This window comes from Coptis chinensis, chromosome 7, assembly GCF_015680905.1.
Source record: "Coptis chinensis isolate HL-2020 chromosome 7, ASM1568090v1, whole genome shotgun sequence".
Classification (NCBI taxonomy): domain Eukaryota; kingdom Viridiplantae; phylum Streptophyta; class Magnoliopsida; order Ranunculales; family Ranunculaceae; genus Coptis; species Coptis chinensis.
Window position 1 is genome coordinate 60,119,527 of NC_141462.1, and position 131,641 is coordinate 60,251,167.

At 37.3% G+C, this 131,641-nt stretch overlaps 5 protein-coding genes, 1 long non-coding RNA gene and 1 pseudogene across 7 annotated transcripts; 2 read left to right on the forward strand and 5 right to left on the reverse strand.

The window, feature by feature from the left end:
- Window positions 1-21,799: 21,799 nt before the first annotated feature.
- LOC147488202 (DNA-directed RNA polymerase III subunit 1-like) lies at window positions 21,800-78,106 on the forward strand. The gene is given in 27 exon segments (XM_086574996.1): window positions 21,800-21,999; window positions 22,109-22,388; window positions 22,480-22,633; window positions 24,694-24,818; window positions 24,953-25,065; window positions 25,519-25,618; window positions 35,224-35,439; window positions 35,525-35,673; window positions 35,764-35,801; window positions 35,804-35,904; window positions 35,983-36,123; window positions 39,442-39,630; window positions 45,322-45,517; window positions 50,453-50,546; window positions 53,317-53,551; window positions 54,176-54,367; window positions 60,111-60,209; window positions 63,171-63,374; window positions 63,465-63,734; window positions 66,968-67,115; window positions 69,077-69,228; window positions 72,675-72,827; window positions 72,916-73,032; window positions 73,190-73,257; window positions 74,567-74,771; window positions 74,884-75,086; window positions 77,686-78,106. Coding segments are annotated over 27 exon segments (4,068 nt in total). The 5' UTR covers window positions 21,800-21,925; the 3' UTR covers window positions 77,738-78,106.
- On the reverse strand, window positions 41,264-41,815 carry LOC147488203 (uncharacterized; annotated as a pseudogene).
- Window positions 78,107-79,629: 1,523 nt separating the features above from the next.
- Window positions 79,630-82,527, forward strand: LOC147488204 (putative protein phosphatase 2C 38). 2 transcript variants are annotated; one of them, XM_086570819.1, is made up of 5 exons: window positions 79,630-80,207; window positions 80,316-80,814; window positions 81,406-81,773; window positions 81,880-82,116; window positions 82,199-82,527. In XM_086570819.1, exons 2-5 carry the CDS (start codon window positions 80,490-80,492, stop codon window positions 82,418-82,420), a joined length of 1,152 nt encoding a protein of 383 aa, XP_086426945.1. In that variant the 5' UTR covers window positions 79,630-80,207; window positions 80,316-80,489; the 3' UTR covers window positions 82,421-82,527. The 2 variants fall into 2 exon arrangements, with proteins under 2 accessions (XP_086426945.1, XP_086426944.1); XM_086570818.1 differs by having other exon boundaries at window positions 79,630-80,814.
- Window positions 82,528-82,831: 304 nt separating this feature from the next.
- LOC147488205 (uncharacterized) lies at window positions 82,832-94,652 on the reverse strand. Its single transcript, XR_015202702.1, has 3 exons — window positions 94,140-94,652; window positions 83,315-83,371; window positions 82,832-83,079 (listed from the first exon to the last, which is right to left on the reverse strand). It is a non-coding gene; the product is annotated as an uncharacterized LOC147488205 (long non-coding RNA).
- Window positions 94,653-94,948: 296 nt separating this feature from the next.
- LOC147488206 (BTB/POZ domain-containing protein) lies at window positions 94,949-99,297 on the reverse strand. Its single transcript, XM_086574592.1, has 2 exons — window positions 98,668-99,297; window positions 94,949-96,108 (listed from the first exon to the last, which is right to left on the reverse strand). Exons 1-2 carry the CDS (start codon window positions 99,220-99,222, stop codon window positions 95,149-95,151), a joined length of 1,515 nt encoding a protein of 504 aa, XP_086430718.1. The 5' UTR covers window positions 99,223-99,297; the 3' UTR covers window positions 94,949-95,148.
- A 3,995-nt stretch (window positions 99,298-103,292) lies between these two features.
- LOC147488207 (uncharacterized) lies at window positions 103,293-104,981 on the reverse strand. Its single transcript, XM_086574302.1, has 3 exons — window positions 103,920-104,981; window positions 103,596-103,772; window positions 103,293-103,544 (listed from the first exon to the last, which is right to left on the reverse strand). The coding sequence occupies exons 1-3, from the start codon at window positions 104,979-104,981 to the stop codon at window positions 103,293-103,295; spliced, it is 1,491 nt and encodes a 496-aa protein (XP_086430428.1).
- A 15,283-nt stretch (window positions 104,982-120,264) lies between these two features.
- On the reverse strand, window positions 120,265-121,001 carry LOC147488208 (uncharacterized). Its single transcript, XM_086574864.1, has 3 exons — window positions 120,775-121,001; window positions 120,605-120,687; window positions 120,265-120,516 (listed from the first exon to the last, which is right to left on the reverse strand). The coding sequence occupies exons 1-3, from the start codon at window positions 120,998-121,000 to the stop codon at window positions 120,412-120,414; spliced, it is 414 nt and encodes a 137-aa protein (XP_086430990.1). The 5' UTR covers window position 121,001; the 3' UTR covers window positions 120,265-120,411.
- Between the last annotated feature and the right edge of the window lie 10,640 nt (window positions 121,002-131,641).

Consider the following 131,641-nt stretch of genomic DNA (forward strand, 5'->3'; position numbering starts at 1 on the left):
CCATTATGTGCATAAATGTGCCACTTTAGCGAGATAAAAGAGCAAAGGTCGGTTACTAAGGAGTTCCGTGATTAAAGGCCAAGATTCAAGAAGACAAAGCCTTTCTAAAGCCCGGTCAAAAGCTGAAAAGTCGACGCGGGCAAAAACAGCACACAAGTCAGCAGAACTTCCGAAGGCCGTATCTTTGGACTCAGACCTTGGAATGGGGCCTACCTTATGTCAAAACGACCGGCTCGGAAAGAGCTGTCCAATGGTATGAGCCTTGATCCAATCAGAGGAGCAAGAGTGGATGAAAATTCTTTTGAAGCCAACTGCAGCTGAAGAGGCCTTTTTGGACTGAAAGAATTGGGTTTTGGGCCTAATTCTCTGGCCCAAAACATGGCTCCAAGCCCATGCACGATGTTTGGATCTGAACATATAAAAACCAAAGCTTAGCTCTTTGTTAATGGTAGATAGTTAATGGTAGCTAGTTAGACCTAAAACTATATCGAATTCTAGATCTAGTTTTCAGTAAATTAATTAAGTTTAGTTCCATTTTAATTCTTGTTTTAGATTAAACTCTTAGAATCATTATTCTTAATTAGTTTGATTAATAAAATCGCTAGTTTGTCAATTTCGATTCTTGTCATTTACAATTGTGTAGATCTAAATTCCCTTATTACGTAGATAGCTAGACTTAGATTAGTTAGATTATTAATTTAGTATTTGAATCATTGTTTTATTATTCATTAGATTAATAAAATAGTGTTCTCCATAATCTAGTTTTATTTCCATTAATTGTTTAATTTCAATTCGTAGATTTAATTATTTGTCATTATTAGTTTAATCCAAATTATTGCATTAGTAGTTTTGAATTGGGTTTAAACAAGCAAAGTTTCAATCTTTCTATCATGTCTTGTTTGAACTCCATTGGGAATGATAACGTGATGATTCTCGGCTAAACCTCCATTGAGGGGGTTGAGAAGCCTTGATGAAAGCTTGATTCCGATTATCGTAGAGTCGTCGTATATTTCCTTTCTACTCTAGAAACGATTAGTTCACCATGAGAATGAGTTTAATCGTTCACATACTAGTTATGAATTGGTAGAAATGTCATGGTAATTAGGGATTAGGAGTAACCATATTGTTCTACGAAGTAGTTCAATTCGGATTACGACGACTCGTCGTTAGTAGAATTAAGTCGAGTTAAGGTGGAATCAATCCCCCTCTAACTCCTTATCATAGAATCGACGTAGCATTCCCATAGTTGTCCTAATAGTCGACTAGTTGCATCTTGTGGGTAGTTACATCGTAGTCTAGTTGCCATTCGTAAATCTCTCATTAGACTTTAGAGTTAAGAGTACTTATACGTAGAGAACATAGCATGCGGAAGGACTAGGAGTGGAACGAATCACTTTACTCCACTATATCTAATAGAATTGAGAGTAGAAAACTTTGATAAAATATAGGCACGTAATAAAGTTTTAGTTTGCTTACGTTTTGAGTTCATCGTTCATTTCGTAGGTAAACTATCAATTTTATGTTTTATCACTCTTCTCTTCACATCGTGTCAAAACTTTAGCTAGGTTAGACAGGCAGTCAGTGAAATAGTCTCCATAAATAGAAAAATCATCCATGAAACGCTCTACCATGTCACTAAATATATGAAACATACACTGTTGGATATTACAAAGGCCAAAAGGCATTCGTTTATAGGCGTATGTTCCAAAAGGACATGTGAATGTAGTCTTTTCTTGGTCATCAATATCAATAATAATTTGGAAATAGCCAGAGTAGCCATCCAAAAAACAATCAAAAACATGACCAGCTAGACGTTTAAGCATCTAATCTATAAAGGGTAAAGGAAAATGATCCTTTCAAGTCATGGCATTTAAACGTCTGTAATCAATACAGATCCTCCATTTCCTAGGACCATGCGTGGCAACATATTCACTCTTGGCATTACGTACCATGGTAATCCTTGATTTCTTAGGAACTACATGAATGGGACTTACCCATTCGCTATCAGAGATTGGGTATATGATACCCAAGATCGAAAACCGTAGAAGACTTCTTCCCTGACCACCTCTTTCATGGCAGGGTTCAAGCGACGCTGAGGTTCGCGAGAAGTCTTTGCATTATCCTCTAAATGGATACGATGAGTGCATACATTAGGGTCAATTCCCTTAATGTCGGCTAGGGACTAACCAATCGCAGAACGATGTTCCCTAATCACCCTGATCAAACGTGTCTCTTCCTCCTTAAATAACAGAGAAGATATTATTACCGGATGATTACCATCCAAATCAAGTTGAATATACTTTAACTTAGGAGGAAGAGGTTTAAGCACCGGGGTGGAAGGAATATCGATAAATGCTTCTGGAAGGTCCTCATCTTAAGTAATGAATACTTGTTTAGGCAGCAGGTCTTCAAACTTTGTAGATGGAGCAATAGAAGGGTCTACGATTTGTGTAGACTCGAAGATGGTGTTGACTTCCTCTAAGTAGGTGTCATCGACAAAATCTGAACTTCCAAAAGAAAGGAATTTATGCATATGGTTTTCTGGAAACGTGTTATTAAAGTAATCTTGAGCTAAGCTCTCAATCATGCTAGCCTCCCCATCTACAGACAAATCTGGTAACTGTTTCATCATTTTAAAAACATTTACCTCAACAGAAAGATGGCCAAAAGACAAGGACATCGAACCATCGCGGCAGTTTATGAGCGCGTTGGCAGTTGCCAAGAAAGGATGCCCTAAAATGATTGGAACAGAGTCGTTAGCGACTTCTGTATCGAGGATAACAAAATCAGCAGGATAGAAGAAATCCTAGACCTTAACAAGCATGTTTTCAACCGCACCCTTAGGATACTTAATAGATCGATCCACTAATTGCAACATCATTTTAGTAGGTTGCATCTCTTGTAGACCTATTTGTTTGTATAGATAATACGGGAGTAAGTTAACACTCACCCCCAGGTCTAGTAAAGTGGTCGTCGTGTGTGAATCTCCTAAGATGCATTGTACAGTAGGACAACCAGGGTCCTTGTACTTAACGATTCCATTATGTTCTGATAAAGTTGGAAACTGTTTAGTTAGAAAGGCGTCTTTAGGAATATTAGTCTTACGCCTAGTAGTGCACAACTCTTTAAGAAACTTAGCGTGGTGAGATAATTTTTTAATTGCTTCGAGAAAGGGTAGGTTTATCGTTAGATTTATGAAAACTTCCCTAATCTCGTCAAAGTTTGTATCCCTATTTAACATAGCTAATTTCTGGGGAAACGGTGGTTTCTCTCTATATTTAGCGTATGGATCAACTGGGTGTCTAAAACTGTAGTTTTAACCAAAGCAGATGGGTATTTACAGTCAAGCTCAAAGCAGATGGGACTATTGAGAGATACAAAGCTCGGCTGGTTGCAAAAGGGTATATTATAAGAGCCCAAAACTGTAGTTTTAACCCTGTAACAGTCATACTATTAGACCAATTATGTGAGTAATAATTAAGAGTTAACACTGATCACGTGTTTTTATGCATTTCAGGCTTCAAAGTCCATTATGTGTAGAAATGTGCCACTTTAGCGAGATAAAGGAGCAAAGGTCGGTTACCAAGGAGTTCCGTGATTAAAAGCCAAGATTTAAGAAGACAAAGCCTTTCTAAAGCCCGGTCAAAAGCTGAAGTCGACGCGGGCAGAAACAGCACACAAGTCAGCAGAACTTCCGAAAGCCGTATCTTTGGACTCAGGCCTCAGAATGGGGCCTACCTTATGTCAAAACGACCGGCTCGGAAAGAGCTATCCAATGGTATGAGCCTTGATCCAATTAGAGGAGCAGAAGTGGACGAAAAGTTTGTTGAAGCCAACTGCAGCTGAAGAGGCCTTTTTGGACTGAAAGAATTGGATTTTGGGCCTGATTCTCTGGCCCAAAAATGGCTCCAAGCCCATGCACGATTTTTGGATCTGAGATATAAAAACCAAAGCTTAGCTCTTTGTTAATGGTAGATAGTTAATGGTAGCTAGTTAGACCTAAAACTATAGATAATTATAGATCTAGTTTTCATGTAATAAAATTAAGTTTAGTTTAAATTCAATTCTTCTTTTAGATTAAACTCTTAGAATCATTATTCTTCATTAGTTTGATTAATAAAATAGCTAGTTTGTCAATTTCGATTCTTGTCATTTACAATTGTGTAGATCTAAATTCCCTTATTACGTAGATAGCTAGACTTAGATTAGTTAGATTATTAATTTAGTATTTGAATCATTGTTTTATTATTCATTAGATTAATAAAATAGTGTTCTCCATAATCTAGTTTCATTTCCATTAATTGTTTAATTTCAATTCGTAGATTTAATTATTTGTCATTATTAGTTTAATCCAAATTATTGCATTAGTAGTTTTGAATTGGGTTTAAACAAGCAAAGTTTCAATCTTTCTATCATGTCTTGTTTGAACTCCATTGGGAATGATAGCGTGATGATTCTCGGCTAAACCTCCATTGAGGGGGTTGAGAAGCTTTGATGAAAGCTTGATTCCAATTATCGTAGAGTCGTCGTATATTAACTTTCCACTCTAGAAACGATTAGTTCACCATGAGAATGAGTTTAATCGTTCACATACTAGTTATGAATTGGTAGAAATGCCATTGTAATTAGGGATTAGGAGTAACCATATTGTTCTGCGAAGCAGTTCAATTCGGATTACGACGACTCGTCGTTAGTAGAATTAAGTCGAGTTAAGGTGGAATCAATCCCCCTCTAACTCCTTATCATAGAATCGACGTAGCATTCCCATAGTTGTCCTAATAGTCGACTAGTTGCATCTTGTGGGTAGTTGCATCGTAGTCTAGTTGCCATTCGTAAATCTCTCATTAGACTTTAGAGTTAAGAGTACTTATACGTAGAGAACATAGCATGCGGAAGGACTAAGAGTGGAACGAATCACTCTACTCCACTATATCTAATAGAATTGAGAGTAGAAAACTTTGATAAAATATAGGCACGTAACAAATTAGTTTTAGTTTACTTACGTTTTGAGTTTCATTGTTTATTTCGTAGGTAAACTATTTATCTTTTAACGTTTATCAATTAATATCCCTCCCAAAGCGTTAGAAGTAAATAAAGTTGGACTAGAACTCAAAATTTCTCTTTTCTCTCTATTGGAAACGAAAGTTCAACGAGATCATTTTAATTATATTAGGAACATTTGTTGTCCTTACTAGAGTAGGTTGTGGTTATGCTCGGACATCACCCTACTATAGAAAGACACATATAACATGGTAGGTATGAATTTATATACTACTGTTTTTGTAATAACAGTGGCTAATATTTGTATACCACCATAGACATTCATTTGATTTTTGGGATCTTAGTTTATACCACTATCTTACAAAAAATGTAGCATCTTGTTTGCCACATCAGGTGCGTGCTTCCCCTTTCGTGCCACACAAGTTCATGATGCTTCGTTTTTTTATTTTCTTCATTTTCATTAGTAAGATTTGGTAAGAATTTCTCGTTTCTTTTTATTTCGTATATAAACTCTATTAGTTAGAATTTTTCGTTTCTTTTCATTACGTATATAAAGTCTATTAGTTAGAATTTCTCATTTCACTTCAAAATTTATTGTGTTTAATCTATGTTTGTCTTCACAGTCCTACTCCTTTGAGGTTCTTGCCAATTAAATTTGAGAGGGTTGGATATTTGGCTATTTAGGTTCTATCTGTGTTGTTTCTTTGTAATGATTCACTGTAGTTGGTTGTTCCCTAAATATAGCTTATCTTGCTCTTAATGTGTTAGATTGTATGAATATGTGGGTTGGCTGGTGTGGTCTTGAAATGAGCTAAAACTTTAGTAGTTTTGACTTTTGATGCTTTTTCTGGATTTGGGTTTTGCATTTTAACTTTACACCCTTTTTTGGTGATGTTGTTAGTAATGTTGTTTAGCGGTTTTTATACATGTGAAAAGGTTTGTTTTACTTCTTAACTGGCTCTTTGAAATAAAGAATGGTTGTAATATACTGAAATCTTTGTCAATCTTAGAAATTAGGCATGATAAGAGATAAAGGATAATAGACGACAATAGTTTTCGAAAAGTTTAACTACCATCAAATATGTAATTAGTTGGGACAAGATGCTGTTGAAAACATCATTAGTAGTTGTTAAATCATGTTAAGTTGGACTCTTTGGCAACTTTGAAGTTTTAGTTCTTCTCGTCGCACTTCACAACATATTTCTTAAGACCAATGCATAGTCAAACTGATTTCTAGATAGGCGAACAAAAGTAAGATCAGATAGTAACTGCGAGAAGAGAGAGTGAGAAATGGAATTGCTAACTAACGTACAAGATTGGGAGGGAGAAACTAAAGGAAGGGGATCACATCTATTCTTGGAGGAGTGCTTATACATATGCTCATCACGGTTTGTTTCTTTTCCCTTACTTCTATTAAATGTTCTTTCTTTCTTTCTTTTTTTTTAGTATATGTCTTATAATGATCTTCAATATCGAAATGTTTTGTTCTGGTTATGGTTAACCTCATATGATTTCCAATTCCCAGGTTCTTCAACATAGTAGTTCAATTGTTAGGGAGGAAGACAAGGAAGATTTTAACTAATTCATGTATGTAAATCAAAAGATTTTCATGTTTCCATCTTATTGTACTTATAATTTGTATATCCAGCTAGACTTCTAGTTGCAATTTTTTCTCATCGGTACATAAGTACATTGGTCAGAGCGGGAAATTGTTGCCCATCATGCTATTGATCGTCTAATGTTCACTTGATTGGCTACAGCCATACTTTTTTTTATTTTCACCCACTCCTTCAGACTCAGGTTATATGTGATTGATCAATTTTAGTTTCGTTTCGACTAGGTGGGCACCATATATATTAGAATATGAGGGCGTGCGCCCCTTGTTTGCTCTTGGTTTGAGGGCGTTCGCCCCCTATACGTAGTTGACATAAGTAAAGTCCCACGTTTCTATAAGTGTGGATTATAAGTCAAACTCATCCATATCTAGTAGTTTTTATTCTCATGTTTTGGGTTACTTCACACCCAAGGTAGGCTAGTATAAATATGTAACTCTGGATAGAGAACAATAACTCTCTAGCCCTAATCAATCTATAACCAACTCAATCTCTATCAATTAATCAATCTCTGTTCTTCTTCTTTTTATATTCCCATCTCTCATCGTCATAACTTTCCTAGCATCACCATTAACATGGAATTTAACATAGTATCAGAGCGTCGTGGAATTTTACATGTGTAACTTGAATAGATATCCCCCAGCAGTGGCGCCATTTGATGTAAGCACTTTGAATAGTTTTATATCTATTCAAGTTACACAACCATTTATGTACCAAACTCAAGTATTCCTTACTCACGTGTCTTCGCGTGTATGGTTAGAGTAAGGGTTTTCGTTCCAACCTAAACTATTAGGATGATGTTACAACTGAAATCCTAGCACCTTAAAGAACTATGTGAGTAGGGTTTTAAACTTTTTGTTTTTTTACTTCCTATGATAACTTAACATGCAAGACAAGGTTAAAAAAAAATAAGCTTTAGTTGTTTAAACAAGAAACTAAAGAGAGCAGAAGTTAAATGATTAATCATACTCATGCAAAGTCTAGCTACATATTTTTAGAAACAGATCACTACCATCTCAAATCCATTTTGGGTTCATAGACGAACCCGAAAACGGACTTAAGATCGATCCCTAGCAAGATGTACTCATCTATGAGTCCATCTTACTAGCATAAGGAGTTGAACTGATATTTCATTTCTGAAATGTCATCTCAACTCCTGAATTCATTTATCTCCAATTGGCCAACTTTAAGAGGATGATTTCTCCAGCTAAAAAGTACAAGAGTAAGGAAAAACAAAAATAAAAAATACAACCACAAATGCCAATACTCTTCATGCATCCCAATTATTAACACAAGTGTGAATCAACGAAGTAAATCTCTTTGTTAATCAATCCGAATTATAACCCTAACCCTAAAAAAAGACAATCAGATCCACAAAATGACCAAAACACCCATCAAATAAAAAAATAAAACATCATTGGTGGAGAGTTGAGAGTGATAAGGAAGGACGAAATTGACAGTAAGTTTAGATGGGATAGTGTTTGGAGTAGGGGGCGATATTTCATGAAAGAAAGAGGTGTTTTTGGTGGATCGATATTTGGAATAATTTTCTTCCATGCCTCAATGAAAGTCAAGTCCGTTGGTGGATTCACTTCTAAATCAACCGCAAATGATCTAGTCCTTATTGTGATGGCTCTGGATACAAGGTTTCGGGTCACTTGACGCAACATTTTTTTTCTCCGAGTGAATGGGAGAAGGAATGTGGAGTAGTGAAAGGAAATGGAGTTGAGCTTCTCTCGGACATTTAGGGGTGTCAAATGGGTTGGGCCTCATTATTTTACATAGCACATAGGTGTAAAAATCCATCAAATTTCCTACAAAGACTAATATCATTTCTATTTTTCACTGTGTGTTATATGTGATCTTTGCAGGTTTCGATAAGGAGATAACATGAAGAATATCGAACCACAAACCTTAATTCTATCCCTAAATTTTTAACATATCATGGAGGACCTATTCTGGTTTGCGGGCATTGCTACCTGTATAAAACTTCTTCTTATTCTCTCATTCCGAAGTAGTGATTTCGAAGTCCATCGTCATTGGCTAGCTCTCACTTCTTTTCTTCCTCTCTCTCAATGGTACTCAGATGAAACAAGTCCAAGGACTCTCGATTACCCACCACTATTTGCTTATTTCCAACGGTTTCTCTCCATTTTCGCCTATTTTGTTGATCCCAAGATTGTAAATCTTCATCAGGGTTTGAACTACAGTGCAAACTCAGTGATTTACATTCAGAGACTTATTGTTATTGTTTCTAATTTGTGTCTTTACTACGGAGTTTATAGATTGAGTAGAAATTTTGGGGTTTGGAGAAAGAGAATGCCTTTGGTTTTGATCGTGTGCTCTCCGGCTTTGTTTATTGTAGATCACATGCATTTTCAGTATAATGGGGTTTTTCTTGGTTTTTTGTTGATATCACTTTCGTTTTTGGAGGAAGGAAGAGATTTGTCGAGGGATTTTGTTTTTGCATTGTTGTTGTGTTTGAAGCATTTGTTTGTCGTGTAAACACCAGTGTACTTTGTGTATTTGTTGAGACATTATTGTAGAGGAGGATTTTTTAGAGGTTTTGGATGATGGGAGTGGCAGTTGGGATGGTTTTCGTTCTTGCTTTTGCTCCATTTTTGTACTATGGGCAGGTATTCACACCGTCACTCTTTTGATTATCATATTTGGAAATTATTGACATGTTACTCAACACTAATGCTTTCAAGTTTGTTTATTTTTTCACAATAAGATTGAGATGTGTATCGTTGTTCGAAGATGCAATTTGGTGTGGATATTGTCAAAGATGTTTTAATGGATATTTCTGATAGCTTTATTGATCTTTACATTAGGTATATATACAAGAATACAGAAGATCTCCTAGATCCACATATCTACGAGAAGATAATACTCTTACTAATACACAAGATACTTCCTAATACTAAATATAGTAACAAATATTCGAACACCCTCCCTCAAGTTGGTGCATGTATATTGCACATGTCCAACTTGACAAGAGAGTCAAATAGAGAGAACAAAACATTTTTTTCTCTTTAGTGTCAGGCGCGGCCCACGCTCTCCGTATGCCTGGACAAGGCGCGTGGCGTGCTCATGCCTTTGGCGACTTCCAGATCGTTAGGCGCGACCCACGCTCTCCGTATGCCTGGACAAGGCGCGTGGTTTGCTCATGCCTTTGGCGACTTCCAGATCGTTAGGCGCGACCCGCGCTCTATTGTTGCCTGGACAAGGCGCGCACGCGCTCAATAGTATTTCAGCACCCCCTCAAGTTGGTGCGTGGATATCGCACATGCCCAACTTGACAAGAGAGTCAATAAACGCCTTGCTAGTGACTGCTTTAGTAAGGACATCTGCTAGTTGGTCTTCAGACTTTACAAATGGAAAAGTAATAATTCCAGCTTCAAGTTTCTCTTTGATAAAATGTCTATCAATCTCCACATGCTTCGGCCATCATCATGTTGAGCGGGATTATGAGCTATCTCTATAGCCGATTTATTGTCACAATCAGATTCATTTCCACTTTTGGTTTAACACCCAAGTCCGTCAACAAGTTTCTCAACCACAACAACTCACATACCCCATATGCCATACCTCTATATTTAGCTTCAGCACTTGATCTTGATACTACTGGCTGTTTTTTACTCCTCCAAGTCACAAGGTTTCCACCTACAAAAGTGAAGTATCCTGAGATATACCTTCTGTTGTCGGCTGAACCTGCCTAATCTGCATCAGTGTAGCCTTCTACTTTTAGGTGATCATGTTTAGAGAACAATAAGCCTTTACCCAGAGCAGATTTCAAATATCTCAATATGCGCTCTACAGCATCCGTATGAGGTTTACGTGGGTCATGCATGAATTGACTCACGACACTAACTGCATATGCAATATCTGACCTGGTATGCGATAAATAGATCAGTTTCCCTACAAGCTTCTGATATCTCCCCTTATCGGTTGGAGTTGCATTCAAACACAGAAACAGCTTGTGGTTCTGCTCAGTGGGAGTATCAACTGGCTTACATCCAAGTATTCTCGTCTCAGATAATAAATCAAGAATGTATTTCCGTTGGGATAAGAAAATACCATTCTTTGATCGGGCTACCTCAATCCCAAGGAAATATTTAAGGTCTCTGAGCTATTTCACTTCAAATTCAGAAGCCAGATACTGTTGTAAGCTAGAAATCTCCTCATGATCATCACCTGTCACCACCATATCATCAACATAGATAATCAAAGCAGTGATTTGACCTCTTCTGTGTTTTAAAAACAAAGTGTGATCCGAGTTGCTTTGTTTGTAGCCGAACTTCTTCATAGACTTGGTGAACCTGCCAAACTAAGCTCTTGGGGACTATTTTAACCTATACAATGCCTTCTTTAGTTTACAGACCATTGTTGTATCTGAGTATTCTAGTATACCTGGAGGAGGATCCATATATACTTTTTCAGTAAGATCTCCATGCAAGAAAGCATTTTTTACAAACTGAAGAAAAGGTCAATCTTTATTAGATGCTAAGGACAAAAGTACTCTCACAGTATTGAGTTTAGTAACCGGTGCAAAAGTTTCTTGATAATCTACACCATAAAATTGTGTATACTGATAAAACATAAAATTGAATAGTTTACCTACGAAATGAACGATGAAACTCAAAACGTAAGTAAACTAAAACTATCTTATGTGCCTATATTTTATCAAAGATTCTACTCTCAATCCTATGAGATATAGTGGAGTAGAGTGATTCGTTCCACTCCTAGTCCTTCCGCATGCTGTGTTCTCTACGTACAAGTACTCTTAACTCTAAAGTCTAATGAGAGATTTACGAAGTGGCAACTTGACTACGATGCAACTACCCACAAGATGCAACTAGTCGACTATTAGAACTACTATAGGAATGCTACGTTGATTCTATGATGAGGAGTTAGAGGGGGATTGATTCCACCTTAACTCGACTTAATCCTACTAACGACGAATCGTCGTAATCCGAATTGAACTGCTTCGCAGAACAATATGGTTACTCCTAATCCCTAATTACACATGGCATTTCTACCAATTCATAACTAGTATGTGAACGATTAAACCCATTCTCATGGTGAACTAATCGTTTCTAGAGTGGAAAGGAAATTACGATGACTCTACGATAATCGGAATCAAGCTTTCATCAAGGCTTCTCAACCCCCTCAATGGAGGTTTAGCCGAGAATCATCACGCTATCATTCCCAATGGAATTCAAACAAGACATGATATAAAGATTGAAACTTTGCTTGTTTAAACTCAATTCAAAACTACTAATGCAATAATTGAATTAAACTAATAATGACAATTACTTAAATCTACGAATTGAAACTAAACAATTAATGGAAATGAAACTAACTTATGGAGAACACTATTTTATTAATCTAATGAATAATAAAACAATGATTCAAATATTAAATTAATAATCTAACTAATCTAAGTCTAGCTATCTACGTAATAAGGGAATTTAGATCTACACAATTGTAAATGACAAGAATCGAAATTGACAAACTAGCTATTTTATTAATCAAACTAATGAAGAATAATGATTCTAAGAGTTTAATCTAAAACAAGAATTGAATTTAAACTAAACTTAATTTTATTACATGAAAACTAGATCTATAATTATCTATAGTTTTAGGTCTAACTAGCTACCATTAACTATCTACCATTAACAAAGAGCTAAGCTTTTGTTTTTATACTTTCAGATCCAAAAATCGTGCATGGGCTTGGAGCCATGTTTTGGGCCAGAGAATCAGGCCCAAAACCCAATTCTTTCAGTCCAAAAAGGCCTCTTCAGCTACAGTTGGCTTCAACAGACTTTTCGTCCACTTTTGCTCCTCTGATTGGATCAAGGCTTAAACCATTGGAAAGCTCTTTCTGAGCCGGTTGTTTTGACATAAGGTAGGCCCCATTCCGAGGCCTGAGTCCAAAGATACGGCCTTCGGAAGTTCTATTGACTTGTGTGTTGTTTCTGCCCGCGTCGACTTCAGCTTTTGACCGGGCTTTAGAAAGGCTTTGTCTTCTTGAATCTTGGCCTTTAATCACGGAACTCCTTAGTAACCGACCTTTGCTCCTTTATCTCGCTAAAGTGGCACATTTCTGCACATAATGGACTTTGAAGCCTCAGAATGCATAAAAACACGTAATCGGTGTTAACTCTTAATTATTACTCACATAATTGGTCTAATAGTATGACTGTTACAGGGTTAAAACTACAGTTTTGGGCTCTTATCATATACCCTTTTGCAACCAGCCGAGCTTTGTATCTCTCAATAGTCCCATCTGCTTTGAGCTTGACTGTAAATACCCATCTGCACCCCACTATCTTCTTTCCCTTGGGTAAAATTACAAGTTCCCAAGTGGCATTCTTTTTCAGTGCTGCCATAGCTTTAGTCCATCTAGAATATGCTAAAGCTTCCTGTATTTTACTAGGAATAGAGACAGATGATAACTGGAATACATAAGATGCATATGACTTGGACAACTTGTGAGTAGACACATGGTTGCTTATGGGATATTTCACTTTAGCCTTAGGATCAGGTTCATATTTAATTGGTGGTTGGCCACGGTTAGAACGAGGTGGAAGATGATATTGAGCTAGTTCAGTATTAAGACTAGGTGGATTAACATCACCAACATTATGAGTATTGGAATCAACAATAATAGAGTCATTATGAGTATTAGAATCAACAATAATAGAGTAAGGCGATACCTCTAATGAGTCTTCTGGAGAAGATTGTTCTGGAGAAGATTAGATTAGTAGATCCGTTGGAGGAGGTAATGTACTATCATGGACTTGATCATCACATCCTTTACTTGAGCACTCAGTGGAGGTTGCATCGACTTCTTCTATTGAGTTTTTATGACTAGGTGATTGTGGTCTCGATAAATCAAAGACCATTATATCATTATGATTCTGCATTTCATTTCTATTCTCCCCCTGAAGTGAAGAATCAGTGATCTCTATATAAAAATGTTCGTGTTCATGGAAAATGACATCCATTGAGACAAAAAAAAAATTTAGAAGATGGATGGTAACACTTATAACCCTTCTGAGTTGAGCTATACCCAACAAAAACACACTTCAACGCACGTGGATCAAGTTTGGTGCGTTGTTGTGTATGTAAGTGAACATACACCACACACCTAAAGATATAGGGTGCTAAATGAACAATGGGCGGAAGCGTATAGTGATCCGAAAGCACATCTAAGGGTCTTCTAAATGGGACAACACTAGAAGGTGTACGATTCATCAAGTAAATAGCAGAGGTCAAAGCTTCGCCCCATAAGTGAGATGGGACATGACCACCAATTAATAAAGACCGAGTGATCTCCAAAAGATGTCTATTTTTTCGTTCTGCTATTTAGGGGAACAAGGGCAAGATGTTTGATGTAGAATACCAACCGAATGCATAAAGCCAGTCAATTCTTTTTTGAAATACTCACCCTCATTATCAGAGCGAACAACCTTTATAGAGATTCCAAACTGTGTGAGCACCATTTGATGGAAAAGGGGGAAAACAGTACAGACATCACTTTTATGTTTCAAAAAATATACCCAGGTCATCCGAGTGCAGTCATCGACAAAACTAATAAACCATTTCATCCCGTTATATGTAGGACGTGGGGCAGGACCCCAAACATCTGAATGAACTAAAGAAAAGGGAGCATCAGCTTTATTATCACTCGAATAGAAACAGTGCGATGGCTTTTCGCCATTACACAGGTTTCACAAGCAAAATCAGAAAGACTACAACCACTAAATAAAGATGGAAATAGTCTCCTAAGATAACCAAATGAGGGATGTCCTAGTCGTCTATGCCAAAGCCAAATCTCGTTTTTATTTTTATTAACCTTATCGTCACTCATAACATGAGCTTGTACTCCTTGATTGGACCATTGAAAACCATCCTCCAGATAGTACAACCCTCCACTTTGTTTACCACTACCAATCCTCTCCTTGGTATGGATGTTCTGAAAAATACAGTGAGTAGGAAAAAATAAGGCAACACAATTATGAGATTTGGTTAACTGGCTAACAGAGAGAAGGTTACAGTTTAGTGATGGAACAAATAAAACATCATGGATAGATAAAGAAGATGACAGAGGTACAGTTCCAACACCAACAACTGAAGATGACACACCATTAGCATTAGTAATGACTGATTTGGAAAAACTAGAGAAGAAATGGTTAAATTTACAGCGATCACAAGTCATATGATCAGTAGCACCCGTGTCAATTATCCAATCATTATTTCCAATAAAAGCAATAAGAGCAGAGTTAGATATACCTGACTGGGCAACAAATCCAGCAGCAGTGACTAAGTGACTCTTCGAACTTGAACTCTCTGCCTTAGAGTTAGAAAACATTTCAGCGAAATCGTTATTGGAATGCACAACAACGAAATCATTCTTGGTAGTTAAGTCTGTCATTATGATATAGAACACAAACAATGAACTAGATCAATAGACAAGAACGATAAGTAGGGAGAGGGTAATAAATAGTATTATATGACCAGAAAAAGAAACCAAATACCAAAAAAAGGGCTCCGATTCCTATAGTATGGGGTAGTGGAAAGGAAATCGGAGTTAGCTCTGATACCATGTCAAAGATGTTTTAATAGATATTTCTGATCGATAACTTTATTGATCTTTACATTAGGTATATATACAAGAATACAGAAGATCTCCTAGATCCACATATCTAGGAGAAGATAATACTCTTACTAAATACACAAGATACTTCATAATACTAAATATAGTAACAAATATTCCAACATATATTATATTCGAAGATGCAATTTGGTTCATTTGGTCGGATGTGTGTGAAACTTAGTTATCAATTGTTATTAATTGATATACTACATCAATTGCCTACTTGCATTTGCTCAACGAAATGGGCTAAGATCAATAATTAAAGAAAAAAAAAACACAATTACCTTGAGGAGAGTCAAATAGCTGGAAATCGATTTCACATCAACACATGTTGCAGTCCCCAGTTGCTGATAGAGATATGCAAGTATAGCGGCACCCCAAGCATACTCCGTTATCTCCTTCAATACCCTAAGCAACCTTAAATAAACAATGAGAATTGCATGTCCAAACTTGGCGTAGAAGAGGGTACAACCAAAAAAATACAGAAGATATCCTTTTAATGCACATTGGATTTCTTTTATACTCGACCTCGTCCTAATAGTTTTCCTCCCCTTATTCTCGACCTTTGGTTGTTTGTATTTTTTCACCAACTGTTTCCTGATAAACTCCGACCTCACACTGATCGTAAACCTAGATTTCTCCAACTTTTCTTTCACCGCAACCAACAATATCCCAAAAACTTCATGGAGCAATTGCTCCGCCTTCGGGCGCTTCAAGGCCTCATTGATACTTCTATGAACATTTTTTCCAATGATCGGCACACCCAAAATTTGGGACACATCATCCAAGGTGATAGTCAGCCCTCCAAATGACATGTGGAAATTATTCATCTCTTGATGCCACCTCTCAACGAACGCATTGCATTCATCCATGATGTTCTATTGATTCAACTTCGTAGAGTGTTGAACACACTTCAGTTGGCCACCTCTTAAAACAGTAAAATACAAAAATTTAAATTGCGCACAAAATTAAGTAAATAAATAACTAAATAAGGTCATAATTATGAAATTATATTCTCATCTTAGACATCACAAATCACGTGCGCAAAATAGTTATACAAAAGGAACGAGTACGTTGGGCCACCACAATATTGGCCTTAGCAATACTCTAAGTCATCATTTCCTCCACTCCCTCTTCCTTTTCTTTGAGGCATTTTTTCTACCACTCCGTCAACAACAATATCACCATCTCCACCATTCACGTCTCCCCCATCATCGTCACCCTCGTCTTCTCCATCCTCATCATCGTTACCATCCTCATCTTCATATTCATCGTCACTGTTACCTCCGACTTCACCTTCATTGGCATTCTCCTCAGTCTCTTCAACATTCTTCCACTTTCATCACCTTATTAGACACATTCATTGACTGATGAGTCATTGCTATAAAAAAAAAAAAAAAAACACAATTAAACAAAATAAATAAGTATTATAATCTATAATATAGTATAAACCGACTAACTATAATGAAAATATTTCGCCTCAGATAGTACAAACAAACACAGACACATATCACATCAATTACTTAATTCGGAAATACAACATCAATGAAGAATTCAAGCATAGATTTAAATTAAAGTGAACATGCCTCTATTATAAATAAATTCAAAGCATTCATCAACTCCTAAAATGACCTTCGTTCTAAGAATTCTAACTCAAGCGAAGAGAACTATGCTATTATCCACTACACCATAACAGGCTATTTGCAACGGCAAAAAAGCGTTGAGAATAATTTTCGCAACGCTTTTTAAGCGTTGCAAATATGGCGTGGGTAAAGTGTTGAAAATTTTTGCAACGGTTAATAAGCGTTGCAAATATAAATTTCCAACGCTTTTTAAGCGTTGCAATAATGATTTGCAACACTTTTTATAACTATTTTGTACACAAATTTAAAATATTTGCAACGGTTTTTTAATTTCACAAACGCTTTTTAAGCGTTGGTAATTTATAAAAATATTACCAACGGTTCTTAACCGTTGCAAAGTTGTTAGTTAATTTAAAAAAAATTAATTTAAAAGTCGTTTGTAACGGTTATGAACCGTTGCTAATGGGTTGCTGATGAAAAAGAAATAATTTCTCATATTTTGTAGCGACCAGCTACACCTACAAAAAGATGCCCCCTCTTGCACCATATACATAAATCATAAATTCTTATTTAAGCTAAATTTATCCTGTACACAATACATTTTCATACTATTTTACAAAGAAACCATAATATATATGGGAAAAAAAACTGATAAAGTACAAAACTAATCCAACCATATACATTCACAACTTTGAGCGATTTTCTAAACCTCACAAACTTATTGTTGGACTCTCACCATAAAAAAGTTTTCATTACTATGATCCTAAATAAGAGATAACAACTTGCGTTGTTGAAAACCCTAGCCCATTTACTTCCACAAATGCTCCAAAAGAGATCCTAGCATTAAGATAAAATAGTCAACCAAGAAAAGATCATGAAGCGAACAATAAGGGTATTAAAACCAATTTAAAAGCTAAATACTAATAATCTAAGGTATAGTGGATTGAGCTTAATAGTAAAGAAGGACTAGGGATTCTCACCTCTACATCAAAACCCAAATAGAGATTCAAAACCCAAATAGATGATAGGGCTACAATATTTTGCTTCTTACCCGGTGGATACGCCAAGATTAGCGACTAAAGACTGGATTATAAAAGTTTAAAGATCAATCCAATGAGAATTACCCATAAAAACTGGCGCAATGGGAGCAAAATATAATGTTATCGTAACTTCAATAATATTTCAACAATTAAAGCAAAACTTTGTTTAATCTTATAGTATATTACCTCATATTTGTGTTTAGCTCTGTGCCTCCGGCTTGTAAATCGGTTTCCACCGCACCACAAACACATCAAACACAAACACGTAATACATTTTTTACATATTAAGGTCAACAAAATTCAACATGTCTAGGCCCATCGCTAGTAATTAGGCACTTTGAAATACACAGTGGGAAACATGGCCCTTACCATCATTTGGAGATTCCGCAAGTATTTTGCAAGGGCGATATTTCTATCTGAGAGAATAAAGAACACTAGGTAAGATTAGCTTAAAAAGACAGAAAATTCCAATAATATAGCGGGTAGTACCTGTAAGTGGCTTTTCACATGATAGATAGTTAGTCCAGGTACCCATCACCCTGAGAACGCCCTTCGGTGTTGCTCCTGAACCACAAACTAATATCAGACACAAGTACTCGTTTTCTTTTTATTTTCTAGAAGAAAAAATAAAATAAAAAAATTACAAATTGAAAAGGAAGAACTCAAAACGTTTAAATACTCAAAACAGTATAATCTCTAAACACATTGTTGTCTGGCAATCAACAACTTTTACGTATGATATTATTTTCAGATATCAAATCTAGAGGAATAAAATCCAATTTTTAACTAAAACAAAATCCAAGTTACCAATATACACGCTTTAAAACAACCTAACAGAAATAAAAACAATTCTACTTTAAGAACTTAAATTAACAAAGCTGTAAGTGACAACACACTACTGCATGATGGTTTGACTTGAGTGTTATAATGCCAAAAATATAGTACAAATTAAAATCATAATAATATAGTGAACTTATGTACATATATTAGTGTTAGGCCCAATTTGATCATTCACTAGTTCATCTATTTAAATTTGGAATATGCCAATTTAGCTTCACTAATTAACCATAATAGATTCCAAACCTATCATGTTAACTGCTTTAATTCCTCTCTTAGCTACTGACTTTTAACCACATATAGATCTCCAAAACATCAAAGTCAAATTGGTTTCAATAATGCACGTTTGGTTTGTCATTTTTATTTATAACAAAAATTACAGATCAAAGGAATGATTCATGCATCATGCTTATTTTTCTGATACATGGAATTCTTTTCATTCACTAGTACCACTAGATCTCATATCTCAATCAGAATCATTAAGATCCAAAGAAAACCCACTTAGAAAATAAAAAAGAAAAGAAATACTGAGAATAAAGCCGGAACATACATTAAAATCCCATGCAAGGCCCTTTGTCTCAATTGACTATCTTATTTGTCCCTCATAGTTCTTGACTTCTTAATTTCGATGTGGGTTATTCACTTGGAGCTTGAGTTTTCGTCTTTGTGAGAAGATAAGATGGCATCAATGGCTTCCTTAACTTGAGAAACTTTCAGCGCTTTTTCTACTTCATACCGGCGAACTCATCGATGGCCAAAACCCGCATTAAGAAAAAAAAAAAAAAACTTGTTGGACTAAGATTGATATATAACTTCAAAATGAGATTGTATGTAGCTTAATTGCATGATTTCTTACTTTTACTTGTGGCGAAGAAACTTTACATAGCTGATGGCTTTCTCTAACATGGTTACCGGATCAACTGTGCAATTACAAATAATGTCATCAATGAAAATTTGTTAATGGTATGGCTTTCCGAGCAAATTATCAAAATTTTTTGTTGTTTTCAGGTGGTTTCTTAAAAGTGGCTCAAAATTGAAAACTAACAAATAAGAAAGGGAAGCAGGTCCATGGCAACAGTGTCACCAGTGGCAGGTAGGCACCCTACACAAGGCACACCCACCCACCCAAAGAAGAACACCAAAGACACACTCCACCTAGCAGCGAATAAAGCACCACACTCACACGCCATTGCAACACAAGATCGCGCATCACCCGGTCCACTTCATTACGGTCCACACCATCGCACCACCAGTCCACCACCACACACTGCACCAACAGTCCACACACTGCAAACCACCAGTCCACCACCATACACTGCAAACCACCAGTTCACACACTACGATATCTTATGTTCACACACTACGATATTACGAGGGGCACTGCTGTAGTGCCGATCAGCCGTTTTCTATTTCGAAGCAAAGTATTTTTTTATTGACAATGGTAGAAAATGTAGCATGTCTAAATTATAGTGGCAAACGGGTGCAATAAAACTCTTAAATTTTTTGACTGATCTCCTGTCTTCATAAAAGGCGGCAACCCAGTATAGATATTCACAGTTTCACACACACCATTGAGAATTAAAATACAGCTTGGCAATAACAATAATCTCAAAAATGAAAAACTAAACAAATGGTATTTGTTCATTTGTTTTAAAACTATAATAAAAAAAAACATCTAGAAACTAGCTAGAGTGAGTTACCTGGATTGGAGAGAACCCAAAGAATGAGACCACAAACAAGAAGAACAAGTGGAATAACATGAACATCATTTTCAGCAAACTTCATACGAAGTTTTTCTTTCTTTGCAAACTCACTCTATGCAAAATATCGTAATATTACATGTTTATCGTAATATTACAAATATAATGTTTGACACCAAGTGGAGAAGCAGTGATGTAAGAAACAGTCCAGTCGTAGGAGATGAAAGGATCTTCTGCCGAACTCACTCTCCAAAACACACCAGAAATCAGCAAGGAACAAAAATTCTATCAAGTAACTTACTGTTCTATTGCGGACAAAGCCAGACCTGGTATCAAATGCCCGCGACATGTACACATGACTTCAATGAGAAGCTCGAAACAGTGAATTGCAAAACCCAAAATCAACTAATAAAAAAATAACCAAATTGAACGACCATTGTTTTCAATTTCAGAGAAATTGAGAGAGAGAACCAGTATTTAGGGATTGAAGAGCGAAAATTAGGGATTGACCATTCTTCGTCTTCTTCTTCTTCTTTCTTTGATTGAGGAGTGCGAAAATTAGGGATCTTGAGATAATGCGGTGGTGAGAGAGAGAGAGGAGAGAAAAAAAAACATTATGTTTTATATTTCGATATTTTTTGTTCGATATTTTTGGTTTCCCTCTGTTCGCGAAATTTTTAAGTTTGTAACACTTCTCCAACGCTTTTTAAGCTTTAACAATTAATTCCGGAAATTCACCCAAATAAAGTAACGCTTTACAACATTACCAACGCTTATTTAACGTTGGAAACTTACTAACGCTAAATAAGCGTTGCAAATAAAAAAAGGTGCGTGTTGCAAATATCCTATTATGGTGTAGTGATCGAAAAAAGAGAAGAACCATACTCGAGTTATATAGTTACATTTACAATTCATAATTTTATACGGTAATACAAGAAGATTCAATGAATATACAATCTACAAATTAGAAAGTTAAACCAGAATGAGTAAGAGAGATTGTTACTTGCATGTATGGCAGGGAATCGGGTCGGGTAGACCCAAATCCGACCAGATCCGATTACCGAATATATTGGGTTCGAGTGCATTTTTATATATGTTTATTTATTCTGGTCGGGTTCGGGTTCGAGTTCGGATATGTCGAGTTCAGGTTCAGATATAATTTTTGGGCTTTTTTTGAATTTTTAGTGTTATCTAATAGGGTCGGTCAGGTTCCGTCGAGTTCGGATATTAAATTTCGGTTTTAATCGGGTTCGGATATTTTGTGAAACTGTTCGGATTCGGATTCGGATATATCCATATCCAACCTGAACCCGACCCGATCCCTGCCCTACTTGCATGTCCTGGTCCTTTAAAAGTCCAAAGACAGTTTAACGCGCCCATCTCACAATATTTACCCAATTCAACCTTAAACCCTTAAAAATATTTTCCCCTAAACCCATTATTTATTTATTTATCCATTTACACAATTATTTTCCCACACCAAATAATGGCGTTGGTTGTTCAAGACAGATTGCAGTTCACAAAAGAACCTTATATCGAAGACGTTGGTCCTCGTAAAATGTAAAAAAGAATATAACTTTATAACTTTATAATTTTTGTATTGTATTGTGTGTGTGTGTGTTTTTTTTTTATTATTTAATTGTTATTGTTTTATGTATGTATTGGGCAGTAAGAGTGTGAATTTCTCAATGTTCTCTGGAGATGAAATGAGGAAAGCAGCTGAATGCCAAGTTTTTTCAAGTGCTTTATATGATGAGTTTCGAAAACCAAAAAATAACGGTTTACTTGATTCTAGAATGGGTCCTGCTAATAAGACTGGTACATGTTCAACATGCCATGGGAATTTTACATCATGTCCTGGCCACTTTGGATATTTGAGCCTTTCGCTCCCTGTATACAATGTTGGATACTTTGCTTCTATTATAAACATTTTGAAGTGCATTTGTAAGGTATGGTTTTACTGTTCTTTTTCCCCGTGTGTGTGTGTGTGTGTGTGTTTATTGATTTGATGCTTACTGTTTTTTTAATAACAACATGCAGTCTTGTGCCCGAATACTTCTTACAGAGAAGGAGCGTAGAGATTATTTGAAAAAAATGCGGAATCCAAGAATGGAGGCTTTGCAGAAGAATGGATTAGCAAAGCAAGTCTTGAAAAAGTGTAAACCGGCTTGCTCCCATTGTGGATATGTGAATGGTATGCTTTCGATATCTGTGTTGCATTTTGCTCTTATAAAGTTGCGTTGTGCGCGGTGGCTTATCATTCATTGTGTTAAAATATGTTCTGTTGTTTTTCGTAATTACTATCCTTTACTTGCTGGATCACTAAGAAAGAAATAGCAGCTTCTATTTTAGAAAAAATTACTATATGCTAGTGGCTATGCTAAGGCTGCGATTTGTTGTGCTCTTTACTTTTCACATGAGGTTTTAATACAACTTAAGAAGATGTGCTTGGTTTGTTTAATTTTTGGATTTATTGGCTTTTTGTTTTTGTGTGTGAAAGGATCTTTCCTTCTACATCTTTCTATGGTGTCTCTTCTGCAAAAAATGGAGCAAAGCCAAAAGAATTGTTAAGGAAACACTGCAATCCAGAATTTTTTGTTTATTATCTTCCTCCATCTGCCTCTCTTTCTAATGGTCGGAAACAATGAATTCAGAGATCTTTGCACACATTCATCCCCTCTCTCTGATTCCCATTTGTCTCTCCTCTCTGCCTATGCATATATTCCAAAACCCATTCTCAATATTTAAATTGGTGACACTGATTTCATGTTCATGGTGATACTATACTTCATCGACGAAATCAATTGAGTGGTTGAAGAATGAAGAAGAAGTTGATGGGGTTTCTGAGAAGGTTGTGGCAGTTAGGTTTCTGGATCAAACTGGAGTGGTTTTTGTTTGGTCGTGAAAAAAGCAAAAGTGGCGTTTCAATTATATTAATCAACAAATGAGTTTTACATCTGTTGGTCATAATTTTAAATTCCACTCCTTAGTATGCTTTGAAACCAAGCTTATTCTCTATGATATATTACATAATTTTTTGAGTGTAAATTTGTAGAGTGTTGAGTCGAAAAGAGGTAAGAAGAAGCTGCATTTAGGTGGTTCTTTAGGCAATGCCAATCAGTCTGCAGCTCTGTTGCGTTGCATTCTTCAAGCTTCTGCTAAAATCTAGAAATATAATCTTTCCAGTTGATTTCTCAAGTCACTTATGTAATTTTTTTTTGGGTTGCTCCAGGGTATTGTCTCGTTGCTGTTACTAATCAGAATTGCCTTGCCCTGAGAGAATCTGATGCTATCTCACCCTGTTGGGTCCTTTTCCGTAGCATAGCTCTAGTTTCATTGTGTTGCTCGTAGTTCTCAACACTGAATTGCTAGTCCAGTTGTCCCCTAGGCTGTATCTGTATACGAACATTGGGCATCACCTTCAGTTTCTTAAAATCGCATAACCTGCTCTCAGTATCTTCTTGCTCCCATCACTGTTAATCTTCACTTCTCCCTGTTCGGGTGGTTGCATGCACACTTTATGAGCTGCTCCTGTTGAAGATGTATGTTGCGTCCTACGCCTTCTGTGATGCTTCTTGTTTTGTGAGTGTCTTTAAGAGTGTCAATTTTGCATTGTAGATTTCATTTTTATATGTTTCTTCAGCCATATCAGTAGTTGGCCGTCATCCTTTGAACCGTTTTTTAGATCGCCTGTTGTTCCTTTTGGTCAATAGCCAATACAATGTTGCGCTAGTATAGCCTCGATGATTTTTAGTAGAATATTCTTTGATTGATTGATTCTACATCTATTGATTATGCACTCCAGTCATGGTCAGTTGGAAGCACAGTTCTCTTCCGTACCTTCTAAGTGTATTAATGTTCAAAGGATAGGTGGATTGTATTTTCTACTGTCACATGAGAACACCTTGAGTTTTGCATGATCATTATTTTACCAGCTTATCAAGTGTTACTAGGGCGCCGACACACTTTACCCTCAAGGAATTTCACTCATTATTATGTAATAAATAGTTGTGGAAATAAAAGATTACACTCAGTTTATAGGTTTGATGTCCCACCCTATATTGATGCTTTTCCAGTTTTTCTTGTCATAGCCTTGATATTTTGATGCTTAGAAAAGCAGCCTAACCAGCCTAAAAATTTGGGCTGCCATGCTCTTTTATTTGTAAAGTCACATGGGACTAAGTACTTACACTTCCCATTTAGATATAATTTTCTTTTAGTTTGTGGTTTACTAACATTGCCATTGTAATGTAGGGATGGTGAAAAAAAAAGAAAACTCTGTGTTGCGTATCATTCATTATTGGAAAGCTGCAAATACTGCCGAAGAATTTCTCGACCCTGTCAGAGTTCTTGCTCTTTTTAAAAAGATGTTGGATGAGGTAGATTCTTTGAAACCCTGGAATTAATTGTTTTTCTCAAAGGTGAAGAATAAATATGTAATACGTTGGGCAAACATTATCTTTGTTGTACAGTCTAATCTTAAATAACATTCCTTCTTTTTGTTGGGTTACAGGACTGTGAAGTGCTATATCTTTCGGATAGGCCTGCGAAACTTATCATAACAGATATTCCAGTGCCACCTATACCAATCCGTCCTTCCGTCATTATGGATGGTGGACAAAATAGGTTGTTTCAATGTTAATATCTCGTGTTATTATGTCTCCTAAATATGTTATTTGGTCAAAAAATTAGCATCTATTGATTAAAAGGAAGAAGTATACAGGATAAGGTCTATTAATAAAAAGAGAATAAACAGCAAGAAGGAAGAATATACTAAAACAATCTACATGTATCTGTATTTTTTAGTAAAAGAGAGAAGTCTTCTGGAAGATTCTCTCTCCTAGTGGCACAAAGTTTATAAAAGTGGAAGTGCCACACAAGCTCACTATAATTATTCCCAGCTAGTGAAGACCAAAGTCGCAAATGTCAAGCCATCGATCTCCGTAGTTTGTTGATTATGGAATGTAGTTCTTTCCATTTTCCAATTTTCTCCCATTCTCACTTTTTCTAAACATAGTTGTTAGCAGTATAGTTCTAAATGTATAATTCATAAAAGTTTATGTGGTTCTGTTCTTGCAGTAATGAGAATGACGTGACATCTAAATTAAGAACGATTATTCAAGCTAATGCGAGCCTTAGGAATGATTTACAGTGTACGGGTTCCACATCCAAATGTTTGGTATATCCGAGGAACTCTTTTCCTTTTCCCTTTTTTAAATGTTGATTAATTTTAGTGTTTAATATATTAATTAATTGAACGTTTATGAAATTTCTTAAAGAATGTTCAGATATTAAATTTAAAGGAAAATACATTGAACAATTAACACAAAAGTGAAATATATTTCATCTTCTTTTTAACTATGGCGGTACTTGTTTGAATTGCAAATTTGGAAACTTATCCATGGAGAAATATAAGCAGAACGGGCTGGCATGGTTAGAGTCAATGTGATATTATCTAGGATTCTACATCCTCAGTTTCAGTTCCAATTGGTTTAGTTGGTATTTTGGGATTATTTTTAGGGTTTAGTTAGTTTCGGGTTTAGAGAGTTCTAATCGAATTAGAAGTTGTGTCTAGTAGTTTACCTATTTATGGAGTTGTAGGCCTTTGTTATTTTTTTGGATTAAATTGAATATTGGGTTTTAGTTTTCTTGAGAATGTGTTGCGTTCGTTCTTTGCAACTGCAAGTGCATCAATTTGGTATCAAGAGGTAGGGTTCAAGGCTTCAACGCCATTGAAGTTCTGGTATTGAGAGAAAAAGAATTGCTTCTGCAACTCATTTCACCAATCCATCATGGTTTTAGAGTTTCAACCATTGCAACTTCCACTAGAAAATTAGAAAATTAGGAGAGAAGAAGAAAAAAGGAACTTAAGTCGCAAAAAACAAAAGAAAAAAAAATGAAAAATCAGAAAAGACAATGTCACCACTACCATCTTTTTAACCCCACAGTGAGTGATAGTTCTTTCGTTTATTTATTTATTTATTTTTCTCCCTTCTAGTCTCTGTATTCTTCACCACAGTTACTGTTCCTTTTTTTTTTTTTTTTTTTTTTTTTATTGATCAGCAAGCGAGGTTGTTTTAGAGGTCCCCTACCCCTTTTCATAAATTTGAAATAGCTTCATTACATTCTGATATAGTCTTTCCCACTAGCATCCTCAAATATAATTTTTTTCATGTCTTCTGAGAATGAGCTAGGGATGACTTCTATAAATCCTACACTAGGCACATTACTAGCTAATGCATCTGCTAGTCTATTACATTCTCTATATACATGCCTAATGTTAAAAGATTCAAAATGTGCTATCATATTACATATATCTTTCATCATATTCCTTGCTTGCCACGGATACTGATTTCTTTTTTTTACAAAAGAGACCACATTAGCCGAATCAGTCTGTGCTTCCAGTCGTGTTATGCTTCTCTGCTGTGCTAGCTCCATTCCTTGCCATATCCCCTATAGCTCAATAAGCGCAATACTGCTGTGTTGTGCTTTTCCCTTTGCTGCCACTATTACTTGCCCTTCACTTGTTCTTATCACTGCAGCCCAACCCCCTTTAGTGCCCTGTAGTGTACCATCTGAATTTAGGATGCTAATACCTGGTCCAGCCTTTTCCCACTTACAGTGAATAGTCTTGGGTACAATTGGTTCCACAAACATATTCCACATGCCCATATATCGTTCTCTTTCCTGTCCGATCTCCATCTTCTTTGTAACTGAGCTCAGTTTAGTCTTTGCATCATTGATAATCTTATTCGCCACCTGTTGAGCCAGCTTGTGTTCTTTCTCGAAAATCCTCTTATTTCGTTCCTGCCAAACTCCATAGAAAAAAGCATTCGTTACCATTTTTAGAGTGTCTTGCTTCAATCCTGTTCCTCTGCAAGTTTCTAGTATCCAGTCCAGTTCCTCTTCCCAACTGCCCAACCGTGCTCTAGTATACCCAGCTCTTCTCAACACCTCTGTTCAAGTGTATTGAGCAAAGACACATTCAAAGAAAATGTGTCTTTCGGTTTCCTCCTCATGCCAGCACATTACACACGTAGTCGAGTCCACCACTCTCTGTTTTTTCAACTTTACCAGCGTCTTTAAGCCATCTTTCAGCAGCATCCAAGTGATGAATGAGTGTCGTGGTATTTTATGTTTAAACCATACCAGATGGCTCCAAGTTACCTTGAGTTCTTTCTCCCTGATGCCATGATAAGTTTCTTTTAGTTTAAAGCTTCCATCTATAGTGACCGACCAGATGGCTTGATCTGCTCCTCCATGTATACTCACCGTGTCCTCCATTTCCTGAATGATATCGGGCATGTGCATTCTTAATGTTTGCGAAATCTGCCATTCTCCATTTGCCATCAGTTTTTCAAGCCGCGCGATTCTTGTTCGCGATTGAGTTATAAGCAAAGGCTTGTGAGTAGTATGATTTCGAAGCGCTCTTTGGATGCCATGGATCGTCCCACGATTAATGCTTTTCCCATCTCCGACTTGATATCTTGCTATATATATTCGCAGATCCTTTCTTCCCTTCATAATCGCCTCAATTTGTAAGAACAATCATTCGGAGTTTTCATTTCCCAGAAGTTCTTATTCTTGATAATGTGTTTTCTCACCCACCCAACCCATAGTGTCTCCTTGTTGCTAATAATGTTCCAGATGTGTTTCAGATTCGCAGCCTTGTTTATTGTTTCCACGTCTCTTATAGCCAGTCCTCCTTCATAAGGGTAACATAAAGACCTCCACCCAATTAGAGCATGTGATGTCATACAATCTGATCCTGTCCATAGGAAGTTTCTGAATATCCTTTGAACCTCTTCAATAATACTTTGTGGGAGCACGAATGAAGAAATCCAATATATACTCATATTGTTCAGTACAGCTTTGATGAGTTGTAGACGTCCTGCATATGATAAGCTTTTGCCTTTCCAACTTTGAATTCTTTTCTCCACCTTGTCCACCAACGGCAAACAGTTTGCATATGATAGCCTTGTAGTGATCAATGGCAGCCCCGATATTTTTGGTGTAGTTCCCTCTTGAGAATTGAATAATATCCTTGACTCTTGTACTTAACTCATCATCCATTCCAGCAAAAAATATCTGGCTTTTCTGTATATTCACTTCCAGCCTAGAACAGTTCTTGAAGCTCCTTAGGTTATCCTTGAGACTTTGTGCTGTCTTTACATCTCCATGCATGAACGCCATAAGGTCATCTGCAAATGACAAGTGAGTAATGATAGGTTCATTGCATTTATGGTGTAGTGTGTATGTACCATCCCTGACCGCGGACATCAAATCTGAAAATAACTCCATCACCGGATCGAATAGATAAGGTGAAATGGGATCACCTTGTCTAATGCCTCTCTTGCTTCTGAAATATCCATATGGCGTACCATTCACCATTATAGCAAATGTTGGTGTCCTTATGCATTCTGATATCCACCCCAGAAACCTCTCTAGCAGCCCTATTTGTCTCAGTGAGTATTCAACTGCCTCCCACCTAACTGAGTCATAGGCCTTCTTAAGATCCACCTTTGCAGCACATCTCGGTGGTTTAGTGTTTCTATGATAATTGTGTACCAGTTCATGAGACAAGAGGATGTTGTCTTGAATACTTCTTCTCGGAATGGATGCTGATTGGTTCTGAGCCACCACTTCCTTCATGAATCCTCGCATTCTCCTTGTCATGACCTTAGAAATGCATTTATACAGTACGTTACAGCAGGCTATGGGTCTGTAGTCTCCTAATGACAGTGGGGTTGGCGTCTTAGGCACCAGAGTGATGCAAGTAGCATTAACCTCTCTTAGCATTCTAGAAGATCTGAAGAAGTTTTGCACTGCCCTCACAAAATCGTTACCAGTTATTCTCCATGTCGCTTTGAAGAACAGAGATGAAAAGCCATCATTACCTGGAGCCTTGTCTACATCTACATCTGCCAAAGCTTCTATGATTTCATCTCTTGACACTTGTGCTTCAAGTCTCATCTTTGTTTCATCACTAAGAATCTGTCTCGGTCTAATGTTCTCAAACTGTGTGAAGTCCAGTTCCTCGACATTCGCTGGTGCAACTATTGTTCCTTCATAATCTCTCCAATTAGTTTCTCATTGTCATTAGTGTTTATCTCATAAATATACAACCAGTTAACACGTTTAAATCCACCAAGCCAAGTCCAGCCCAGTGATTAGTTCAGTCAGTACTTTAGCATCCCACATTCTAGAATTCCAGTATTAAATTTCAGTTATCCCATTAGTTATAATTTTAACATCCCATTAGAATTCCACGTAGGCCCAGTTTATATAATTCGTTATAAGCCCATACCAGTCCTCCAGACCAGTCCATAGATACCTAGTTCAGTCCATTAGTTTTTATTCTAAACAGCTCACCCAATCCAAACAATTCATTAAACATTCTCAGCCCGTAAATCAGATTACAATCACTAGGCTCAAGTTTTTCGGTATTATTTAGTGCAAGATCAGTCCATTCTTTTTTCCAGCCCAATTGAAAGAAAAAGTTCTTATGGCTACTACAATCATGGAACCTAACTTGTAGTTTGAAGCATTAGAGTGTGCATGATATAACGAAAAAGATATCTGGTTATGATGAGAAGTTTATTGTTTTGGATGATTTTTTTTTTTTGCTCGGTAAAGTTGAAATCTCATTAAAAGTGAAAAGAAAGTAGGCCGAGAAAGCCTACCATTACAAAGAAACAAAATAAAACGAAAAACATAGCCACAGGAGGCTAACCCGATGAAAGTAGATTGGCGATTTCTCTTGATACACGTTTTACCGAATAGCGAAATTTGTTGGTAAGTAGGAACGACTGTCATAGATAATTCACTTCCTTCAATTTCATTGCATCGTCCTCCACTGAATGAGTGTGAATTCAAGCCTAAAATTGATATTCCAGAGCTTACAAGGTATACTGGAACTCGAGGTGTGTTTTGGATGGATTGCCACAATTGAGAATGTGTTTGCATATTATATGTCGGATGATTGGGAAGTTGTTTAGGTTACTGCTAGACTTTGAGGTTTTTCTTTGATTTGGTGGACAATTTCTTTAACAACGACAACATAATTTGGGTCAAGTCATTATATGGGCACACATGAAAGAAGCTTTGGTTACTAAATTTGTGCCTATTAATTATGCTCTGCAATTGTATGAGAAGTTGCAAGATTTGAAACAGGAGTTAAAGTCTGTGCAAGAGTATATTGAGTCGTTTTACTATCTACAATCACGATGCAACCTTCCAAAGGGTGGGGAAGTCCGCATCCGACATCATTTACATGGTCTTTTAGTAGAGACATTCGCTATGATTTCGTCCATGTTCGGGATAATACATTGGGGGAAACTTATAGATCTGCATGTCGGTCTGAGAAGAAAATGAGCTATCTTTCCTCCATGCCATGTTTGAGAGGCCAGTCCCACAATTTTTAAGAAAATTATTAAACACTATACTTGTGGTCTATAGGGTCATGTTTAGGTGAACTGTCCTAAGAAGCCAGTTTTGACTATTGTTACATAGACACCTCAAGAGTAGGGCTGGTCATCGAGCTACCCGAGTCGAGTATTGGCATGCTCAAGCTCGACTCACACATTTAGCGAGCATGCTCGAGTTCGACTCGAACTTAACTTCGAGTTTAATATGGGGCTCAAGCTCGACTCGCTCAGTTGTACTAATAACTCAAGCTCGACTCGGCTCGACTCGTTTTGCACTACGAGCTCGAGTTCGAACTCGTTTGAACAAAAAAAAAACTAGCAGTCGCAGTCACCCACTGTTTACCTTGAAGTTAAGAGGTGCAATTGTGAAAACAACACAATTAGGCATGAATTTGATGTATACAGGATAATAAAACCACCACATATAAAACCTTTGATGATCTTCCTGCACACAATTTTTTAAAAAAAAACAACAATCTACAAAAGAAAAAAGCAAACCACCATATATAGTAACAAAACAAATCCTGCTTCATTAAATGAATCCATCATATGTATATAAAAAGAGAGACTACAATCTAAACGAATCAATAATCCTCTCTCCAAAATCTCAAGTACTAAATTCGTGAACGACATTACACAATAACAAAAGATAAAAAACAGATCCATAACCAAGCTAAACCCATTAGAACAAAAACACTTTTTACAACTTTTGATGGTTTTTGAGTTGAAGAAAGAGAATAAGTATGTTAGAAGAGAAGAGATGCAGCTGTTGAGTGTAGGGTTTGATTGTGCACAAGTTTAGTAGTTAGGGTGAATGGCTTATGTCTTTAAGTATGTTGGGGCGTTGGGCGAGTGGGTATGGGCCAATGGGATAGATTCATGGGCTGTGGACTTGCATATATAAATGATTTGATTGTGTATGGGCTTATAAAACGAGTAGCTCACGAGCTACTCAAGCTCGAGCTCTACTCGAGTAGCTTGCAAACTATTCGAGCTCGAACTCGAATTACTCGCCATCTAGAACGAGCTTAAAATTAAGCTCAAGCTTGACTCATACTTCTGCACGGACGAGTTTGAGTCGAGCCTTCGACGAGCTGAGCTCAAGTTACTCGCGAGCAGCTCGACTCGATGACCAGCCCTACTCAAGAGGAACCACTAGAAGACAAATATGAGGGAATTATTATTCCTGCATATAAAGGATTCCCTATGCTTATGACATGTGTCGTCTATTACGCAATGAACATGTGGTAATGCATTTCAACAAAGTGCTAAATTATATAATCCACTGGTTTCTATGACATGTCCAGCTCATGTGGTTTTGGTTAATGGTAGTAACATTTCTCTAATTTCATGTTGCATGATTGTCACACTTGGCTTGACTACAATGGTATACCATCGACCGAATAAGGTGCATTCTCTATGAGTTAGGTGAGTTTTAGGAGTTGATAGAGATTATTCGAATCGGTGTTCGTATTGGAGCTTTCAGTGATTTTGTTCTTTGACAACTCCTCACTGAAAGCTCCAATACGAACACCGATTCGAATAATCTCTATCATGTGAATAGTCTTGATTCAAGTGACTTGGTTTTGGGTACCACTTGGCAGCATAGTGTCTGAGCTGTTTGTCGTGCATGGAGCAGACTTATTGCTTGGTGGTCGACATGTCTTTACATTGGGTAGTTAGCCTCTGCATAAGATGCCATCTCATAAGATTGTGCTTGCTATGGTTGGAGCGAAACAAGAGACACTTTGAGGGAGTTGAGGCATCTTTGGAAGAGGTCATTATGGTCATTAACGACTTTCTATTTTTTTGGTCTAAGGCGCATGAGGAGACCCAAGACATTCCTTTTGAGTACTTTGTGTGTAGATGGGAGTCATTCATGTTATGATTCCGATGCTTTTCTTTCTTTGTAGTAGGTTTCGAGGTGTGGAACCTAGGGAATGATCTTTTTTGTTTTTTAAGTTTTTCTTTTTTGTTACTTGTAGTTTGAATATCTCATGCTTTTTGTAATTGTTTTTCCTTTATCAATATATATATCGTAATTCTACCGATAAAAAAAAAATAAGATTGTGCTTGCTAAGTATGAAAGAATGCTTACCTCCCCCCTCATCGTCACGCTGATTGGAGATCCATTTTTTTAACTCATTGGGGGGGGGGGGTTGATGCGATCTAGGATTTTACACCCTTAGTTTAAGTTCCAATTGGTTTTTATATGGTTACCAAAAGGTTTAGCATATGGTTATTTTAGGGTTTTCATCAATTTCGAATTTAGATACTTCTAATCGTTTTATACGTTGTGTCAATTAGTTATCCTGTATAGTTTCAATTTGTTTCTTCATGGTTAGGGCTTAGGGATTATTAGAATAAGGTTTAGTTGATATTTTGGGATTATTTAGCATAGGGTTATTCTAGGATTTTCTTTCATTTTGAATTTGAAAGCTTCTCAGTTCTAATTGAATTAGAAATTGTGTCGAGAGTTTTCCTATTTGAGTTGTAGGACTTTGGCCAAGTTAGTTTTCAGATTAAGTTGAATATTTCTTTTGCATCACAAGGAATTAGTTGGTCTTTCCACTACAAAAATTCCTATAAAAAGGATGGAAATAAGACATATATTAGAGGGGGTTAACTAGGAGTTCACATGGAACTTAGAAATCCCTTAGGCGAGGTTGGCACCCCTTAGGCCACTCACTGCTTTCCATCCCACCGCTTACACAGAAGAGCCTCCTTAGAAGGCACTAAGAAACCCTACTGCACCAACAAGTATTGATTGGAATAGAGTCCAACTGAGATGAAGTCTTGGAATCTTGAATCTTGATGCGAGCTATACTCTTAAGGTCATTGTGTTTGCACATGATTTTTCTTATTGTAAATGTACAATGCATATATTGCTCATATAGAAGCAAATGCAGGGAGATCTTTATGTGGCTATTCATATTCACTTTGTCTAATATCTAATAATGTGTTTCCAGCCCTCAAGTTGCTACTGTTGTAATCCTGTTATAATTGTTCAATTGCTAATTAGAGTGTACGTTCTAACCTCTTAAAGAACACCAGATTCTTTTCTACTCTCTTTTATTATCAATACCTTGTTCTAGGAGGATTATTTATGATTATTGAAATTATTTAGGCTTTCTTCATCTATTTATTTCTAAGTTTCATTGACACGGATGTGTGTCCGTATCCGACAAGGATACGAAGTGTTTGACACAGTGAAATATCGAAAATTGAGGTGTATGACATACAAAATGTGTTTGTTGTGTCCGACACGGACTCATGGATACACATCTGGCATGGATTTATCTAAAATATGGCGTGTCCCTGTAACATATGTCTATTTCCATTCAATTCATGCATGCTGTTGAAAATTCCCAAATTCTGTTTTTCTACCTGTCGCCCTTTTTCTTTCCCTCTGCAAATGCATTTATCCCAGTCAGACCACGTTATGTGCAATGTGGATTTTGAAAATCGTCTTGGCTTAGTTGAGGTGGTACTCTCTGTTTTAGAAGCCTCTTGGATGAAATACACCTTTTCTTGCGGGGAAGGTGGTTTGGTGATACTGTCTGTTAAAGTTCTAAGAGGACATCTCCCAAGGGGATTTAAGGATTGGGCCGCAGGATGCTACTTTCGTTGTGTGCGGATGGTCCATTGGGGTTTGGGGGCAGTGTCCCCGACCCGAATATTTTAGGAAGTTACTATTATTGTAAACTCTTATTTTTCATATATATTTTGAAGTGATACAAGGCCAAAACTAATAAGGCCGTATCCTCAGTCTCTTTCCTCTCCAAACTTCCTCTCCACTAACAACAATACAATTTTACTCTATCAATACTCATTTAAGCTACTGTTGTTTCATGTAGTCATTAACAGTTTAGTAAGTGTCATGTTGGTGATTTGTCTTATTTCCCCATCTTTTTTAGGAGCTCTGCACTCTGGTATCATATTCTTCCCCAATAGATAGTGCCTCGACTGCTAGTAGTGTAGCAGCTTATATGTGGGTATTGTTTTGCTGCTCACAGGGTGAAGTTTAAGTTCACCAGCAAAAAATAAAACAGTAAGTATTTTTTGACTGCACGACTGATTGGGCTTCCTTATTATCACGATTGCCACATATGTATCACCTCCCTGGTCTCTTCTGGGAGCACTTACCCTGGGTTATGGCCGCTTAATGTTTAAATTGAGTTCTTGCATTGGAGGATAGCTTATAGAATTTATTAACTATCTTTGGACTTTTACTCTACAATATAGGATGCATCTCAACTTGGTATTTTGATGTCTTTTACTCTTTCCACATTTTATGTGTTCTACGCAATTGTAGAATGCTTATGCTTATGTTGTTTTACATTCTGTTCAAACTCAGGCGGACTGGGAGCTGCTTCAGATTGAGGTTGCACAATATATAAATAGTGATGTACGGGGTGTGCCTGCAAGTATGCAGCCATCTAGGCCTTTGCAAGGGTTTGTTCAGCATCTCAAAGGGAAGCAGGGACGTTTTCGTGGAAATTTATCTGGCAAGCGTGTTGAATATACTGGCAGGACTGTTATCTCCCCTGATCCTAATCTCAAAATTACAGAGGTCAACAACTGTTGGGGTAGCTTCAATCATTACTAATTTCTCTTCCCTTTCAATTTATAACTTAAAACCTTTTCTGGCATGTCAGGTGGCAATCCCCATCTTAATGGCTCAGATCTTAACATATCCTGAACGAGTTTCCCATCACAATTTAGAAAAGTTGAGGCAATGTGTGCGCAATGGACCTCAAAAATATCCTGGAGCAAATTTTATCAGATATCCTGATGGTACTTTGATGTGAGTTACTATTGCCATTTCAGTTATCTTTCCTCTTATTGTCAATCTGTTTACTTTTGTAACAGTGAAATTTCTGTACTATCTTTGCAGGCATTTAAAATATTCTGCTAGGAAACGTGCTGCTGATGAATTAAATATGGTCATATTGTAGAACGCCACCTGGAAGATGGTGATATTGTTCTTTTTAATCGACAGCCAAGCTTGCATCGGATGTCGATCATGTCCCATAGAGTAATTGCATCAATTCATTGTGTCCAACTTCTTTGATGTCCATTAAGGTTACCTTATGTTTTTAGTATTTACTTGTAGGCAAGGGTAATGCCTTGGAGAACATTGAGATTCAATGAATCTGTGTGTAATCCTTACAATGCTGACTTTGATGGAGATGAGATGAACATGCATGTTCCTCAGACAGAAGAAGCTCGAACCGAGGCTCTCACACTGATGGGGGTAAGTACAGGAGACTTTTACTTGCTATGTTGTACTGTTTACTTATTAGGTTTTTCTGTTTGGCAAACTCCTTTTGCTGTATATCAAGCAAACGGAAAATATTTCAATTTAATTCGTCATAATCTAGCTAATAATGTAATATTTTTAAGAGCTTTTTATCTAGTTGACTCCTACACAATAACTTATCAAAGCAAGTTCTTTTACTTGTAGCCTAATTAGTTAAATCAAAATTACTGAAAACAATCTTGATTCAAATTGGACTAATTGAATAAGGACTTGAGAAGTTTTTATTTGTTTTATTATAGTTGCTCCTCTTGTCAATAGACTATTGGTTTGCTTTGTTGTCAATATGTAAGGACTTGTAATAGATTAGAGGTTGGTTGTTTTTGGATTAATAAAAAGTATTAAAGCAGAGGCTTATAGGGATTATTCCCCTTTCCCTAATTGTAATTTAGAGTTCTATCTATTAAATTGATGTTGGATTGTCTAATCAAAGTGTCCGGGTATTAGATCACATCAAAGTTGTATCACATCGGTTCTCTCTTGGGTTAGAAAGAAAGAAGAAGAAGAGTTTGGGTTTCTTGAATGCTTTGTCTGTCAGGCGTCAACTGGTTCGAGAAGGGTTTTGTCAGATTGTAGGGTATTGCGTCAAAACAATCTGTTTCGTAGAAGCTAGCCCAAATTTCAAGCATCTACACAAAGGTAGTAGATCAATCGGTTTGTTGTATGCCAAAAGAAACAAAATAAAATTGCGTCACTGTTCATCACCCACTACTCACCATGTTACCGTTTAACAGAAAAAATGCCTCCAAGAAACACCAAGCATAGGGTTGATTTTCGCAAACTTAGTGAACATTTTTGGAAAATTAGTGAAGGTTTGTTGAATGGGAGATATAATGTCCCAAAACTTGATTTTGATTGAAGAAATTTTGTGTTTCCTTGAGGATGGAACAAAATTAATCCCATCTACAATTCAAAACGTCCATGACGAGGTGAACTTTTCTAGTGCTGCTAAACATTGTTTGGATTGATGAGTTATTTGATTGTACTGAGGAGGACAATATTTTTGTTGATTGCAATTGTCATTTCGTTTTTTATGAGTTTCATGTGGATGATACTATGGTTTTTGGTTCAAGTTCTCCAAGTTATGATGAGTATATGGAGGAAGATAATGTTTTTTTTCTCCAAATTCTGCGCCTATTTTTGGTATGCATGTTGATGCATTTAGGTAACTAAACCCTTGATTTTAGTCCGATATTGGTCTATGTATTATTAGGGACTTTTAGAAGCCTGTTTGATTGCTTTGGTGTCGGATTACATGGAACGACGGGAATAAATAGTTGAGTGGAATGTGACTTTAAGAATTAGTGTGAGAGCAGACCTTTTATTAATTGTGCAAGTGGTCAGTTTAAAATATGCATTGGCTTATAGTTGGACATCTATAAACTTGAAACTTTTTAGACTTGGTTTGCAACCGAAGCGTTTTTAATGGTTTGTTAGTATCAAGTTCTCTCCAAGCTACTGTTCTGTTTTGGTTTGAAAATTTGGAAACCGACCCAAACGGTTCGTTCCATGAATCAAGTAGAAATTTACCGAAACCGAATCATGGACACCCCTAGAGGAGACACCTGGTGAATATGAAGGTGAAGAAATTGTTGAAAATGCAGTATTGGGTGCCTTGCCACAAGAACAGTAACCCATTTGGGATGTATATTCTTAGTGTTGCTCCACAAGGTCATAAGAAAAACTTGAATTTTTTTTGTTGCCTCAGATCAATTAGGTTGATGGTAGCAGTCAGTGTGGTCAGCACCAATTGTGGTTCATCCTGCCGTCCCCCCAATTACATAGGTATCCGATTCTGGATAGAGATGTGCTGCCTGGATGTGACTAGAAAACCAGATGCTGAAAAGAATCTCTTGGTTCGAAGTAGTATTTTTTTATGTAAATATTTTCTAGATTGCCTGCGACTTCCTATTCTTATAGTCCCAATTTAATATAGTAATGTTTTACAGTTTTGTTTAAAGAATGTACTTGCTTATATATAGGGGAGGGATAATTCCACTTCCTTAGAGTTGCTCCATTTGAAAAGCTGACATACACCATTTGAAAGTGGAGATCATCCTCTCAAACAATTGTCTCAATGGAATACGTCTAACTGTGTGAAAAGAGACAAATAGTGTAGCAAAATAGAAAAATCGTGTATCGTTTAGGTATATCCGAAAATATATGGACTACTTTTAGTATGATTAGACATAGTCGAATTAGCTGAATATTGTAAGGATATATAGAGATATGTATGGTAAGGACATTATGACACAGTAAACTACACACGTTTGTTGGCTGCACATGGAGAAGAGTTAGGAGCTGACTTTTTGTGAGGATATCCTCATGATGATGAAGATCATCTGATGCATGAGCATGGAAGTATATTTAATTAGTAGTTTAATTAAATTAGTAATAGGTTATTAGAGTCTCCTATTTGTTTTAGAACTAGGTAACTTAGTACTTTCTATTTTGGTTTCCAATTAGAATTAGGAACAAGGTTTATATTATATAAAGGCATCTAGGCTTCATTGTTAGTTGGCTATTATTGAATATTATTTCTTTCTTCATGTTGAAGGTTTAAACCCTAGTTTTAGGTGTTTGTTCTATTAATCATAATTGATGTTTATCGTCTTCCGCCAACAAGATACATCATCATCCTTGGATCAGCCCATTTGAAAATGTTTAGCCTTGTCAAAAGAATTTTGCAAAGTGAATAATCGTGAACCATTGGTTAAAATGTAAACATAAATACAACTTTGGCAAGTTAGACACGTCTAAATGGGCTAATTTTTTGTGAGGATGTTCTTCATGATGTGCGGAACATATCCGTATCCATAGAAAATCAGACCTTAGCTTATCGCTATGTGCGCCTCAAAAGTGCATGTCTTTTGAGTTGTCGCGTATCCTTCCCTATATAAGGGGCAGGATACCTAGCCTACCAAATATCCATCCCGACCCAAAAGTGGACTAATGCAAGCAATGAAGGGATCATTTTTTGTGTATATGGTCTCCCCACTGGAGATTATTCATACAAAGAATCAACTCATTTGAATATTTCCATCCTTGTAAAAAAATGTTGCAAAGATGAAACATTATACACTGTTAGCGAAATCATAAAATTTGACCACTTCTTTTGCCGCGATTAGAAATATTTGAATGAGCTGATTTTGCGCATCGGAATTTTGCTTGTAGCTATTAGGTGTGTGTGTGTGACTGTGTGCACGAGCTTTTTCAATCTGCCTACACTATTAAGTGCTTGTTATTGTTCCACAGGTGCAAAACAACCTGTGCACACCAAAAAATGGAGAAGTCCTGGTTGCTTCCACTCAAGACTTTATAACATCATCGTTTCTCATCACAAGGAAGGATACATTCTATGATCGTGCTGCCTTTTCTCTTATGTGTTCTTATATGGGGGATGCAATGGATCCTGTTGACTTACCAACGCCAGCTTTAATTAAGGTAAAATTTACAACCTTGATGATTTTGGTACTTTCTGATCTGCATAATATACATTTCTCATATTCCTACCTTGTATATTTTTCCTTCTTCATAATACGTTTCTTTTTTTATTTGGGAAAGGAAATATAGTGATACAATTAGAAATCTTATCAACACTTAGAATTGCAGCAAGAAGCTGCATGTAAGACCAAAGATGATACAGTATCATGGTCTGATTATTATTTATTTAGTATATTTTTACTGTTTAGTAATATTTGATTAGTATTTTTATTATTTAGTTGGTTATGAAAAAAGAAATCCTATGTTGAAATTTTGCCACTTAGTAAGACCAAATTTTTGCTACCGAGGTCATGAAATAAAAATCCTATGTTGGTTATGCGAATTCCCCACGTTTTCTTCCTATTCGACTCGGTAAACATATATTGCCACTTTGTTTGAGAAATTGGCCCACCATATTCCAATGGATGTCACCCACGGTATCATGATTACAACTGTAGCTGTCCACCACTGCAAGCAAGACAAAGCCACTCCTTAGCGTGTCCATCATAATAGTAAGCCTATTGCTTTGCAGCTTGCTCATGTTTATCCAATTGGTAGCACTCCACCCACTTCTTCTTGCTCAATTCCGGTTGATAGGTCCGAAAGTCGCACAAAACAAAAGAATGTGGGGAAGGCGTAGATAAACAAGGGGAGCAGCCTGCATCAAAGCCACTATCTTTGGGTGATATTAAATCATTCAAGTCTTCCACATCCATGATCTCAAGGATTGCCACAAATGCCTACGAGCTATGAGGCACGGACACCAAGGCGGTGACACGGGCATATCCTAAAAAAGTAGAACACAGACACGGCAAGGACGCAGATGTTATATTATATTTTGATTTTTTTTATATTGATGTAACATTAGATTTGAAGTCATATCATTATTTATCAAAATTTATAACCATGTGAACCTATGATGCATGGATACGGGTACGGGTACCGATACGGGGTACGATACGACTTTTCTAAAATATTAGGATACGGGTACAGCCTATGGGTACGGCTAATTATTAGGAATATTTAAAATAGAAATGTATTCTAAAAATTCTCTTAGTAGTTCTTTGAGTAAAGTAAGTTAGAAACATGTGAAAAACTATTATAACACATGTCAAAGTCAACCCAACTTGAAACCTCAAGAAACAGATTACATTTTCAATTGAGCATAACTGCATAACTATTGGGTCAGGTCTATTTCAGGGATTCCAGTTAGAATCCATTTAGAGAAGTTCACTCTCTTTTGAGAAAGAAGAGAAATTTGGAAATTTTGGTCATTCAAGTGAAAGAATTTTGCTAAATCTCCTTCGCCAACCTCTCTCTCTAAATTTATTGGGATTCTTTGTTTTTTTGGGTGAGGGACAAGTATCCTAGAAGTATCCGGTACCCGTATCGGTATCGTACCCGACCGACACGGGTGCAATGACATTTTAGGAGTATCCGTGCATCATAGACGTGAACAATAAAAAGAGTCATGAAGACATCTCACATAAGTATATAAGTCATGGTCATAACATTACAAAGGCCACAAGAGGCATAAAGAAAATAACAAAAGAACTCCAAGGACAAAAGAACGAAAGAACTCCATAAGAACAAATTATCCGTTTTCAATTATCTTCATCATCATCAACTCCAAGGACATCTTTGCAGTTCCTTCATTTGTGAGTAGCATGGTCTCCATTTCCGGTTTACCAAGTAAAAGAGTCGCAACCTCAAGTATACCAACACCCTTCAAGGTATCAAATGCATTTCCCCCACATCCGACATAGTAGACACTCCTTGAGTTCCCCTTGATAAGAAGTGAAGATTAGAATTGACATATACCAAGTCTTCACCTCTTTGTGGTGTTATCTTGTTCCTCTTCAAAGAGTTGATGGAAGATACGTACTCCAATTGCTCCCACAACATGAAGAGGAGCAAGGTTATCCAAGTAAATTCAATGCTAAACTTTGGAGTAAGGGAGTGGAAGCGCCATGATTACCCACCATAAATCTGGATCTATAAATCATCTATCATTGATGGAATCACTACTACCAAACTCTCTAGAGGCCGCGGAGAACTTGGCAAACTCTACGTTGACTTTTCTCCTCTCCAGCACACCCGGAAAGTATCTTTCGAAACATTTGTCTCTCATTTGAAATTTCCTCATTGGCTATCAACCAGTCTAACCAATTAAAAGTTTCAAAATCTTAAGTTGGTGGTACTTGAAATTGAAGAGTAAGTAGTTCAATAGGGAGCAAGGGGTTTGGTTAGAAAGGAAGAAATACATGAGGAAATTGGGGTTGCATCTGATTTTTTTGTTAAAGGTAATGCTGGACACAAAGATGAAACTGATGCCCCTAGTGTTCTTCGTTGTCGATTACCAAGGGGCTAGCTGACGACTTCGCATTACACTCAATGATCTTTGAACTCAATTATTTGCGTGTGACATATTATATAGAATAAAGGAGCCAAAATATGTGGGATTCTATTTTGACTTGTTTAGTTATGTCTTAGAATTATATCTCCTGGGATTGGTACTCTATACATACGATGTGATCTAATCGGCAGAAGCTTTGATTAAATCATCAAACACCAATTTAATAGATTGAACCCCAAATTACAATTAGGGGAAACATGAATAAATCCTAAAAGCCTCAGCTTTATCACTTTTCATTAATAGCAAATGAACCCACTTCTAATGTATTACAAGCCGTTATTATAACTTAGGGTTTGCTTGTCAACAAAGCAAAACTAAGGAACCAATAGTATAATGACATGTGTGCTTAAATTGAAAAATAAAGACTTGGGGCTTGACCTTGGACATGTCCACCAACAGGATTCCCATCATTCTCCCCGACTTTGAGAATCTCATCCTCTGATCCTCAAGATTAGAGATCAAATTATCAAAATATTCTTCACAAGAAATTCACAAACTAAATGGATGGCCCAAGACATTAGGAGAAATGCAATTATCCCCGACTTTTAAGATGACTGGGTGCCTCGATATCTTCTCTTGTAGCAACTTATTGAAGATGGACATCCAATTTAAAACCAATTGGTGATAAGTGGCTTAACATATCTTGTGTGGGGAGTTAACATCTCAACGCGCCCCTTCACGTGTAGCATTACTTGAGCCTAACACATAGACAAACATATTTGCGGACATTGAGTAAATAATAGGCCCTTTGGACCAACAACAATAGCCCGCTCTGATACCATATTGAATTTCAGTATCCAACTTAAAACAAGTTGGTGATAAGTGGAGAGGTCCCAAGACTTATATACTTTTATTCGTGGCTTATCATAACCCTTGTGGGACATAACATATCAACTGTGTTGCATGGGTATGCCTAAAAGTGTCTTGTGTCATGTCATGTTGACGCCGACGCCGACGCCGACACCAACACCGACTCTGGTATGATACAGATTCATGATTGGTGTAAGAAAAAAAGAGATTAGAAAATTTCGAGTGAAAATATGGTGAAAGAAGAAGAAATGAGGAGAAATTTATCTCTTTGAAGAAGGAACTGAGGGATTTCCTTGTAGATATGTGTTTTCCTCTCACTGGAATTGAAGAAGGAAACTTTTCTCCAGCTGATTTAGAGAAGGAGGCGGCTGATTTAGGGTTTATTTGTTAATTAAGAGGCTTACTAGTATGGGCTTAGCTAATTGGCCTATCTAAGGTTAAACTTCACTAAAGAATATGGGTCACTTCTAAAACCAACTAATTGGTTATAGGTTTATACCACTGGCAGACTCACTGGAATTACTATTATTATAAGCATGCCCATTTGCTGATTCCAAGCCCAATGTTCTTTGTAAGATAATTACTTTTCAAGATTCAATGTTTTAGAATTAAATAATTTCTTTTTAAAAAAAAATTAGAAAATTAAATTATAATATTAGTTGTGTCCCTGTGTCTGATTTTTCAGACCCCGCTGTGTCAAATCTTCGTACCCCGTGTCCAAACCCGACACTTGTACCTATACCCATGCAACATAACATATCAACAAAAAGAAAAAATAATTTCTTGGTAGGGAGACTCGAACTCCCGACCTAATTTAGGTGGAACAGAAAGAAATAGCCACTCCATCATCCCTTCTGCCTTGAGTAGCTTCAAACGACTGCCCAGACTACTTTGACTTAGATTTTGAGCTATGGCTATAACTTAGTGGAAAGCTTGTCAAATGTAGTTTCTAACGCACAATACGTTTCAAGAAATAAGAAAATGTATGGCTTTTTTCCAACAAATTCAGATTAAGATGGGAAAAAACTTCAATTACGAAAAAGAGGGCATACAAAGTGAAAGTTCCTTTGCCAAAACACCTTTTCCTTGTCACAGTCCGCTAAAGGAAGAGATCAATTTAGATGAGGAAAAAGAAAATTCTTTGCCGAAGTCCACCTTCTGCCGGTCACCGGAATTCGTTGACTGAACGTGAAACCTATGTCTAAACCCTACTAACTCTCTACCAAGTAGAAATCTAAAATTAAAATTATATTGATCATAACAAAACTTAATAATTACATGGGACCCACTCTCCTTAAATAAAGATTAAAGATGTACTAACACTCCTACATACTCTCTGTGGGATTAAAAATCCAAACTGAAGAATACTAATTCTTATATATCTCTACACAACTTTCAGAAAGTAAGTCGAGCAACCCAAATCGGCGAAGACTGAAATTAGCAAGACACAAAAGCTGCACTTGCAACATATAGCCTTGTGGAGCAACAATTAGAAAATAAGCATGCCAAACCGGATCCACATAAATTTGCGTTTCTTGTGACACAATATCTAATACTACATTTCCAACAATTTCTCACCTTCAGATTCAATTGGTAAAGTCTCCTTATTGTGTTCATCGAAAAATGGGAGGGGTCTTAAATCAATAACTTAAGTTTGATCCTCCACATGTATCAAAAATAACTTTAGCTTCATAAATGTTGTATTAAGGGCAGGTGCCAACTAGCAAAGTTGGTAAAACCTTTGGGTGATGATACCAGAGGTATGGGTTCGAACCCCGCCGGCACCAAAGAGTTACTGATCTTATTTAAAATAGGCTTGCCAACAAAAAAAGAAAAAAGTCTTTTGCAGGTGCCGACTAGCAAAGTCGGTAAAATCTTTAGGTGATGATACCAGGGGTCTGGGGCTCGAATCCCGCCAGCATCAAAGAGTTACTGATCTTATTTAAAACAGGCTTGCCAATAAAAAAAAAAATGTTGTATTAAGGGGCCAATCATTAAAACATTTCTCTTCAAGGTCTTTGATTACCCGTTGGATGCCTAAACTTATTTTCTTTAGGAGTTTGGTTCCTCCTCCCTATCTTCAAAGGTTGTGTACTTTTGGGACTTGAATTCCCCGTTTTGTTTTTTTCCTTGATTGGAGTGAAGTAGTTATTATATCTTTAATTGGTTGTTTTGAACTTCTTGGTGTGTATCTTATCCGTTAATTTTGTGGTGTCATCTTATCTCTCAGTTTACTACTCTTTTCTGCCTACTTTTTCATTATTTGCAGTTTTTCCTAAGTGTAGTCAACTTTGGCCAATCAATATTTTACGTGATACTGTTCAAGATCCTTCACTTCATTCTAGCTTCTTTTCTTCCTAGGAAGTCTGACATTCTTACATTATGGTAATGGTTTTCACTGTAATGTTTTGCTATTGGAATCACAGCCAATCGAGCTATGGACTGGGAAACAACTGTTTAGCGTCCTAGCACGTCCTCATGCTCAGATGAAGGTCTTTTTGAACCTTACTGTTTTGGAGAAAAATTACAGCAAGTCTGGAGAAACAATGTGCCCTAATGATGGTTTTGTCTATTTTTGGAATAGTGAACTTATATGTGGGCAACTTGGGAAGGCTACTGTAGGTTGGTTCTCTCTTTCTTCACTTTATTTCTTCTGCCTTTTTTTTGGTCTTATTATGATAATTTGTATATTTCTTGTGACCGTCAGTAGTGAACTTATGTGCAATATGAAACATATAGCAAGTGTTGCTTCTATCCAGAAAAGGCTATAAGGTAAATGGATATGTAGGAAGAAAAAGAATGGTCTTAAAGGCAAAGATGAAGATATGAGATTTGTTGGAGACTGGGAGATATTGGTGGACATGTAAGGTGCTCACAATTTCTCCCTAAGTAGGTTTTTATTGTATGAAAGGTAATTGAGTTTTGAGGAGTAACTGTCCGCCCTCCATCTAAGTACTTGGTCCACCCCCCATATCAATAATTGGTTATAAGAATTAACACTGGAAAATAAGAAACATTATTACACTCCTCATGTTTGGACATTGATCCAATCTGCTGTACTTAAATTTGATATCAACTTACTCCTTTTGTAAGAACTATACCTTGTAGTCAATGTTCATCAGAAAGTGAACATTTGTTTCTCTTCCTGTTTTTTTTATCCCATCTTATAATGAGTGTGTATTTACTTCAATGTGTTTTGTGCGCTCATTCTGTTTTAGACTATAAGGTATGGTAGTCTATTGTGAAATCACTGAAGTAGTACTGAACTGTAAACTAGATTCAATTTCCAGAAGATGGTTGTACTTTTAGGTTTTAAATCCAGTAGCATGGTTAACTTGCTTTGCAACAAATTCCAAGGATTGCTTGATATGGTCGAAGAATGAGGTAAAGATGCTGGTGGAAAATTCAATGACGCTACAAAGTTCTTTATATCAACTTTAAAATTGACTGCATTTGAGAGGCCAAGCCTTAAAACAACAAGATAATTTGATGAACAGGAATCCTAATTAAACTAGGAAATCCAAAAATTAAAACTGTTAGATAAAGCTTGTGTGTCCTCATATTCATCCCACTTGGCTGGGAATTTCGTCCTTGTCTTTAGAGTGTACTGAACCTAGAGGCTAAGTTAAGAGGCCTTGTTTCACACTATGAGGTACAAGGCGAGTTATTACAACTTTGAGGAGTAGAAACTAAGATTTAAATTTAGGGAAGCACGGTGATCAATTCAATGCCATCTTTTCATAGATAGGATTGTGAAAACCTAAGTTACATGGCGATTAAGCAGTGTTCTAAAAAATGCTAGGCAAGAGGTCGGTGATTGGGTGGGAAGCTGGCTTTTTAAAGGCTTTTAAAAATTTTAGACAAAGCTAGGCACTAGGCGGTTTTTTCCCCTAATATATCTTATAATATATATAGTAATACACACCTATACTACAAGAAATGAAGAAAATCATTTACCATAACTCAAAAAATAAACACAAACAAAGATATTTATTACAAAAATGTGTAATAGTTGAAAAATATTGACTTTATATAAAAACATACTCTTTCTTATAGTAGTATATAATTTACATTAGCCTTTAGTCTTTTAAACTTATTCAAATCTTAAGCCTACACGGGTCTTTAATTTTTGACATTTAATTATTAAATAAAAAAAAAAAAAAAGCTTGACTGGACCGCTTAGAGGCCGATTAGTCCGCCTAGCCCGCCTAATCGGTCCACCGATTTTTTAAATAACTTGGACTTAGGCGAGTCGGTTGGGCACCGCCTAGCGCCTAGAGACTGCCTAGACTGATTTTTAAAACATTGCGATTAACACACATATCAGTGTCCGACATGGCAAGATTTTTAGAGAAAAGACACAGGGTCACCGCTAGGAATAGATAATTAACTTATTTTAATATATTTTAAGTAGAAGTTCTTTAGAAAAGGAAAGGTGAGATGAAGAGAGAGACGGAGGGGATGGATAGCTTGGTTAGGGAAAGTGTTCAATGTTGGAACTTGGAAATAAAAAGGTATGCCTTCTTTTTAAGTTTCAACTTTCGTTTATTTTTTTAAATCAAGTGAAAATTTTATTGATAACTAGTTTTACAAATAATTAAGACAAGCGTGCAACAAACTGTGCGGCAAGTCTTTTCTGAAGGGCAAATCCCATCTTCCTAAAAACAAATTCGTTAGAACCAATTGTCATTATATTACTATCCATAACTTTCTACAATCTCTTAAGGAGCTCAACAGATTGTTGCGCAAAGAAACCGAAAGTGTCTAAACTGAACGGAATAAAACAATGCTGGCAGTGGGGGAGCCAGGAATATAAGTGAGGGTGAGCCACCCAGAAACTAAGCATAAAAAAAAAAGAAACCAAGCATAAAAAAAAATACACTAATTTTTTTTTTAACTAAAAATTCAAACCGGATCACAAAACAAGTATATTTTGAACATAAAAAAAACTCATATAAAATGATTGCAATAAATGTATTATAAAAAAATAAGAAAAGAAAAAATAATTCAATCTAAACAAGTATTTTTTCATAGTTGTCCTTGGCGGCCTTTTCTTTTTGTCATTCTTCTTTATCTTTTGGAAGCGTTGCAAGATCAACTCGGTATCAATGCTATCAAAAACTTCTTTTTCAATATATGTTATTAAACAATCATTCAACCATTCATCCGTCATCCGATTGTGCAGACGATTCTTTATGATATTCATAGCAGAAAATATCCTCTCCATAGTAGCAGTAACAACAGGTAAAATCAACGCCAACTTAATCAACAAATATACAAGTTTGTCCACAATGTCTTTCTTCACGATTTTCATGTTGAACCCGCTTTGACGTAGGTTGTTCAACACCACCATCCTCAATTTCTTGGTGACTTCGCTTTGAAGAAGATCCTACTTCAACACTAACAACATAATCTGTGTTATTAGTTGGTTGAGCGGGCAACGACTTTTTTTTTATCAAATACTTTAGCATAGCTATTTAAACAATTAAAATAAACAACCAATCAATTTAATTAAAATTGCACGAATTAAAATAAACCACCAATAATGATGTTCACAAAATAAAATAATAATCACAAACATATAAAAATCTAAATAATATGGTTTAGGAATCAGTACAAAAAAATCAAAAAGACGATAAAAATTAAATAATATAAAGATTACCTAGTTACATCCACAAAACCGGTAGGTGTAAAGATGTTTGTTTGTGTAGAAGAGTAGAAGACTTAAATTTTAGTATAGAGTAATAGAGAATGGAGAAGTAGAGTACATGAAGGTTTTTTTTTCTTTATGTTTTTTTTTTGATAAATATGAGAGGGTTTTTTTATTTGGGTTTATATATGGGTGGGTTTTCTGGTTTGAGTGATTGCTGGTTTTCTATTTTGCTTTTTTGGTACTTGTCTACAACTGTGCATCAAGTACATCATGCATGTGCGCCTTTTGTAATTTTGGTTGGTTTCCTTTAAAAAAAAAACAAGTTAACTAATAAACATAACTACGACACTTTTATTTGGTTTACTTTGAAATAAGCCAAATACTCAAAGTACATTTTTTTTTTATTAAGTTGAGGGTACGCCAGGGTGTACCCTGGGGCCCCTTGGCTCCGCCACTGAATGCTGGTTAGCTCTACAAGCTTTTTGGTGCTTCTCCATGTTTCCTGCCGCTGCTCTATTAGCTATTTTTCCCACCTCAAAGTCCCCATTCCTAAGGCCTACCAATAGAGAGACTAGTCACATGCATGCTTTCCCTCAGACCAACTGTAAATCAGGACATCCGTAGGCCAAAGTGTTGACATACCCTCTTTCGGATCAATGATAAAATTGACGGGAGCCTCTTTCACTTGTACCCCCGCTTTCCAAAATGCATCACATAAAATGTCTCTCATATGATCATGTCGGTATCTGAAACCTGTAAAATGTCTACAATGTGTTATATGGTCCCCGAAAGGATCTAGTCTACTCTTTTTGCATACAGGGCCAAAACCACAATCAGAGCACAAAGGGATCATGAGATAGTATCGGAAAATAGTGCGATACTCCACCAGTGGCATACGTTGTTCAAGTCCTTACATCGGAATAGCAAGTAAAAAATCTTTTGCATTATTCCGACTACAAGTATCCAATGACTGTTTCTGTCGAGCAGATAACTCAAACTCCCTCGTAAGACCAACAACAATCTTACCGTAAATTGAAGAACCATGCAAAGATGCCAGTCAAAAGTCTTAGCTGCCTCCTTAAAAAAGGATAGTGGATAAGTATGAATTGCAAAGACCAGTTTAGGGAGCCCAACACAAACTCGTAAGAGCGCTAGCTCATACTGTGGATCGTTCAATGGTCCATCAAATTCATAGCCGCGTGCCCCCCCACCACACACACACACACACACACACCTTTTTTTTCTTCCCATGGAAAATTCCCTAGGATTTGATTTGGATATTATTTCCGATAATGTGACAAAAACCTTTCATTTCCTATTTTTTTGGGATTTTTTATCACCAATTGTGCACATGATCTCCGTGAGGATCAATCCTACATAACAAGAAAGGCTCACTGAATGTTCAAATGCAATTGAAAATTGACATATGTTTGAGTTGGTGCAAATGCACAATTGTAATGTAGATATTTTACTTTATTTAAACTACTTAGGTTGGATCGGACCATCAAGTGACCCACCTTCTCTGTACCTCACTAAATGTTAAAATCCCAATTTACGAGACTGACATAGATAGTAGGGTTTTTCAAGGGCAAACATTGATTTTTACGTGGCAATTGGAACACAATATTTTGCTTTATCTAGATATATCTGCTATTAGATGGTGGTATGAATTTTTATTGTATATTTTGATACATTAGAATTCAATCAAGTCACTGTCTATATTGATATCAAAATGGTTGTCCAGCCCATGACTGCTTAGGAATTTTCCACTTTTTTCATCAGGTCTGACCTGGATGTTGTGCAGTATGGTAATGTGTTTTCTGTTGTGAGTTTAGAGTTGGACATCTTTGAAGGTTTTGATTTATTTTTTATTTTTTATTTTTTGTTTTTTGTTTTTTATATAGGAAATGGTAACAAGGATGGCTTATTCTCTGTTCTCCTTAGAGACTACAATGTACATGCTGCTGCTTCTTGTATGAACCGTCTTGCGAAATTGAGGTATTCTCTTTTTGGTGCTTATGCCTTGTGATTACATATCTTCTATCGGGTACATGTGGGTTGGAATCTTATTTTGTACTTCTTGACCTTTATATGCTCTTTGGTTGCATGCTAGTATGGGAATGCCCAAGTCTAAGTTCTTTTGTCAGTGGGAAAGTTGTAGCCTTTGAACTTAGCATCTTGCTAAGTGATGAATGTATTCTTTGGGGAGTAATGAAATATATCTCTAAGTGTTCATGGGAAAAAAAACAGATACAAGAACCTTGGTTCATTTGAGGGGAGTAGCGAGGTGAAAAAAAAATCAGTGGGTTATGTGGGCATAAACTATGTCTTGAGTAAGGGGAAGGGGGACTACAATGGCTGTAGACTTGTGAAGGTATAGTGAGGACAAGGACCATCTATGGCTTAGGGATATTGAAGTATGGAGAAAGCGATAATAGTAGAAACCAAAATCCCCTTGGGGTCTTTATGGCATCACATTGTGGGAAGGGAATAAGGAATTACGAAGTGGTGAGAAGATTTGGAAAATGTTTTCTTTCATTAGTGGGATGGATCATCTTATTTTGTTTTTGCATGACAGTGGGATAAGCGGAAGACTACTTACAGAATAGTTTTTGGAAATTTATGAAATTGCTTCTGATAACAATGCCAAGATAGTGGACTATGTGGTGACGGTTGAACATGCGTTGGTGACTGGTGAGGATGTGGCTTTCAAAATTTTGGCTGACTTTTTAACCGCCATTTACCAGATACTGGAGAAATCCATTGAGGAAGATGGAAGAATTTGGGAATGGGACGTAAGCAAGATATTTTCACTTAATTTTTTCTATGGGTTTCTAGCTAAGAAACAGGCTGAAGAGGATTATAGAAACATCGTCGCTAACTTTTTGCAAAGAAGGATATCTGGTTTTGGTGCTGCATTTGGAGTCATTTTTTTTTAATTTGATGTCCTTCCACCAAAAGCAGTGGGGAGGTTTCTGGCGTGAATATCTTTCAACATGCCCTTTCACCAAAAGCTAGTTGGATCCCGAAACATCTACCCAAGGCCATAGTTTGGGTGTTTCAGAATGAGCAGAATTAGAGAACTTTTGAGCTAAAAAGGCTATGGGATTGTGATGGGGGTCAAGTAAACATTTTATGACTGGGCAGGGGGTATAGAACGTCTTAGGGACTTGAGATTCCATGACTTTGTGTGCAATACTGCAATCCAGTTATTATAGTATTGGTACTAGTGTATGATATGAGTTATTATTAGTAGTGTATGGTACAAAATGTCATCATTTTCAACCACTAGACCCAAATTAGTATTAGACATAAAGGGATAGGCTAGCTGTTAGATGAGTAAGCTAGCTGTTGTTTTGCATTACAGTTGTTGTTTATCATATCCTAAAACCTTAGATGGCTTTCTAAGTCTTAGAAAGGAGAAAAAAAACTAAATAAATCTTAAAAACTCGTTTTCAGGTAATTTTTTTTAATATTTCATGTGTTTGAAGCGTAGCGCTCTATACGGAATGTATGGTATATACGATACGCTCCCTGTATCGTGCAATACATAAAACTTTCGATACACTAGTGATACTATCATATCGTATCATACGATACTCTCCCTGTATCGTGCAATACATAAAACTTTCGATACACTAGTGTGATATGTATCGATTTGCTTTCGATACGTATCGTATCGTGTATCGTACGATATTGATAACTATATTGCCTTGCACTCACATAGTTTACTTGAGATTAATGATATATAATATTTACCAATTAAACGAAAATAAAAAATTGAGCACTGTAGTTGTCATCCCTATATTTTGGGCCTTGGACTGTCGTAAAAAATCCTGCCTTGCATTTCTCTTAGATGAAGTATGCAGTATCATTTTTGCTGAATATAAACTTTGCAGCACTTCGATGAGTGACAAGTCCCAGCTTTCAAAGCTTGTTGGTGATCTTCTTATTGAAGTTAGAGTATCACAGCTAGGTTTGTCCCTTGCAGTATCTGACTCTCATAAGACTGCTGTACGCCATATTGACCAGTTTGTGTGGAATAACTTATATTCCTGATTCCCTCTGGATCCCGCATTCATAGAGCGAGCTGGACAGCTTTCCAGCCAAAGTGCAGAGCCTTTAACCGAGACAATGTGCGCCTAGTTGTGCACAATAATTTAACTGATTGGCCAAACATGAAATTTGGAATCAAAAGAAACAAAATCATTTACTGTTGTTTTGACCATTGCACACGTCTGTAATAATTTTACTGCATAGGAACCATTGTATATATCACTATAATGATTATGTGGTGATTATTCCACCTCGATTGAAGGTGTGTCCCGCCTATGTTATATTACCACAGCCTTCTCTTGAAATTCATAGAATTTTCCCTCTCTACAAGGTCGATATTATGGAGCAATTGGCGAAGTGACATGATATTAGAAATATGGATATAAAAGGTCTTGGGTTCAAACCTTTCCAGGTGCAGTTGCAGAAAAGATAGAGAACTGCCCACAGGTGTTTCTTTCCAGTGTGTTTCCGCTGAGGGGGAGTGCTGACATTATTCCTCCCCAATTCTAGGTGTCTCTCACAGTTCCACGTGTGTTCTCTTTCCGAGCCTCCTTTTGATATTCATAGAATTTTCCCTCCCTACCAGTCAAGCCTTCAGCAAATTGACAGATTAATATAGCAACGTGAAAGAAAGATATCCAAAGTCTTTTAAAGATGAAGAATGTTTTCTTCTCTTCACATGCCTATGGCCTTAGTATTTTTTTGTGTTCAGTGCCAGGTGGATTGGTAATCATGGGTTCTCGATTGGAATAGATGATGTCCAACCAGGAGAACTTCTCAATCAGCAGAAAAAAGCAAGGATAGATGAAGGTTATGAAAAATGTGATGACTTGATACGGGAACACATCAAAGGGAATATTGAACTTCCGCCAGGTTCTGATTCTGCTCTAACATTGGAAGCTGAGATTAGTAAAGTGTTAAATAACATTCGAGAAACAACTGCAAATGTAAGTGATTATTTTCTGTTGATTGTTGCATTTTTTATGTTTATATTGACCATTACGAAGTCCATGTTCAAGCATCAATTTTGTGTGTTTGTGTGTGTGACACCCTTTACTTTCGAGATAACAAAGTGTTTCATTTAAGTGTAAAATGCCCAAGAGGCGTAACCCAGTTTTTCTCATCTTGTCACCTACACGAAGAAAGACTCTTACTCCAAATAGTAACATCACTAGATTTGACTCTCTCCTTTAAATGGCGACACGGTATATCTCACATTGCATTCGGTAGCTTATTATTATGTAATCTGTTACAAACTATAGTAAACATATAAAACTATACACTCTTGGTAATTGATCCATAGAAATTCACATATTTAGAATTTTTATTCAGCTCGGGAAATTCAGTGTGATAATTGTGTACAACATAGATTTTGGCTTTTGTTTGACGTACGTAAGTTTCCTTTATGGTGAAACAGATTAGGCAATCAAGTTAATCTTTTTTGTCTTTAAGATTCTTTTCTCTAAAGATTAATTGTTGTCCTTGCTGACTTTCATTTTTGTCGGCCTTTGTTTATTTGTTCATGATTTCTCTTTTCTCTTTTCAGTTTGATTTTTGTTTTATGTTCTCAGGTTTGTATGAAAGAGCTCCATTGGAGGAATAGTCCTTTGATAATGTCACAGTGTGGATCCAAAGGTTCCCCTATTAATATTAGTCAGATGATTGCATGTGTTGGCCAACAATCAGTTGGTGGTCGGCGTGCCCCCAATGGATTTATTGATCGTAGTCTCCCACACTTTCCTAGGAAATGCAAAACACCATCTGTAAGTGCATATATCTTTATATATATTATAGCTCTACCCTCTTTAATTGAGGAAGCGTTTCTAGGGTGTCCACGTGTCATGGCTAATTAAGAAAAAGTAGGAGATAAAATAGGAAACAAATATTTATCTTTATCCTTAGATATATATTATAGTTATATCTTCACCGATCTATTTTTTCGAGCACTCGAAAAGACTCCAGTTTTTTCTAAACTCTATTATTAATTATAAAAAAATAGGATATAAATAAGGAAACAATCCCAAGAGTTTCACAGAGTCTCTAACTTTTCCTAAACACTATAGCTAATTACGAAAAAACAACCCCATCTAGAGTTTCACAGAGTTCCACCAAATACGATTTTCCTAAAACCCTTTTGATTTGATGCGCCATCCATTGTGGGATTTAGACATTTATTCATAGTTAAGGATTTCAAAAAATCACAATTCTGACCACAATAATTATGGCATATTCCAATGCCTTAGATATATATTATAGCTATACCCTCACTAATCTATTTTTTGGAGCACTCGGAGAGACTCCAGTTTTTTCTTAACTCTATTACTAATTATTAAAAAAGTATGATATAAATAAGGAAACAATCCCATTTAGAGTTTCACAGAGTCTCTAACTTTTCCTAAACACTATAGCTAAATACGAAAAAAAAATCTCATCTAGAGTTTCACAGAGTCTCCAATTTTTCCTAAACAATATAACTAATTACAAAAAAAAATATGAGACAAACAACTAAATTGCTAAAAACAATAGTTTCTACCGAAAACGATTTTCCTAAAAGCTTTTTGATTTGATGCGCCATCCACTGTGGGATTTAGACATTTATTCATAGTTAAGGATTCCAAAAATCACAATTTTGGCACAATAATTATGACATTCCAATTAAATTTATGAATTTATAATTTTTCAATACTATAATATAATTTTTCAACTCTATAATGTTATATATTCGGCGGAATAACGAGATTAAGTTAAAGTGGATATTGGACTTAAATAAATTATATACCAAACCAAAACAAATTACATGTGGAAAATTAAATTATACAAAAAATAACATCACAAAATATATAATAGAAAATGAAAAAAAAAATAACGGCAAAACAATAATGACAAATATTTTAAAATATATATAATGCTAAATGAAAATAACGTCAAAAAACAATTAATGAGGAACCGAAAACTGGATACAAATGCATCGAACTAAACCTCAAATAATATTTAACATGAAATCAGAAACTGGATGCAAATACAAGCATTAAACTAATCTTAAAAAGTAATTAATAGAAAATCGGAATATGGATACAACTATATTAAACTAACCTCAAAGAATAATTATCGGGAAATCAAAACTTGGATGCAAATACATCAAACTAACATAAAAAAAAATTATTGTTGGGAAATCAGAAATTAAATGCAAATACATTGAACTAACCTTCAAAGATTTAATTAATGGGAAATTGGAAATTAGATGCAACTCCATTGAATTAACCTCAAAGAAAAATTAATTGTAAATTGGAAACATGATGCAAATGCGTAGAACTAATCTTAAAGAATAATTAACGGGAAATCGGAAACCGGATGCAACTGCACTGAACTAATCTAAAAAAATAAGCTAGATGCAAATACATTGAATTAATCTCAAGAATAATTAACGGAAAATCGGAAACTGGATGCAAATTCATTGAACTAACCTCAAACAATAGTTAACGGGAAATTGGAAACTAGATGTAAATGCAACCTTATCAAATAATAAACGAGAAATCGGAAATTGGAAACTGGATGCAAATGCATTAAACTAATCTCACGTAATAATTAACGGGAAATCAGAAATTGGATGCAAATGCATTGAGCCCGACTCAAAAAAAAATAATTAACGAGGAAATTGGAAACTGGATGTTTGTATTGAACTAACTTCAAAAACTAAATAATGAGAATCGAAATCGGATCTGTGCATTGAACTAGCCTCAAAAAATAATTAACAAAAAATCAAAAACCGAATGCAACTGCATTGAACTAACCCTATAGAATAATTGGTGGGAAATCATAAACTAAATGCAAATGCATTGAAATAACCTCAAAGAATAGTTAACGGAAAATCAGAAATCGGATGTAATTGCAGCGAACTAACCTCAAAACATAAATAATCATAAACTAGATGCAGATATATTGAACTAACCTTAAAGAGTTATTAACGGGAAATCAAAAACTGGATGCAAATGCAATGAACTAATCTCAAAGACTAACTAACGAAACATTGAAAAATGGATGAAACTGCACTAAACTAACCTAAATGAATAATTAACGGAAAATTATAAATTTGATGTAACTGCATTGAACTAATCTCAAAAAATAATTAACAGAAAATCGGAAACTTGATGCAAAAACATTGAACTAACCTCAAATAACAATTAACATAAAAACGGAAATTGGATGCAACTGTATTGAACTAACCTCAAAGAATAATTAACTGAAAATCAGAAACTGGATGCAACTGCATTAAACTAAAATTAGATATTAACTAACGGGAAATCAGAAATTGGATGCAAATGCATTAAAATAACCTTAAAGAATAGTTAACTAGAAATTGGAAGCTGGATGTAACTTTATCACACTAACCTCAAAGTATAAATAACTAGAAATTGTAAACTATTGAACTAACCTAGAAAAATAATTAACGGGAAATCAGAAATTGGTTGCAGATGTATTGAACTAACCTCAAAGAGTAATTAATAGGAGATTGGAACCTGGATGCAAATACAATGAACTAATCTAAAAGTCTAATTAACGAAACATCGAAAACTTGATGCAGCTGTACTGAATTAACCTTAATGAATAACAAATGAGAAATCATAAAGTGGATGCAATTGCACTGAACTAACCTCAAATAATAATTAACGAGAAATCGGAAACTTGATGCAATTATTGCATTGAACTAACCTCAAAGAATAATTAATGAGAAATTGGAAACTGGATGGAACGTACTACATTGAACTAATTGTAAAGAATAATTAATGGAAAATCAGAAACTTGATGCATATGTATTGAACTAATAACCCAAAAACATGTTTGTATTACATGTTGGGGGAATGTCTCGACAAATATAGTTTTGTATTATAATTAGTGTTTATCATAATTCTTTTATTATGATTAGGAATGTCTTGCTATTCAAGTAGTTTTAATATTATTTTCGCCACATTTAGCATTCTCACAAAACTTCAATGAAACTTATATTATTAAACCTAACAACAAAAAGAAATCGATAAGTTTTATCAAGGTTTGGTGCTTCCTTTGTATAGAGAGTGGTGCAAGAAATTTGAATGAGTGATTAATATAATTTTCATATCTCATAGCTATTAACTAACTATGCATATCTCATTGCTAATATTTTTTTAGAATAATTTAAGATAAGGGCACCCGTTCGTAGGACGGGTTCGAAAGCTAGTATATATTTTTATTGCATAAAGAATTAAAGAATGCTTTATTGTCTGATTTCACTCTTTGTTAATGCGAGCAAACTCTCCCCCATGCACCAATGCTTATTTTTCTTTCGTGCTTCTTTCTAGGCTTGCCTAGGCGCCTCCAAGTCCTGTGTATAAACTAAAGAAAAAAACTTTGCAAAGGAGACAAAAATGCCATAGGTTTTTTATTCAATGTAGTCTTCATGTGGGTGTTGAGTGTCACTTCCTTTGTATTTAGACTCTTCATCTCATAATGATAGTTGTTTTGAAAATGAGGATGGTTTCCATGTGGATGCAATGAAAGGCTTTAAAAAAGAGTATCATGCTTTATTCATATTTGAGTTATTTAGCTTAAGTTGGTGAAATTCTTAAGAGTTTTTTAGCTTTTGGCTCTAACTTTTTTTTCCCCCGTTTTTGGCCCCATTTCCGTTAGTGGACTCACAGTCAGCACAAAACGTGTGAAGATCAACTCAACCTTGACCGAGTCAACTGACAGAAGTGGAGCCCAAAACGAATAAATGAAAAAGTTGGGGGTCTAACAATGAATACACCTAAATCTATACGGTTCGGGTTGGTTTTAAACAAAATTTTAACCAAACCGAACTAGTCGGTTCATAGAGATCAAAACTGAAACCGAACTGAGAAAATTCAAAAACCGGATACAACCGAACCATAAATTTCGGTTCGGATCAGTTTGCCAATCGGTTTTAAGCTTCAAATTTCTTACTGGCTTGGGGTAATGTTGGGCCACGTTACTGGCTTGTGGACTGTTAGGCCATGGTTAAGTTGATCAGGTAACCATGTTAAGGCTAATAAACCAAGCTCAAGACCAAGTAAAACGTGGTTGCCCAAGCCCAAATTGATAGAGTTTTTAACAGTATAGTGTCCTACTTGGGTAATATGTGACTAAAAACAAAAACCAAGTTACTGATAAATCTGTGTAAATAATTTAAAGTAACCCTAAATGATAAGTTGATAACCAGCTAGTACCATTATTTGGATCCAACCCACGTTGATTTTAGTGCTTCAGAAGAAGCTCTAGTGTTGTCATTGCTTTAACTTGGGGTGGCTTGAGGATGTTGGATTAAGTTCTCGTGGTAAAGGAAGTGTTAAAACTCTTTACACATACTAAATCACACTCACATTTCATACTTTCAAACCAAAATGACCCAATTAATACTACATGCATACTATTAACACCAACTTAAACTCCAATTTAGATCCAATGTATAATTAATCCCAACCCCATGAAGTAAATAATAACCCCACACTAATGAAAATTCCCTTGGTGTTCACCATGATTTTATGAGCATTTCAGCATATTAGTAATCATCGATGCAATGCAAAATCTACCTCTTCCACACTTATACAACGTCGCAACTCATTGCCAAACATGTGAACAAAATAACATTGGCTAGGATTCACCCAAACAAAGTTCTAAAGCTTTATAATGAAAGTATAACATAAGACTCGCTCCATATACGGTTCGGTAAGCGGTTAACCGAGTACTAAAACCGAGAACCAGTTTGAACCTGGCGGTTTTGAAGTTTTAAAACAGTGAACTGAACCGTGTATCAGAAACCGAAAAAACCTGCTGGTTCGGCTCGGTTTTCGGTTTCCAGTGAACACCCGTACCTAAATCAGTAGGCCAAATGCTAAATAACCCCATTCTTATTTAATCATGAATTGTGATGCTTTATGTTAGTGTTTCTCGCTATTCTTTAATTAGTTTTTTTAAACTATTTTCTCTTCATTGTATGATGGAGTCTCATGCATTGAACAATTCAAACCAATGCTCCTCAAACCTATGCTTCCAAGGTGTTATGCATTTCGAGGCGAGGCGGGGTGGGCAGTGAACGACGTCCCCAAATGCCTAGGTAGTGCCTAAACGATGCCTGGGCAGTACCTAGATGCCATGCTACAGTATTTTTCTGGGATCCTATGTTCTATAAACTCGAAATCACAGAACATTTTACAGTAAGTTCATGAAATCAATTGGACATATTAGGTATCCTGCTTTTGTTTTACTTAGTTTTGAAGTGGAATCTAGTTTTTAAGGAAAACAAATATAGGATATGATAAGGCAAGGTATGTGAGGCGGTCCCTTGAAAAGGCAAGGCTACTTGCCAAAACAAAAGCGTCTAGGCGGTGCCTAATCGCTTAGGCGTCGCCTATGACAACATGGGTATGGAAATTGTCTTAATGCATGCTACTCTATTTTATGCAATCTTAAATATCATAGATTTTGAATTATTTTCTCTTTACATATTTTCAGGCAAAAGGCTTTGTTGCTAATTCATTCTACTCTGGTTTGACGGCCACTGAGTTTTTCTTTCATACAATGGGTGGGCGTGAAGGTCTCGTTGATACCGCGGTATGAGTTGTATCTTTTCCCCTTGTCATTTTATGGTGTACCCATTTATCGTTTTCTGTTTTACACATCTTATTTCATTTCACTCACATTATTCTCTATTGCCCAACGAGGCTTTCTTTCCTATATTTCAATTTTATTGGGAAAACTTATCACAAGTATTCTCTCTGTGTACCTTTCGTTGCACTTGATTTGTTTGTCTAGTAGTACACAGGTTGAAGAGTGATCAACGTTTATTGCTAAATAAAATTATGATTTGTGTTTTGTTGAAGTAATTTATATTCCTTTTGGCTATATGTAAATCCACGGATGTACTTCTCAGTGATTTTTGACATAGCCTCTCTGACCATCTGGTCATGGAGCTATAATGCACGGATATGGATATAGGTACTGACACAACACACGGCAATGGACTACGATACGGGATTTATGAAACTATAGGATAGGGTGCAGGAATACAAGTAATATATTCTTTGAAGAAATTCTAGCATGTCAATATGATTCCAACATAAGATGGTGTTGCACTTGTTGATTACTAATTAGCTTCGCGCTCCTCTTCCTTTTTCTTCTGTTCCATCTCTGTTTGTGTGTTTCTCCTGACACAGCGACACAGGTATGGGTTACGATATGTGATTGATAAAATCTAGGATAGGGTGCGGGAATACGAAAAATATATTCTTTTAAGAAAACTAGCATTTCAATATGATTTCGAACATAAGATGGTGTTGCACTTGCTGATTGCTGATTAGCTACTTGTTCCTCTTCCTCTTTCTGTATATCTTCCGTTCCATCTCTGTTTGTGTGTTTCACCCCCCACCCCACACCCACCCATATTCTTGATGGCTATGTGAGGATTGATGGCTATGTGAGGATACATGTTTGAGCAATACCCATAGCGTATCCTGTACCTGTACCGGAATCTTTCCCAGTTGACACTGGTGCAATGGGTAAACTATAGTATCCGTGCATCATACCCATGGAGCTATAATGGCTTTAATCATGTTTGGTTGATCAAGAGATTACTTGTCTTTTATGCTGCATTCATTCGGTTGGAACTCGAGTCATTGAATATCATTAAGTTTTCTTTTTCATATTTTATAATCTTGTCAACTTTTGCTGAACAGATAGAAAATCATTGCCTTTTATTTTATTTGCAATTTGCAATAGCATCATAAATTTTGTGTTTTCCATCTGTACTCTATTTTGTACACATCACTGGTCAAGTTGGTGTTTACGGATCTTCAATTCTTCATTATTTCGGCCATGCTTTCTTTGCCTGTCCCGTTGTCTCTGTTACTCCAAGTCAACAGTAAATGGCTGATAGAGTGAGAGTTCTTCTTGCATCCCCTTCATAGTGCTATAATACTCACGAAGAGGCCGATCACCTTCTTTTGTCTTAAATATAGACTCAAGCAAATCATAAATGCGAGAAATATTGTTTTCCTGAGAGTACATCTCTTTCACTGATGACCAGATCTGTTTGGCTGTTGGTAGAAAATAAACTAGACATTAGTAAGGACTTTTGGTTCCATACTATTCCATAACCATGTTAGAACTTATTGACATATATGAGTGTCCCCGAGCTTACTCTAATATATTAATAGAATTAACTATTCACATAAGTTCAAACTTATGGAGAAATTGACAATTTAACATGGTATCGGAGCCTTTGGTTTATGAGAGGTCTTGGGTTCAACTCCTGCCAAGTGAAGATGTCCAGCCCTTCTACCTGTGTATTTCCAGTTCAACTCCTGCCAGGTGAAGATGCCTAGTCCTTCTACATGTGTCTTTCCAGCGTATCCCGCTGAGGGGGAGTATTGACATATATAAATGTTCCCGAGCCTACTCTAATATATTAATAGAATTGACCATTCACATAAGTTCGAACTTATGGAGAAATTGGCAATTTAACAGAACTATGGAGTTGGAAGCTTGCCAATCATCATATGTAGGATCACCAAAATTGGGAGGATTATCAGTAAAAAATTTGGAATTTTTCTTCGCACGGATAAAATGTGTCCAACCGCTTAACTCCACACCAAAAAATTATTACCATTCAATCGAATATTAGTATTGGGCTTACCAAGATTGTCATTCACATAATAGATGGGCAGATTTGAATCTGTTTTAGGTCCCGAATTGTCACCCGTTGCCGGTCAAATCGATTATAAACCAAAATAAATTGAGTACGGAAGATGGATGTCAAACAGACTTGAGAGCAAATTCTCAACTGATTGCACGAGTCAGTCTACTGTAATTTATCAAAACTGGCAACTCACACACAAAGGGCAGCAAACACCCACAGCAATTTCAAAGAACAATTGAAGATTATTCTCACACACCAACAGACAACATTCAAATTGGGCAGTGCATCACAACATTCAACACAACTATAACAGAAAACGAATCAGAAAAACTAAATGCACCTTCATCAACAATGATAATGGCGAGCCCGCAACTTCAGTTCAACACGAACCTTGTTTTAATCCATTTAGGATTCAACACACACACACTTCAGCAACTAGGGAAAGAACTTGTTTCCCTATACCCACCAAATCAGCACCCTTCTTTTTTGGTAAAATCAAAGAAACAAAAAAAATTAAGAAGAAGAAGAGGTGTGGAAGACAAGGATTAATACTCTTATACCAAGTCAAGAATCTAGGGTATAAATGATTGTATGGAGAGAAGAAACGGAGGTTGGTTTTAGTGTATTTTAAAAGCCAATTATCTCGACCTGGTATGCTGATGAGTGTTCTTAAGGTTTGCAAATGTTGATAAATGGGGAAAATGAAAGGGAAATTCTTCTGGTTTTGCCAACTAGGCGGGCGTATTCTTTTGAATCATAGATGTACTTGATACTTGTCTGACCTTGCTCTATTTTATTATCTTCAGTTTTTAATCATTCTCAAGTTTGTTATTTAAGTGACCATCGAATTGAAATTAACTGTATTGTGGTTACTGCAGGTGAAAACTGCTGACACTGGGTACATGTCACGTAGATTAATTAAAGCCTTGGAAGACCTATCAGTTCAATATGATTATACTGTCCGTAATGCTAGTGGTGGGGTAGTTCAATTTCTTTATGGAGATGATGGCATGGATCCAGCAAAAATGGAAGGGAAGGACGGCGTACCTTTGAATTTGGAAAGACTTTACATGAAAATCAGGGTCAGTTGTTAGCTTCCACTTTTTGTCTGATAGCTAAATCAGATCCTGGATGTTCACTGTTTTTCTTTGTTGTTGTCATCAAATTTACAGGCTACATGTCCTGCTAATGCGCATGAGAATTTGTCTCCTTCAGAAGCTTTAAAGAAAGTCTATGAGAGACTCGAAAAACCTGATATAAGTCTTGATGGGGCTAATAAATTCAAAAATTTATTGCGGGATTTTTTTGAAGGAGTAACTGATTCATTAAAGAAGACAAGGAAGTTTCTTGATCTTGATGAAAATAATGTTGAGAAGAATGATCCTAGTTTTCTTGAAAAGATTGCTGCGAATGTATCTGGTATTTCATTGAAGCAGCTAGAGGTAAATTATGTTATACTGTTGAACTGAACTCTTGGATTTAAATACCTAAACAACAATTGAAGTGTTTTTTGATGAACAACCAGCAAAGAGTTTAACCCATAATACAACCTTTCCCTGTTATTATTTATAAGTATAGAAAGGTCAAAGTGACACTTCTCTTAACTATATCTTCTCCTCCAGTTGGTACTACATAGAACAAAAGTTTAAATGCTTCAAGAATTGTAGTTTTGGGGTTTTATATCCCTTGTTAATGCAGTTGTGCAAATTATTGCATTATCGATTAGATCTAGTATCTTGTTACATATACTTTCCTAATGGTCCTGCACTGCATTCCGTAGAGCAGTATCACATCTTTTTTTTTGTTTGTCCCCTACTCCCCTTATATATATGCATCACACATGGGTGGAAGATTGTTAGGAAACCAGTCTGTTTAATGTGTTTAGGACTCATATTAGGACTTATCCTATTTCGGCTAGTAAAAGGGTAAGGAGGGTTGTTTCTATCTGTATCTTAGTATATTACCCGTGTGAAGGCAAGGATTCTAAGTGATTATTAAGCAGTCACTTTGGAAATTAGAAGATTAAGATGGTTGATCCCTGATCAAAGGATCTAGGTAGTTCAAACATTTATTGGTGTGAAAAGCCATTTCTTGCCCTCTGCAGCTGCATGTCTTGTGACAATGACAACTTCCTATCTTACCTTATTTGTTTTTGTGCCCATGCTGTAACAGCTGCACATTCTTTGCATTTGTGCACCTGTTATTGTTGTATTTTGAATAGGGTTAACGAGAATTACCCCTCTCCCCCAAAATAGAACAAAAGAAATGGTCAAATTGGGTTGACCGTGTTTCTTTTGTGTGTATTTGGGGGGGGCGGGGAGGGAGACCCTAATTTCCCATCTAGTGGGAGGAAATCCTAATTGGCTCACCTAGTCGGGGGGTAATACTCGTTAACCCTTTTAAATACTGATGGATGCAATCACTCAAAATATCAAAATATAAACCACTACATGGTATCAGAAAGGTTAGCCATCCTCGTTACCTTTTTGCAAGCAGCTCCTCTCCCTGTGTGCTGCCAATGTCGCGCCTCCTAGACACCCAAGCAAGAGCAGCCCTTGCCTGCCACTTTCGCAAATCAGTGTGCTCATAAGAGTTGCTCCACTAGCTCTTTTACCCCTGCCATATGCTTGGAGATGGTAGTTGATGATGTTTGAAAGCTTTCTAATAAGGGGGGAGTGTTGAAAGTTATTTTGGACGCTGCTTCCCCTCGGTTAATACACGATTGATTGGACACTTCACTGCTTTGGAACTATGATTATGTGGATTGGATGCAGATCAGTCATTGTTCTTGTTGATCAAGCTCTTCCTTTATTCGTTGCCCCGGTCTTGAGCTATCTCTAAATGAGAGGAATTTGTTTTTGGAGCTACTGAGGCCTATGTGCCTGGGACCTTGTTGGAGCTACATAGGTCACAAAGACTAAACCTTTGTTATCGTTTGTTGACTTTGTTGTTGCGGGTGCAATCAAGGATGTTGCTTGTGGCTGGAGCTTGGTGTTAAAATTATCCTTGTATTTGTGATTTTGCCTAAGGGGGAGATGGTATCTACGTATTTTGTTCAGTTACGCAATGTAATTTGAAACCTGAGTATGTATTTTTCGGCTTGTGGAGGAGTGTTGAGTAATATGAGAAGTAGTACGCTAAAGTATGGGTATAGTCCGATATTGAGTAGGTAGCAGTCGTAGCATGTATACTCTCCTTATATTAGGAGAGTCAGTGCAGTCCCCATTTAAAAATTGTTGGTTGAATAAAGTTTAAGCCATTTTAGAATTTAACTCTTGATAACCTTTGGCTGAGGTTACTTCTCTGGTTGTGTTCTTGTTGTTAAGGTTCACAATAGTCGATTTACTTATGTGCTACTATGATTTCAGAATTCTCCAAGGCTTGTGGTACTAAGAAGAGGTTGTTATTGCATAATCCATGTTATCATCTTAGAGGTGTAATGGTGAAGCATTTAAGGCTGTGTGTAAGCCTCAAAATATTGTTGTTTCTTGAAGCATTTAATAGAGGTTTGTTTTGGTAAAGAGAGGCTCAATTTGCTTTCATACTTATCTATGATTGTAGGGTTTGGGATTATGCATCATGGTTTCTTAGCTGGATAAGACTTGTACTTAAGTTTAAGGTGGTCAATTGGTGAGTTCCATTGTGCACTTGAGCCTAGCCACATTATAGGACCTATGGAAAATCTTTGGCGTGGGTGTTCTTCATTTGTTTGTGGTACTTGGTTGAGGATATTTGCTCCATAATTGATTTCCTTGCACTTATAATTAGTTATTTAAGCTGTTTTTGCTAGTAATCTAAAGGTTTGTATGTTTCTTGTTTTTGGTTTAGTGAAACCGGTAAGGGTCTGCCTTAACCCTAAAAGTTACTTAAAATATTTATTGAAATTCTGACGGTCTTTGACAGACATGTACATATGGGTTAGGCTACCCTGACATTTTATTTTGACTTCCACAACTTAAAGGTGACATATGTATGGGTCAGGCTATCTTGGCAACTTATTTTGACATCCACAACCTAAAAGTGGACTTGCACATTGAACTAGGGGGTGAGTTTTGGTAGAGAATGTCTCCCTACCATGGACAGCATCTCCACCAAAACTCCGCTCCATTGAGGGCCGTTAAACTACTATTGAACTTGAACCCAACTTTTGGCAAGGTTAGGCATGTTCATATGACCTGATTTCTTTTTCCTTTTTTTTTTGGTGATCTCCATGATATGGAGGACATATTCCCAGACAAACAGCTCTTGGTTCAATGTGCAGGTTGTGGATGTCAAAATAAGGTGTTAAAATAAGATGTCAAATTTGTCTGTATATATATAATTGATAAAATGGAACATGGGATAATTATAATCTTCTACAACTTCTAGAATTTTTGTATTGTTACTCTTGTTAAAGAAATCTTGAATATGGTATATATTTTTTAGTTGCCATATCTATACGTGTGTCGTCCCTTAAAGAGTTAGACTATTACAGCCAATATTTTTTCCCGTCTATTTTTGGTTATCTACTGTTAAGTTGTTTCATATTGGAAATAGTAGCACAATCCTTTGAAATCTAATGCTAAATCATTCGCAGACCCTCAGGATGCTAAATGGATCCGATTGTCCGAACTTTCAATCTACATTCTCTTGTATTATATGGGTGACAAAATGACTCTTTACTTTTACATTATAGGTTTTCTTAGATACTTGCATTGATCGTTACCATCTGAAAAGAATTGAAGCAGGAGCTCCAATTGGAGTTATTGGAGCTCAAAGCATTGGAGAACACAGGACCCGGATGACATTAAAAACTTTTCACTTTGCTGGAGTTGCTAGCATGAGTATCCTTTATGTTGGTTGGCTTTCGTTGTAACGTATGCTCATCTCTTTTTCCTTGAATGGTTTATCCTAATTGATCCTATCATCGTTTCCTTTTTCACTCAAAAATTGACTTCTGAGTTTTAATATGATTAGTTGTTTTGATATATTTTTCTTTTCTTTGCTAAAATTAACTGTATCAATAGCAAAAGGTAGAAGATTTGAAAAAAATTGAAATAACTTACAAAGTTGATAGAAGAGAACGATTGCTAAACATGCCATTTCCAATGCATCAATAACCCATAGTAAGTGAGTTACTGAATCCTTCATGTTCCACTATATGCAAGAAATATGGTTTGTATGATCATCATTCTGAATTACCCTTAGGTAAGCCTTGCGCCTGTTTGTGCATAGGAGTCGGCAACAGTTCTTGCATATGAGTCAGCACCCATATTTTCTCCAGGAACATGAGAAGTTAATGAATTCAACTTTGTTCTTAACCCTATTCCATTCAGTCTTCCAATACTCCTGGTTCTTTAGGAAACTGCTCACAGCCGCCACAGAATCTGATTTAACCCTGATTTAAGTATTTAACATCATATAATTGACCTTAAGCCATGTTTTGGCCACAAGAATAACCTTGTAGAAAGCATCTTTATACTACACAATCTCTTTGCGAACCCGATCATTATTATTATTATTATTATTATTTTAATTTGTTTTTGTTACTCAATTCAAAATATCGATTTGGATTTTGTATTTGTGTCGAGTTACGATCCAGTGCGTGTCAAGTATGTGGAACCCGGACATAGGATTAGTGCTCCAATCATTAGATATATATGTTTTTCATATTTTGTTTTGATACAAAAGTGATCAGTTATTTACTTTCCTCTATTTATGAAATATGTTTAGGGACATAGTTGCTAATTGCTGACAGTGCATATCTATGATTCCACGGACAAAATTCATTTTGAAGGGCACAAGCTTAATATATGATAAAGCTATTTTACATCTTGTGGTTGAGAAGAGAGAATATTGAAGTAATCTTTTTACAATATGCGTTTTTTTTTTTTTAAACTGTCAAATTCACTTTGTATTCATAGAAAGATAATAAATGTTACAGTGTTTAAGGGTCTAAGTAGCAAGGAGCTACTTGACCACACTCAACCTCCACAAAACCCCAATTTAGCAATTACAAAAGCTCGCTCATCTCACTAGCCCATCCCAATTCCACATGAAATCAACAAATTTTACACCCATAAACAATGGAGTAGCATGTCCCCATTCAAATAGGAGTTCCTTGATTTCCCCTACCAACTTGTGAACTCTTCTAGCATCCGTCAATTCGAATGTCTTTTGACACATTTTTTCCTACTAATTTTTCTAGTTAAGGATAATCTTTTAATTTGTTAACATATAAAGTGGAAAATCTAAGGGCTATGGTTTCCTTATTTCACTAAGAGTTACACCATTGTGTTTGGTTCATATAGCATACTGTCTTTTTGATTTTCTTTATTGAGTGAAATGATAGTGGGAAAGTGTCAAAGAAAACCTATGTGTTGATATATATAAGACGAAGCAACACTGTACTTAGTTCCAAATTTTATTCTAGTAAGTTTATTATTGCCCTAATATGAAACTCTGGAGAGAAAAGAGTATATGGTCTTAGTTGAGTTTGGCCTTCTCTCAGTCCTCTCACTCATCTTTATATATGAAGATAGTTGGGTTTGCATCCTTTAGGGGGCAATGTCTGAACTGTCCTTTAGAACTCTAACAATTATAAATTTAGAACTTGATTAACAATCCAAGTATTTAGTGTATGAATGCAAATATTTTGGTAAAGTTAGGCTTTTGTTACAAATATTCCTCCATGTTTTTTCTCTCCTGAAATGTAAATTTGATTACGTCATTAGATTGAAGATTTTTACTGTTGTGTACCTGTGACTGTTATGTTATACCATGTGATTTCTTAACTCGTTGTTAGACATCACACTTGGAGTTCCTCGCATCAAAGAAATAATAAATGGAGCTAAGAATATCAGCACACCCATTATTACCGCAGAGTTGGAGTCTAAGGAAAATGTTACTTCTGCACGAATAGTTAAAGGTCGTATTGAGAAAACCGTCCTGGGTGAGGTATGCCTATGCAGATTTTTTTATTGTTTTCTGTTTTTATATTCCCACAATCACCCCTTTTTACACGTTTTTGTTTACATGCATTTACTTGTGTTAATGTTCCATAATCTCCAGAGAATGAATTGAGTATTTTATTTTCTCAATGGATGTATGTATGCTAATTCATATGATATGCATATGGGAAAAAAAAATATGTTCATAGAAAACATGTGATAAGTAAATTGATCTTGTATGATCTCTAACATTCGCCGTAAAGTCGACCGTCTGGTTAAATGAGTTTTGAGTGCCGATGCTGAAAACAAAGCGTATGAAGCCCTTTGGTGAAGAAATCAACGGTCTGATCTACAAAAGGTATAAATCGAACCAAGTGAGTTCTGGAAGAAACCTTCCCACCAACCAAGTGGTAATCCAACATAATATGCTTCGTTAAAAGCATGAAAAGTTGGATTTGAAGCCAAGTATGGTGCCGAAATGATCATTATAGAAGGGAAACTGGTGATCTAGGAGTATGTGAGCAACCCTACTAGTCACAGGCTCAAAGCACATACATGCGCAAGAGAACGGTATTAATAAATGGTATTTTATTAATAATATTTTAATAAAAAAATATTAAAGTTGCTTGATGAGAAAGAGACTAGCAGGATAGAGGAAGCAAAAACAGTGACTTGGTCCAATTTCAATCAGTAGTATGATGACTTTGGAGGAGGATGACGATGAAGAAGGCATGATCGACTTCAAGTGCTCTGGGGAGGAGACGCGAAGTAGGTATGGTGGTCATGAAAATGAGGTAGGTGGAGGTACTAGTGCTGGACTGCTGGACAGAGAATGATTCCACCATGGTGGTGGTTCCTAGTTTTTGCATTTTATTCTGTTTCTGCTTTCAGGACTTATTTGGCTACTGTACTTTTTCTTTCTCTTCTTTCTTTCGTTTCTGCCCTTTTTCATAATATGGGGTGATTGGGTGTACTTGGGTATTTTGGTTTTGGTCCTTGAAATTTTGGTGTTGATATAATTGTTGTATGAACTCCACCTTAGTGTCACTCCAAATGAACTCCACCACGAAAAGTTGACTTACAAGATGAATTGAGAGCTGATTTTTGGTGAAAATTGTCCTCACAAAAATTCAGCTCAATCAAATATGTTTAAACTTTTTGTTAAAAGTGTTTTTGACATAAAAAATAACTGGACGGTGGGATAAAATCATAGCATTCTAAACAAATTTTCACAAGGTTAGACATCTTCAAATGAACTGATTTTTCGTGAGGATAATCTCTACTGTGAGGAGAACTTGTCCTCCAAAAACCAGCCTCTAATTCATTGTTTTTTATGGTATAGTTAATATAAGTGGAGTTCATATAATCACCCCCGTTTATGAATTTAACATGTTTTGAGTTTGGTCTAGCCTTTTGCCCCTCTTCTGGTGCTGATGGAGCTGGTAAGCTGGTTATCCAGACACCAGATGGTCCAGAACAGGAGCGTAAAATACGTTTAGCAGCAGTAAGATGATCAGTTCGTTGTGCATTCTTGATTTGAGCAACATGATGCACAACATAGCCTATGTCAGTCCGATTGAGTGTCAGGTTTTGTGAACAACAATATAAATGCCAATATTCTGAAGCAGTAGAAACAAGATTATCATCAGTAGTTGAAAGCTGCGCCTTAACACTTAATGGAGTGCTAAAGGAGTAAAGGATTTACAATCTCGCTTTTTGCTGGAACAAAGAATGTTGAAGGTGTACTTTGTCTGTTGTAATTTCCAGAAAGTTATTAAATTGGTCGAGATCCTTAATCTCAAACACTTGGATGATGTCAAAGATGGTGTGTTCCCTGTGAGTATAACGTCATCAACATAGATTGGAAATATCATAAGCTGAGACCCTTTTCTGTATACAACCTTGTTATCATCCACATTCCACACAACTCTCTCTGCACTCAGATCCGATAAGGAACTAAAGCTTAGAAACCAGTCCTGGGGAGCCTGCTTGGGGCATTCATAGCTTTATGAAGCCAATAAACTGTTGACATATATGAGTGTCTCCAAGCCTACTCTAATATATTAATATAATTGACCCTTCACATAAGTTTGAGTTTATGGAGAAATTGGCAATTTAACATGGTATCAGAGTCTCTGGTTTCTGAGAGGTCTCGGGTTCAACTCTTGCCAGTTGAAGATGTCTAGTCCTTCTACCTGTGTATTTCCAGCGTGTATCGCCGAGGGAGAGTGTGGACATATATGATTGTCTCCAAGCCTACTCTAATATATTAATATAATTGACCTTTCACATAAGTTCGAGTTTATAGAGAAATTAGCAATTTAACATAAACATCCTGAGGACACTGAGCATCAATGATGCTAGGTGGCTCGGTAATATGTATCGCTGATACATTCCCATAAAGATAGGTGTTTCACATCAAGCAGTCTTAGAATAACAACACTAAGAACTTACCAATTTTACCGCCAACCTATTTCCATCAGCTCAGGGGTTGGAGCAAATGGAGTGTAGACACTAAGAATGTGAATTGCAGATTTTGTCAGAAGTTATTGGGAAATTCATTAAGTTGTAGGAACAGGCATTTCTGGAGAATTGGCATGTTCCTTTCCAATGTGTGTCCTTGGCGCTTTCTTTTCTTTGAAAATTTTCTGTCACTCTATAGCTGTGCAGTTTAAGCGGCTATTAATCGGCGAGTAATCGCTATGTGGTACTTCACCGATCCGATTAGCAAAAGATTTATAAATTTAAGCGGGAGCAAATAATCGGGCGATTTAGACCGATTAATCAGCCGATTTCCGATAAACCGGTTTCGAAAATGTGCCGATTTAGTCCGATTAGCAGCTTTGGGCTAACTTTTTCATCATATATATCTGAAAATGTGAAGCAGCATGAGGGGTGTAAAGAGCAAATCTAAATATGACACGCAAATCTAAAGATCAGTTGTCTTGAACTCGTGGTCAGAATGTTGTGTGCACAAAACCAGATCTGAGAAAGGTTGAAGACAATGGGGATACTTTATCAGAAACAAAAGGTTTGATCCAGTGTCACTCGGGTGTATGTAAACTACATATACAAGCAACGCCCATTTGTACTTAACAAACCTTATACAAACAAAGCCCATTTGACCTATGTATGTAAGCTACATATACAAACAAAGCCCATTTGACCTTATACAAACTTTGTTTTTTTTTGGTAAAGATATATCAATATTTTGTTATTACTATTGTATTTTAGGAGTTAAATTTATATTTAGTCCTCATTTAGTTTCCGATTAATCCCCGATTAATTGCGATTACTACGATTGCTGCCTATTAACGCTTAAACTGCACAGCTCTATAGATCTTGCACCAGGTCGAAAAGTCTGATTTGTAATGCTACTGAATAATTGAAGATTGTAAATACATTTTACGTGGTTGATAGTAAGCTAGTTTGATTACCCCCTTACCTGTGCAGGTCGCCAAGAGCATAAAAATGGAATTGACATCCAGACAAGCATCAATAGTGGTCAGCCTCGATGTGGAAAGAATTCAAGCTTTACACCTAAGTATTTCTGCTGACAGTGTAAAAAGATCTATCTTGCAAAATTTAAAGAAGTTAAAGGATCAGGTCAGGGATTCCACCTATGGTGTCGAACTGCCTATATGGTGTTTAATTTATTAATTATTAAAGCCTCATTCATGTATGTACCTCGCAGCATATTCGCACGATTGATGGTAGAAAGATAAGAATTTTTCCTCCTGAAACTGATAGGAATAAGCTCCATTTTGATTTGCACTCCCTCAAAGCCATGCTTCCAAAGGTTATTGTGAATGTGAGGCACTAACTTTACTTAAATGCTCATCTTATCATTGCTTTAATTTTAAATTTCATGTTTCTAGAGAGTAGCATTTGCGCAGATTAGTTGACAAGAATCTTTAATTCATACTGCTGGAGATTCTAATCCAAGTTCTTGCTCGTTTCATATACAGGGCATATCTACGGCTGAACGGGTAGTAATTAGCGAACAAAAGAAGAAATATAAACTGCTTGTTGAAGGGTCGGTTACTACATTCTTAATGCTACCTTACTCTTAAGAACTTTATGCACTTCATGTGGTTAAAGTTATTGACTCTCTTTGGTGTTTGGTCCTCTATGACATTTCCTTGGTGACATTGTGACAATGTTTTTAGTTTATAACACAGAACAAAACACCCAAAATATTCTGATGTCTGCAGAATGTACGAGGATAAAAATTTCAAGTATAATGGGTCCATATATATCCTGTTGACTTTTAATTGGCACATTCATTTTTACCTTCAAAAAATTCCATCTCCTGACACAGCATCAGAAATATCTCCAATACCTTCCTATATTTCAATGGTCTAAATCTCGCCTCTCCCTGGTACTTTGTTATTTGGTTTATTCCATCATTTTTGCTGTATGATTCTTAGCCGGTTTGCCTCCTTTGCATTTGGGATTTATGTATGTGAGGTCTATATTTGTCTCAGATTATGGTTGTCCTTCAAGAGGCCTCACTACGAGGTGGTTCGATGAGCATTTCTGTAGTATTATACTATTATTTATTACAACTCAACATGATAGGGTTCATACTTAATCAGTAAACTATTAAAGAAGCTTAAGTTGATCTTCTGAATTGGGTATCTTACCACGTTTATCTTTTGATTAGAGATCAAACAAACTAAAACTTCTTATTATTGATTGACTGAAAGTCTGAGACATAAAGCAGAAGTATTGTGCTTAGATAGATAGAATAGTGGACTTGACTTTCTACTGATTTATCTAACCTGGTACAATTATCAGAATGGAATATATTTATACTTTTTAATACTAATTGATGAATGAGCATATATGCTGATATCAGCATGACATCTGCACTTGTTGAAAATCAGTTTTTATTTGACTTGAACAAGAAAGGATTCTATTGTTTAATTTAGATTTTAGTTGTTATTCTATTTTATTACTAGTTTCTAAGTTAGGATCATATTTAGTTAGGATTACGAATAGACTAAAAGGTTATTTGGTAGTTTACAGGAGTTTGGTGGTTTCCTGTTGGAAATTCCAAATAGAATTAGGAGTTGTTTTCCTGCATTTAAAATAGGTTGTTATTGATTATTTTATTTGAAGAATTATTTTCTTTTAGTCGAAGATCAAACCCTTGTTTTAGGTATTTACATTTTATTTATTTATTTGTGTTCTTCATTGTTTAAGCTTCCACCAACAGTATTATATCACTACTCCTATGCTAATTATGGTTTCCGGATGGATGAGTGTTTATGACACTGATATTAGTTGTAACAAAGAAAATTGTATTCGATCTGTTGTTTAAAATTTCTTTGCGCTTTCAGTAAAAACCTCCGAGCAGTCATGGGCACTCCAGGAGTTGTTGGATGTGAAACAGTGAGTAATCATATAACCGAGGTCGAGGAAACGCTTGGAATTGAAGCTGCAAGGGATCGTATTATTTATGAGATTCAGGAGACCATGAAAGGTCATGGAATGAGCATAGACATGCGACATATGATGCTTTTAGCAGATCTAATGACATATAGGGTGAGTTGTTCTGCCCATTTAATATTTTTCATTACTGATGCCTAAAACTCGAATACAGTTTAGATGCAGCCATGCAGGTGATGACATACACTTGTTTCTGTTGTTCTAACAGGGTGAGGTGCTAGGAATCACACGATTTGGCATCCAAAAGATGAAAGAAAGTGTGTTGATGCTGGCATCATTTGAGAAAACAGCAGATCATCTTTTCAATGCTTCATTTAATGGTAGGCATGATAACATTGAGGGAGTAGGTGAATGCATCATCATGGGCATACCGATGCAAATAGGAACTGGAATACTTAAAGTTAGGCAAAGGTACAAACCCAACTCTTGATATCATATACTTGGTCATTTGAATTCTTGAGTGAATTGTACTGTTTATCCAACACTTTTCTATTACACATGGCAATTAATATACATACTTGCACAACATTTCTAATATGTGCTTTTCATTTGAATTCTTGAGTGGGATTTATTGTTTCTATTACACCCTTGACTTGTACCTACTTACACAACATGCTGGAAATCATTTCCATCGCTCCATAACCTAGATTTCAAAACTTATCCCAGTACTGGGGCATACTACATGATTCCTATTCCAGTGTCACATTATTTTAAAATTTTATGGAAAATAACACTTGTTTTACTAGGGGTCTGAGTTTCTCTCTATGAAGTACCCTTGCCAACCTACCTAGCTACTTTAGCCCTCTTCACACTTCTTGCCAGGGTCACATAAAATTTGGGAAAGACTGCTTTAATTTTTTTTGTGGGTTGATTGCTTTCAAACAGATCCGAAGGGGAAGATGCTACTTTTAAAGGTTCTTATGAAAATAATTTTACCACCCGCATACTTAATAATTGTGCTTAGAAGGTTTACCAAGTAGGTCGTTCAAAGCCTCTACTTAAAGGTCATTATAGATATAGATATACACCTACCCTTTTCATACATCTGTTTGCCATAATATGATCAAAAGTGTTACTCATCACCTCCTTCACACGCTTAGCATGAGCTATCCTACACAACTCAGCTACATTAGCTTCAGTCGGTGTTGGAATCGACATAGATTCCCAATACAACACTTTGGTCTTTCCTTCAATTATTGTTTCTTTCACCATTCATGATCTCTCATATCAACATATGGTGTCGCTATATTAGATTCCCTTGGCATGACAGGAGTCAATAAAGCATGGGTTCCACCTTTAGGGTTTGTTACTTTGTGATGCAACCAAATGTTCACCACTGCTGCATAGTTGTATCAGTACTAACGATATTTCTGACATCCCATTTGATGTACAGTAAGCATCGTCAGGCAATCAGATTATTGAAATTATTACTATGAAAAGAAAAAGATTATTATATGCATAAAACAATTACTTAATGCATGGATCAATATACATTTGACATATTATTGATTCACGAAAGAAAATTATGTTATGACATAATTATTCATCTAGCACTTGATCTGGCACATTCACACACGGAAGAGAAGATGATGTAAATTATGTGGTGGACGTGTCCAAGTTCAAGACCAAGGCTTTATTTTATTTATTTTAGTTTAGTTGGTCCACATGTCATTAGAATATTGGTTTGCTTTGCTGTCAAGTAAACCCTAGGTTAAAGCTGAGGTTTGTATCATTAGAAGGTTGGTTTCGGGCATTTAGGCTTTAGTTTAGGGCTTGTAACATGTTGAGATGTTTAGTCCCACATGGTTTATGTTAAGCACTGCATGAAAGTATATAAGCCTTGGGGCCTTTCCACTTAATACTATTTGGTTTTAAGTTTGATGCTAATCTTTAATATGGTATCGGAGCAGGCTATTGTGTTTGGACCGCCTTGTTGTTTGGTCCACGTAACCCAAGTATGTTTGTCAGTGTGTTAAGCTCATGTAATGCCACACATGAGGGGGCGTGCTGAGATGTTTAGTCACACATGGTATATGTTAAGCTACGCATAAAAGTATTTAAGTCTTGGGGTCTCTCCACTAATCACAAATTGGTTTTAAGTTAGATACTCATCTTTAATATAACATTAGAAGGTTGGTTGATTTCAGATTAATGAAGCCCCGCTTTCTCTAATTGTAATTTAGGGTTCTATTTAAAAAATTGATGTTTGATTATTTAATCGAAGCTTTCGCCGATTAGATCACATCAGAAAGTGGAGTAATAGGATTTTTCTGAGGTAGCTAAAGCTTACGTTGTAAGCATGTAGCCACTTCTGAAGATATGGTAATTGAGCAGTGAATATATCTGTAAATACGTTGTAATTACTAATTAGACTATGATCATTACTGTTTAGAAATATATGTTACTCAGTTCCAGTTCTGGTTCTTGCGGAGTTGTGGGTATCCATTGGATAGTAAAGTTCCCTTCCAGGTTCTCTTTCAATTGGTTTTAAAATCAGTTCCAGAACTGTAAATTCTTTGTGTGTTCCAATTTTTGTTAAACAAGTACCAATAATTGACAGCCGACCACTGACTGAAGTTCCTTTTGGACTTCAAGTTCCCCAAAAAGTGACCCCCGCCCAAAATTGTCAGAAGCTTACGTGAAAGGTTTTCGCTTCATGTTTGCAAAGGTTTATTGAGTTAGGATGCTAAAATTGACTTTTATTTATGCATCTTGACACAGCACCAGGATGATCTGACGGAATATTAATGTTGTGCAAATTTTTAGGCTCCGTGTATTCCTGTTGACGGATTTTCCATTTATTTTGGCCTTCATTCAGTAGAGGGCTCTGTTAATCCCTGTTTAGTGGTTATCGTATTCCTTTCCTCCATACAATAAAGAACAGTAACATCTCTTTCATCTGCTGCTGCTCTTTATCTGTATATTTGTGTGTGTGCGTGGGTCTAAATGAAAATATTCGCAACGACGTTGCCAAAGCCTGTTGTAACTCTTTTTGGTTTCATCTCTGCAGAGTTCAGCACGTTCCAAATTTGACCTATGCGATGGATCCAATTTTATCTTGAAGATAAGATATGAAGCTGGCATTTTCCAACATGTTTAAGCTGATAGTGGAAGTAAGCTCGCATTTTGATTTGTTACCCCAAGCGTGAGTGTTACGTGATCCAATCTTACTTTCGCTGTTTTTGATCTTTTAAATTGTTTTAATAGCGGTCCACCAAGTCCAAATGTGGAGATTGCTTTTGTGGTCTGTCATTATTTTTGGGTATTTACATGGTCCAAGATCGGTTGATGTGCAGAGTTACTGAAAATAGTGTACATCCTCAAAAATGTTTTACAGGGTTATTGAAATTAGAGTATAAGACTAATACTGATATTTTGGAGTTTTGTAATTATATATAAAAGTAAAAAACATGAAATGGTTGTGTTCTAAATTTCTATTAGCGCAAGTTGCACAGGATACCCCGACTCCTAATCGGCTAAAGTTGATATGCATTGAAATACACACGGTCGCGTATTTTACATGAATCATGAGTGGTCAGTTTCGGTGTTGGTTTTTGGGAGTCCGCATATAATTACTGAGCATGAGGATATGTGCTCCATATATGATAGCCTTTCTGTAATGGTCATGGACTAAAGTTTACAGTTACGTGTGCTATAGTGGTTTTACTTGGAAGCACGAGCTCCTAAACACTTCTAAATGGAGAAGTAATATTGCAATAACCAGATATCAAATGTGAGTGAAAACTAATTTTGAGTTTTGTTTGGCCAGAAGTTAAAGATGCTAATTTAACTGCTGTGCTCGCTATGATCGGTCTGCAGCGCCATGTGCCAGATCAGTTGTAGCTTACATTGTACCTTCTTATTGTTTTCGTTCACCCTTTCGATCATAAAATAAAGGAGGCAGAAATGACCATACGTACATAAAAAAGTGAACAAGGTTTGGAATCTTGCATAGATTTCTTGCCTTGTTAGAGTGTTTTCCTCCTCATATTTGAGACTAGTGAATGCCCGGCCTCGGTGATTGCGGGCCATGCAACACTTAACTTGTAAGAAAAAAGATGAATGAAGGAGTGCCTATGGTTCACGGTAAAGCAGCCTCATGTGCAAACAGGAGAGCCCACCTGGTCATGGAGGGCGTTGGTGTGTAGTGTGTAGTTGTGTACCCACTACCCACATAAGATCTCGAGATCTCATGCTGTCTAGGGGGATTCTGGTTCCAACCACCCAAAAACACATACCTCCTCGGCGGTCAACTGCTGTTAACCAGAGGAACCCTTGGCAGGAGACGATGACCCTGATGGCTCCGTCCTTGTCTAGTGGCGTTTGTTAACTATTTATATGGTAAACTGGTGAAGTAGTATGCTGAAGAATCCTCAGGGGTTGCCCCTAAGTTATATTAGAAGCAGAGAACCACAACATTGTTGGTTGCGCCACATCACAAGTCTGCTCTATGTAATATAGATGATTGCAGAATTGATTCTTTGATGTGGTTATCCTTTTCATATATTATTTTTTTAATTAGTGTTTTTAGCGGCCACCCTTATCAAATTGCAAGATTTTGACAGACGGAAGAAAATGTGTCATCTACGCATACAACGGCTTGTGCTAGATGTGCAAAACACAAGCATCTTTTCGGTCTTTTGGCAATTTTCAACCGTGCAAATCATCTAGCCAATCTCTGTGGGAGCATTTTGCATGGTTCCAATTCCAATCTACTTGCTCTAATTCAACAATCAATTAAGATTACATATTCTACCTTATTTTTACACATTACTGTCCAGAGTTTTGCTTTTAATGGTCATTGTTTTGAAAAAAGTCCTTGATATCAAAAACATTCTTTCCGAATCAATATCGTGAAGGCAAAGTTGAACTAAGTGGAGCTGAGTATAGACAATGATTTTCCATACTTGCATAAATTGAAACACTAGAAACATTTTCTAATGTTGTACTGTACAGATGATCATGAGTTCATTACAATGACTGGGATTAAGGGTATAAAGAAGAATCTTTTTGGCATCTCGTTATTAAGACATAGGTTAAGCCGTCGTAAGTCATAACTTTGCATGGAAATGGAGGCAAATTTAAGCAATTACAAAAAAGACAGGAGCAAATAAGCAAGAGAGACGAGAAAAAGCAGGCTAAAAAGGTGGTGGGTTGTTGTTGTTGGCATGTTTGATTGTCAAGGTCAACAGTCAAAGCTACAGCCAATGAAATACAAAACTAATCTCCACAATAGGAAAAAAGCTAAGCTAAGTTAGGCTCGTCGAAGAGAAGGAATATTTTGCAAGATTTGGAACCTAAACTTGTTTTTCATTACATATAAGAGAACATGTATAAGAAGATCGACAACACTTATTTTTTCCTGAAAAGAGTTTTTGTATTTATTGTCAAGAGTGAATCACATTAGTGTTTTTTCTTATCCGTTACATAATATTGTGTTCTATGTCAGACTATTGTCAATGACAATTCTGAATGGGGTATTCCAGCTAATGTTCATAAGCTGTCAAGACGAAACTGCCAACCAGATTTGAGGTATATATCCCCTGGATACTCTGAACTTCCTTTAAAAACATATTGTTGTTTTGTGTTAGATTCATAAACTTCTTGTTTCAAGCCCATACACATTTTGTCTTTCTGAAGATTTGAAGAGATTGAAGGTGTTGAATTCTGCAATGGGCGTTATTTAGTTGCTTCGATAAATTTAGTGGTGGTGGGCTAGTTTTAAATTGCGTACGCACAGGTCTCGTATTATTTCATCAGGACATGGTATATAACTTCCTTGGTGGTTGGTTTGAATGAGAGATGTGAGATATTATGACATCATCTAGATTTATGAAGATTGTTTCTCCTTGTTGGAAGTCCTCTGCTGTGGCTGATGATGATCCTAATGGAAGCAACAGTGGGAGTAGTAGAGATGGTTTGTTGTGGTATAAGGATTCTGGACATCATGCTTATGGAGAATTCTCAATGGCAGTAGTTCAGGCAAATAACTTGTTGGAGGATCAGAGCCAAATTGAGTCAGGACCCTTGAGTTCACTTGATTCAGGCCCTCAAGGGACATTTGTTGGGATTTATGATGGACATGGAGGACCAGAGACTTCACGGTTTGCTAATCAGAACCTGTTTCAATATTTAAAAAGTATGTTGTTCTTCTCTTCATTCTTTATAACTCTTCAATACTTTATATGAAAAACTGTGAGTCAGATTCTAAATATACTTAATTTGTGGCTGTAAATATGTCATACGGCTATGTGTTCTGAATTCTTCTCCCCACGACCGTACCAAGATGGCTACTAGCTAGTACCAACTTTCTCCATCCTTCGTCTGAAATTTCACATTCTAGTCTAACCATTCAAGTTTCCAGAACGAAGAAGAAAACCTAGCGTATTCTTGTGAATGGACTTTATTTACTGTGATAATATTGTTACCTTGTTTAAATATAGATAAAGAGAACTTGTTGAATGATAAAGGTTAGATCATATTCTTACGTGCTTCGAGACCATTAAAAGAAGTGCTACACAAGGGTACACTTCTTCTAACAACGTATAGTTGAGGCTTACTTTCAAATAATGGGAACAATTAACAACTGTAGCTCCATTTTGTCCAGCTATGGATCAGCACTAAATCGTGTACACATTTTGCTATCAATTCTACATTCTCCATTCGCGATTTTGTTTGTGGGTAATTGACATATAGCTTTGGTTACTAACTTGCAACTTATATGGTGTAGAATTCGCATCAGAGCAGCAGGGGATGTCAACGGAGGTTATCCACAAAGCGTTCTTAGCAACAGAAGAGGAATTTCTCTCACTAGTCAAGAAGCAGTGGCTTAGTAAACCACAACTTGCATCAGTGGGATCGTGCTGTTTAGTGGGAATCATATGCAGCGGAACACTCTATATCGCCAATGCAGGGGATTCTCGGGTAGTCTTAGGGAGATTGGATAAGGCCACGAAAGAAGCCACAGATGTTCAGTTGTCTACAGAACATAATGCAAGTATGGAATCTGTGAGAGAGGAGTTGCGGTCATTGCATCCCGATGATTCACAGATTGTAGTTCTAAAACACAAAGTATGGCGAATAAAGGGTATTATACAGGTATATTTCCTTTAACATTGTAACATTTTTGCAGCTTCAAATCATATTTTAAGTACTTGATGAGACAGATTAAATCATTCGAAGTAACTTGTGATGGTTATTTCAGGTTTCAAGATCCATTGGTGATGCCTATCTGAAGAATGCAGAGTTCAACAAAGAACCTCTGTTATCGAAATTTAGACTCTCAGAGCCTTTTTGCAAACCAATCCTTAATGCTGCACCAACAGTATGGATTCAAAAACTTCACCCCCAAGACCAGTTTCTTATATTTGCCTCTGACGGTCTATGGGAGCATCTTAGCAATAAGGAGGCTGTTAACATTGTCAACGAAAATCCATCACATGTAAGCTTTCTCATCTGACTTCCGAGTTCCACGCATTCAAAGTATACATATATTGCATACTAATAATTCCATGCGTTTGAAGGGAATTGCAAGGAGACTTGTTAAAGCTGCACTTCATGAAGCAGCAAAGAAAAGGGAGATGAGATATACGGACCTGAAAAAAATTGACCGAGGGGTGCGAAGGCATTTCCATGATGATATTACAGTCATAGTTTTGTTTCTAGATTCTAATTTGGTCAGTAAGAGCTCTTCACACCCCTCGTTGTCATTAAGAGGTTGGGATGGCACCATGCAAGCGTTGTAACCCAAAAAGCTTTAGAAGTTTAGAACTACGGCTCTTAGACTCATTTTTTCTAATTGTATCAGACAAAAAAAGACAAAAAAAATTAATCTATCTTCTTTTATAGCCAATCTCCATATTTTAGACGCATCTCAGAAATTTCTGAGAGCATTCGGTGATATTAAGCTTACATATGCAGCAAGAACATGGAATTAGGAAATTAAAGTGAATCTTAACTCTCTACGCATATAGGACTCATAGATTTGTGTAGGGAACCCTGTACTGAACGAAGTGCGCGAAGGAAGTGTACTCAAAGGTACAGTACGTATTCATACTAGTATATTGCACACTGTATGAGCTCGTACCATTGCTATGTGAAGGGTGCAAGTCGCAACTACACAACATCGCCCAGGACATCCCAAATTGAAAAGGGGTCCTGACTTGTTAATAAAAAAGGGAACAACAACTCCCTGAGTCATGAGCTGATGTGTTGTTAGCTCTAGGTGTGAATCTAACACCACAGCAGTTCAAAATATTACAGACTTGCAAAAAACTATCAAAAATGTTCTTCCATTTCCAGTCATAATTTTAGTCTGCTTCTTCTTCAAAATCTCCACCAGTCCTTTAGGATCACTCTCCAAAATGATATCCTGTAGTTGTTCTCCACAGTTACATTTTATGATCTACATGTCATGCAAAGGTGTATCAGAACGAGCTCCAAAACATCATTCATCAGGAAACAAATACAAAAACAAACATGGCCCTAGAATCCTCAGGGGAGCACAGATGGTTAGAACACAAACTCTGCGAAATGAGAAACCAAAGACAGTTCGGTAGCGCCCACAATGAGAAGATATTATGGGACAAGAGTTAGAAAGCATAATGAATTTTGATGTCTCTTCTACACTGAAAAGTGACCTCAAATGTGATGAAGTCAAAATCTTGTCAGTGGCCCTTCACCACATTGTCTTTGTCCTGATTAAACCAACAAATATGTTTAGTGTGGATAATTCCATAGAAAACATGGGTGGTTAGTTAAGATCCTGAGAAAAGTTGTCCAGAACCAGAGTACAGGCCCTACGTCTCAGAGTTGGTCTTGCCATTTACTTCTGATGGAACACGTACATGACGGAGTTTGCGAAGATCTTAAAACATGAAAAGTAAAATGAGATTAGATTATGCTCTACCAAGAAGATCCCTCATCTTACAAGAACACCCGATTTTACATAAAACTCCCAAATTTTACAGCGGCCACTAAACACTAGACAATCACGTGCCCAATCAAAGAGAAACTATTGGACTTCCTTTACCAACTTATGCCCCTCTTTTTCCTTGTGTTCAATGACCCTCAAGTTTCTTTCCATCCATAATGTCAACACCATGGCGTTTAGAAGATGATCAAGAAGCCATTTAGCTTTGTAGGAGAGAGAACACAAGATGATGTTCTCCCCCAAGGTATCCCTGAAATTGTATGCAATGGTGGTGCCCAAGTAATGCTGAAGAATGAGAAGAATGTTATCCTAATGCCGAAAAAGGCCATGTAAGGCAACAAAAATGAAGACAAGAACCTTTTGGCGGCCAAGAGGTGTTGGTTTTATCCCCCGTCAAGGAAAGGATTTCATTCTGCGTGGAAATGTCAGAGCGCGACCTGCGCCCAAATTGGCCTCGACCAAGGCGCGACCCGCACCCATGCCATAGAAGACTTCCAGTACTTTCAGCGCGACCCGCGCTCGACTTGTGCTTGCCCGAGGCGCAACCCGCGCCTAAGTCTATTTTCATAAGAAAATTGGGACCGCGAGTTTGCAATAAGAGTTATAGTTTTTGGCAAAACCTAACACCTAGAAAACACACGAGAGGCAGCACAAAAGTCAGAGAAAACCCAATCTTGAAAGCTATCAAGATTGAAAGATAACTTTTACAGAGAGACAATCCTGTAAAGAGATAAGAGTGATCTAGTAAGGTGAGAGACTGAAAGGAGAGAATGTAATCTTCCTTCTCACTTTATAAAGAACTAGCTCTTGTGGAAGTAGACACCATTGACCGAACCACGATAAATCTTTGTGTTGTGGTTTGCTTTTACTGCTTTACATTATTATCTATTGTTAATAGTTTGTTTAGCAAGTTGGGCATGTTAGTATAGGTTATAGTTGATATTTAGAATTTGTCTGGAGTTGAATTGTGTTCAAATACAAGTTATCTGTGTAGTGGGAGAATCGATTGGTATTAGTATAAACCCCAACAAGTGGTATCAGAGCCTTGGTTAGATTAGCCTAGGGTGTTATCCAAATCTTAGTCGGAAAGTGTTTGACGAAATTCCTGAGAGAAGATTTGAGTTTAAATAACTTGTAGAAATGGACCATTCTGTGAACACTTACATGACGAGTCAGAATAGGAAGAACTATACCATTTGAAAAGCCAAGATGGAAGACTTGCTTTATTGCAAGGACTTGGCACAACCTATTGAAAATGGAGAAGAAAGACCGGAAATGGTCGCCACGACTGAGTGGAGCAAACTTGACAGAAAAGCAATTAGCTACATTCGACAGTGGATTGACGACAGTGTCTTTCACCATGTATCCCAAGAGATAACAGCTTTTGGCTTGTGGAAAAAACTCGAAGACCTTTATGGGAGGAAGTCGGGCGGAAACAAAGTGCTGGTCGTTAAGAAGTTTGCCGACATGAAGTACCAAGAATGTTCTTCAATGTCTGAGCATCTTAACGAATTATAGAATACCATCAATCAGATGCATTTGATGAAGATTGATTTGGGAGACGAAGTTGAGGCTTTGTTTCTATTAGGCTCTCTACCCGAAAGTTGGGAGACATTAGCAGTTTCTCTACACGTAGCAGCCAAGGATGGAATTGTTACCATGGAGATGGCTACCACGTCTTTGTTGAATGAGGAGACTAGAAGGAGTTCAAAAGGCAGCTCCTCACACTCAAAGATCCTTGTCACAGAGAAACGGGGGAGAGGTAGATACAGAAAACCATCTCGTTCTAGAGGTGATGACAGAAGTAAATCTAGGGGTGAAGCTAGAACTCTTAAGGCAGAGAGGTAATGTTACTATTGTGCCACCAAGGGCACTTCAGATATGAGTGCAGAATACTGAAGAGGGATGAGAAGAATAACTATGTACATGAAGACATGGTGCAGAGGAACGGAAACACAGGTAGAAATACTATCGCACTAGTCGACGACCTAGTGGGAATTGTGTCAGATTGTGGTGTGTACTGTCTTAGTACCTTATGTCAAGATACAGAGTGGGTGATAGGTACAGGAGCATCCTATCATCCGTCACAATCAAGACAGTGGAATTCTTCACTACCTACAGTGGTGGTGAATATGGTGAAGTGAAGATGGGTAACAGTAGTGTCTCAAAGATTATAGGCATTGGAGATGTTCATGTAGAAACCAATGTCAGCTACACCTTGGCACTTAAGGATGTAAGACATGTCCCTGACATTCGGCTAAGTCTAATTTCGGGGAAATTAGATGACGATGACTTTGTAAACTCGTTTAGTAATGGGGTATGGAAACTGAGAAGAGGTTCCATTATAGCAGCCAGAGGGAAGAAAACTTGTTCTCTTTACAAAACACATGCTAGTTTGTGTAAAGCAGAAGTGAATGCGGCAGAAGAAGAAGCTTCCTCTGAACTGTGGCGCAAGAGACTGTGCCATATGGGCATAAAAGGGGTTTGAGGTCAAAGGCAAGGAGCACCTAGTATGCAAGCTGATAAAGAGCTTGTATGGGTTGAAGCAAGTACCGAGACAGTAGTACATAAAGTTTGATTCCTTTATGGCGAAGCAAGGATACAAGAAATCTGCTTCCGATCATTGTGTGTTTGTTCAGAGATTTCCAGATGGGGATTTCATAGTGCTATTGTTGTATGTGGATGATATGTTGATAGTTGGCCCAAACATCAACAAGATATCCAAGCTGAAGAACGACTTGAGTAAGTCTTTTTAGATGAAGGATTTGGGTCAAGCAAAGTAGATACTTGGGATGCGGATCACTCGTGATAGAAAGAGTGGAAAGTTGTGGCTTTCTCAAGAAAGCTACATTAAGAAGGTGTTAAAGAGATTCAACATGGATCAAGCGAAGCCAGTCAGTTGTCCGCTTGGTGGCCAGTTCCACATGACCAAAGAGATGTGCCCAAAGGGTGATCATGAGCAGAGTTATATGGAAAAGATTACTTATGCATCCGCAGTGGGCAGTTTAATGTATGCAATGGTGTGTACAAGACCAAATATTGCTTTCGCCGTGGGCGTTGTAAGTCGTTTTTTGTCAAATCCGGAGAAAGAGCATTGGGAAGGTGTTAAGTGGATATGGAGATATCTCAAAGGCACTTCCAAATCGTGTTTGTACTTTGGTGGAAGTAAGCCCTTACTTGAAGGCTACACTGATACAGATATGGCAGGTGATGTTGACTCGATGAAGTCCACCTCCAGTTATCTGGTTACTTTTGCAGGGGGAGCAGTTTCTTGGCAATCAAAGTTGCAAAAGTGTGTTTCCATCTCCACTACAGAAGCCGAGTATATTGCATCCACTGAGTGTTGCAAAGAGTTGCTATGGATGAAGAGGTTCTTCGACGAACTAGGGCTAAAGCAGAAACAGTTTGTAGTTCTATGTGACAGTCAGAGCGCCATCCATTTGAGCAAGAATCCGAGTTTCCATTCTAGATCCAAGCACATACACGTGCGTTATCATTGGATTAGAGAAGTACTCGAAGACAAGCATTTGTGTATCAAGAAGATCCATACCGACAAGAACGGGTCAGATATGATGACCAAAGTCTTACCGAAAGATAAGTTTGATGTTTGTTGTGCTATTGCCGGAATGGCAGCACACTCCTCCTGTTGATTTGGAAATTGCATGGAGGAAGCCCCCCTCACTGTTCGGGAGGGGGAGATTGTTGGCTTTATCCCTCACATGAGGAGGAAAGGATTTCATTCTACGTGGAAATGTCAGAGCACGACCCGCGCCCATGCCGTAGAAGACTTCCAGTACTTTCAGCGCGACCACCTGCGCTCAACTTGTGCTTGCCCGAGGCGTGACCCGTGCCCAAGTCTATTTTTAGAAGAAAATTGGGACCGCGAGTTTGCAATAAGAGTTAGAGTTTTTGGCAAAACCTAACACCCATAAAACACACTAGAGGCAGCACAAAAGTCAGAGAAAACCCAATCTTGAAAGCTATCAAGATTGAGAGATAACCTTTACAGAGAGACAACCCTGTAAAGAGATAAGAGTGATCTAGTAAGGTGAGAGACTGAAAGGAGAGATTGTAATCTTCTTTCCTACTTTATAAAGAACTAGCTCTTGTAGAAGTAGGCACCATTGGCTGAACCACGGTAAATCTTTGTGTTGTGGTTTGCTTTTACTGCTTTACATTATTATTTGTTGTTAATAGTTGTTTAGCGAGTTGGGCATATTAGTATACGTTGTAGTTGATATTTAGAATTTGTCTGGAGTTGAATTGTGTTCAAATACAAGTTATCTATGTAGTGGGGGAATCGATTGGTATAGGTATAAACCCCAACAAGAGGGTCAGGCAGCAAACAAAACCCCCATAGATAAATGTTAGACACCATGGTATTGCCAAAGGGAAAAAGGCCATGCAAGGCAACAAAAAGACTTCACAGGGAAGACAAGAACCTTTGACAAAAGGAGGGGGAAGGCCAAGAGGGCCAAGTAGCAAACAAAACCCCCATAGATAAATGTTAGACACCATGGTAGTGTGGAACGTGAGAGGTCTAAATGACCATTACAATGCAAGAGAAATAAATAAATTCAGAATGGATAATAACTTGACTTTTTTGAGTTTGCTGGAGACTAAAGTGAGGGTAGTGAATTTTGATGTTATCAACAAATTGAGTTGCCTGGGATGGAGCTTTTTAAATAATTATGCCAGTGACTGCAGTGAAAGAATATGGATTAGTTGGAATCCAAGTTTTCTTCAATTAAGTTACAAAGCTAAGAGAATCAGACCAATACATCCATTGTAAGGTTCTGAACTTCCCTTTAAATATAATTTTCTTGTGCACTATTGTTTATGCTTCTAATAACAGCTTGCAAAGAAAAAAATCTATGGAGAGACGTCCTTGAAATCTATCCTTTTGGTAGTCCGAGCATAGTGGCAGGTGACTTCAACAACATTTTATTTTCTGGAGAGAGACTTGGCTCAAGTACAAAGCATCCCAGAGATATGATTGAGTTCTCAGAGTGTCTTATCCATTGTGAACTATATGATTTGCCTTACACTAGTTGCTTTTATACATGAAGCAACAACAGCTCAGGTGCTCTCAGAAAATGCTCAAAATTTGATAGACTTCTTGGAAACTGCTCTTGGTTTATTGAATTTCGAAACACATCAGTGTCTTTTGATCCGCCTTTCATCTCAGACCATTCCCCCATTGTTTTGACATGGCACAACTCAGTAAAGAATACTTTCCCTTTCATAATTAACCAAATGGTTGTCTCTATGGGGTATAATATCACAGTTTTGGGTGCTTATCACACTACCCCCAAACAACACTTTGTTTGTCCTCAAGCAAAAAAGAGACATTAAAATAGATAAGTGGCCAAAAGTGTGTAGTCCTAACTAATTCTCGTTTCGCAGAGTGCGGTATGCAACAAGGCTTTAAACCACTAGGAATTCCCTAGTGGACGAGTTATAGTCTCGTGAGAGTTTTCCAGAGAAGATACACAAACTTCATTTATACTACAACGACTTAGTAATAAAAGCTTGTTTCCTAAATTAATCTCAGATATCTATACATCTCCTTAGTGGGGAAAGAGGATTAGTTCCCTTGAAACTCAAGTTAATATACATACAATAATTAAAACATCTACTTATGAACATGCATACAGTGAACTTCACATTGAAATGTACAAGCAGTGCCGTTAATATACAGGTATGTGTCGAAATACAAATTCGCTCATAATTTTTTCACTCAAGTTTTGCTAACTCCAGTGTGCATTGGCACACTTTTCCTCACATCTCAATGACAACAAAGGAGCCGAGGTCAATCAATCACAACTACTACTTAATTAATATCACACCATCCTACTCCTAATTGAGCTAGAGGTCTTTATTAGATATTGTGGGGCTTAGGTGATGGTATAGAAAAAAATGGAAATGGATAATCAAAAAAGACAAGTATGAGAGAATAGGGTCTTCAAGATATTTACACTACAAAAATCTTTGTCTTCTTTTCCTGCTTCTACCTGAGTTTCCTACTTTGTTCTTAAGCCTTTGTTTTTTTTTTTTTTTTTTTTTTACCTAGGCTTAAGAACATGATTCTATTTTTTCCTTTCCTGAAGCAAGTAACTGACTTTTATTTGGGACAAGTCTTTTTCTTTATTTTTCTACATTTCATCCTATTTCTCATACTCCTCATTTGGGTAGGTTTAATTTATTTAGGGTTACTAGACGGGTAAGGGATTTTTGGTGAAAATGAAAGGTCCAGTGGAGTGACTAGAGGTAGAAATTTTATTAAGTATGAATTTTTGACTATGTCGATCCAAAGACGGCCTAAATTCTTGCCTAGGGTTCGAATGGTGATCAAGTAAGTAGACGCGTGATTTTCTCTACTCGGAACACTACTCCTCTGTGTCATTACTCACATATCACACATATCGAGGCTTTTTAGTTAGATTCTCACAGGATTGATAGTTTAAGTAAACAAACTGTGGGTTCCATAAACTTACTGCTATGTACAATTGATGATACTCAGTGCATGAATACTCATGAAAAAATGTTAAAACTATTGCGTACGTATTATCTTAAGTTTCTTAAAAACAAACCCTAATTTGAATGCTAATGTGAGATTTCTAGACAATTTTCATCATTGAAAAGGAAACAAGACTTTGTCACTAAGTACATTTACTAACAAGAAAGTGAAACTATATACAGCCTACAAGTTGCCTAATTTTTGCTACAGGTTTAAAGCACCCCCAAACTGAATGATGCTTAGTCCTCGAAGTATCAATAGATAAAGAAAAAATTAACTGAGAACCGTGAGCAAAATTAGGGCGGGATTGCAGGAACACAAAGTTTGGATAACCTAATATATTATACAGAAATAAACAAAGAAAAATAGTAGCACACGAAACATAACTATTTACAGTTAGATATATGTACAATGGCATGCTCAAATTTATCATCCAGCAGGATGTGTTGGTCTGGCGTCCTCTAAAATGAAATGCATTTCCTTAGCATCGCGCCAAAAGATAATAGCCTGCCAAATTTCTGTCCATTCTTTGTCTCCGGATTTTCTCAAATGTGTCATCATTTTTTCATCCTTCGGGTAACAACGAACATGCCTCAGGTACCGAGCGGGACATTTCCATTCCCTTAGCAAGCATGAACATGAACATGGGGACTACAATGTTGTTTATACTCCTAAACATCATGGGAGATTGACACTTTTCTACGGCCAATGAGGCTGCCTGCGTAGTATTCGATGCACTGGCTCAAGGTCATACATTATTTGATATCTTAGGTTGTGTTATCTCCAATCTAAAACGAGCTCGCACTCTTCAGGATCTGTATATACTTTTACCTGTAACCGCTTGCCGAATCATGAAGACACATTTCCCACGAATCTCATTTCCGTTTGGTGTAGACTCAATTCCTTACTCACGTGTTCGTGCGTTTTGCTCGAGTAGGGATTCGAACCAACCTAAACACTAGAACAACCTACAACTTGATCATGCTCTTTTAAGAAGTTAGTGAGTAAGTTTTTAAACTATGATTGAATTGATACTAACTACTTAGTTTTCTTCTAGATTTTAATTTTACTTAACGTGCAAACTAAAATAAAATGAAAACCGATTTCTAGGAAAGGTGTGGAGAGTTTAGTTCTCCTTATGTTAAGACGATCTCTATTGTTAACTCTAGATTATTGCAACTTAATCTTCCTAGAACTCAAAGACAAATCCTAACAAGATTATTTTGATCCCTAAAAATATGACTCATCTCTAATATCATATTTTTAGTATGTGGAACCCAAATAATGATTTATCTCTAAGATCATCACCTTGATTCCTAACTATACTCTACACCAACTACCATTTTGGGATAGGATGTAAGTCTAGTTGTTTTTCCAAAACAACTATCTAGAAAAACAATAAAAAAGGATTCCTCACATAAGCATCACTAACCCTCCACAAAGAGAGGGTTTTAGCTCATGATCCTTGGAATCAAAATAAAAGTTATAAGAAGATATCTAAAAGAAAGAGAGAAAGAAGAAGAGAATACAAAATGTACCAACTATTTTACCTATCAAAGAAATTTTATTCAAGAACTAGAAGGTGTAGTCCTCCATTAACAAGTTACAAGCTTTTTTTTTCTTAACACTAAAAACTAAAAACCAAAAGTAAAGACATGGAAGTAAATGAAAAGTAAAAGTCCAGGAAGTAAAAGCTAGCCAACGCCCCAAAAACAACCCCCCTTTACATAAGAGAGCCCTTTTCTCTTTTCCCATGTGAAACACTCTCATCTCATTTATTTTTCTCTTATCCACAACTAACCCCCATTTGACACCTTTCATTTTTTTAGATAATCATCACCTAAATCCAACCAACTCATTAACTTCATGCAAGGTGTCAAATTTGCACCAATTATTTGCACCTTTGTCTTGACTTGCATGATGATTCATCAAATTTTGTTGGCCCGCCTAGTGGGTCCATGTGTAGTGTGTCTAGTGGCAGTCCGGTCTTTTGACATTTTTACAACTTTCCCCCTATGCGTAGAGTTCGTCGCACTGATCATCGGGGCAGCTCACTCGTTGCATTTAGAGTCCTGGTTCAAGAGATATGAGCTTCGGAAGTTTGATGTTTCTATGCACGTAATCCCGTTTCTGACTGGATTTTATACTGTTTTAGTCTTTGGGCTTTAGTCCGGATTTTGTTGGGCTTCACGTGGGCTTAATCAAAAAGCTTCTTTATACTCCATATTTCGTGTTTAAATGCTGGCTTTATCATCATTTTTACGTTAGTTGCTCCAACCTGCAAAAGCACGAAAATGCGATTATTTTCTGATTATTAAACACATAATTAACCAAATGGCTGTCTCTATGGGGTATAATATCAGAGTTTTGGGTGCTTATTAACATGTACTACTCATTGACGTTCTGCAAGCTAGAAATGGGATTAACTTACCACCTGACGCAACAATGAGTGAGCTAATGACTCGAGGAAAGTGGAATCAGATTGTTCATGACCTTCCTCAAGGTTTTGTTAAGCAAGCTATCCTCAATACTACTGAGATACGCTAACATTGGGATCGAGATAGGGTGGTCTGGACCCCTTCACAAGATGGCAAATTCACCTCAAAGAGTTCATATCAAGCCTTATCAGTGCTGAAGCCCAAGGTTAAATGGAGGCATCTAGTTTGGGGTAAGCTAGTAATACCAAGGCATTCTTTCATTGCCTGGCAACCATTTTCTGACACAAGATAAACTAATGCAGAGAAAGATTATACAAAACTCTTCTTGTGTGTTTTGCAATAACCACCGAGAAAGCTCAAAACACTTATTCTTTGAGTGCCCTTACACTCTACAAATTTGGAAGAGCATCAAGCACCACTTGGGAATCACTTTCAATACCAATAACACAAACAAAGAATGGATGAGGATATTCAAAATGGATGGAAAGAAGAAGTGTGATTATGAAATTTACAAAGTGTATATTTGTGCTTCTATCAGTTATGTGTGGAGGGAAAGAAACATGAGAAGATTCCAGGAAAAAACTATGGAGTGGGAACATGTAAGAGACTCAATCATCTCTGATATGAGAGTTTATCTGCAAGTCACTTTGACGAGAGTCGAAGACACACCTGCATCAAGAAGCTTATTGACAAAACTAGGGATTTCCGCACAATTCAAAGAGAGAGCGACCAAGAGATGCAAATGGTTGAAACCAGATCACCAATTTGTGAAGCTCAATGTTGATGGATCTTTATCTTAGAAAAGTCTTAGTTATGGTGATGTAGCTAGAGATGAAAATGGAGAAGTTCTTTTTGCCTATACAGGTTCAAGAGGAGCGAGATCGGTTATGTACCAGGAACTAAAGGCTATTGAGCAGGGGTTACATAAGTGCAAGGATTTTCTAGTGAGAAAATTGGTGGTGGTCTCTGATTCTCTTAAGGCCATTAATGCTCTAAACAGTAAGGAAAATGCGTCATGGTATTGTCAAAACTTGGTCTTGGAGATACAAAAGTTGGCACTAGAATTTATCATAACATTTGATCATGTTTACAGGGAAACAAATCGAGCAGCAGACTACTAGCTAGTCTAACTACTGATGTAAATGAGGAATGCACTTTCATTCCACTTCTAGATTTAAAGCTATATAATATTATAGAAGAGGATAAGAGTGGCATGATATATATAAGACTTTGATTAGTTATGAATGCAGGCTAGGGTCTGTGGAACCCTCTACTTTATTCAAAAAAAAATGCCGAAAACAAAGGGATAAAAATGTGTTTTGTCCTTCACGATGGCATGCAGGTTTAAGAGTCTAATAAAGGGAAAAACAAATACAACGATCAAAACATTTAGCAGTTTTTTAAACGACAGAAGAAAGTTTTGTTAATGTTTCTACGTTACAATTGTGTCTAGGTTGCTTGCTGAAATCTGTGTCTTTAACGCAAGAAGATAATATGTTACTGTCCTAATCCAGTAATGGAAATTAAATCACAGTTGATAATACAAGTGATCACAGTATCAAAAGGGGTTTCACCTTTGAGCTCGAGCAATCCACTTTTCTAGTTCAAAGAAAAGAAGTGGCGTGCCAAACCAAGTAGAAGACTATTGATCTTATTGGGATGAGTAGCTAAACGTAAAGAATGATGATGAGATGGTAAAACAGTTTCTGTGCTTAGTAGGGGTGTTCTTTTCTTATACCGTTGACAAAGTTCATGATTTTCTGTAGGATTTTTTTTTTTGAAATATTTAGAGGGTTAAGGCAGACCCACACCGGTTACATTGAAAGACCCTAGCCCGAAGTCTCATCAACCCCGAAAGGAACCTAGCCCGAAGGCTCTCGTCAATTTTTAGTAGACCCAACTGCCTCCACCTTGTCCATGAAAATTTGCTTTCGCTCTTCGGTCCACCCATTGTAGCAGCACCTTGTCTCTAGCTCGAAGGCTCACTTGGCCCAAAAGCCCATCACATAATTACACAAGAAAGAAATTCCAACCAACACTTAGTGGGATTCGAACTTGCAACCTCTCCCGAGGAGAGGGGTACACAACCAATTTTTTGTATGATTTGATCAAGTGGCGGCATGGATTTTTGGCAACTTTTTTTTTTTTTATCAAACTATAAAGAATAGTCATGGAACTAAGTCTGGACATAGTATAGGCGCACTCACGGATTTCACGTACCACCGTTTAAGTACATGGGAGAAATCTGAGCAATTAAGATACATTGCAGCATGCTATATTGCTATGACTGTAACTCTATAAGATCCATCATCCTATGAAATGCTGCTTATTAGATGAGTCTTCACTCTTCATAAAGACTATCTAGTGTCGAGTGTCTGGAGTCTACTATATATCCCAAATGCTCCTTCCCATTTGATTGTTTTCGCAAAACTATTACAAAGCCTGACAATTCAAAACTAAAACGGTTATCCTGGAAACCCCCAAATGAAGTAAAACTGAAGAAACACTAATAAGCAGGTAAAAATTAGTATACAGTATGCACATCTTTATGCTAGGATAGAGTGAAAAATAAATGAGATAGCTTCAAGTCGCGTAGTCACAAACTGTGATCTGCAAGTTGGAATGGTCCTTCTCAGGCACATATTGTCTGATGAAAGCTCTTCTCCACCAGACCTGAAATGCTCTCTGGATATTGGGACAGTCATCTCCTTTGTTCAGAAAACGGTTGAACCAATTCAATAAGATCACTTGCTGCTGTTGCAATGGCAAAGTAAGAATTGTCTGACTCAGTCCATCCTCGAGTAGTTTCTTATCGAGAGATCTACAAGCTCTCTTCATCCATCCAAAATCTTCATAGAGAGGCTCCAACCATGTGCACAACAGAGAAAACCTTGCATCTCTACTTACCAAGATTTGTCCTCTCCCTATAGCAACACAAAGTTGTGCAGTAACCCTGCTGATTTCATACCGATACATGGTTGGCATCTTTGAATGGAGACTAGCAAGTTCCTTCTGGTCAGCCCATAACTTTACAAACTCATCCCCCAACTTCTTCTCAATCATAATATCTACAATCCACTGTAGATTGTCAGCTTCTCGACCTATCTCACTCATCAAACCTCGATCTCGCCTGCTCTCGTCTGTACTTTCTGCCTCTGATAAACATATGAGAAGTGAACTTAGACATTTGTCACAGAGCTGATATAGGATTTCACTTGAGACATCGACACTATCGATGTGATTCTTATTCTTGGTTGCATCTTCTCTAAGCAATCCAGATATAAGAGCTTTCATTTCTCGCCGAGCTTTATCATCCTTGGCTTCTAATACGCCACTTAGAAGCCGCATGAAGATGTCATCACCATTTGCAGAGGTAGACGGTTCCGCTGATACCCTCTGCAGAACTTCAACTGCTGGACCATGAAGCTGAAGCTGACCAAGAACAGATACAACTTTTTCTTCCTCATCCTCGGACCATGGAACAGCTTCCAGATAATCCAGGCATGAGATAATCCCCATATCAAATTTGATTGCTGAAAATACCTGTAAAATAAACAATAACATTACAAAGAATATTGGGAAACCAACCAAGCTTAAGTATAACCAAAAAAATCGAGTGTCTTCTTTATAGCCTTAATGCTGCTTTTGAGAAAATCTGAGGTTTAAACACTAGTATTTTGATTTCAAAAATCAACTATATTAACTTCAATCTTGTTCCTTAAAGTCCGGCCAGCTTACGAAAAATGTAGAACAGGAAAAGAACACGAACAATACCCACAATAAGATTTGCAGAAACTACAATGTTATAGTACTTTCAGTGGCCTACTAATCAATACTTGGGAGGTTGGGGTAGGGTCTTGGAATCAATTCCCACCTTCACCCTAACTATCAAAAGGAAGATAATACTTTCAGACTTTTCAGTGTAAAAAAGAAAATGAAAAGATTGCTATATTGTATCATTTAGGTAGGTCCAATTGAAGAAAGGTAGTAATGAAATAATATCTCGTCACAATAATAACTAAAATTACATATTCTATTTGGACAAACACATTTCCAAAGAAATTAGAACTCCCTGTGTCAACAACACAATCTCACACTCTGGCTAGAATACCATGACATATTCTGTGTCTTTTACTACATCTATATCAAAAGCAATTGAACAGACCTATTTTTTGGGAAAATGTCTTTTCCAGAAGACAGAGATAGCCTACCAAACAACCTAGTGTATATTGTAATTCTCCCAGACTTCAAAATGGTCCTAAACTATATTTAAGAAGTCTTGGTTTTCGTTCATATTTCCAACTAAAATATATGAAGAGTAGGGTTAGAAACCCCAAACCCCGGCAGAGGATATCTTGCCTCTTTCCCCAAATTAAAAACATCGCTCTTTCTGGCCTATCCTTTTACTAAGAACAACTAAAATAAAAAAAATTGGACTACCAGTTTCCTAAGAAATCAAACACACCCGAAGAGGATAGTAAATGGACTATGGTATTTAAGAGAGCTAGCAAGGAGGATATTCACATTCACGACGGCTAGCAAGGGGATTTGATATGGTCAAAGTGTGTGTGGACACATCACATTAAGAACAATCATTTTTGGATACTGAAAATTCCAAACGATTGTTCTTTGGTGCGGAAAATTGTTTTGAAACACAAAAAATGCTAGAATATTCACTAGACATCTGATAGTAAATGGACTTTAAGCATCCTTGTGACATGATCCAGGGCAAACCTGTATTGTTCAATCACCAAGCCAGATCCCTATTTCAGATAATTTATGAAGTGGTACAGATCTTAACAGAGGTAGAGATCAACTGCAGATAGATGATCTTAACTTGCAGACACAAATACATCAGCATCTGGTTCAGATCATGTATTTGGACTGAATCCAGTTCAAGCTCTTATACCACAAAATCAGCTTGAACTAGTATAGAAACTGTACTTGAAAAATGTAACACATGGGTACAAGGATAATTAGAATATTTCTTAAAGAGCTGTCAAATACTGAATATGAGAAACCTGCCTGGTTTTGTAGCAAGTCAGCAACTTAGTTGTGTCTATTAAGAGTTACTTCCCTTTGTTTGAAAACCTGGAGATTACTCACACATATAGAGAATGTGTAAGAGCTGCAGTATCTAAGAAAAGATACGGTGAACAATCTAGAGTTTTCTATAATCTATATAGCACTGCTAGACCGAAAACTCCAAGAGATTGTAAATGAGGATACTAATGGACCTCTGTACATTAGAGTTCAAGCAATACAGGTTGGAGTCTTCCTAACCCCCAACTAATAAGGAAAACTAAAGAAGAAAGAGATATACTTGGACCAAATGAGGTTAGCTTGATGAACATTTCAACCAGTTGACAATTAACAATGAAAAATTACCAATAACGACAAAGCATCGTATCTATTTTTCAGGATCATTTGAAGTCTTAGCAGCGATCATTTAACCTTAATAACCAGATATATAATCAAGTAAAAGAAATCGCTTAAGCGGACCATTATGCGACACTGAATACAGAAATACATATTACGAACTTCTAGCATTAGAGTGATTGTGACTCTAAACCGTTACTGGGGACGAGGGTAACATATGGAAAAAATTTGCCTCCGCCCTGAACTATGGCAAATTTTAGAGGGGGAAAGCACTCCACCACTAACAACAAAATTGGATGATTAAGATGATATATGTGCATTTTCAAGCTGTGTATTTACATCGGTATGCCATCTGTTTCGATTAACAACACCTGCATCCCTTTTCCTGCAGGTGTTGTTAATCGAAACAGAAAGCCTTTAAGTTCAACAATGTTAGTAATTTATCATTTTGAATGATTCCAAATTTCAACCACAGCAAGAGACCCGTACCGGTAGTTATTTATTTAAGTAGTGTTTAGCTATTAATAATCCTTCTTTTGTGTTTGACACTATACCTAGAAATATCAATCAGCAATAAAAGTTGTCTAGAAATCAATCAATGATAAACAAAAAAGAAGTAAACCAAAATCAATGTGGTTCCAGTTAACCTACCGAAAACTCTTAACTTAAAACACCAAGACTACAATGAACATAAACAAAGAAAATGTAGAAGAAGAAATGCACCTTAAGCAATCCCAACACCTTGCCAACATCTTCTTTAACCAATCTCTTGTTCAAATCATCAGAATAATACATCAAAACAACAGTCTCCACATAAACTTCAACCTCATCACAATCACAAATCTCAACAGAATGCATAACCCCTTCTTCTTGTTTCAACTTGTCTTTAAAAAAGCGACTCTGGTCAATCAAAACACTCCGATGTACATTCATAGACACCTTAAACCCATCTCTTGAACTAATACAAAGCTTCACATCTCTTACTCCACCGTACTCTGGGTTCTGAAATGGTGCATTGTCTAATATCTTTGATACCCTTTCTTGGGATATACGTCTTTTGTCTTCTAGTTGTTTTGACTCTCTTTGTTGTTCTTCAGACATCATTTCATAAAGAGTTGATGATGAAGTTGGTTTTATGTTGTTTTGTGTGAAACAAGGATTTTGAGGTGAAGATGATGGAGAAAGTTTTGGAGAGAATGAGAAAGATGGGTTTGAGATGAAACCTTGTTTTATCATTGCTGATACTTGTTTTGATCTCAAAATGCTCTCTGCCGCCATTAAAATCTTGCACACTTTAATTAACTGTTTTTTCTTTTTTTTTACTAAAAGAGGAAATGGAAATAAAACTATATAAACGGTTTTTTAATCATTGGGATTAACATGCGGAAATTTAATTAAAGTTTGGTAATTAATAGTTAAAGCGTTGTTGGGGGGACATAATTGGTGCTAATTTGTAATGTCATCATTACTTGGTGGGCCTCTTAGTACTTTCAAAACCAACGAATTTAGCTGGAACGACTACAACGGGAGTCCGAATTTGTTCACTAGTAATTTTTAATGACGCCACGCGTCCAGCCAACAGCTCTCATTAATTTACTTTTTTCTTTTCTTTTTAATCCAGCAAACAGCTTTTTTTTTTTGATGTAACAGTAAACTTTTTGTTAAACAAAACGAGATTTACATATACCCAAGACATCATAAAGGACTTGCATATTTACAACCATTGGCGCCTGATGCCACCATACAGACGAAAATGGCGGAAGGAAAGACAAGTCTCGGACAGGCCCAGTTGAAAAGTGTACATTTGATTGCCGTAACAATCGATAGTTCTTTACTTGAGCCGCCGCATGTGAGGCTAGCGCGTCTGCAACCCCATTTGCTTCACGATAAACCCAGCTGAAGTGCACTTCTTGGAAGTTACTCAGCATTATCTTAATCTGAGTAACAATTCTATCTAATAACCAATGACAGTTCAAGTTATCCTCCGTTAAAACCTTAAACAGCAATTGAGAATCTGTTTCTACCTCAACCTTCATATATCCAGCTGCTGTCACAATTTGAAGTCCGTATAATAGAGCAACAAATTCGCTTCATTGTTGGTTGCGAAAAAAAATTGGAATCGAAGCTCCCATTATGAAATGACTCTTTGAATCCCCGAGAATACATCCTCCCCCGATATCTGGATTCCCAATAGAAGCCCCATCGTATTGGTTTAACGGGCCTTCTTTGGGTGGGAACCATTTAATATAAACCAAAGCATTTTTCCCCCTATCGTCACGGCGGGACATGACTTCCATAACCATCGTATGTGTTTCAAGACTCGCTAATGTATCGAGATGGATGTGGACGCTTACCTTGAAACCTTGTTTCATTTCTCATGATCCAAATAATCCACAAGACCCCAACAAAGTAGCAGCACTGCACTTCACCATTTTGCATTGTCCTTATATGTTGTAATAAGCACAATAACTGCTCCTTAAAACTGCCAATATTCATATTCCTCCGATCAACAAGGCCGCTCAAATTTGTTCCACACCAAATAGCTCTAGAAAAGGAACACTCAAAGAAAACATGAGTTTGTGTTTCAGGAAAGCTCTCACACATGGTGCATTCTGGATAAACATGAAAATGATGAGATGCCAAAATATCCGCTGTTGGGACGACACCTTGCAAGCATTGCCATACGAAAAATCTTTGTTTGAATGAGACTTTCATCTTCCAAACATGTTTGTAAACATTGTTATCCGAACCAAAGTATCTCATTCTTTGTAATCAATGAATGCAACCATTATAAGCATACTTCACCGAGTATTCTCCATTGTCCTCCCATTTCCAGATCAAAGTATCCTCCTCATTTGGTGTAATAGGTATCGAAACAATTCTCTCCACATATTCTACCGGCCAAAATTCATTTAACCTATCCCAATCCGGTATTGGTATCCATGTCATTGAAGTCGAAACAAGGTGAAAAGGACAGTCTAGTGGTTTCCCAAGAAGTTGACCAAATCCTCGAATGTGGAATCCATTTTTCATCCCATGCATTAATAGAAGTACCATTCCCAAGCTTCGGACCGATCCAAAGATTGATAATTTTTCGTGTTTCACAAATCCTTTTCCACGTAACCGATGAAGTAGATTTTACTTCCGCTTCAAGAAACCGGAGTTGTGAAAGTACCTCTGTTTCATTTGATGAGCCCATAATGATGTTGGATTGAGTAGATCCCAACCTTTCTTTGCCAAAGAAAACATAATTTTTAAGCTGCGGTTCCTTTATGCCCGACCCTCCATTATTCTTTGACATGACATACATGCTAACTTCCACGGGAAATAATGAAGTTTCCTTGTTGATGGTGTATGACCCCATAAAAAAGATCTTTTGATAGTCTCCATTCGATCCAGTATCTGTGCAGGTAAAATTGTACAGGACATAGCATGAGTAGGCAACGAAGATAAAACTGAATTTACCAGAGTGAGGCGGCCTGCCTTAGATAAACAATTAGCTTTCCATCCTGCCAGTTTCCTTTGAAATCTTTCCAATAGAGGACTAAACTTCTGAACTCTACCCTTCCCTGTTAAATTTGGCACTCCCAAGTACATTGGCAGGATAGAAGTAGATGGCATCATGAAACTTCGTCTCAAAAAGTACACAAACCTTCTATGCAATTTGGGGTGATGAATAATTTGTGACTTGGTTCTGTTGATAGTCTGACCTGACACTCTACAATACTCCTTTAGCAGATTGTTCAAATGATGCTGCTCCTCAAATCCACACTTACCCAGCACTAAAAGATCATCAGCATACATTAAATGAGACACCGGTTGAAAAAATCTCCCCAATTTGCAACCATGTATAAGCCCTTCTCTGTTCAGTTTCAAGAAATTCAAAGACAGAAGCTCTGAACATAAAATAAAAAGGTAGGGCGAAAGGGGATCACCCTGTCTTAGTCCTCGAGATGGCTTAAAAAATCCATGTGCAGCACCATTTAGTAACACAGAGTAAGAAACATTCTGAACACAAAACATTATCTTGTTAATCCAGTCCACCGGAAACTCAAACTTGGTCAGCATCACTCTCAGAAACCCCCATTCAATTTTATCATAAGCCTTCTGCATATCAATCTTTAGAGCAAAATATTTAGCTTTCCTATTCCTAGGGATGTCCAAACGGGTACCCGACCCGGCCTGAACCCGATTTTTCGGGTTTTGAACGGGTATCGGGTTACCCGGGCCCGGCCCTATTCTTTGCGGGTCGGGGTCGGGTTCGGGTATTTGTTGGATACATGTGACCAAGCCCTACCCTAACCCTATATTTCGGGTACCCGTCGGGTTCGGGTTCGGGTTTCGGGTATGGTAGAACCCGAAATATATGAAATAAAAGAATATTAAATCTCTTCATCAGGAACGTTCATTTTCAGTTATTAGATCTCAAGTTCTCAAGAAAAAACCTCTTTTTCATCTAATTAATCAAAAGCCATCTTCTTTTATTGGATTTGATCCGTTTTAACTTTAACATCATTAAAGCCACCCAACAATCATCAAAGATTCAAAACACACGAGGATTGCATTTTTGAAAAGCAAAAGAAGAGAAAAGTAGACCAAGCAAAGCAAGCAATTCCAAGACAATAACTCAATAAGATTGATGTTTTTTGGGAGTTTCGACTTCTTGTGGTGGTGTGAATCGACTGTTGATTTGACAATAAGATTGATGGCTTTTGGGAGTTTCGGTTTCTTGTGGTGGTGTGAATCCGACTGTTGATTTGCTTTCGCCTTGGTGACCACATTTAGAAAGAGATATTTGAGGAGGTCCGCAAATTTTCCGAGTGAATGCAAACTTAGCAAAGACCATCAAACCCACCAATCTCTTCATCATGAACGCGTGTGATTGGGTTGTCTTGTTCTTGGGGAGTTGTTGTTGGAGGGAAGAGAGAAGAGTGGTAAAGGTGCGGTCGAAAGGTAATTTGTCTTGAAGACCAAAAAGTAAATAGTAATGAGCAAAAGATTAAAAGTTTGTTGAAGATAAATAGATAATAAATGAAAATATAGTTGTTGGGAATTATGGTCAGTTCGGGTTCGGGTTTTGGTCGGGCATTTTTACCCTATATAACCTGGGTTTTGGGTTCGGGTCGGTCCGGATATGGTTTTAGGGCTTTTTAACCCTTTTAACGGGTTTTAGGGCCAAATTATCGGGTCGGGTTCGGGTTGGTCCGGGTTTAGATAGTGTGACCAAACCCGACCCTATGTATTTCGATGTCCGGGTTGGGTTCGGGTTTTTTTGTCTGCCTCGAGGCGGGGGTTCGGTCGCGGTTTTTTTTCGGGTTTTAGGCGGGTTTCGGGCAGAATGGACATCCCTACCTATTCCCATGCCCTCTTATCTTATGATAAAATTCATTTGCAAGCAAAACATTGTCATGAATACTTCTCTTGGGTAAGAAGGCAGTCTGAAACGGACCAATAATCCTCTGCAGGATAGGTCTCAATCGATTGACAATAATCTTGGAGATAATTTTGTAAACCACATTTGTCAGACTGATTGGTCTAAAATGCTCCGGGAGTGAGGGATTCATGATTTTTGGAATTAAAGCAATGAAGGAATGATTTAGCTGCAGGGAGAAAGAGCCAGAAAGGAAAAAAGACTTTACTGTCGCACTTACTTGATCCCCCACCAAATTCCAGAAATGCTGGAAAAAAAAGGCCTGATATCCATCCGGTCCTGGAGATTTAAAGGGCTTCATATGCTTCATAGCAGTGACAATCTCATCAGTATCAACTCCTCTTAACAAGGTGAATTTTTCACCATCATCAAGATATGGGGCTTGAGCATTGAAAATCTATGACAGAAGATCAGGTGTCGAAGTAGTCATTGTCTCCTCAAAAAATTCAATGAGCCTATCACCTATCTGTCTCCTTTCAGTTAAAATTCCACCATTTCTATCTCTGATTGAGTGTATATAATTCCTTTGTCTTCGGTAGTTTACCATGTTATGATAGAACCTTGTATTCTGCTCCCCAAATTGGAACCAATCTAGACAAGCTTTCTGTCCCCAATGATTTGCTTGCTGTACCAGGATATCATTATGTTCCAGTATCAAGTCATTCTCCACCTTGAATAACTCTTCTGCATCATTGTCATTCTCTATTAAACTTTGAATCTCACTAAGCCTCTGTAAAACACATTCCAACTTATGTTCCACCTCGCCAAACACATGCTTATTCCACCATTTTAAATTTTTTTGACAGGTTTGCAGCTTCTTACATAAGACAAAAGAAGGATAACCCCTCAACTCATTTTGAAAAGCAACTCTTATCTGTTCTTGACAGCCATCATGTTGCGCCCACATTATTTCAAACCTGAAAGGCCGTCTAACCGGTACCCTGTCTTGTAACAACTTTAAAATCAGAAACTTATGATCAGAACTGGTAGCCAACTCATGATGAACTCTACAACTAGAGAATCTTGACCGCCAACCTTCATTTGCCATCATTCTATCAATTCGTTCCCATATTCGGTGCCTCCCATTCTGTCTATTAGTCCAGGTGTAAATACTACCCACAAAACCCAAATCAAACAACTCATACTCATCAATCATATCCAAGAAAATTCTAACTTTGGAATAATTAAACAGTTTTCCCCCACATTTTTCTTCTGGACATGTTATTTCATTAAAATCTCCCATGAGCAACCATGATTCATCATTTGGGGGTTTAAACATAGTAAGAACAGGCCACTGTAATCTCCTAATGCAAGACTTAGAGTTTCCATAGACACATGACAAATAGAAGCATTCATGTACTCCATTCACTTTTGCTGAGATTTTACAGTGAATGAACCAAGAGTCGGACATCATTACTTCAACACCCACACTTCTCTCCCAAAAGATCCACAAGCCACCAGACAACCCGTGGCTTGGAACTACAAAAGACTCGAAATCCCCTAATCTTTTAATTAAACTGACTCCTTTATTTACAAAACACTTAGTTTCCATAACAAATATAAATATAGGCCTGACTTCCTTGGTTTTTTGTTTCAACTCCTCCATCATCGAAGGTCGGCCACTCCCTCGACTGTTCCAAGCTAGTAAACTCATGGAAACTTTGGGGTCTGCTTACGGCCAGAACCCTTAACCGACTGATGTTTTTTCCCTTTCCCTACTGAATTCTTCTGCAGAATGTTAGGACGTACAGCAGCCACCTCACAGTCATTAGGAATAGGAGTTTTCCTTCTAGCTTTGCGATCCTCCTCAAAGAAACTTTCAACCAGTTCATTCACAATTTCCCTGTCTTGTGTCAGAGCATCTTTAGCGGGTACTCCTTGCGATATTTCTTGCCTTTTAGAAGAGTAAACCTCCTGATGAACAGCCTGATCATGTAGCTGAGCCAAATCAATGAAATGGAGCTTCTTAGGATCAGTTGATATCTGAGCAAATCCAGGCGGGCATTCAAGTTCATGTAAGGGATGAAAATTATGGAAATCCATTTGAGTTGAAAACCCCAGCTATCCAGGGTTGTGCGCTTCCACTGTTATAGGTAGGTGATCATGTGGATTTTGCCATCCAAGGGCATTGCTAGGACCATCAGCCACATTCAGTGGAGGTGACGAAATGTCAATGATCATGGATCCTTTTAAAGGTTCAGCAGTTGTGTGCATGCGCTTTGAATTAACCGAGGAGTCAGCTACATTTGTAATCATCGGAAGAAATGGTTGGTTTAGATTAGTGCTAAACAACCAGGAGAACCCAGATACAATTCGGTCTCCAAAGGGTTTTGGAACAATGCGAGTTTTGGAAGAGTAAAACTGGAACCTTTGTCCTCCTGGTGAAACTCGAACTTCATTCCTATGACTTTCTTCAGTTACATTACAAGCTGCAAAATGATGTCCGATGAAGCCACACTTAAAATAGAAAACTGGTAGATATTCAAAGACAAAAGATATCCAATCGACTCCATCAATGGAGTCCGGTATGAGAAAGCCAGGTGGCATTGGTTCATGAACATCAAGTAACACTTTAACGCGAACACAACTAGGCTGTGTTTCAGTCTTAGGATACAACTCCAGAAATTTGAGATCAGACATAGCAAAATAACCAGATTCAACCAAGTTCCCCTCAATAATCTCCTTGTCCAAATAAACCTCAGGATAGTTATGTAAATGCATCCACACATAAAACTTTGAGAAATTTAACTCCTTGGTTTCATAGAAGTCCATCCATGGTATAATTTGAAAAATGTGTTGAGCTACAATCCAAGGCTGCCCCAGCAGAAGTGCAGCCACCTGTTCCTGAGACTCCATCCTGATTTGATATATTTCACCTTTGTACAAAACCATGTCTTCAATCTTAAAAGGGGACTATGCCTTGTCAAGAGCTGATTTGATAGTGCTCATATTCAGCCTTCCATCCAGAACACGACCAAACAGAGTCATCTTATTATAACCTACATAGAGACTCTTCATTTTCTCAGAGCTGGTTATCATTGGAGGATCTGTATAAGGCATCTTCATCTTGGCAGCAAAATCCATAGTTAGAAGTTCAACAGAATTTAGGTGCTTAGAGGGAGACAGAAACTTGTTTGTGTTAGGGCTCATGTAAAGAAGGAATTGATAAAACTAGATTTGAAGAAATGTGAAGAACCATGAAGCTGCTAATAACCTTTTATACAGCCCAAATTCACCAGCATTCCCTCCACATTCAAGAAGTCTCAACGCCACCTCATTTCTTACCCATTCATACAAGTCCATCTGTTTGCAGAAAACCCCATAATCTATCCATAATCTCCTTTGTATAAAACTAATTTGCCAAATGGCTTCCTCTTTACTCAGACCATCATTACCCATTAATCTCTTAACCCACACTAAGACAGAAAAGAGTCTAGGTTAATGCACTCATCATTACATGTTAACTCTGCAAAATCCTGTTTAGACCATAGAAAGATTTGAAACCCAACTCTGCAGAAAGCACAATACCGAGGAAAAAAAATCTCCACACAAAATAGCGTGTATTATACATCAAGGATCAGCTGAGAGAAGAACAGAAGCAAGGTTTTGTCACGCCCCGAGACCCAACACACACATCCCGAGGACGTGGAATGAATCTCGAGGCCGACACCACCCCGATTCTACCAAAATTTCGGCAGAGTTTCCTTTGTTTAATCGACGTTCGTAAACCCTAAAACCTGTCATAAACCTGTCATAACCTGGAAATCCTAATCTACAACCTTCCAACAACCATATATATACAAACCAACCTTCTAAACAACATCACATCCCATCCACCAACTATGTAAGTGTAACTGCTACTTAAATACATCAAATATTACATCAAAATGAGCGGAGCTCTATATATATACAACCAAAATGGCTAAACTATCTCTATACATCCAAAAGTATGCGCTTGACTCTGTCCTCGTCAAGCATAAGAAAATCCTCCCAAATCACCATAACCGTCATCACTAGGGTTAGGGAAAACCTCATCCGCAACTGGCTCGTCTGAAATGTTAAGTAGGATGAGCAAACAACTATGCCCAGTAGAAACGCACATAACCAATACTAGACTACTTATACAAAACATTTAAAACATGCAGGTTTTTATAATAATATCCAAATATCGTGACTATACAATAAATCACTAGCTAGCATAAATCATATTGGCATGCTTCTTTAATATTCAAAATATAGTTTTCACAGTCATCATACAACTATTGTGGCTGCTGCATCCTATTAGAGAATGGTGACGACCGTAATTTTCGGCCCGATCCGCGAGCAATCTCGGTTCAAGACTTCCCGGTGTGAACCATGCATCGTTGTTTTCCCGATTTTACCCCGAGGGAGCTGAAATGCCGTTGTTGTGTTCATTACACACAAAATCCCCAAAGCTTTTAGGGCTCAGGTGGGCCTGTGACCACGACCCCCCATACGGGCCTGTCACCTAACTTACGGTGGTCAACCGTTCGACGACTGCAGACTGCTCAGGATCCTGACACACATCCAGGAGTGGACTAAACTCTCACTCCTCGCGTCTAAAACCTCATTGAGGTAGCATGTAACCCCACACAAGCTAATCACCATACAGCGTGACATGTACAAGCATGGTTATCAAGAAAAGTAGAAAAGGAATTCCCGGACTACATCCAGTGATGCATCCCTTTAAAGGTGGCCCACCACCTCGAAAGGTGTACACCACAGTTGGAATCCTAGAGCGAACTGCCGTCTCCGGAATTTCGACAATAGTTCCTTCTTTATAAGAATTCACAATTCCTTTTCTAAATCCCCTCGTGATAAGCATAGTAATATCTATATATATACTTTCAGATTACCGATTGTTTTCAAATACTCTATTTACATATTTAGTTTTTCTTTTTAAAACTGTTGGTTCTTTTATGTCCGAGTTCTGGATTTTCACCATCGAGTAAAACAACCTATGACTCCCCAAACGGGCGGTCATAGTAAATAACAACCGATGATTCCCAAACGGCGAATCATCGTAAATAACCACGAGACTCTATCCCGGGGACAATCCAGAACCTCACACATATTTACAAACAACCCGGGTAATCTTCACCCGCATACAAAATCCATCTCTCTGTCTCCTTACTGAGACAAGAGACGCGAACCCTTCCCAAAACCAATTTTTCTCTTTTAACAAAGAAAGCAAAATCTCCAATTACCCGATTTTACCAAAAACCATTTTCACTAAAAGCTATCTATATATACAGTTTATATCGAAGAAATACAGTGCAAAACATGAATATCATATATACATGCATGGTTGATAAGCAACTATCTATTTCCTATTTAAACAATTCAAATCATGCATGAAAATAAGCAGACTATATATTGGTATGTAGGTTCCTACCTTAGCAAGCTCCTTCTCCTCAAGCCCACTTAACCAAATCGTGCCCGCTTAACCGAATCAACTCGAATTCACTCCTATACAGCATATACATATACGTCGGTTGTTAGAATTGATCGAACAACAAGGAATTCTTAACTAGTGTAAGCCGAGAAGAAATCTCGACGTTAAGAATTGAGTTTCGGATAAATTTTTATCTAACTACCGTTAACAGAGCTACAGGCCACTTCGCATCTGTTGTTACTCGACAGGCTCAGAGTCGTTCTTACCACCTGTAGGACCGCACGTCAATGCCAATCATATCTATCGATCCCCCTAACTATTATGATTTTTCCCTACTCAAATTACAACCAATTCCACTCTTCAATTCACATTAAATCTAACAATAATATCGGGGTGTTCCTTATCCCTCACTCATTACGCATTCAAGTCTTAAGCAGTTATAAATCGATATGAATCTCTCGAAATCGGAATGAATAACCCAAAAAAAAATTCTTACCAAGTCGGCAAAATCGCTCCTTAGCTTGCTTCTCCACAATTTCGCAGCTCTCCGTCTCCAAACCAGCTACTGCCGACATTAAACCCACCCCATTTCAATTATACTTCCTCAATACAACCAACTACATAAAAATCGAGTTCAAATTATTTACTGTAAGCGAAATTCACTAACCTTTCACTGAAACACGACGCACTCCAAGAATTTTTGCTCCACCACTATTTCCCTCCACTTTAACTCCTCCAAACTGCCACTGCCGACCTTCAACACCCCCAACACAATCAATTTCAGCATTACAACCTCAAGCAATCGAAATTGAAGCTAACTATTTATTTGAAATGAATTCAAACTCACCTCTCGCGAAAATACGCCGCCAATTCCAAACGTTTTTGAATCCCCACACTTGCTTTGAGTGTTGTTAGGGATTAGTTGTTCGAATTCTTAGGTTGAATCGGTTGGAGAGGAATTCACTCACCTGTCGCCCGATTTGGCTTCGGGATGCTCGAATTTCCAAGAGATTTAGAATTCTCTCACTTCATTCTAGTGTTTCTAGGTTTGAGGGCGAAGAATTTATGGTTGGATCGATGGAAATTGAGAGAATTTTGATTTCTCTCTCCTAGGGTTTTTGAAAGGTACGAATTGGGGAAGAAGAGGTGCGATTTGATTTCGCGATTTTTGTTTTTTTCTATTTGGGCCGCGATATATTTAGGCCCAAGCCCAATATATCCTAATTATACTTAACGTCCTACTTAGACTCCTAACCACTAACGAATTTGACGTCGCGTCGTAATTATTTTTCCGGCTCATCCCGCTAAATTTAATCTTCTATATTCTATCTCACCGCATGCTATAATGATGACCCAATCATGCGTGTAAGCTGTTAACTTCGTGCCGCCAAGACGCTAAAACCGCTAACCGCCATTTTTGGTCAAATTTTTCGTATAAGATTTGCTCATCTAACGGGGGCTTAGGAGTCGGAGTTAAGTTTCAGAGTAAGTTACGTACGTTTGAAATATAAACCCGACGACCAATTTACATAAATGACCCTAGATTTATTATGAAATTTACAAAAATACCCTTAATAATAATTCAGGTCTTTACATCCTACCCTCCTTAAAAGAAAATTTCGTCCTCGAAATTAAATCATACCTTATTTCTCGAACAATTCTGGATATTGTTGCCTCATATCGGCTTCTTTCTCCCATGTTGCTTCCTCCACGTTGTGATTTCTCCATAAGACCTTTACCAATGGAATGACCTTGGACCTCAATCTCTTCTCTCTCGCATCTAGGATCTGAACTGGCCCTTCCGGATAGGTAATGTCTTCTTCCAACTCCAACGATTCCAAATCGACAACATGTAGTGGATCCGGCTCATACTTGCGCTAAAGATCGAGGATATGGAACACGCTTATGGACCGTGATAGCCTTTCGGTAGCTCGAGCTTATAAGCTAGCTCAGAGATCTTCTGAATAATCAGGAATGGTCCCACGTATCTAGGTGCAAGTTTCCCTTTCATCCCGAACCTCTGAATGCCCTTCTTCGGAGATACTTTCAAGAATACCCTGTCACCTTCATAAAATTCCAAGGGACGTCTACGCCTATCTACATAACTTTTCTGACGACTCTGGGCTGTGAGCAACCGATTCCGTATCACTCTAATCTTCTCGGTGGTGTCACTAACCATCTTTGGCCCCAACATAATACTATCTCCGGTTTCAGTCCAGCAGAGAGGTGTTCTGCAAGGTATGCCATACAACGCTTCAAACGGTGCCATACCAATACTAGATTGGTAACTGTTGTTGTAAGCAAACTCGGCCAACGCCAAATGAGTCTTCCAACTACCCCCAAAATCAAGCACGCAAGCCCAAAGCATATCTTCGATGATTTGGATGACTTTTTCCGATTGCCCATCGGTCTGCGGATGAAATGATGTACTGAATTTCAGTTTGGTCCCCAATTCCCTTTGAAGACTTCTCCAAAATGAACCGGTAAATTGAGTACCTCTATCTGAAATTATAGAGAGTGGTGCCCCATGAAACCTCAGTACATCTGACACGTAGATCCTACTTAGCTTTTCAGCAGAGTAAGTAGTCTTAACAGGTATGAAATGGGCAGACTTGGTCAGTTTATCAACAATGACCCATATAGAATCCATTCCCTCACTGGTCCTCGGTAACCCGGATACAAAATCCATGGTTATATTCTCCCACTTCCATTCCGGAATCTCCAGAGGTTTAAGAAGACCAGGTGGTCTATGGTGTTAAGCTTTCACCTGTTGGCATGTGGCACACTTCTTAATATATTCGCGAATGTGCCGCTTCATACCCGCCACCAAAACCGACGACGCAGATCTCGTACATTTTGGTACGCGCGGGATGAATGGTATACTTCGATCTATGTGCCTCCTTCAAGATATTATTCCAAGAAAGAGTGATCAAAGGTACCCAAATTCTTCCTCTGAATCGATGCTTCCGTCTCCGGATTTTTCCCAATCAACATCCTCAAGATTATTCACATATCCTCGGTACCTAGGTCCATCCTTCGATGTATTCGGGCATTCACAATCTCCGGACTAAGGTGTTTTTCTGCCGTCACGGTCATCTCAGGCTAAATAAATAAGACTTCCGAGGATCTCCACTTCCATTTCCGTGATTTCAAAACCATAAGAAGCGGCGGACTCAAAGAATTGCCAATTCTTCATCATCATCCGAGCACAAACATGTTCTCGCTTCCTACTCAATGCATCGACAACTACATTTGCTTTACCCGGATGGTATTGCAATGTGAATGTATAGTCCTCCATGTACTCAACCCATCTCCTCGCCTCATATTCAAATCTTTCTCATGAGAACAAGTACTTGAGACTCTTGTGATCGAGAATATCTCAAACTTCTCACCATACACATAATGCCTCCATATCTTTAGAGCATGAATAATCACCGCTAACTCCAAGTCATGAGTAGGATAATTCTTCTCATGGGCATTCAATTGTCTAGACGATACGCTATCACTTGGCCTTCTTGCATTAAGACACATCCTAACCCGGTGTTAGAGGCATCGATAAATCACATAACTCTTCTCGGATCCGGAATAGTCAAAACCGGCATTGTTATCAATCGCGTCTTTAGCTCTTGAAAGCTTTCTCGCATGCCTCCGTCCCATTCAAACTTCACATCCTTTCGTGTCAATCTAGTTAAGGACGACGCTTATGCTAGAGAATCCTTCTACAAAACGGCGGTAATACCCCGCCAATCCCAAGAAAACTTCGATTGCCGGCCGACGCCGGTCCAATTCGCCAATTATTCCCTCTATCTTTGAACGATCAACTTTGATTCCATTCTCCGATACAACATGCCCTAAGAACCTCATTTCATTCAACCAGAACTCACACTTGCTGAACTTGGCATAAAGCTGATGATCAACTAATGTTTGGAAGACAATCCTCAAGTGTTCCTTAATTGTGTTCCGCCCTAGTCTTGGAATAAATCAAGATGTCATCTATGAATACGATAACAAATTGATCTAGGTATTTCCACATCACTCGGTGCATGAGATCCATAAATGCAGCCGGAGCATTGGTCAATCCAAATGGTAACACCAAAAACTCAAAATGCCCTAGCCGTGTGCGGAAAGCTGTCTTCTGTATATCTTCTTCTCGAATTCTCATCTGATGGTAGCCTGTTATGAGATCTATCTTCGAGAAATACTTGGCACCCCTTAACTGATCGAATAGGTCATTAATCTTAGGCAACGGATATTTGTTCTTGATAGTCACATTATTCAGCTTTCGATAATCCACACATAGCCGAAATGACCCATCCTTCTTCTTCACAAATAACACTGGTGCTCCCCAAGGTGACTGGCTTTCCCTTATAAACCCCAATCTTTTCAATTCATCTAATTGGGACTTGAGTTCTCTCATTTCGAGAGGAGCCATTCGATAAGGAATCATCGGAATAGGCGACGTTCCCGGCATTAGATCTATTACCAAATCAATCTCACGCCAGGGAGGCAATCCCGGCAATGCATCTGGGAACACTGCCGCAAACTCACTAACTACAGGAACAAGCTCGGAAGATTCGAACTTCGGCCCTTGGAGACTAAGACCAGCTAATATTAACGCTTAACGTAACGTAAACACTACTTAGGGTTTTATTGGGTTTCGACTAAAACTTCTGAAACGCGTCGCGACCGAGTCCCCCACTACAGCTCCCAGACGGATCTAATAGTGGACGCTCTGATACCACATTCTGTCACGCCCCAAAACCCAACACACACATCCCGAGGACGTGGAATGAATCTCGAGGCCGACACCACCCCGATTCTACCCAAATTTCGGCAGAGTTTCCTTTGTTTAATCGACGTTCGTAAACCCTAAAACCTGTCATAAACCTGTCATAACCTGGAAATCCTAATCTACAACCTTCCAACAACCATATATATACAAACCATCCTTCTAAACAACATCACATCCCATCCACCAACTATGTAAGTGTAACTGCTACTTAAATACATCAAATATTACATCAAAATGAGCGGAGCTCTATATATATACAACCAAAATGGCTAAACTATCTCTATACATCCAAAGTATAAACTTGACTCGCCCTCGTCAAGCATAAGAAAATCCTCCCAAATCACCATAACCGCCATCACTAGGGTTAGGGAAAACCTCATCCAAGAATCGCTCGTCTCGAAATGTTAAGTAGGATGAGCAAACAACTATGCCCAAGAGAAACGCACATAACCAATACTAGACTACTTATACAAAACATTTAAAACATGCGGGGTTTTATAATAATATCCAAATATCGCGGACTATACAATAAATCACTAGCTAGCATAAATCATATCGGCATGCTTCTTTAATATTCAAAATATAGTTTTCACGGTCATCATACAACTATTGTGGGTCACGATCCTATTAGAATGGCGAGGGTACGACCGGCCCGATCCCCAGGCAATCTCGGTTCGGTTCAAGATTCCCAAAGCAGGAACCATGCACCGTTGTTTTCCGATTTTACGGGCAGCAGGAGCTGAAATGCCATTGTTGTGTTCAGACACACAAAATCCCCAAAGCTTTTAGGGCTCGGTGGCCCCCCTGTGACCTACGACCCCCATACGGGCCGCCACCTAACTTACGGTGGTCAACCGTTCGACGACTGCAGACTACTCAGGATCCTGACACACATCCAGGAGTGGACTAAACTCTCACTCCTCGCGTCTAAAACCTCATCGAGGTAGCATGTAACCCCACACAAGCTAATCACCATATAGCGTGACACGTACAAGCATGGTTATCTAGAAAAGTAGAAAAGGAATTCCCGAACTACATCCAGTGATGTATCCCTTTAAAGGTGGCCCACCACCTCGAAAGGTGTACACCACAGTTGGAATCCTAGAGCGAACTGCCGTCTCCGGAATTTCGACAACAGTTCCTTATTTATAGGAATTCACAATTCCTTTTCTAAATCCCCTCGTGATAAGCATAGTAATATCTATATATATACTCGTATTACCGATTGTTTTCAAATACTCTATTTACATATTTAGTTTTTCTTTTTAAAACTGTTGGTTCTTTATATGTGAGTTCCTGGATTTCTCACCATCGAGTAAAAACAACCTATGACTCCCAAACGGGCCAGTCATAGTAAATAACAACCGATGATTCCCAAACGGCGAATCATCGTAAATAACCACGAAACTCTATCCCGGGGACAATCCAGAACCTCACACATATTTACAAACAACCCGGGTAATCCTCACCCGCATACAAAATCCATCTCTCTGTCTCCTTACTGAGACAAGAGACGCGAACCCTTCCCAAAACCAGTTTTTCTCTTTTAACAAAGAAAGCAAATCTCCACTACCCCGATTTTACCAAAAAAACCATTTCACACGAAAGCTATCTATATATACAGTTTATATCGAGGAAATACAGTGCAAAACATGAATATCATATATGCATGCATGGTTGATAAGCAACTATCTATTTCCTATTTAAACAATTCAAATCATGCATGAAAATAAGCAGACTATATATTGGTATGTAGGTTCCTACCTTAGCAAGCTCCTTCTCCTCAAGCCCACTTAACCAAATCGAGCCCGCTTAACCGAATCAACTCGAATTCACTCCTATACAGCATATACATATACGTCGGTTGTTAGAATTGATCGAACAACGAGGAATTCTTAACTAGTGTAAGCCGAGAAGAAATCTCGACGTTAAGAATTGAGTTTCGGATAAATTTTTATCTAACTAACGTTAACAAAGCTACTGAGGCTTCGCATTTGTTATTCGAGGGGCTCAGAGTGGTATTTATGACCACCGTAGGACCGCACGTCAATGCCAATCATATCTATCGATCCCCCTAACTATTATGATTTTTCCCTACTCAAATTACAACCAATTCCACTCTTCAATTCACATTAAATCTAACAATAATATCGGGGTGTTCCGTATCCCTCACTCATTACGCATTCAAGTCTTAAGCAGTTATAAATCGACATGAATCTCTCGAAATCGGAATGAATAACCCAAAAAAAATTCTTACCAAGTCGGCAAAATCGCTCCTTAGCTTGCTTCTCCACAATTTCGCGCCTCAGAGTCTCCAAACCAGCCTCTGCTTGGACATTAAACCCACCCCATTTCAATTATACTTCCTCAATACAACCAACTACATAAAAATTGAGTTCAAATTATTTACTGTAAGCGAAATTCACTAACCTTTCACTGAAACACGACGCACTCCAAGAATATTTTGCTCCACCACTATTTCCCTCCACTTTAACTCCTCCAAACTGCCACTGCCGACCTTCAACACCCCCAACACAATCAATTTCAGCATTACAACCTCAAGCAATCGAAATTGAAGCTAACTATTTATTTGAAACGAATTCAAACTCACCTCTCGCGAAAATACGCCGCCAATTCCAAACGTTTTTGAATCCCTACACTTGCTTTGAGTGTTGTTAGGGATTAGTTGTTCGAATTCTTAGGTTGAATCGGTTGGAGAGGAATTCACTCACCTGTCGCCGCGATTTGGCTTCGGGATGCTCGAATTTCCAAGAGATTTAGAATTCTCTCACTTCATTCTAGTGTTTATAGGTTTGAGGGCGAAGAATTTATGGTTGGATCGATGGAAATTGAGAGAATTTTGATTTCTCTCTCCTAGGGTTTTGAAAGGTCTTAATGGGGAAGAAGAGAGGCGATTTGATTTAGCGATTTTTTTTTTTGTATTTGGGCGCGATATATTTAGGCCCAAGCCCAATATATCCTAATTATACTTAATGTCCTACTTAGACTCCTAACCACTAATTTAATTTGACGTCGTCGTAATTATTTTTCCGGCTCATCCCGCTAAATTTAATCTTCTATATTCTATCTCACCGCGATGCTATAATGATGACCCAATCATGCGTGTAAGCCGTTAACTCGTCGTGCTTCGCGACACGTAAAAACCGCTTAACCGCCATTTTGGTCAAATTTTCGTTATAAGATTTGCTCATCTAACGGGGCTTAGGAGTCGGAGTTAAGTTTCAGTAAGTTACGTACGTTTGAAATATAAACCCGACGACCAATTTACATAAATGACCCTAGATTTATTATGAAATTTACAAAAATACCCTTAATAATAATTCAGGTCTTTACAGGTTTCTAAAAAGAAATAAACCCCTAATGAAAGTTCTGACAGTTCTGAACCCACATGCAGAAATGATATGTTTGAGATAGAGAGCACGAGACTTAAGCCATAGCCACATCAAGCCAATCTAGAGCAGATGTTATAACAGCCAATAAGATGCTTTATTTTCTGAACTAACAATGAGTATATTGTAGGATTTTACCAGGAAATATAAGCATGATGAAACTTGGGCTATTATTGATCATGGGCTTGTGAATGATAAAGAAAGAAGGTAGGCTGAAACTGCGGAAAGATTTGAAAGGTGCGAATTGCTACTAAACTTTAGTAATATTGTAAGATTGAAATTGGACTAGAGTTTAGAACAGTTTAAAAAGTATAAGAAAGCATTAGGACGTTTAAAAAAGTAGTTTGCAATTGAGAACGATTTGGACATGTGATTTATAGTTAGACTAATATTGAGACATTGGAACGGAGAAAGTAAGTTGGGAATATCCAATTGGTAAAAACGATTGAAAAAAGAATTTGTGAATTTGTGAATTAGGGCTATGATATTGAGAAATGAGAATTTATTATTATTTTTTTCAATTAAATAAATTAGTTAATCTAATCTAATCTAATTTCTTTAAAGAAAATGAGGGCTTCAACAGTAAATTCATCATGTCATTATTTTTGCAATGCATAGTAATTAAATAAAAAATATCCTTGTGTTCTCTGACTTCGTGGTGGAAGGACACTCTGCAATTTTGCAATGCGTAGTTTGCTTCTGGACCAATACAAAAGTGCCACATGGTCATGCAAAATGGAAGCAAATTTGAATCCGTTTCTCGTGATATAGTGAGTCAACAACATCTTTTACTTTGTCAGTATACAATGTGGTTGCTAATTTATATATACCACCGGGCCCCACTATAAAAGACAAATGTTTTAATAGGAAGTTATTCTAGACAAAACAAATGGGTTGTTGCATTATTACGCCCCAAAGCCCCAAATTTGTCCCGATCATTTAGAGATTTATTCCTTATAGTGTTTTGTGATTTGCCCTAATTTATGAATAAAACTTTTTTTTTAATAATTTTCTTTAATTAAAATATAAAGCTATGTATAACCAAAAAATAATAGTAACACTACTAATAATAATACATTAGAACCCCGTTAATTTAATACATGAATATTTAATTATTGCGCTTAATTAAAGAAATTTTCTGGTCCTGAATCGGGACATTAGACTAAATTAATAATTTCAATAAGTTTGTAAGATAATAGATTTCAAAACCCTTTTAGATTTTAGTGGAGCCTATTTATTACATGCATTGATAAAAAAAATAGTGTTGTTTGTCATTTGGTGAAATTTAAGTCTAGTTGGATCTCATCTCTACACGCTAAGAAGTTCTGGTATGGTGTTTTCATATTGCAAGAGAAAATTATTTAACGTCATTGTCGTCTTTAATTCGTTCTTCTTTACATGAATCTAGCTCCATGGTACAACATCATAGATAATTATTTATAGAATAAAGTTTCAAAATCCATAAAATATTTGGATTAACTATTAATTTATCGATTAATTAATATCATTATTAATTTACCGATTAATTAAAACCCCGCTTAATTAATGAATTTTGCCCGGTCCAAGGGTATTAACTTATCAAGGTTCTACTCTATGTATACAATTCTAAAATGGTCATAACTTAAGAACTAAGTTCTAATAGTTGACTATTTTTCATATATTTTTAAAAGTCACGACAAAATAATAATAATAAGTATAATAATAATAATAAGTAAATGGAAAATAAAAACAAAAAAGTCTTCCCAAACGTAAAAAAAAATTAATAGTTAAATATGTTCTTTAAGACCATTGAATTTGGATTTGTATCCTCGACATAAGTTAACTAATCAAAAATTGAAATTAGATACCAGTGCAAACTAGCAAAGTTGGTAAAACCTCTAGGTATTATATTGGAGGTGTGGGGCTTAAACCCCAGCCAACATCACTGAGTTATAAATCTCATTTAAAACAGGTTTGCCAATAAAAAAAAATTAAATAATTATAAAGGGTGTGTTTGATAACAATGTTTCACCACAAAGAGTTGCCTTAAAAAAAAAAAAAAAAACCCCTCACTATAATAATATTTGTCATGTTTGTGTTCATTTTATGTTTTGCAACAAATATTGCCAAAATTCACCCATTATAAGTGATACTACAAGAAAAAAATACTAATAAATAAAAATAGCTAAGTCCCAAAATATTTTAGGCATGTGACTAGCCTCAAACTTTGATTCTCAACTTGGGTTAGTCAGTTGGACTATGACCAAGGTTAGCAGAAGTTGATCATAGGTTGACTGAGGAACATTTGGATTTGGTTTAACTACTTATTGACTTAGTTTGACCAATTAGAACGAGAGAGGTGACAAGTATCAACATTTTTTTTCTACACTTTAGGGGGGGGGGGGGGAAGGGGAGGTTGGTGTTGTAGTTTAAAAGTTACCGAATATTATCGAAATATTGACCAAACTTACTTCATTTTTCTAAAAAAAAAAAAAATGACCGAATTTCACTTGTATTTTCGGCATTTTGTACATTATTTTCAACTAATGACCAATGAAAAGTCTCCTAGAAGTTATCCAACTAGTGGCGACTATTTAACCAGCTCAAGAGTCTACCTCAACCTGATAACAAAACAAAGTTTGGACAGAGTAAAACCCTTGCCTCAACAAGGTTACTTATCAAACCATTGGCGAGATACTCTGTAGCTCCAATACTTGAGTAAAGTGGCATTTGAGCTAACATTTAAGAAAAGGTTTAAAAGCTTATTGTTGTAACTTCAAAATGGGAACACCCTGTTTTCATAATGTCAGTCCAAAGAATGGGCATCGGCATGTACCAGTGACAAATTACAGTCAAAGAATAACCATCCTTCTTCTTCTATACCTGTTTTCATAACCTGTTTTTCTTTTCACCATCTTTCTTCTTCTATACACACAAAGAATAACCATGAAGAGCAAAAACAGAACACCACAAGAAATGGCTGAAATAAGAATTATAACTTTGTTACTCAACTTGGGCTTCTTTGTTTTGTGGTTTTAGACAGTTGGTTTGTGTTGGATTTGGTGTTTAACAGGTGGATGATTAGAATGAGATGGAACAAGGATTTTTGGAATTTCTGAAGTGTTGAAATTTCCAGCTTGAATAAAAGCAGACTTACCAAACTTCTTAAACTTTTTTGAACTAACTTCTCCAGTGAAGTTATTCAAGGAAACATTTAAAAACTTGAGATTAGAAAGAGAAGGAATAGAACCATTCATTTTGTTATCAGAAAGGTCTAAGTACTCTCAAAGACTGAAGACTAGAAATATACTTTGCATTCCCAGAAATATTACAACTTGAAATAGCGGCATAGTGACTAAACCAATTAACACAAAGCAAAGAACGAACCTGTCCACAAGCATGTAATACTTGGTTTTGCATGCCAATCATTCCCTGGAAGTTAGGATTTAGGATGAGGAAATGGGCAAAAAGGATAGGCCATGGCATTCAAATTGGGATAAGCACCAGGTCCATATAATACTTGATTTGATAAGCCAATCACTCCCTGAAGAAATTACGTTATACATGGTTAATTGATCATTCCTACCATTTTTATGAACACATTAGCATATATATATAACATATTAACATACCTCAGTGGATTCCATTCTAGATAAGGGTGTATTTATCTCTAGTCCCATATCTTTCCTGGATTCTTCCTGGTTCGTATCTTTTCCTGCACAATAAAATATATCAAGGAACCTAAAAACCGAAAAATCAAAGGTGCTAACTAGAAATATTTGTATGGATATATCATACGAACCTTTTGCTAACCTTCTTTTCTTTGAAAGAGCATTACTACCATTTGGATTTTCTTCTAATCCATCATTCATTTTGCCATTCATTTTGCCTTTAGCCTGATTTTTCTCCCTTTTACGTTTTGGTGTATGTATGGTCACGTTCGGAACATTTCCCCCCTCATTCGAGTTACCACCACTCGCATGATTTGCATTGTTTTGAGAAATTGAGCTGGAGTTCACTTTCAACATAATTTGCATTAATTAACTCTGCTGTAGTTGAAGAGGACAACTCAGGAGACAAAGAAGCCTTTGAGACAATAGCCTGTGCGATATGGGACATCTCACTATATATATCGGGCAGTTGACATCGGGTCTAAGTCAACCACAATTACATCTCCATGGGAATCATAAACAATACCTTTTATTTGTAGCATCCATACTCCACCTCTTCAAATAATAATGGGGTGGTAGGCTGGAAAATTCCAATTCTCTAAACAGTTTCAAGGAATGAGCACACAAATATCCACTTAACTCAAATTTTTACAGCTATAACTCACCAATTTTTCTGAAGGGACATATGTAAGAGAAAGCCCCCTATTGCTTTTTCCTAGCCTTGAGACAATGTATGAGCATGCTGTTCCATCATCACTTTTAGGAGTCAACTTCATATTCATCATGTCAATCACTTCTTTTTGAAACATATCAAAGACCTTTTTTGTATATATCTTAGATGCTTCATGTTCAACATCCCATTTAGTATACAAGTTGGCTATTGAATGCCTTGATCTTTTATTTTCAATATTTTCTTCCTCAAGTCAATCAGCCATGGCCACGTTATATTGTTCCACCAACTCGTGAAGAATCATATTTCTTTTAAAATATTGTTTGAAGAAGAAATTAATGCTTTCACTCCTTTGTGTGGTTGTCATTCCTGCACAAAACTGATCCCGACCATATACTAGCACTCATTTCTTTCGAAGTTTATACATAGAATGTAACCATTCATTCTCCCCAAGCTGATACTTTTCAAGTAGTGCTTCCCACAGTGACTCAAATTCATCAACGGACTCAGGCTCATACATGCAACGCCTAAAATCACTAGGAAGTTCCGTGAATTCTGGATCTACATGAGAAGACTGATTTTGGGCGTTTCGGTTTATATGCCACAAACAGAGTCTGTGATGAGTATTTGGGAACACATCCTCAATAGCATTACCAATCGCAATAGCTTGATCTGTGAAAATTACCCGGGGATGAGTTCCCCCCATTGCTTTCGCAAAAGTTTTAAACAACCATGCAAATGAATATGTTGTTTCTTGTACAAGCAACGCACATCCAAAATGGATAGTTTGGTTGTGATTGTTTACTCCAATTAATGGAGCATATTTCATGTTGTATTCATTTGTGTTGTATGTAGTGTCAAAGCACACTACATCCCCAAAGAAAGAATAGTCACGTATGGACTTAGCATCAGCCCAAAAGCAACCCCATATCTCATAAAATATTCAAGAAGACATTGGCCATCACCTTTCTTAAGAATTTCAGTCCGAGCTCTCATCATATAGTTATCAGAATCCGACTTCAAAAAATTCAGATTTTGAGCCCCACCAACTTCCCCTCTTAAGTAATGCATGACTTGACGCCCTTTTATACCAACATGATACATCTTACGGATGAGAATAGCCTGTGACAGATCTATTTTTCGATAGGACCTTAATGTATATGCAAGTGAAGGATCAACTAAATCATGATTATGCCCTTCTGAAGAGGATTGAATAGTGGTGTGAGGGTTGTTGTTCATCTTTAATTCTTTTTGTGGGAGGAATGGTTGGATGGATAGAAAGAACTCTTTCTGCTATTTTCTAGTCTCTCTTACTCTTTTGTTCCTAAGTTTTAATGGTGGAAACACTAGTTCTTATCTTAAACTTGTTGAAATCTTAACACATTCAAATAGAGAAATATGGAATGAAATTAGTTTGGTGATTATCTTACTCACAAAGTTATACTCATTTGAACTTGTCAAATGAGTATGACTTGTGTTTGTGGGATTAAAGCAATATGAGATAAGTAGAGAAAACTTGTATATAAGAGAGGATGAAAAACTTGTATTGAAAGGACTAAGAACTTGTATTGAAGGATTAAGAACTTGTATTGAAAACACTAAAGCTTGAAGAACATAAAAATGGAAAACAAGGAAATAAAAAATTAAATTAAAACATTTAATCTACTCCTAATGACCAAAGATTAGCTCTAAGGTAATGTTCTTTCTCTACAACTTTGGTTTATATGTATAGGACACTATTTACATTTATGCCCTTCCTTCTAAAAACAACCTTATGGGCTTTTGACCTAAGCCCATACAATTGAAGTCTTGATTTTGGCTTTAGGTCCATGAGTTAGTAGCTTTCAGCCTTGAGTCTTTAACTTTGACAGTTGACTTTGACTTTCTGACACTTTTGCTCCTAAGCTGGAATCTTCCAAAGCAGCGTAAATAACAATCCTTTTTGCGCTAAAATGCACGTATTAAGAATATGCGTCCTAAATGTCCTGTATCCTGCAAACAGTAGCAAAAACTATAAGTTGTCTGTTCATTAAACATAAGAAAGACATAATTGAAGTAATGTAAAGGTAATAAAATGCACATTTGGGGACTGATCAACTACCCCCAAACAGCATTTTGTTTGTCCTCAAGCAAAGATGAGAGAAAAAAAAAACTAAGATCACAAATGTGTGATTTATTATACTAGTATCATTTTGCGGAGTGCGATTGCATTGGCCATATGCAACAAGGCCTTAAACTACTAGGACTTCCCTAGTGGACGAGTTTAAGCCTCGTGAGAGTTTTTCAGAGAAGGTACTCACAAGCTTCTTCTATTTAGTACAAAGGGTCTCGTTTCCTTATTTATTCTCAGAGGTTTATACATCTCATTAGCGAGGACTAAAGAAAAGCTCATTTGAACTCAGAATAATATATATAAAGTAGTTTAATCATCTAAAGATAAACGTACAAAACATGAGCGGTGAAATGCAAAAGCAGAGTCGTTTTTGAAACTTTTGGAGAGCGTCGTTAAGCTGGGTTCTCACAGGGGTGTGTTGCAATCACAACTCTCTGATAGATTCACTCAAGTTTCAATTTCTCAAGTGCAGAAGGCACTTTATATTCCTCACATACTCGAATGACGTCCAAGAAAATCGGGGTCGATTAATCACACTATCCACTTACTATCACACCATCCTATTCCTAGTTGAGCTATAGATCTTTTATTAGGAATTACGGGGCTAAGATAGTGGTTTATAAATAAATAGGAAGGGAAAACAAACTCTGATAAGTTGAGAAATTGAGTCTTCAAGATATTTGTAACTAGATAAGAACCTTGTTTTGTTTTTTGCTTCCGAAATTGTGATTCATTCTTTTAGCTCTTTGGCTTTGTGACTCCATATGATTTTGAATTTTAGGAGTTCTAACTTTGCTTTTGTTTCTTTTGAAATCGACTCCGAACTTTTGGGAGATTTTGATTTTTGAATCTTTTCTTTCATTTCTTTTTCTTTTCTTTTTTGAAGCTTCTAACTAGGGCTAGCAATGGGTTGGATCGGTCTGGATATATGCAAATCCAAAACCGATCCGCTTTTCAACAATACAAACCCAGAACCGAACTGGACCCGAACGGTTATTTGAGTTAGAGAACTAGAACCGAACTGAAAACTTTTTTTTGTTTTTGTTTTTGTTTTTTTTTTAAATTCCGGATCCGATCCGTTCCGAACCAATAAGCTCAATTTCAACCCGGTGAACCGAGTTTTTTTTATAATTGGATCCTAATTTTCGTTATATAAATATTAAATAGTTTGTTTTTGCTAAACACAAAAACAAGGTACACAAATCCAAAAGGCATAATGAATGATTTGAAATCCAAATTTGTAAGGGAGGATTTTCCTTTAGATAGAAACCATTTTTTATTATGTAACAAAATATTGTAATATTTGTAGTGGCATAGTGTTAGAAGTTGGACTAGGTCAGCGGTGCAGTGGATAGGACGCAACATAAGAGGGAAAAGAGGGGAAGTACGAGATCAGTACCGCGGAACCCTAGACCGCGACGTGGCATACGTACGGTATGAAGGAGAGCCATGTGATGATGCGACAGATGGACGACCTAGAAGGGGAGGAGAGGTATATATAAAGAAGAGGTGGGATGAGAAAAGGGGAGGCCGCTAGGGTAAGAAAAGAGGAGAGAGAAAGAAAAAAAGAGAGATTGAGTGAGAGAGAGAGATATAGGGTCACTACATTTGGCGCCGTCTATGGGGACTAGAGAAAAGCAACTTAGAAATGACACCGAAGAGAGCAGTGGGTAGGCCAAAGAAGGTTAGGGTTCATGAGCCGACGCCGGAAGCGGTGATTGAGGAGGGATAAGAACTAGAAGAAGGGCGAGCAGCGGAAGAATCACGCCTGATGCGAGAGGAGATTGAGAGGATGAGAGAGGAGGTCGGAGAAGAGTTAAGCAAGGGATCCGAAAATGAGGGATCTGAAGATGAGGAAGTGCCCGAACCGAATCTAGTAGAAAACCCGGTAGCGGGGTTGACAGAGCAAGTCCAAGAAATGATAGATAATGATAGGGAGGCGAACCGGCTACAGATGAAGGAGCGCGGGGGAGCGGCCAGTCAAGTGGTGGCTGGGTTGAATCGCAACCCGCTTGCAGATGACATATGGGCTTCAGAGGTTCTAAAGCGGTTTGCCCAATCGAGGTTCGAGAGGTATGTCGGCAAAGGGGATCCAACAGACCACATTCATCATTTTCGGCAGCAGATGCCACTCTGGCAAGAGGCTCGGTATGACAGTCTGCGATGTATGATGTTCCCGGCTAGTCTTAAAGGAGGGGCGTCGGACTGGTATTACAGATTGCCAGCGGGGAGCATCAAGAATTTCCAGGACTTGGAGCAGGCGTTCATAGATCACTTCATACATCAGAAAAAGCTGGTGGTGGACATCGCGGCTCTATTCAATGTGCGACAAAGATCTGCAGAATCAATTAGGGAGTTTCTATGTCGGTTCAAAGCAGAGACATTGAAAGTTGAAAATCTGGATGAGAGGACAGCGGTGAAAGTCTTTGAGAGAGGCTTGCGCCTGGGGACAGGGGTGCACCAATCCGTGGCCAAGAATGAGATCGCGACACTACATGAACTGTATCCACGAGTGGAGAAGTATATAAGATATGAAGATTCTATGCAGAAGGATTCCAAGAGGACGAGGAAGGCCGTGTTGTCTTTAGAGAAGGATTGATAACGCCAGAAAGTGGGGACATTGGAAAAAGAAAGTGGGAGATACCGTGAGTACGGAGCGCGAGCAGAGGGAAGCTGAAGAGAGTACAGGGAGAGAAAGCCATATTGCGAGATGGAACAGACTCCACTGAACAAACTGCTCAATGAGATCTTACCCTTAATAAAGAATCTTCCCTGGTATGAGGGACTACGAACCACGCCAATGGAGATACCGGAGAAGCCCTTCTGTGCATATCATCAGATAACACTACACCATAACAGTTTTTTTGTGACAGGGGCTTTTCCTAATTTGTGACGCCAAATAGGCGTCAGAAAATGTGTGACATCAAAGTGCCGTCAGGATTGTTGTTTGGCGTCACAATAAATCTAAAAATTAGTTTTACTTTATTTATGAAATTTGTTGAAAACTTAGTGACGGCAAGGAGGCATCACTTTAATAAAGATCCAGAGCACGTGTTTGGCAGGTGCAACAGGAACAGGCGTCAAAATCCAATCTTTGCAATTTATTCTCGACTCTTTTTCTTCTCAACACAGCGAAGAGAAACCCCTTCCCACTTTTCTCAATCTTCTTCTCCACTTTTCTCAATGAATTCGAATTCCACTCCGTTTTCGGTTTATCTACTCCAAATTTCGATGAAAATGAACTAAAAGAGGTAGTTTGTTCATCTCAAAATCTTCATCTTATGACAAAGGTACCATCTTTCCAATATTTTAAGATCAGTTTTTATAAATATTAGTTTTTTTTTTGCGATTTGGGTTTTTGGGTTTGCAATTCTTGATTTCGTTTTCTAGGGTTTATAATTTTCTTGGTGAATGAGTTTGTTTATAATAGCTGGTTTCCAAGTTAGACTTACAATGAACATCCACTATTTTACACGATTTCCCTTCCAACAAGGTTTGACATGATCTAATAATGGAAGTCCTTGCACACACGTTCTTGTTTATGCATCAAAACAGGAGTTCTACTATAGTTGGATTCTAGCACAGAATTGGAGGATCTGCCACTAGAAGAGACAAGTGAGTGAGCTAAGGGGAAACAACAACAACAACAAAAGGTAATTCTTAGGGCATTAGATTAGCAACATATTTTTTTTTAAATGATCAGTCTAGAGACACCTTATTCATTATTTATGTTACCCCTAGTTGTAGGCGTTTAAGTTTACGTTGCTTTATTACCGATGACGCAGATTGCCTTAACAGTTAATTAGTAAAGCTATATAAGTGAGTTCTCGAGTGCGGATTTTTTTTTCTCTGTTTCCTCATTCTGTATTTTTCATAAGTTCTAATCACGCTTTTATATTTGATACCCAAGAACCTGAAATTAGTTTATCGCTTCTTTATATGGGGGCTAATCACGAGCATGTTGAGAGTTATGCACGTGTCTAATCTATGTGTTGTTGGTAGTGCTGAATTGTGGTCTACCTTTATAATGAAATTGTAAATTGGGCTTCAAAGTTGTGTCTAATCTTATGCCTTTGTAGATTGTACTTGAGATCGTGTTCACAGAAGTTTTACTCGTGGATCATAAGAATTTGTTCCTGTAACTTCTGAACTTTCTCATTTTTAATATACTTGAGGGTGTCTTCTTGCACATGATCCATAGTCGATGATATTCATTAGCTCATACTCATAAATTTGGAGTTTTGAGCCATCATGAACAAAGGTGTTGCTTGAGGGATCATACCATGTCTATGTTGATTGTGCTTGAAAGCATTCTCAAGGAGATAAGTTTTCTGTATATTTTGAGATTTCATAAGATTTTGTTCTAAAAGCTTCTTTTTTCAAAAAATACTTTCTTCTTATAACTCATGTGTTTTTTTTCTTTATCCTTTTTGAGCGTGTTTTCTTTCACATCCTACATGGATCGGAGGGATCAACTACATCTGTGCTGCCTGATGTTTTATTTACTGTATAAACTTTGCATGAAAGCACCCAAAATACACTTGATTAGATATATTGTTTTCACCCAATTTTGATTATCAGTTGAACATTTGAAGTTGCCCAAGTTATTAAGGGAACATTTTACCTCTTGTATTTTCTAGAGGGTATTTCCTACATGATATAAGACTATAGGCCAAGATTTTGGCTGTCCAAATGCTCTCCTTACGGCCTAGGAGATTTGAATATTGTTTTTTATCGCTTAATGAATTGATGTGAGTACGGTTCTTTTTCTCAGTTAGTTAACGTAGATCGAATTAAACTTGGCGTGTATTGTAAATAGAATTATCCATATGTATTGTAAATAGACTTAGTTAGCCTCATACTATGTGTTATTCGGCTTTTGTGTTTTAATCCTTTACATTACCATGTAGATGTTGGGTTAGGTGGTACAGAGTTTAACTACGCTAGCTTTATATCTATGTCATATTACAAGTGAAAAGTCACTTCATTTTGTGTTTGTTATTGTTTTGCCTAGTTTTATTTTAAATATAAACAATCTAGTATAAGGAGTTATTCTTCATAAATGAGGATTATGGGGAAGGGTCAAGTTTGGAATAATGGTCGAGCTCGCGATCCGCCGCTGCTGCGATGCGCGCGTGCCTGCTTGCTGTTATTCTTTGCGCGGCGTGCCTGCTGCTACTTGTTTCGTTGGTTTACATTTTCACTGGTTTTGAAGCAGGATCTTGAACTGGATGATTTCATTTATGGTCCTCGTGAGCTGTTGATAAAATTTGTTGAAGAGAATTATCCTTTGCTGCCAAAGCCTGATTCTCTGCCAGGTATCTATACTTTCTTCTGCTTTTGATTGCTAATCATGTCAGTCGTGCAATTTCACGGGAAACTTCTAAGTTTTTGTTTTTCGGAAAATCAGGACTGAAATATACTTAATAGTTCGACAATATTCCTTTAAAAAGTACCAAAACTTACTGATTTTCTGATGTAAATGCTAATTTTCTTTCCGCCCCCCACATGGTATTTTCAACTATACTTTAAAGTTGAATCTTCCTTTTCTTTTGTATGCTCTAGTCACAGGAGAAGGTGCGAAAGAGGCACTCAGCGACACCTGGTGTTTCATTGGGAGGGACAATTAGGAAAGCTGCAAAGTAGGTGGATGCTAATGTGGAAAGTGATGAAGATCCAAAGGTGAGGTTCTCAAGTCTTTTAAATGTATTGGATAGAACATTTTGTGAAGCTCTTTTATAGTGCCATGTTCTTTTTAGAATTCTGGGATTTTTTTTTTTGCATTACCTCTGTACCTGCTATGGAAATGACCAAGTCTTTGCTTTTTAAAAGGTTGGAAAGTCTTCAACTGTGTGAAGTCTCCGAACTAAAACACGGCATTCACATATTTTTGCCGTCTATGGTCTAAACTATTTCCCTTCTATTTAATTAGCTTCGTGTTCCGTACTAGTATATTGGACATTTTATTAATTTCTATCTAAATTTTCTTTAGGGACAATTTTTTCAAGGTCGCTAGCTATACCATTGAGGCTTCTTTGTGCAAAATCCTTTGAGGATACCTCGAGAATTTGAAAGAGATTGAGTCACAAATCTTAAGGAAGAGAAATGAACCGCTGGGCTGTCCGAGACCGAATATAGAAAGGTATGTCATTACTTTCCCAGCTAGAAAGTATCTACAAGTGTTTTCACCGAGGGATAAACTTTTGTGATGCAGTTGATGACTTGAAGCTTGATTCTCTTGTGGTTGGAAGGCGAGGTTTAGGAATGCTGAAAAGGTTCTACTCTTAATGATCTAAATGCTAGTAAATTTCATTTTTTTGTGAAATCATGCATATGGCGAGCATATTATGTTACGACTACACGGTTAGTGAAATTTGTGTATATTGACTAGTCAATAGTTTGTTTTAGTGGTTCCTTAGCTTGTATTGACTAAGGTCTAGTTGAAATAATTTTTTTTCTTTTTATAAAGGAAAAATGAACATCGCCGAAGATCAGAGTGAGTGCCCGGCTTGGTCCGTGGTGTATGTTTTAGAAGCGAGACCGCCAGGAGAATCGTCAAGGAGACTGCACGGTTAGTGAAATAAAATTGTGTATATTGACTAGTCAATAGCTTGTTTTAGTGGTTCCTTAGCTTGTGTTGACTAAGGTCTAGTTGAAATGAATTTTTTTCTTTTTATGAAGGAAAAATGAATATCACCGAAGATCTCTAGCTGCTAGCTTGGTCCAGGGTGTGTATGTTTTAGAGCGAGACCGCCAGGAGAATCGTCAAGGACCCCATGCTCTTGCTTCTTAAGATGTGATCTTGAGTTGTTGTATAGGAATTATATTGAAATAGTATGTTGGTAGATTTTGCTATATCCATACATCTATATCTTTTAATTTACATGTTATTCATTAAGTGATATATATACTTAGTCAAATTTTGGTGATGGTTATTACTAAGATTTTCTTTGTGTATAATTGCTTGTAAAGTCTTAATTATATTATGTGTTTGGGGTTTATGTGGTTGTATTTATGCAAAAGCGATTTCGTGGGGTGGAAATATAAATATTAGGATGGAAACCAAAAACAAATATTTTTTTTAAAAAAAAAAAAATAATAATTTGTGGCGTCAGTAAGCATTTAAAAAAAACAAATTTATAATTACTGATGGCGTAGAGGCATCAGTAATGCAAATTTAGTGACGGCGTAGAGGCGTTAGTAATGCACATTTAGTGACGGCGTACAGGCGTTAGTAATGCATATTTAGTGATAGCGTACAGGCGTCAGTAAATATGTCAATTGTGACGGCAGTTTGGCGTCACAAATATTTTTGACACCAACACAGACGCCTAAATTCCAACGCCTTGTAGGCGTCACAAAATATAATTCTGACGCCTCCTAGCCGTCACAAAAGTGCTGTTTGGTTGTAGTGTAAGGAATCATGAGACGAATGATTGTTACGCTCTAAAATGGTTGGTTCATATAATGGTGGAAAAAGGGAGGATGGGAGAATTTGTGAGAGATGGTCAGGATGAGGAGCGCATGCTGCCGCAGGGAAAGATACTGGGAACCATCAACGTGATTTACAGTGGGGAGGTTATGAGTCATAACGCTCATAGAGACAAGATACGGCAGGCCGCGAGCATCCAACAGATTAATGAGAGAACGGATAGGCCTCGGCAGTGAGTGGTGGCAGCGGCAGAAAAAGATAGAATCGTGTTTAGCAACGCGGACCTACGAGCAGTGGACTCACCACATGAAGACGCATTGGTCATTATAGTGGCAATGGGGAATTACATGGTGAAAAGGGTGTTGATTGATTGTGGGAGTGCGGTAGATCTGTTGTTCAGAGGTGCCTTGGAGGAAATGGGAGTTGATCCTAAGCAGCTGCGTCCTTCGCGAACTAATTTGTATGGATTTAACGGAAGTATGACAGAGCCCATGGGGGAACTCTTACTGCCCGTGACAACTGGGCCGGTGACAGTTTTTGCCCATTTCATGGTGGTAGATTCGGCTTCGTAATACAATGCAATCTTGGGAAGGCGGTGGATTCACGAGATGAAGGCGGTCCCATCAACGTATTATCAGGTAATACAATTTCCCACCCCTACTGGCATGTATGAGGTCTACGGTGATCAGGTTATTGCAAAAAATAGTCATCGGGGAACCGTGAAGCGGTTGATCGGCGGATCAGAAGGAGAGGCTTCCAATCCTAGGAAGAGGCTCACATAGC

Excerpts from the sequence above, each read along its gene's own strand:
- LOC147488207 (XM_086574302.1), bottom strand. The coding sequence starts at position 104,981 with ATGGAGGAGTTGAAACAAAAAACCAAGGAAGTCAGGCCTATATTTATA. Across the intron at positions 103,773-103,919 it reads CAAGGTTCTATCATAACATG|ATTTTCAATGCTCAAGCCCC; the intron begins GTAAACTACCGA and ends CTTCTGTCATAG. Across the intron at positions 103,545-103,595 it reads GGAATTTGGTGGGGGATCAA|CTAAATCATTCCTTCATTGC; the intron begins GTAAGTGCGACA and ends TTCTCCCTGCAG.
- LOC147488208 (XM_086574864.1), bottom strand. The coding sequence starts at position 121,000 with ATGTTGAAAGTGAACTCCAGCTCAATTTCTCAAAACAATGCAAATCAT. Across the intron at positions 120,688-120,774 it reads GAAAAGAAGGTTAGCAAAAG|GAAAAGATACGAACCAGGAA; the intron begins GTTCGTATGATA and ends TTTATTGTGCAG. Across the intron at positions 120,517-120,604 it reads CTAGAATGGAATCCACTGAG|GGAGTGATTGGCTTATCAAA; the intron begins GTATGTTAATAT and ends TAATTTCTTCAG.
- LOC147488206 (XM_086574592.1), bottom strand. The coding sequence starts at position 99,222 with ATGGCGGCAGAGAGCATTTTGAGATCAAAACAAGTATCAGCAATGATA. Across the intron at positions 96,109-98,667 it reads AGGTGTTGGGATTGCTTAAG|GTATTTTCAGCAATCAAATT; the intron begins GTGCATTTCTTC and ends TTTATTTTACAG.
- LOC147488204 (XM_086570818.1), top strand. The coding sequence starts at position 80,490 with ATGACATCATCTAGATTTATGAAGATTGTTTCTCCTTGTTGGAAGTCC. Across the intron at positions 80,815-81,405 it reads CCTGTTTCAATATTTAAAAA|AATTCGCATCAGAGCAGCAG; the intron begins GTATGTTGTTCT and ends TATATGGTGTAG. Across the intron at positions 82,117-82,198 it reads TCAACGAAAATCCATCACAT|GGAATTGCAAGGAGACTTGT; the intron begins GTAAGCTTTCTC and ends ATGCGTTTGAAG.